Consider the following 144,179-nt stretch of genomic DNA (forward strand, 5'->3'; position numbering starts at 1 on the left):
GTGGACACGGGGGGAGGTAAGTTGTTACTTGAAATCAATTTTCCCTCCTCCTGAAGGCTGCCGGATTTTAGAAAACGCCCGACTTCTTTAAAGTTTTAAGCTTTTTTTTTTCACAGATGTTTTATTAGTGGCATTTTTAAAGTATGGAACATATATAGTGATATTCATGAAAAGAAAAATGGCAAAAAAGTTGCGCGCAGGCGACAAAAGCAGTATGTTTGTGTTTCATTACAATAATAGGAGCCTTTTAACAATATGTAAAGTTATATAATTACATAGAATACAATAAAGAATCATTAGAAAACCTTAGAAAAACCAGTTCTAACAAACAGTATCACCTCAAATATAGTATATGTGGGAAATATATGCTAATACTATCAATAAAGCATAACAAAGTATCTTGTAATAGAAGAAAAAGAAAGATTACGTAGGTTGGAGTGCTCCCAGGGCACCTAAAGTTTTAAGCTTTAATACACAAAAAGTACAGTGCTTAAAATAAATTATGATACAATAGGATAACATATATACATGCAAAAACAGTTATAAAATAAAAGGTAGAAATAAGCAAAAACTAAGGGCCCTATTCCACCGGACGATTATTGTTCAGATTATCGGTAAATCATTTGAATCTAAATGATAATTGTTTGTTTGAATAGCAGTTAACGACTAACGATCGAACGAGAAATCGTTGATCGTTTAATAAGACCTGGACCTATTTTTATCGTTGCTCGTTCGCAAATCGTTCGCATTGAATAAAAAGTCCTTTGGTTGTTCTCAGTAGTGACGAACGCAATATCGACGACAAGACGACCGCAAGAACGATCATAAGTAACGATTATCTTTCCATGTAAATGGGCAAACGATTTCAGGTCTTTCGTAATAGCGGTCGTTTGGATCGTTTATCGTTAACGATTATGCGAACGATAATCGTCCGGTGGAATAGGGCCCTAAGACTCTCGATTGCTTTGTTTGTGAGAGTGAATCATGGATCGCAGCTCAGTCAGCCTGACTCCCTACTATGAGTCAAAACACAATTCAGATTTCAGAGCTGCTCATCAGTTCATTAGAATAATTGCGAAAAGAAGAAAGGATCCTCTCCAGCTCAAATAATATTGAATGCTTTATTGGACATACATATAACACCGACGCGTTTCAGACCCCACTGGGTCCATAGTCATGGTTTTCTGAGATATATTCTGCTGTATGCATAACGTCCATAGAAAGAACAGATGAGGTGAATTACTGTATTAACATCTCATAGGGAGTAAATAAATGACGCCAGGCATGGCGGGCTAAAAAGAATCAAAGCTGCATGCCCTGGTGTTCTCTTCGGTATTTTCAGGGGATGTCTTATCTTCAGGGAAACAGAATATTAGAGTGTGTTGCTACTAACATTATACTTGATCTACATCTTCAGAAGTCAGGATAGGTGTGGTGGCTCCATTGTGGAAAGTTAGTGATATATAGTAAAAAGATATATTGGCAGTAGAGATGAGCGAACCGGGTTCGGGTTCGAGTCGATCCGAACCCGAACGTTTGGCATTTGATTAGCGGGGGCTGCTGAACTTGGATAAAGCTCTAAGGTTGTCTGGAAAACATGGATACAGCCAATGACTATATCCATGATTTCCACATAGCCTTAGGGCTTTATCCAACTTCAGCAGCCACCGCTAATCAAATGCCGAAAGTTCGGGTTCGGATTGACTCGAGCATACTCGAGGTTCGCTCACCACTAATTGGCAGTCATTTAAAGGGTAAAACGTTTTATATAGTCCCTTTTTCTGTCCCTGCCCGATTTAGTGACTATGATTGTTGCTAGAGAAGAATGTGCTCAGTGCCACAATCTGAACGCTGGTAACCACCTTGTTGTGGATTCAATAAACAGAAAAAATCTAAACAAATGTTCATCTTCTCAATGCTTTTCTGGAAAAATATCCTCCCTATAAGTGAGCAATAGCAAAAGTTATCATTTCCCATGGGTTATTCCTAGCCATACAGGGACAAGAGGAGAATCTGGGGCCTTACATAGGTGCACATTTTGGACCTGGGCCCCTCCCCCAGTATTGCCAGGGCATATAAAGATATGATCATGATAATACTACACTGCTCAAAAAAAAGAAATAAAGGGAACACTTAAACAACGCAATATAACTCCAAGTGAATCAAACTTCTGTGAAATCAAACTTTCCACTTAGGAAGCATCACTGACTGAAAATCAATTTCACATGCAATCTGCAAGACACACTGAATAAAGGAGTGATTCTGCAGGTGGGGACCACAGACCACCCCTTAGTACCTATGCTTTCTGGCTGATGTTTTGGTCACTTTTGAATGTTGGTGATGCTTTCACACTCGTGGTAGCATGAGATGGACTCTACAACCCACACAAGTGGCTCAGGTAGTGCAGCTCATCCAGGGTGGCACATCAATGTGAGCTGTGGCAAGTAACAGAACTAATCATCTTTCCCCCACCTCGCTCCATCCGCCGTCTAATCTGTCAATCACTATCAATGGCTGAACTCTGTCCCCTGTCCCCCAAGTCCGCTACCTTGGGGTCACCTTTGATTCTGCCATGTCTTTTAAACCACATATTCAGGCCCTGACCACCTCCACCTCAAAAACATTTCCAGAATCCGCTCTTTTCTTACCCTTGACTCAACCAAACTGCTAGTACATGCTCTCCTTATCTCATGCTCTCATTACTGTAACATCCTCCTCTCTGGCCTTCCATCTAACTCCCTTGCTCCCCTCCAGTCTATCCTTAAATATACTGCCCAACTAATTCACCTTTCCCCTCGCTTTGCCTCAGCCTCTCCCCTCTGCCAATCCCTTCACTGGCTCCCCATTGCCCAACATATTCACTTTAAATTGTTGACCATGACGTACAAGGCCATCCACAACCTGTCTCCTCCATATATCTCAGACCTGATATCCCGCTACTGTCCCTCACGCAATCTTCGATCCTCCAGTGACCTCCTTCTGTGCTCCCCCCTTTTTCGTACCGCCTCCAAGACTTTGCCCGAGTGTACCCCATATTTTGGAACTCTCTACTCCGAAACATCCGGCTCTCATCCACCATCAAAAGTAACCTGAAAATCCATCTCTTCAAAGTAGGCTACAACCTATAACAATTCTGCATCACACTTGACTGGCTGCACTTTACCTCCAGTTTCTCTCCCCGTACCTTATAGATTGTAAGCCCTCGCGGGTAGGGTCCTTTTCCCCCATGTACCAGTCTGCCATTTGCCTTCATGTAATGTGTTTTGATCTTGCATTGTTCCTGTTTGTTACCCCCATTGCTTGTATAGCGCTCTGGAATTAAGGGTGCTTTATAAATAAATAATAATAATGTTTGGGTAGTGTCCAGAGGCTGGAGACGCTACCAGGAGGCAGGCCAGTACACCATGTGATGTGGAGGAAGCCATAAGAGGGCAACAACCCAGCAGCAGGACCGTCCCTCTGCCTTTGTGCAAGGAGGAACAGGAGGAGCACTTCCGGAGCCCTGCAAAATGACCTCCAGCAGGCCACAAATGTGCATGTGTCTGCACAAATGGTTAGAAACTGACTCCATGAGGATGGTATGAGGGATCGACATCCACAGCCCAACACCGTGCAGGACGCTTGGCATTTTCGAGAGAACACTAGGATTGGCAAATTCACTACTGGCGCCCTGTTCTCTTCACAGATTAAAGCAGGTTCACACTGAGCACATGTGACAGACATGTCAGTCTGGTATATACAGTACTGTAGTATATAGTATAATATATTCCTCCTATAGTATATATTGTTAGCTTTGCAACGGAGAGGATGGTCTCCTCACTGGACACATGGACATAGTGACTCTCAGCACCACCAGCTGCGCCGGCCACCACCATTACAATATGTCCTGCAGTTATTGTCAGTGATAGGCGGGCGACCCTGGAGCACAGCCATTATTCACACAAGACACACGACATTTGCTGCAGCTCAATAACTAATGGAAAAAGAAGGCGACCCAGATATTAAATGAAGGATGCAGTGGGGGAGTCCAGCACAGCTGTTAAGGTTCTAGCACGGCTGTCATGATTATAGCACGTTTGTCGTGGTTCTAGCACGCCTGTCATAGTTCTAGCATGGCTGTCATGGTGATAGCACACTTGTCGTGGTTTTAGCACGCCTGTCATGGTTATAGCACGCCTTTCGTGGTTTTAGCACGCCTGTCATCATTCTAGCACGGCTGTCATGGTTCTAGCACGGATGTCATGGCTCTAGCACGGATGTCATGGTTCTAGCACGGATGTCATGGCTCTAGCACGGATGGCGTGGTTCTAGCATGGCTGTCATGGTTCTAGCACGGATGTCATGGCTCTAGCACGGATGTCATGGTTCTAGCATGGCTGTAATGGCTCTAGCACAGCTGTCATGGTTCTAGCATGGATATTGTGGTTCTACCACGCCTGCGATGGTTCTAGCACGGATGTCATGGTTCTAGCACACCTGTCATCGCTCTAGCACACCTGTCATGTTTCTAGCACTGCTGTCATGGTTCTAGCACGCCTGTCATGGCTCGAGCATGCCTGTCATGGCTTTAGCAAGGCTGTCATGGTTCTAGCACGGCTGTCATGGCTCTTGCATGGATGTTGTGGTTCTAGCACGGCTGTCATGGTTCTAGCACGGATGTTGTGGTTCTACCACACCTGTCATGGTTCTAGCACGGATGTCGTGGTTCTAGCACACCTGTCATGGTTCTAGCATGGCTGTCTTTGTTCTAGCATGCCTGTCATGGCTCTAGCAAGGCTGTCATGGTTCTTGCACGGATGTCGTGGTTCTAGCACGGCTGTCATGGTTATAGCACGGATGTTGTGGTTCTACCACGCCTGTCATGGTTCTAGCACGGATGTTGTGGTTCTAGCACACATGTCATGGTTCTAGCACACCTGTCATAGTTCTAGCATGGCTGTCTTCGTTCTAGCACAGCTATTATGGCTCTAGCACGCCTGTCATGGTTCTAGCCCAGCTGTCATGGATCTAGCACGGCTGTCATGGCTCTAGCACGGCTGTCGTGGCTCTAGCACGGCTGTCGTGGCTCTAGCATGGATGTCATGGTTCTAGCATGGATGTCATGGTTCTAGCATGGATGTCTAGGTTCTAGCCCTGCTCTTATAGTTCTAGCACGGATGTCCTGGTTCTAGCATGGCTGTCATGGCTCTAGCACGGCTGTCGTGGCTCTAGCACGGCTGTCGTGGCTCTAGCATGGATGTCATGGTTCTAGCATGGATGTCATGGTTCTAGCATGGATGTCTAGGTTCTAGCCCTGCTCTTATAGTTCTAGCACGGATGTCCTGGTTCTAGCCCGGCTGTCATGGTTCTAGCATGGCTGTCATGGCTCTAGCACGGCTGTCGTGGCTCTAGCACAGTTGTCGTGGTTCTAGCACGCCTGTCATGCCTCTAGCACGCCTGTCATGGTTCCAGCATGCCTGTCATGGTTCTAGCACGGATTTCATGGTTCTAGCACGACTGTCATGGCTCTAGCATGGATGTCATGGTTCTAGCATGGTTGTGATGGTTCTAGCCCTGCTCTTATGGTTCTAGCATGGATGTCCTGGTTCTAGCACGCCTGTCATGGTTCTAGCACAGATGTCTTGTTTCTAGCACGCCTGTCATGGCTCTAGCATGACTGTCATGGCTCTAGCCCTGCTGTCATGGTTCTAGCACAGCTGTCGTGGTTCTAGCACGCCTGTCATGGCTCTAGCACGGATGTCGTGGTTCTAGCACGCCTGTCATGGCTCTAGCATGGCTGTCATGGCTCTAGCACGCCTGTCATGGTTCTAGCACAGCTGTTGTGGTTCTAGCATGCCTGTCATGGCTCTAGCATGGCTGTCATGGCTCTAGCACGCCTGTCATGGTTCTAGCACAGCTGTTGTGGTTCTAGCACGCCTGTCATGGCTCTAGCGCGGATGTCGTGGTTCTAGCACAGCTGTCGTGGTTCTAGCACAGATGTCGTGGTTCTAGCACGCCTGTCATGGCTCTAGCATGGCTGTCATGGCTCTAGCCCTGCTGTCGTGGTTCTAGCACAGCTGTCGTGGTTTTAGCACGCCTGTAATGGTTCTAGCCCGGCTGTCATGGATCTAGCACGGCTGTCATGGCTCTAGCACGGCTGTCGTGGCTCTAGCACGGCCGTCGTGGCTCTAGCATGGATGTCATGGTTCTAGCATGGATGTCATGGTTCTAGCATGGATGTCTAGGCTCTAGCCCTGCTCTTATGGTTCTAGCACGGATGTCCTGGTTCTAGCCCGGCTGTCATGGTTCTAGCATAGCTGTCATGGCTCTAGCACGGCTGTCGTGGCTCTATAGCACAGTTGTCGTGGTTCTAGCACGCCTGTCATACCTCTAGCACGCCTGTCATGGTTCCGGCATGCCTGTCATGGTTCTAGCACGGATTTCATGGTTCTAGCACGCCTGTCATGGCTCTAGCATGGATGTCATGGTTCTAGCATGGTTGTGATGGTTCTAGCCCTACTCTTATGGTTCTGGCACGGATGTCCTGGTTCTAGCACGCCTGTCATGGTTCTAGCACGCCTGTCATGGCTCTAGCGCGGATGTCGTGGTTCTAGCACAGCTGTCGTGGTTCTAGCACAGATGTCGTGGTTCTAGCACGCCTGTTATGGCTCTAGCATGGCTGTCATGGCTCTAGACCTGCTGTCGTGGTTCTAGCACGCCTGTCATGGTTCTAGCACGTCTGTCATGGCTGTAGCACGGATGACGTGGTTCTAGCACGCCTGTCATGGCTCTAGCATGGCTGTCATGGCTCTAGCACGCCTGTCATGGTTCTAGCACAGCTGTCGTGGTTCTAGCACGCCTGTCATGGCTCTAGCACGGATGTCGTGGTTCTAGCACGCCTGTCATGGTTCTAGCACAGCTGTCGTGGTTCTAGCACGCCTGTCATGGTTCTAGCACAGCTGTCGTGGTTCTAGCACGCCTGTCATGGTTCTAGCACAGCTGTCGTGGTTCTAGCACGCCTGTCATGGCTCTAGCACGGCTTTCTTCACAGCTGTGACCATACATTTGGGGGTGAGCGCAGTCCTAGAAACCAGAAGCATGGCCCCTATACGGCGACACCTTCTCACAGCCGCAGCCCCGTCTCTATGGTAGCAAAAGACGTCAAGTCACAGACCTCAGCAACCAATGGATGACTTCCCGCGTTGGTCACGTGTTCCGCGCTCTTCCTGTCTCTCCTCTTTTCGACCTTCGCAGACATCATGGAGGAGTACACACGGGAGCCCTGGTAAGTGAGCGCGGCTGTGTGTGCGGTAGCGGCACGTTACTCTGTGGCAGTGTGAGCGGGAGCTGGGCCGCCATTCATATATATAGAGGCTGTATGAGACGCCGCCCGCTGACTGACCCCTCACTGTCTGTACTGTACACCGGTGTATGTCAGTGTGTGACCAGAACGTACGATCATGTGTCACATGGTGCTATAGGTGATAGTATATATACAGTACAGTATACAGGGTGGTATATACAGGTGTGACCCTCCTGACAGGCCATGGTTCTATAGGTGATAGTATATATACAGTATACAGGGCCCCATACGGGATGGTATATATACAGGTGTGACCCTCCTGACAGGCCATGGTGCTATAAGTGATAGTATATACACAGTATACAGGGCCCCATACAAGATGGTATATATATATATATATATATATATATATATATATATATATATATAGTAAACAGGGTGGTATATACAGGTGTGACCCTCCTGACAGGCCATGGTTCTATAGGTGATAGTATATACACAGTATACAGGGCCCCATACAGGATGGTATATACAGGTGTGACCCTCCTGACAGGCCACGGTGGTATAGGTGATAGTGTATATACAGTATAGTATACAGGGTGGTATATACAGGTGTGACTCTCCTGACAGGCCATGGTCCTATAAAAGATAGTACATATACAGTATACAGGGCCCCATACAGGATGGTATATACAGGTGTGACCCTCCTGACAGACCATGGTGCTATATGTGATAGTATATATACAGTATAGTATACAGGTGTTACTCCATGCAGGCATTGTATAAACAGTATAGTATACGGCGCCCCATACAGGATGATATATACAGGTGTGATTCTCCTGACAGGCCATGGTGCTATATGTGATAGTATATACACAGTATAGTATACAGGATGGTATATACAGGTGTGACCCTCCTGACAGACCATGGTGCTATAGATGGTATGGACACTATAACATAAACCTCATCTGCTGCAGGTCTGCTGTCAGCATTTGTGTTCTGTTAATCCCAAAATGTAAGAAATACCTGCTCACCCAGCCATTGACTAAGGGGCCATTCACACGTCCACAATATATGGTCTCTGCATGGGCCAGACCTCAGAATTCTAAAACTGTTTAAATCTTTGCGCTCCTGGGATTGTATATAATAGATGTTTTTGTCACTCTAGTCCTTGGAGGATTGTAGATGACTGTGGCGGTGCTTTTACCATGGGCATCATTGGAGGAGGCATATTTCAGGCCATCAAAGGCTTCAGGAACTCTCCTCAGGTAAGATTGGTGTTAAGATTGGTATCGAGGTCCAGTCTCCTGAAGGCTGCTATATAACAGCTATACTTACTGTATCCATGTCCAGTCTCCTGAAGACAGCTATATAACAAAGCTATACTTACTGTATCCAGGTCCAGTCTCCTGAAGGCTACTATATAACAGCTATAATTACTTATCTAGGCCCAGTCTCCTGAAGGCTGCTATATAACAGCTATACTTACTTCTCTAGGTCTAGTATTCTAAAAGGCAGCTATATAACAGCTATACTTACTGTATCCAGGTCCATTCTCCTGAAGGCTGCTATATAACAGCTATACTTACTGTATCCATGTCCAGTCTCCTGAAGGCTGCTATATAACAAAGCTATACTTACTGTATCCAGGTCCAGTCTCCTGAAGGCTACTATATAACAGCTATAATTACTTATCTAGGCCCAGTCTCCTGAAGGCTGCTATATAACAGCTATACTTACTTCTCTAGGTCTAGTATTCTGAAGGCAGCTATATAACAGCTATACTTACTGTATCCAGGTCCAGTCTTCTGAAGCTTTTTATTCTTGTGATGGTTGATATAAGAGACACAGGAAGTCTCAGCCAGTACAGAGTATCATGGCTCAATTTGTATATTAAAGGAGAAGTCCGGCAAAAATTTTTTTATTAACCTATTAAGGACATATGACGTACCCCTACGTCATATGTCCTCACTTGCACTTCAAAGCGGGGCCGCGCGGCGGCCCCGCTTTGAAGTGCCGCGATCCCGGGTGCCGCGAGTAGCCCGGGACCGCTGCTATTAGCGGGCACGGTCTGATCGCCGTGCCCGCTAATTAGCTAATCGGAGGCACCTGTCAAAGTTGACAGCTGCCTCCGATTACCGGAGGCAACGTTTCCCTGGGGTCTAGTGGGGGAGATCGCTCCTCCGGGACCTTGTCCCGGAGGAGCGATCTCCGTTACTGATGCCGGCCGGGGACGCATCCAAGATGGCGCCATCCTCGGCTCGGCACTCGTTCGTTTTCGGCTGCAGCAGCCGAAAGCAAACGAGTGCCGATCTCATGGATCTCTGCAGCATATCTATGCTGCAGAGATCTCAATGAGAGATCCAAGTGTATATACTAGAAGTCCCCCAGGGGGGCTTCTAGTATATGTGTAAAAAAAAAAAAAAAAAAGTGTTGTTTATAGTAAAAAGCCCCCTCCCCTAATAAAAGTCTGAATCACCCCCCTTTTCCCAGGTTTTAAATAAAAGTAAACAAATAAATAAATAAATAAACATGTTTGGTATCGCCGCGTGCGTAATCGCCCGAACTATTAATTAATCACATTCCTGATCTCGTACGGTAAACGGCGTCAGCGCAAAAAAATCCCAAAGTGCAAAATTGCGGATTTTTGGTCGCATCAAATCCAGAAAAAATTTAATAAAAAGCGATCAAAAAGACGTATATGGGCAATCAAGGTACCGATAGAAAGATCACATCATGGTGCAAAAAATGACACCTCGCACAGCCCCATAGACCAAAGGATAAAAGCGCTATAGGCCTGGGAATGGAGCGATTTTAAGGAACGTATATTGGTTAACAACGGTTTGAATTTTTTACAGGCCATCAGATACAATATAAGTTATACATGTTATATATCGTTTTAATCGTAACGACTTGAGGAACATGCATAACAAGTCAGTTTTACCCCAGGGCGAATGGCGTAAAAACACATTTCCCCCAAATAAAAGAAATGCTTTTTTTTTTTCAATTTCACCACACTTTGAATTTTTTTTTCTGGTTTCGCAGTGTACTTTATGCAAAAATTCATCCTGTAATTGCAAAGTACAATTAGTGACGCAAAAAATAAGGGGTCATGTGGGTTTCTAGGTGGAAAAATGCAAGTGCTATGACCTTTTAAACACAAGGAGGAAAAACCGAAAACGTAAAAACGAAAATGGGCCCCGTCCTTAAAGGGTTAAAGAGTCACTGTCGTGATTTTTTTTTTTTGCAGAAATCAATAGTCCAGGCGATTTTAAGAAACTTTGTAATTGGGTTTATTAGGCAATTATGCCATTATCTGCATTCAAAAAGCCTTTTCCCAGGTCCCCCCCTCCTCTCCTTTCTGTCACCCACTGCAAAAAAAAAACAGGAAATTATGACTTGTTGCATCAGACACAACCCTGTCTGTTCTATAGAGAGGGGAGGGGGGAGGAGGGAGTTAGCTGGCAGCAGAGAGCTGAGAACAAAGGATTACACAAACATGGAGGTGGGTGACAGCTGTATTCAGAGGTCAGAGAGGTCAGTGCTTACTGTCAGAGAAGATAGAGGGTGATGTTGCTGTAGATTACCTCTTTGTTGTCCTGTTTTGGTGTTTTATTTAGCTCTCTCCATAGGAGAACAATGAAGACAGGGGGGAGAGCTTCAAACTGCTTTTTCATGATAAAAATTCTTTTTTCGGCTAATAACGCCAAATACAAAGTTTCTTAAAATGGCCTGGACTATGGAATTCTGAAAAAAAAAAATGTCACGTCAGTGACACTGTAAAGTATTGTCTTGCCCTCCAAAAGTTATACAAATCACCAATATACACTTATTACGGGAAATGCTTATAAAGTGCTTTTTTCCCTGCACTTACTACTGCATCAAGGCTCCACTTCCTGGATAAAATGGTGATGTCACGACCTGACTCTTAGAGCTGTGCGGAGTGTGGCTCCTGGAGAAATGATGGCAGGGGGATGCTCAGTCTCCCTCCAGTGCCCTGTGTCCCTCAGTGTCCTCCTGCCATCATCCTCTCCAGCAGCCACAGGCCGCATCGCTCTGGGAGTCGGGTTGTGACATCACCATTTTTTCGAGAAAATGAAGCCTTGATGCAGTAGTAAGTGCAGGTAAAAAACACTTTATAGGCATTTCCCATAATAAGTGTATATTGGTAATTTGTATAACTTTTGGGGGGCAATACAATACTTTGATAAAAATTTTCACCAGACCTCTCCTGTAATCACAAGACTACCTTCTCTATAAGCATGGATGACCTGGACTTCCTGTATTTAGTCTCATTTTTTTCAACCAGCCCAAGACTAATAAGCTTCAGGAGACTGGACCTGGATATATTAAAGGGAACCTGTCACCCCCCGTGCCGGGGTGACAGGCTCCCGACCCCCCTTTAGAGCCCCATATACTTACCTAATCCCGCCGGGTCCCGCTTCTGGATCCGGTCGGGTGACGGAGATCTCAGCCGCTGCAGCCCGGCGCGCGCGCTGAGAGATGAGTCCAACGCTCATAGAGAATGACGGAGCGCTGGACTCTCCTGTCATTCTCTATGGGTGTTGGACTCATCTCTCAGCGCGCGCACCGGGCTGCAGCGGCTGAGATCTCCGTTACCCGACCACCTCCAGAAGCGGGACCCGGCGGGATTAGGTAAGTATATGGGGCTCTAACGGGGGGTCGGGAGCCTGTCACCCCGACACGGGGGGTGACAGGTTACCTTTAAGTATAGCTGTTATATAGCATGTCTTTTGGAGACTGGACCTGGATATAGCAAGTATAGCTGTTATATAACAGCTACAGATGAGCGAACGGGGTTTAGGTTCGAGTCCATCCGAACCTGAACGTTCGGTATTTGATTAGCGGGGGCTGCTGAACTTGGATAAAGCTCTAAGGTTGTCTGGAAAACATGGATACAGCCAATGACTATATCCATGATTTCCACATAGCCTTAGGGCTTTATCCAACTTCAGCAGCCACCGCTTATCAAATGCCGAAAGTTCGGGTTCGGATCAACTGCATGCTCGAGGTTCGCTCATCTCTAATAACAGCCTTTAGAAGACTGGACCCTGGTTATAGTAAGTATAGCTTTGTTATATAGCATGAGAACTAAAAAAAATAAAATATATATATCCAATGTAAATTACAAATCTGCTTTATATCACTTCCCCTGCTAAAGTTATAATGACAGGGACAGTTCAACCACTAACATCTTTGTTCCAGATACCACTGTACTACTTCAGAGGTCTGCAGAAATGCATCCTATGTACGGTTTAGTGAGCAGCTGTGCACAATTTCTTAATTCATTTATTCAGGAAACAATTGGTGACCTTTTATCTTTTACCTTGCAGGGTGTTAAGCACCGTGTAAAGGGCAGCTTTGTAGCAATACGAACCCGGGCCCCACAACTAGGAGGTAAGAGTTAATTTCTTTTAGCCCTGTGTTCATCGAAAGTGTCTATATATCTGACAACTTGATTAAAGTAAGATTACACATATTATGTAACATATCATCTAGTCTGGCTGTGACGTCTACTTACAGCCCTTCAAGGTTATATGTCCTTGTGTTGTGTCTGTTTAGGTAGTCATAACCTTTGATTGTTCTACATCAAAGTGATGTAGATAGAAAGTGTATCCACCAGTGACCATAGTCAGACTCAAGTGAATATAGAAACCCAGAGAGCAAACTGGACTGCATTGTCTGTATACTAGTAAGCCTCGCACATGGTGTGGGATAGAGGATACCAAAGCTGATAACATTTTACCTCACATGTGGCATACTACATTTCTTGCTCATTTCTAGGTGGAAGCTGCTGGTTCTCCTTCTTCCTTGTTCAACAGTTAATTGAGTTTTCTATGTATTTGAGACTTTTTGGACTTTTTCAATGTCTTAGATACTTATTTAGGCCGAACCTGAGTGCTCGCCATTTGACTGGAGAAGATAGATGTCGCGGTAGGGCTCCCAGGAACACAGGGATACAGCTTAGGGCGGCATTCAACTTCTCCAACCACCAGGAGTCTAATGCTGAACCCTAACGATTGTCAAGTTCCCTCATCACTACTTCTTACTCTTAAATGGCCCTGTCAGCTATACACTTTTGTAAATCACTTTGGTAAACCACTTTACCAAAAATTACCCTTACCTTAGAAAAACATTTCCAAAGTCTTTACCAGACTGCGGTCTGATGTTTGCTGCCTGTTTTTAGGCTCAGTCTGTCTCTGATGAGGGATGGGACACAAGAAGTGGGGGATAGTGCTATCTATGTGCAGGAGAGAGGAAGAGAGTCAGAGCTATGTACTTGAACTTGTCAGCCTGTCTCCATCCTCTATAGCAATGCTTCTCAACTTCAGTCCTCAAGACCCACCAACAGGTCAGGTTTTGAGGATATCCCATACAAAGAACATTGACTATAGTTATATTCCCTGTGAAATACTAAGGAGATCCTCAAAACCAGGGCTGTGGAGTCGGTAAACCGCAGCTACGACTCCAACTCCGACTCCTGAATTTTATCAGGACCGACTCCAACTCCTGCTCCTTCATAAATGGCCAGTCATATACCGGGGGAGTTATTTATCACACTGGCTGAGCAGCTTCTCCCTAATGTCCTACATGATCCTGGGGCCATAGTGTGCACACACACACAGCTTGCTGCAGCCATAGCACACATACACAGCCTGCTGTAGTCATAGTGCACACACAGCCTCCTGCAGCCATAGCACGCACACACACACAAACACACACAGCTGCAACCATTGAACACTGAAGAAAAACACACACTCTTCTCCCAGAAAGAAAACACCACATTGAGGGCAAATGTTACAACTCCGACAAAGGTCCAACTCCGACTCCAACCAAAGCTAGCTCCAACTCCGACTCTGACTCTGACTCCACAGCCATGCTCAAAACATGACCTGTTGGTGGGTGTTGAGGACTAGAGTTGAGAAACAACTGCTCTATAGGATCTGCATGGTTCCTAAAATGCTTCTTTCTCATCTCGACTGCAGTGGTTTAGTCCATATCCCTGCTGTGCTGCTCACATAGCACTAAGTGTATCAGTAACCTCTTCTCCTTCTAAACACCATCTATAATAGTTTACTGTAAGTATAGTGCAGCCTGCTCAGTCCAGTGCATTTTCACAGCACTGCATCCGGCCTGTGCTGTGATTTGCCAGGCACCTAAGCGAAAGGAAGTAATGTGTACTGCAGGCGAAATGCCCAGATCTGCTCCCACCCACTGAAATGGAGAGTTAATCTAACATGTCTGTGAGGGTTACAGAAGGTGTACACATAGTTAGCTGCCAGCTTTCTTTTTCTTTATATTCAGCTGGTGCACATAGTGTAGACATATAAAGTAATCAGTCATAATATCGGTAATGGAAGCCTAGAATGTCCATGTATAGAATAAAGAGTAAGTACATCAGGTCTTTGTTGAGCTTTAAAGGGATTTTCCAGCAAAAAATTATTTTTTTTTCAAATCAACTGGTACCAAAAAATTATATATAGATTTATTAAATTACTGTAGCTGCTGTATGCCCTGCAAGAACTAGTGTTTTCTTCCCAGCCTGACGCAGTGCCATCTCTGTCCGTGTCAGGAACTGCCCAAAGCAGTAGAGTTTTTCTGTGGGGATTTGCTGCTGATCTAGAAAGTTCCTGACACAGACAGAGGTGGCAGCAGAGAGCACTGTGTCAGACTGAAAATAAAACTGTTTCCTGCAGTACAAACAGCAGCTGATAAGTACTGGAAGACTTGAGATTTTCAACTAAAAATAATTTACAAATCTATAAAACATTCTGGTTCCAATTGATAAAAAAAATATATATTTTCCCCCCGTGTATCCCTTTAAGCTGCCAGCAGTTCCTGATGGTGCTATTTTAGTAATTTATCTTTATGTTCACTTACACACAGTAATACTTGTTTTTTTTTTTGGCTTTTCAGGTAGCTTTGCAGTTTGGGGTGGTCTGTTTTCCATGATAGACTGCAGTATGGTTAAAATTCGGGGGAAGGAAGATCCCTGGAATTCCATCACTAGTGGGGCGATGACTGGGGCCATCTTGGCTGCCAGAAGTAAGTATCTGGGATCACATAGTGTGTGGTTTTTCATTATTACATTTTAGTGATATATATATAATACTCCGTTTGATGTTTTTTTTTTTTTTTTTTTTTTTTACCCCCCCACAGATGGTCCTATTGCCATGGTGGGCTCTGCTGCCATGGGCGGAATTCTTTTGGCCTTAATAGAAGGAGCAGGAATCTTACTGACACGATTTGCCTCGTCACAATTTGTAAATGGTACGTGAAGCAGAACATTTTTCATATCCTTAAAGAGAACCTGTCACCCCCCCCCCCCCCCATGCTGATGCAGACCCATATACTTACCGCTTCCACGAAGTCCCGCTCCTGGACACGGTCCAGTCGCAGAGAGATCCCCGTCCGAAGCCGCGCGCTCACCAGAGATGAGTCCGACATCCATAGAGAATGACTGGAGCCATCTCTGGATAGCGCGCGCGCACGGCTTCGAACGGGGAGTCCTTGGCGTCGGGACCGGGTCCAGGAGCAGGACTTTGTGGAATCGGTAAATATATGTGTCTGCGGGGTCACTGGTTCCCTTTAATATAGGCTAGATTTGTCCTTTTCCAGTTTGTACTTTAGTATAAATCCTAAACTGGGCTACTTGGCTTCAGGTTTTAATCAAGGTTGATGCGATTTTTTTTTTTTTGGTTTTCCCTCTATTTTAAGGTCCACCAATACCAGAGGACTCATCCCAGTTGAGCCCAGCATCTCCCTTCGGTAGTTACCAGCAATACCAGTAAATGACTGATATGAAAAACTGAAAATATCCTCCGGAACAAGAACCGCCATGCCCTGTGCTCATTTGGATCCTTTGGCTTCTGAATTGTGGTTGTGAATGCATGGACTAAGGGTCTCCGAGCACATCTGACAACTATCAATCACGTTGTATTTAAGTTATATAGTTCGGCTCCTACAATGCTACAAAATAACCTGAAGAAAATAGTTAATAGGTTATGCTCAAATATCGGTATAAATAATGTATATCTGATTTTACACCGACCCAAACAAACTTATAATCAAGCCGAATAATATTCAGCATTTACTTCAATGAAAAGTAAAGCTGAAACACAATGTAGCTGGAGCATCAGTTTCTTCAGTAGGTTCAGTAAGTAAAGCTCAGAAATTCCAAAATTTACTGCAACATTATAGGTCGGTATCTTTTATATTTGTATCCAATGGATATTGTGCTGTACACAGTTTACCATGTTTTCAGCTTTACATGTTCAGATACTAAAGTACCATGTTGTTCCAAATTTCCTGTGTATGGTTATTAAAAGTGACTTTAATGTATCTTTTTATATGAAGGCGACAAAGAATTAATGGATACATCCTCTGCAGGACAAACTTCAGCATATACGTTAGGTTCACACTGCGTTTGTGCTGTTTAAGGGGTTAGAAAAACATTTCTTCCAGTTCACTTTTGTCTCCAGTTCAGGCGTGGTTTGTAATTAAGCTCCATTCACTTCAATGGAACTGAGTTGTAAAACCTGCAGGCAAGAAATGTACTGTCTCTGGAAGAAAGTGGTCATGTTTTTCTCGATAAACTCTTTAATGTATCTGTTTTATGGGGGGAAAAAAATGGATGCAGTTGTGTGGCATCTGTCAGGATTCATTTTCCATTAACTTACATATTAAAAAAAAAAACTGATCAAAAATGAATGTACACAAAAACGTGGTTGATCATGTACACGCAATAAAAACATGGGTTGTAGATAACAAAATGAGGATCTTAGCAAACTATATGATGAAACAGAGTGGCGGTAGTTAAGCCACATGCAACCTGCAGTGTGAACAGAGCCATAGAAGTCCTGCCATTTTTCCCCAGAAAAACCGCAGTGTGAACCTAACCTTATAATATGTGTCATTACATTCCTACTGGTTTTGGTGAATATTTTGTAACGTTTGGTGGTCACAAAGATTAGGAAACTTCCAGTCTGCAAATTAAAGACAAAAAAAAAAAAGAGGTATTGAAATTCATTGAATCCTCCCATAATCTATCAGACTGTGGCAGAGGAATATTTATATTAGCTCGCAGCCTTTGTCATATTTAAAGCGACTCTGTACCCACAATCTGGCCCCCCCTCTCCCCCCAAACCAGATGTTCCTTCAGATAGCTGCTTTTAACCCAAGATCTGTCCTGGAGTCCGCTCGGCAGGTGATGTAGTTATTGTCCTAAAGAACAACTTTTAAACCGGCAGCCCCATGCCCAACGGTTGGGGCTTAGATTGCTTATGCATTAGGCTGGCACACACTCTCTGTCCTTCCTCCTCATTAGGAATGCTCCAGGCAGATTGTCTCCTATTCGTCAGCTGTGTGAATACTGAACATGAGCTTGATCGTTAAGCAGCTGTGCAATGTTCAGCATGAAGAAAATGTTCCAGTGGCATTCCTAATGATGAAGAGGGTGGGGAGGAAAACGGAGGGGTTGTGCAAAGTTAGGGCACAGATACTCCCGTTTGGCACGGGCTGCAAGTTTAAAAGTTGTTTTTTAGGACAATAACCGCATCACTTACCGAACGGACCACAGGACAGATCTTTGATTAAAAGCAGCTATCCGAAGGTACAAGTGGTTTGGGGGGGGGGGGGGCAGATTGTGGGTACAGAGTCGCTTTAACGTTTCAAAGAATTTTTATTGAAAGATTATTATTTTTTTCAGAATATTCAACAATAACAAATGGCAGAAATAAGTAACATATATCAGGTACATATATACAACTGTAAAGCATGTGACGTAAGGAATAACATCCAGTTAACTTAATACCAGTCGTAAGGGAAAGGGAGGGGTAAGGGGAAAGGGAGGGGAAGAGGGAACAGTGTAGGGAAAGGAGAGGGATAGATAAAGGAGGTGGGGGGGGGGGGGGGAGGAACAAAGTTGCTTTAATGTTGTACTAAACGCATGCAGACTGTTGAAGGCTGAGCTGGTTGGATTTGCTGCACGTATTCTATGAGACACACCAGCGGAACCTTCCTTTCTCAGATGTTTATGTTGCAAGGGGGGGAGAAAAAGTGGACAAGTCTTTTCTACCATGAAAGCAGTAATCTGTGGTGCTGTCACCTAAGGAGCCGTACCAGCAGAAACTGAGCCCAGGAGACATCCAGCCCAGAGTTTTACAGGAATTAAAGCGACTCTGTACCCACAATCTATCCCCCCCAAACCTTTTGTACCTTCGGATAGCTGCTTTTAATCCAAAATCTGTCCTGGGGTCTGTTCGGCAGGTGATGCAGTTATTGTCCTAAAAAAACAACTTTTAAACTTGCAGCCCCATGCCCAAGGGGAGTATTTGTTCCCTTACTTTGCACCACCCCTGCGTCCCTTCTCCCCCACCCTCTTCATCATTAGGAATGCTCCTAGAACATTTTCTTCTGTCCGAACATTGCACAGGGGCCTTAACGATCCAACAAGAAAGAGAGTTTCCCTTACGTCCCATTGGCATCACAACATATGGGGTAAATTCGCCCCTGCAAGCCCCTGGGACGAAGGAATATTTAATGAAAAAATAATTAAATTTTAATCCCCTCCTCCATGAGGTATAAATAGGCTCCACCTCCCCCTAGACCTCATTTTTTTTTTACTTCGTTGCTGTTAGCCCTAGGGGACTTTGTCCCTCCTCCGTTTTTATGCTTTGTTTACCTGTTGCATTCAGGTTTTCTCTCCAGGTAATGATTGCTGGGATGCCGCTGGAGCCGGTGTCCAGGTAGTATCCTGATATTTGCTTCTGCAGGTCTTAGCTTTTAAGTTTTTCTTACCTAGTGCGTCTTGGAACGGATTAGCTGTGTGTTCAAGGCAGAAGGTAAGCTGTTGCTACCTCTAGGTCTGGCTGTCTTCCTCTGGAAGGATTTTCTGTGGCTCATTTGGATCTAATAGAAAACATCTGAGTGCAAAGTGCTGTGATCTCTCTTCTATATACTTAAAAGTAAGTGTTGCTGCCACCTAGTGTCTCTTTCCGATATCACTCTAGCCAGGCTAGTGGTTTATATATATTGTAATACATTGATTATTTGCAGATGTCTGAAATGGAGACCAGTCCTGCTGCTGGCAAAAGACCTTCTAAGGAAGCACTTCATGTGCCGAGTGCGAGACTCCTCTACCTGACGGCTATGGATACGGTAGGAGGATCATTTTTTCCAGATAAGATTCATCCTTTCTTTCAGAAAAATATTTATAATGCCTAAGTACGCTGTCCTTCATGCAGACCAAAACCTATGAGGAGCCTAATGTTCAGGATGTAGTTGTATGGGTCAAGGACTATGTGCAAAAGACTTTAGCGGCTAATGAGAATCGCCGCCCGTGTCCTAAGTTAAAGACCAAATGGAGTATTTCTCTCTCTATTCCCAGCCTGTGAGTATATTACTTTATGGCTGTAGGATTATGGTCATTTTCAGTTTTACTGTGATTGATGAAGTTAAGTCATCATCTTCTTCTGAAACCTCTTCTACTTCTGAAGATGAGAGAATTATTCAGGGGGTATTTCACAGCTGATAGAATTCACAAGCTCTGCTAAGCTGTGCAAGCTGAAATACACCCTGAGGAAATAGAAGAGGATAGGATTGGTCCTCCTCAAAAAAAAGCCTAGGGCTTTTTCTGTGGGTAAGACTTCAGTGTCTATGTTACAGGCGGAATGGAAGCAACAGGAAAAGGCTCCGGGTTTGAGCAAGAGGTTTAAGACCTTATATGTTCTCAAGGAAGAACAATGTAAGGACTGGATTGAGCCTCCAAAGGTGGACCCGGCCATAGCCAAACTGTCGAAATGTACTGTGCTGCCTGCGGAGGACGGATCCAATCTTAAGGATCCGATGGATAGAAGGGTGGAGGTAGCCCTCAAGAGATCATATGCGGCAGCCCAAGGGGCAGTCTCCATTTCTTCTTTGAGGTTTCTAGAAGCTTAAGAAGATGGCTGGCTAAGGTCCAGGAAAATTTGGAAAGTAGAGCTAGCAGGGACAAGGTCCTTCGCTCCTTAAAAAAGGTCATTATGGCCATTGACTTCCTCTGCTATGATGCATCTCAGGGAACCAGGTTGGCGTAAAAAAAAACTAGTACGCTCTCGACCGCTGCCGAAGGGCGCTATGGTTAAAACCCTGGGTTGGAGATGCTAACTCCAAAATTCAGCTCTGTAATATGGAATTCCAGCCAGGTAGGCTGTTTGGCTCTGAGCTGGATAAATTAATGGAGGAATTGTCTGACAAGGAGGGGAAGTCCCTACCATTGTCCTATAAGAGCGGTGATTCATTTCGCAGAGCAAAATCTCCTCAGCGAGGCAAAGGGAGATACCAGTACAGAGGTTGGGGAAGAAACTATTCCAGAAGAGGTTCCGGGAAGCAGCAGAATAAGGACACCAACAAGAAACCAGACTTCTGACGCAGAAGCTGTCCAGTGGGAACACGTCTGAGTTTGTTTCTCCCTGCCTATGAAGAATTAAGAAAAGATCACAGGGTGTTAAATATTATTCAAAATGGTTATGTCCTTCATTTATCATCTCTTCCTCCTCCAAGATTTCTTCTGTCAAGAAATCGTAAGCCAGAAAGACACTTAGTCCTAGAGACAGAAATTCTTTACCTCCTTTCCATTGAGGCTCTAGAGGATGTTCCTCTATCTGAGATCGGTCAGGGAGTTTACTCCCCAGTGTTACTAGTGCTGAAGCCATCCAGAAAGCGGAGGCTTATTATAGATTTGAGATATCTCAACAGGTGCATCGTAAAGAAGACGTTCCACATGGAGAACATAAGATCGGTAAAATCTATCCTCCAGGAGGGAGATTTTATGGTCACCATAGATCTACCGGATGCATATCTTCATGTACCGATTCTGAAGGCTCACAGGAGAGCCTTCGCCATCCAAATCCAGGGGAAGGTAAGACACTTACAATTCAAAGTCCTTCCATCCGGAATACCTCCGCACCCTTTGTTTTCACATAGGTAGTGTCACCATGATGGTTTGCTTCCGTTTACAGGGGATAAAGTTATCCCTTACCTGGACGATTGGTTGATTATGACTCAGACTCAGGATCTTCTGAGAGTTCAGTTGAACTATGTCCAGGACATACTTCAACAATTAGGTTGGCTTATCAACATAGAGAAATCAGACTTAATTCCTAATTCCTCCTCGTCAGGTATCCATAAGAACATAAATGCGCTTTCTAGGGCTCCTTGCCTCTGCTGCGGACGCGGTGCCATGGGCGTTATGGCACATGAGATTTCTTCAGAGAGAAGCACTAACAGTATGGAACCGAGGACTGAAGGACTTGGATGCGATGCATGTTCTATTGACTCAAACAAGACATTCTTTAATGTGGTGGAGACAAGTCAAACATGGAGTTTTATTTTCAGAACCACACTGAATAACCATCACGACAGATGCTTCAGCAAACAGGTTGGGGAGCTCATCTGACAGTCATCAACGACTGCAGGATCTTGGGAGTCAACAGGAATCCGCTCTGCCCTCCAACGTGAGGGAGCTCAGAGCGATTTACCTAGCTGCTCTTCATTTTTCTCCTCCTATTTTACAGAGAGCAGTCAGAATCCGGATGAACGACATGACCTGTGTGGCGTACCTAAACAGGGAGGTACCAGATCTCCTTCTCTCCTCAGGGAAGTAGAGAAGATTTTTCTGTTGGGCAGAAACCAGAATAACCAGACTCTCTGCGATTCATATCAGGGGTGTCGACAATATATTGGCGGATTGACTGAGTTGAGGCCTGACATTACCGGGGGAATGGTCTTTCTCAAGGAGAGTGTTCATTCAGTTAACCCAGAGGTGGGGGCTTTCTCAGAGAGACCTCATGGCATCAGCAAGCAATGCCAAACTGAGGAATTTCTGTTCCCTTTATAGGGCAGACAATCCCACGGTAGTGGACTCAATGACAATACCATGGACATACCAGCTGGCGTATATCTTTCCTCCCATAGCCATGATTCCCAGAGTTTGACGAAGATCAGTCTAGATCAGTCGTCAGTAATAATAATAACTCCCTTCTGGCTGAAGAGGTCATGGTTCATCCTGCCCATGAATATGAGCAGAGGGGAATTTTGGAGATTACCTCTGCATCCGGATCTAATATTCCAGGGTCAACATCTGTGCAGGAATCTTTCCAGCCTCAGCTTGACAGCTTGGAGACTGAGAGGACCGTATTAGACTCTAGTTTTTCTGAGAAGGTATAGTATACCCTTTCTCACGCTCGTAGTAGCACTACAAATAAATCTTATGCACGTATTTGGAAGATTTTCAAGATTGGTGTGCAAGCAGGAGTATTGATGGACTTAAACCTTCTACTCCACAGTCATTGGAGTTTTTACAGGAAGGCTTCTATAAAGGATTAAAACCTAGTTCCATCAAGGTGCAGATAGCAGCCCTCTCTGCACACCTAAACTCACGTTTCTTTCAGATCTTGGAGGTAAAGAATTTTGTTAAGGCTAGACTAGGCCTAACCTGGTAAAGCAGGTAGACCCATGGGACTTATCATTTGTGTTGAGACGCCTGTGTCTTCCTCCCTTTAAGCCTTGGGAGGAAGTAGACTTCAAGTTAACATTGAAAGTTTCTCTTTTACTAGCCATTACCTCTGCTAAGAGAGTTGGAGAACTTCAAGCCCTTGACTCCGCACCTCCATACGTGATTTTTTTTCCCAAGACAAGGTTATCCTTGGGTTCCTTCCAGGATTCCTGCCTATGGTGGCTTCATTTGCCAACATCAACCAGCCAATAGTATTGCCTGTATTTTCTCCTACTGGATCATCTAAAGAAGACTTGGATCTTTCTTTATTGGACGTATCCAGAGCTATCAAGATCTATCTACATAGAGTAGGTGATTTTCGTAAAGACGAGGATTTCTTTATCCCTTTCGCAGGAAAGAACAAGGGGAGAAAGGCTTCAAAACCTTTAATATTCAGATGGATCTGTGACTCCATTGCCTTACTCCTCTGCTGATCTGGATCCACCAGAATTTACCAGGGCTCACTCTACTAGAGCTGTGGCCTCCACTTGGGCAGAGCATGCTGCCTTGCCACTTGAGGACATATGCCAGGCAGCTACCTTGTCGTCTTTGACTACCTTTGTGAGATATTTCAGGCTGGATACTTCTTTCCTGTCAAGAACAACCTTTGCAAGATCTGTTCTTAATGCGGACGTAATAAATAACCCACCCATTGGGGATAATGCTTGCTAATTCCCCATATGTTGTGATGCCAATGGGACGTAAGGGAAGGTAAAATTATTATGTTAATTTGTTTTCCCTAAGACCCATTGGCATCACAAGACTCCCTCCCTGTGTTTTATGTTTCTTTATAATTAGACTGAGGTCTAGGGGGAGGTGGAGCCTATTTATACCTCATGGAGGAGGGGATTAAAATTTAATTGTTATTTTTTCATTAAATATTCCTTCGTCGCAGGGGCGAATTTACCCCATATGTTGTGATGCCAATGGGTCTTAGGGAAAACAAATTAACATAATAATTTTAGCTTGGTTTCAGATAGATCTGTGCAAACTGTCAAGTGGCTCACACCTGTATATACATTATCACTTATAGCACCGTAGCCTTTTATGAGTCACACCTGTATATACCATCCTACTATACTACACTATTACCTAGCCTGTGACAGGCTGTTCAGACACCGACCAGGACAGGTTCGATCCAGCCAGTGATTGGCTGAGCGGCCTGTCACTTCAAGGACCGACGTAGAATCTTCAGCGCAGCTGCAGGGAGTATGGAGAATTGCTGAGAACATCGGGGAGCGCGAAGAGGTAATGTAAGGTAATTTTAATTTTACACTTTTAAAGCAAGGGCTCCACGGACATCACTAAGAAATTTTAATTTATAGATAGATTATAACACACTGTTCTACACTTCTACCCATGGTCTGGCACTTTATTAAACAAGTAAAACTTGGATCTTTGTCATAAAGGCATCCAATCAATATTTCATACATTGTTAGGGCAGCATGAATGTGCAGACAGTATACATAAGTTGTTTCTCAAGCACCGCAAGGATGCATGTCACCAATTCAGTGGCAAAGGAACAGCTGCTTTAAATGCAATAAGACTAAGGGTTGCAAAATTAAGAAAAAATTTACATTAGAGTAATAATCTACTGGGCTAATGTGGGCAGCGAGAACATCTGTCCAGTGCTAAACTGCTATGGAGAAATTAGTGCCAACCGGTTGCCTAACTTGGTCGGAAGCTTTTTGGGACAGTTGATACCCAAGGTTCACCCGCCTAAATGTAATCAATTTTGACACAGAAAGGTCTCTGACTTGTCACCAAGGGCAACAACCACACCTCATTCTGAGAAACTAAAGCCGAGATGTCATTGATTGGAAAATCTCAGTCATTGCGTACAATAATTTTGCATATAATATAATGAGATTTCCTGACATCACAAGACACATCAAAAGCTTTAAATTGGTAGGAGGTCGAAACACCCAGAACCTGACAATTATTAGATGGTCGCAGGATAAGTGTGCAGCGGAGTGCCTCTCTGGCTCCATTGTAAGTATGGAGTCTGCCTTCTGCAGCAAGACAGAAAAGGCAGCAAGCTGGCCACAGAAATGCTCAGTGGCACCCTTCTCACAGCTCAATCAGATGGGGTTGTGTGAATCCCAGAGTAAGCTGCATATAGGTAAAATAGCTATACGCCATCATTGCTGCGCCCAGAGATTGGCTGCCACTATCATGTGTCAAGTGTAGAATGTCACTGATGTATTCTAAGAAACAAAAGGGCACAGAGACCATAGTAGATTTACATTTTAAAAAGGTGAACATGTGACTCTTTGCCGTTTATTTGTGTGATGCTTATTCCTTTGAACAGCAGCTTGTTTCTATATTGTACATTTCTTTAAAAAAATTGTACAAAGAATATGCATAGTTTTCAAATATGGATTTGGTTTGGCTAAACTTTTATTTCTTTCTCACAACTCAGTAAAAGGTCTTCAAAGAAAGTTACCGCAGTGAACTTCTTCATGCCTACTGTGGTCTCCTGTATACTGCGTACATGATCTACTGCATTTCTGACCATCCGATCCCTGTGTTCATATTCTCCCTGCGTTTCTTCTCCATCCACACCCAGCTTTACATACTGCAACATGTAATTCTTGATGGAGCCTCCTTCCTCCATCAAGGTTTTATGAATGCAGGGCAGATCTTCTATGGTTGCCATGTTTAGCATGTGTAGCAGAGCCTGGCAGATTTGTGCTCGTAAGCTCGAGCAGTATTTAAACTCCAGAAAGTCTTCAGTTTCCTCACTCTTTTGTAATGCGGTAATCAAAGAATTCCAGATATTGCCAAATTGTTCAATGCTTCCATATTGTCCCCTGCTTGTAGGTGTGGATAGCGCCATTGCCGATTTGATCCGGACTTTAAAGTTCTTACAGGATTTGACTACAGCGGTGAGAGCGTTATAAGCGTCAGCGCTCCATGTGGCTTTACCTGTAAATCAGATAATGGATTATTTTTCAGTATCTCAGAGAAATAACTATATGTAGTGTGCAATCACCATAATCAATACATCCATTCATGGCTAGTTTCCAGTAGATTTAAAGGGAAAAAAAATGAAATCTTGCTCTTATTTTGATTACACACTTACAACCTATGGTTTCACAAAGTGTTCTACTCCTGATTCTCAATTTTCCCAAGTTCTGCAAGGACCTCCCTTTCTGCGGCTCATCATACAATGAGGCACCAAAGTTCACCCTTGATACAGTACATTCTGGACCATTTAGCGCCACACAGACTGGACTATACTCAAATGTGGAATTTCACCAAGACGATTTTGCCATGAACTTATGGTCTATTCCCCCAGACCCCTTTTCTACTGTAGTCACCTCTCCCCTCCCTTTCCAATTATGTTTTGGTATGCTAAATGTACTTTGTAAAACCTGAACAAACATTTAAAAAAAAAAAAAAAATCTATTCTGATGAAGTGAGGGACACATAAGTTCATGGCTGTTCCAGGCAGAGTTATCAGCAATGTGTCTGGTAGGAGACCTTGAGAACCACAAAGAATTGATACAGAAAGTAAACTGTACAATGGTATAGGACTTCTGACTTTAAAACTGTAATATCCACATATAGAGAGTTACTCACCAAGTGGAAGTGCTTTGTTTTTGAACACATTTCCCAGTGCATAGCAGGCATTCCATTTTACTTTCATAGTTCCGTCCCCAAGTACTGTTGCAATTAGGGCCTGAATTGAGCTTTCAATGCTCTCACTAAACCTTGGTTTTATAATATGGTATGGCTGCAAAAAATGAAGTAAGTTCCCCAAGGCCCGGACAGCGTTGCTTTTCACCTTTAAAAGAAAAAAAAAATCATCATCTTGTTTTACACATTTTAAGTGTCCTGAGACGTTTGATTTTGTATATGTCATTATATATGGTAGAAGCATTTTTTCTATACAAACTAGGTTTACAACACTGAGATATGCACTGGTTTATGACCGTCCAACGTTTGACTAATTTCCCTTTGGCACTTCTTACTAAATTCGTAAAATCTTCCTTATAGATTCTAATGAAAATGGAAATAAAAGGAAATAAACCACTTCTACAGAATCATCTGTTTTTAGTGACGCATCTTCTAAACATCTGCAAGTTGCTGTTCCCCGCGGTTTTGTTGTTTGCAGGGTTTTCAAACTATATTGTTTACCCCTTGAGGTCCATTCACATGTACAGGATTTGCTGCAGACTTGATGCTCTATTTAAAAAGGAAAAGTCCGGTGAACATGTTAATTAAAGTATTGTATTGAGCCCCAAAAGTTATACAAAGTTGTACCAATATGCACTTATTACAGAAAAAGGAACATAAAGTGCTTTTTTCCCTGCACTTACTACTGCATCAAGGCTTTGTTTCCTGGATAAAATAGTGAGGTCACGACCCGACTTCCAGAGCTGTGCAGGCTGTGGCTGCTGGAGAGGATGATGGCAGGTGGACAGTGAGGGACACAGGACACTGAGCATCTCTCTGAGCAACTCTGCCATCATCCTCTCCAGCAGCCACAGCCCGCACAGCTCTGGGAGTCAGGTCGTGACATCACCATATTATCCAGGAAGTGAAGCCTTGATGCAGTAGTAAGTGCAGGGAAAAAAGCACTTTAGGTGCATTTCCCGTAAGAAGTTTAAAATGGTGATTTGTATAACTTTTTGGGGGCAATACAATAATTTAATAAAAAATTTCACCGGACATCTCCTTTAATCAACTAGTTACATTGATGGCTGCTCTGCTGCTAAAGTCTGCATGTTGTGAAGATGAAGCCCGCCCACCCACTAAAAAAGAAAAAAAAAACACAACACAAAAATTCTTCAAAAATAGGTCAGCAGTAGGTGACCTACCTTATCTTTGTCTTTTGATGCTTCCGTTGCTGACCTCAGCATTTTCAGAAGCAACAGGTCGGAAAATTCTTCCTGAAAAGGTTGTCCCATAGACTCCCTAAAATGACGGTAAATAACAGTTGTGTTTTAGATTTTGTTTAAAAAAAAAAAAAAAAAATAGAACACAATATTGATATATATAATACATACATATTAACGATTAATGTATCTGTTAAGTTGCCCAACGACCAGGCTGCTTTGGCTCGCACATTGGGAGATTTGTCATTGAGAGACATCAAAATTGCATTCGCTGTATCTGCTACAAACATGACGTCCTGCAACACATAAGAACCATTACTTCAGAATGTGATAACACAGCTAAAAAGGCTAAAAAGCCTTTATCGTGGGGGATGTTTTACTAAATTCTCAGGAGAGGCTAAACCAAACTGACAGGATATGCACATAGGGAATACTGTACATAGATATGCATATAGGATATACTGTACATAGAGGATATACACATAGGATATAAAGTGGTGCCTTGGATTACGAGCATAATTAGTTCCAGGATCGTGCTTATAATCCAAATCACTCTTAAACCAAAGCAAATTTTCCCATAAAAAAAATCATTGAAATGCAGATAATTGGTTCCCCACCCCACTGTATTGTACATAGAGTATATACAGTATATATAGGAAATATTGTATATATAGGATGTACTGTAGATATAGCATATAGATGTACAGTACATAGGAAGTACAGTACATCGGATGCATAGCAGATATGTACAGTATAATCTATATGCATATCTGATATGACCAATAAAAACTTATTAAACTTACTGATATGAGAAAGCAGATACCACTGAACCCACTTTCCTACTACAGAGGGGGCACAACAAAGACCAACCTGTCGAAGAGATGGAAATAGGATGTAGACACCGAGAGCTCGTGCAGCTGCAGCCTTTACCAGGGGATTTTCACTGTGGTTCAGACCAAGCAGCAGCGTTATACACAGGATCTGACGGTCATCCTGCAGTTATAAAAATATAAATACTCGTCTATATTTGTCACTTACAGCATAATGGATTCTATAATCAAAGCAAATCTCTTCCAGATTATTCTTCCCACCTGTACGTTACAGTATAATGATCTGTCATCTGCAATCACGTTCTACCAGCTATCTAACAGTGTCAGCAGGTCAAGAAGACACATAATAACTTTCATATATCAGTCTGTGCCTATTGAATGTAGAAAAATATATTTTATGGTTCAAAAGTATCAAGGAGACATTTCCAATCCCGCAAAGCATTGAACGCTCCTTGCTCCTCTTTCCATCCACATCCATATAAAGCTACACAATTTGTATGGTTAGTACAGGAGAAGAGGAGGAGGAGTGAGAATGACAGAGCCTGGGCTGTGTACCTGCACACTTTGGCCCTGTGTGGACATTCTGAAGGAGATAGAGGGGTAAATGGAGCCTCTCATTTTTGACCACCCATGCACTTCTGGACCTCTGTCCCGTGTAAATACCTGTGTTCCCACTGCTGTATTTGCACAGTGTTGTCTTTTGAACCCAATTCTCCCCTCCTTTAGATTACACACTTGTCATCACCAGCAGTATAGTGCTTCATGTAACCCCTTCTGTGTTGTGCAGCTGCTGTTTTTTTCCTTTCTGCTCACCTTGCAAAGACATGTATCCTACCTAGTACTGTGCTGTGTAAATCCTCTCCCAGCACAATGCAATTCAATTCAAACTAGTGTACTTTCTCCATGACATAGCAAAAAGGAGCAGTGCTGTCCTGTAAGTGGCCATAGGCAAGGGAAAGGAAGTCCCTGCTGGTACTCAGTCCAACTCTGCTCCCGAAATAGAATAAGAAATAAGTGTGACTCTCAGGGGCCGTGAAACCAGAAAAAATTATATGTGTGGTGAAATTGGAAAAAAAAAAAAAAAAAGAATTCTTTTATTTTTGGGGGTGGGGGGGGTCTTTACACCGTTTGCCATAGGGTAAAACTGATTTGTTATACATGTTCCTCAAGTACGATTACAACAATATGTAACTTGTATAACTTTTATTTTATTTGATGGCTTTTAAAAATAAAACCTTTTAAAAAAAAAAAAAAAAATTATATATGTTCCTTAAAACCGCTCTATTCCCATACTTATAACGCTTTTATCCTTTGGTCTATGGGGCTGTGTGAGGTGTCATTTTTTGCGCCATGATCTGTATTTTCTATCGGTACCTCGAATACGCATATGCAACTTTTTGATCGCTTTTTATTACAATTTTTCTAGATTTGATGCGACCAAAAATGCGCAATTTTGCACTTTGGAATTTTTTGGCGCTTATGCCGTTTACCGTGCGAGATCAGGAATGAGATAATTATTAGTTCCGGCGATTACGCGCGCAGCGATACCAAATATGTTTATTTCTTTTTATTTATAAAATGGGGAAAGGGGGAGGGGATTTTTTAATAAAAAAACAAACAAAAACATTTATTTACTATTTTACACACACACACACACACACACACACACACACACACACACACACTAGAAGTGATCTCTCATTGAGATCTATGCAGTATAGATATACTGCATAGATCCATGACATAGGCACTCTATTGCTTTTGGCTGCTGGTAACAGATGTGGGGATCGCCCCTCCGCGTCGCACGGGGGGGGCATCCCCCCCCAACTAGACCACCAGGGAAGGGGGACAGTATGTATTTAGATGCATCTGCATTTAAATACTTAATTAGTGGGCACAGCGATCGGACCGTACCTGCTAGAAGCCGCGGTCACGGGCTGCACATAGCACCCGGGATCGCACAGTTCAGAGCGGGGTCACACGACCTCCCTCTGAACTCCTCTAGCAGCACCTGGTGCCGCTATGGGTTAAAGGGAACCAACCGCCACAATTGTGCTCATATGGTTCCTACCATCAGAGTATAGATCTACTGTTCAGCTCCTTGAGGCTATCAGACACAGGTTTACATTTTGGGGGGGGGGGGGGAGCGGGCAAGTAGTCATCCGGGCGCAGAGCTACCCATAACAAATCACAGCTAGGCCGCTAATGGGTCTCTCTGCTGTCAATCATCCCAACTTGTAGGCTGACAGGCAGAGAGGCCCATTAGTGGCCTTTTTGCCTGTCAATCATCCCAGCACTGCACACTGACAGGCAGAGAGCACTGACTAGTCATGAGTGGCTCCCCGCCCAGAAAATTAGTTGCCACCCCTCTTCCGACCTTGTGCGGCATAATAAAAACATAATTTTCCCTCGCTCTAAAGCAACCGCTGCAGCCGTGGCTGGTATGCTAAGGGAGCTGCACAGTACTGTGTTGCTGGGAACCATATCAGCACAATCGTACTAATTGGTTCCCTTTAAAATACATTTAAAGTACATTTTTACAAATTCTAACCTGCCATAGTGAGATGGTAGAAGTTTTGATGAGTGGGAACTCATCAAAAACTCAGAAAGCAGTGCTCAAGAAGGACCCAGCAGAAATTAATAGGAACATCAGGCAGTGCATCCAATGAATGTATATAAAAGGGTTTCTAAAACTTATTCAAGAACTTGGTATTACAGCAATCATGTAGTATAAGTGATTTTCCTTTCTCAATTATTACCCCAAACAAATACCTTCTGAATCGATGTACTATTCAGCAGAACATTAGTAACACAAGACCACCAGATTGCTGTATGGTTTGTACACCAAATAGAACTGTCAATGAACTACTGATATTGTATAACAACCAGTCATGGACAAAAACATTCAGCCTTTTGATGTATATATTCATACTGGTAAACTGGTGAAAGCCTCCGGCAAAACAGAGGAGAGGGCGTCACAAGAGCTGGTCTGTAGGGTCGGATGCTGCTCGTTCTGTAAGGCACCAGGCAAAGGACCACTCAGGATCATGTTCCAAAATGCTGTGGCCTGTTTAGCAGAAAACAAAGATAATAATTTATAGGAATGTTTATAAGGAATGTCATTTTATTGTCTGTAGGCCTGTGTGCGCACACGGAGGTCACAGAGATATAGGTTAGTTATGTACAAACACCAGTCAGCAGTTTGGAAAGTGAATAGCAAACCATTGCTCAGGATCAAGTTTAGAGCAGAGATTCCAGTCATTATGACAGGAACCCCCGCTCCCATAACCTTGGTGTCCAAACACCTCAAGAACTGTCAGGTGAACAATAGTTTAGCTGACAGTTATCTCTCCTGATTTTGTTTAGATACCGAAGTGTTCGAACACCAAGGTGTACGGGAACCGAGGTATTATATAACATTATATATAGTGGCTATATACACTTTAGTAAGCTTCTTTCATGTACTGAAACCTTATGTAACTTATGTGCCTTTATGTAACTTTATGTTTCTGGGGCCAACATTCAGTTCTGGATGAACAAGTATGTTATATTTATTATCACTTTAAAAATTATTTTTCACTCTAAAAAGAAAAAAAATATATTTTTTTAAATACGAACCTGACAAACAGTCACTCTCTGAGAAATAGGTACTAGAGAATCGGCTTTTTGCTGTTGGACGATTCCGGTTCCTAATTCTTCTAACAACTTTGAGTAAAGAAAAACACATATCAATGATATACTGTCCTACAGATCACCATAAAATTACAGAGCCATTACTGTGCAACATGTAGAGAACCCCTGTCTATATGCAAACATATCATCGAGGGACAGAACACACAGACTCTCTGTATGAGCGGCTGCCATTCTGTCAAATGGCCATGCATGTAATACAAGGATAGCTATCTAAAATACTGCCATAGGATACCCTGTTTTTCTAAAAATAAGACCTAGCTTTATGTTGCAGGGTTTTTGAAGTAGGCTTGAAATGTAAGCCCTAGTTAAAGTCCATGCCTTCAGTGCTAGACAGAATAGACATACTGTAGCTCCCAGACATCCTGGACAACTGAACTGCTACCGCAGGGTAACATCTGCAGATGTGGGCTGAATCTACAAATCTGTCACTAGATTTGCATATTTTTAACTTTTATAGTGTACAGGTAGATCTTGGACACTACAAACCAGCTACTTGTACAATAAAAGTAGCTGGTATATATAGTGTACAGATAACTGGTATATAGTGTACAAATAGCTGGTATACAGTGTACAGATAGCTACCTGTACACTATATACCAGCTACCTGTACAATATACTGTAAGTAGCTGGTATATATCGTGTACAGGTAGCTCTTGTACACTGTATACCAACTACTTTTACACTATATACCAACTACCTGTACAATATAAGTAACTGGTATATAGCGCATGGGTAGCTCTTTTACTGAACAGGTTGCTGGTATATAGTGTGCAGGTAGCTCTTCCGCCGGAAGTCACACGCTTAAATGCATTCTCTATGGAAGCGTGTGGCTTCTGGCGTTCAATCACAGGAGACAAAAGAGCAGTCACAGCAGAGGCTGACTTGAACACGCGCCGGATGTGAGTGGCGCAGCAGGACCGGAACAAAGCCGCACCGCGGGACACCCATCAGCTGCACTGAGTATACGTCCCAGCGCCTACCGGGGGGGGGGGGGGGGGGGGGGGTGTCAATAATAATTTTTCGTGAACTGCTTCTTTAACTCCAGACAACACAAGTTCAAAAAGTGGCTTCCCCAGGCAAAAATCAGTGGAACGCACCAATATGTAAGGAAGTTTTCAGGGAAATCAATGCATGATCTGTCCTATCCATTCCCTGAAAGCCCTACTGATCTGCAAAATGAGCGGATAAAGTGTCTGCGCTCCATTTAGAGCAATACAGTAGTTGCTCCACCCTTGTGGTTTATAGCTTTATCTGATACTGCAGCTCGGCCTATACAGGTGAACAGGACTATTCAGGGTTTTCTTGCCCCCAGATGTACAGGCCCTGACACTACAGAGGGGGATCACCACTGAAAGTAATGTCATAATAAAAGACTTGCCATAAAAATAAAAAAAAATAGTAATATATATACAGTGGTACCTTGGTTTAAGAGTAACTTGGTTTATGAGCGTTTTGGTTTAAGAGCTCAGAGTTTTTCAAAATTGTGACTTTGTTTAAGCGCATTGCTTTGGTTTAAGAGCTTCCTGTACTGGGTGGGAGCGTGAGTGGAGGAGGGACATGGCCTGCATAGCGGGGTCTACAGCCCTGTACTCTGACCCAGGAAGTCTCCCTCATCTTCCCAATCATAACAGATCCACTTCAGGCTGGGGCTTACATCAGGGGACAGTACTGTGGAGGTAATCTCTCCATAGCTGTAACCCCTCTCTCCCCGGACAGAGAGTGCTGCATGTATGTGCCCACATCTATCCTGCTCATTCCTTCAGGCTCCCTGCAGTCTCTGTCAGCCCTTGTATTTCCCATCCTCTCCATTACTGTACAGTAACTTATAATATCACAGATTCTGCTGTTTCTGAATGGTTTTTTTTTCATACGTTTTACATGTTATTAAGAATAAATCATTATTTTGGGGTGTGGAACCAATTTTCTGCATTATGTGCGATATTTATAGCAAAAAATATTCTACACAAAATATCTTAGATGCAAGAAGAAAAATACAAAACCCTTTTACCTTGGCGCCATGGAGCTGTATTGAAGCATCGGTTTCTTGCATACACTTGCAGGCCACCTCCCCCAGCTCCATGAGATAACCCTGTGCCATACTGAAGTATCCTTTAACAAGACGGGCCAGCACCTATATAGTGGATAAATGAAGTCTTTAACACGCTGACATTAATTAGTTGAGTCTAGCAGCAGGTTAAATGGATCTAATGGGGCAGAGGACGGTCATACATTTAGAGGGTTCACTGCTCCATTAAAAGATAAATCTTTCTTAATCTTGTCAGGAAAGTGGGAGGAAGTTGCACACAATGACCAATAGCTGCCCGCTTCTAACAGGCCTCTTTTCCTGTCAATCAGCCACAAAGAGCACACCAACAGGCAGAGAGCCGATCCAGATGACTAGTTCCCGCCTCTCTGCCTGCCTCATGCGCCGGAATAAAAGACTAAATTTCAGCAGATAGTGTTACCACAGAAGACACAGTAAGGGTGCAGTTTAGCACATCAGGTGCTGCTAGTAGCTTTAGCAGCAAAATTAGTGATTGGTTCTCTTTAAAGGGGTATTTTGGCACTATAAAATGTTACTTCGAACAGAATAGATAGGCCACCATAATAACCGCAGTCAGTAAACAGTGTCCAAGGTTGAGTGCAAGGCCAGAAATCCAAGAATTACAGAGACGGGACAGAAAATTTCACCTAAGTGCAAGGACAGCACAATTCGGTCTTCACGCTACAGCAGCAGCGCTCTTCAAATCAAGTAATCCATGAAGGCTTTCATCCTTTCATCCAAAATTTCCCTTTCTCAAGCTTTTGAGGAAGTCTTGATTTGATGAACACTGCTTCTGTAGCAGACTAAAGCCCCTATTCCACGAGTCGTTATAGAGGAGCAAACGAGCGCTGTCAGCGCTCGTTTGCTCCTCGTTCCCCGCTCGCTGCTGCCGCTATTCATCGCGGCAGCAGCGAGCTGGTGAGTGCGGGAGGGGCGGCGGGGAGCTCCGGGGGGGCTGCCCGGGTGATCGATGATCGTCTGGGCAGCCCATAGGATATAGCAGCGTCTGCTGCCGAACCTCCTATTCAACGGAGCAACGGCAGCAGACCGCTGCTATATCAGTCGCTTGTTTTTCAACATGTTGAAAAACAAGCGACTGCAACGATCAGTCGACATGAACGATGTCGGCTGATCGTTGCACTCTATTTCACAGAACGATTATCGTCCGTAGCGGCCGATGTCGGCCGATATTCATTCCGTGGAATAGGGCCTTAAGTCTGTGTCTTAGCTATAAAAGTTGTAAACGTGTTCTGCTTTCGCATAACTTGGAGTATAAGATTAAATACATAAAATGCTTGGGCTGTGGGTAAAAAAAAAAAATCTGTTACCTAGTCATTATTTACTACGCAGAAGCAGATAAGGCAGGAGAAGAAAACTAAAACTTGCAGCCATGGGCGATTTTTGGTGGAATGTACATTCTACATGTTGCAACTTCCGCCCATGCAAATGTGTTTGTGTTATGTAGAGATGTGTGAAATTAAGTGCGATTGGAAAGGTACCTTGTGTTATTTCTCATTTTACTTTATTTTCTTTACTCTGGGGGCACAGGTTAGCAGGGAACACATTTTCTGTGTTTTTCCTGTTGTCCCCCAATAACAGCCCATTGGATCATGGCCCCATGACGAGCTCTGCAGCCATTAGTTAATATGGTGCAGTCATTGTGGGGTTAATAACATTTCTTTAGCAAGAATTTAACATGTTTAATTTCAACAGAAACTGATTGCCAATCGCTCCTCGGCCCTTTGGATAAGATCAAGTGTAGTATCTGTTCTTATCCGTTTACTGTCCGATATGTCCCCTATCTGGGGACCATATATTAAATGGATTTTTAGAACAGGGAGATGGAAAAAGAGCTTGCTCTGTCCTCTCCAGGCATTGACCTGGTTTGCAGTGCTTCCAGGTCCAGTGCACCATAAAAAAACAAAAACAAAAACAAAAAACAGTCCTACCTGCAGAGCTTCAAGCCGCACCGGAGAGGGTTCATACTGAAGAGTGGCCGAGGAACTGACATCACTATCAGAATATGAGTCTTCGCAGGGATTAACTACCAATGAAATGCACAGGCGGATTAACCAGCAGGACTCAGCCTGTGACTGGTCAGAGTGTAGACTCGCTCTCCCCTCCGATTCCTGAAGAGGCTCTTTCCTCCACCAGTCGGGATCACTGAGACGAGTGATGACTGCAGGTCCAGCATTCGGCAGCAAAGAAACAACTGGCTGTTGTATAAGAACCTGAACTTCAGGTAAAGGTGTCTGAGCGGACACAATAGCACCCAGTAACGTAAGGCTTGAGACACGAACATTTACATCTATAAACAAAAAAATGTAACAAAATTAACCTCTTCAGGAGCGGGCACATTTTTGTTTTTGCATTTTTACTGTAAACAAAAAGGGACGGGGGAAAACAAAAAAACACTCAATCACAAATTTGGTGGTGGGGTTTATTTTAAGGCCATTCCTATCTATCTCCATCTATCTGTACCCGCACCCAATATATGCATATCTCTGACGTCAGTTTTCTATTGCTATTGGCCACACATCCCCTATGTACTCAGAGAAATGTGCTTCTGATAGAGATAAATTTTAAAGCCGTTCCAAAAGATGCTTTCAGCCAAGGATCGGACGTTTACCCATTCCACAGCTGATCGCTGAAGATACAGAAGAAAAATCATGTAATAAATGACATTAAGTGCTCTTCAGAATAAGGCTGCATTCACACATCCAGTAAAATTGTCCGTGGTCGCGAGTAGTTGTCTTCTGCTCATCTCTGCTGCTGGGTGGCGGAGTTGCACTTTGGGGGATCAGCACCACGATCCTCCTCCGGTCATTGCGCCACAGATAGTGTAAATGAGACTTAACCCTTCACTCAAGGGATCACTGGGAGCCAATCAAACCCCTATATCATCAACCATGTAAAGTGCTACTGTTTAAACACTGCCGTCAGTTTTGACATCGGCATTTAAAAGGTTTAATGGCTGATATCAGTGTGATGACCAATGTCTGTGATTAGCAGTAGATGGCCAACCGCAGTGTAAGAAGAGGGCTCAGCCCCTGAGCCTGCTCCATTCCATAGACCCCGCTGAGCCTGCTCCATTCCATAGTCCCCGCTGAGCCTGCTCCATTCCATAGTCCCAGCTGAGCCTGCTCCATTCCATAGTCCCAGCTGAGCCTGCTCCATTCCATAGTCCCAGCTGAGCCTGCTCCATTCCATAGTCCCAGCTGAGCCTGCTCCATTCCATAGACCCCGCTGAGCCTGCTCCATTCCATAGACCCCGCTGAGCCTGCTCCATTCCATAGACCCCGCTGAGCCTGCTCCATTCCATAGACCCGGCTGAAGGCCCTATTCCACAGGCCGACTGACAGGAGCAAACGAGCGCTATTAGCTCTCATTTGCTCCTTGTTCCCCGCTCGCTGGTGCCGCGTGGAATACGTGGGAGAGTCTAGGGGGGCTGCCCGGGGGAATCACTGATCGTCCGGGCAGCCCATAGGATACAGCAACGTCTGCTGCCGACGCTTCTATACCACGGAGCAACGGCAGCAGATTGTTGCTGTATCAGTCATTTGTCTTTCAACATGTTTGAAAGGCAAACGACGCAACGATCAGCCGAAATGAATGATGTCGGCTGATCGTTGCTGTCAATTCCACGGGACGATTATCGGCCGATAATCGTTCCGTGGAATAGGGCCTTGAGCCAGCTCCATTCCATAGACCCCGCTGAGCCTGCTCCATTCCATAGACCCCCTTCACATCTGCTGACATTAAAAGGCAGTGAAGTGACATGAAGGGATAAAATGCTATTTGAGATGGACTTCCGGTTCCGGCGCGGTCATGTAAAGACGCACGCCGGAGGAGCTCCCGGGGTGAGGCGGCACTGAACCTTACAAACCGGCCGCAGGCGGCGACAGACCAGCCCGAGGACACGGGACAGCGGGCGAGCAGCAGGGGGACCAGCAGATGGAGCGTTACCTGCTCCGCAGCACGCAGAAACAGCCCCAGACGCCGGGCCGCATGGCGGCAGAGGAATCCAAGATGGCGCCGCAGGAGGAGGAGAACACTGCCACAGGAGGTCCCCAGCAGGCAAGTGAAGGCTGGCGTGACTCAGAACCGGGGCAGCGGCACCACAATAAAAGCTCGGCGGGTCCGGCACATCCCCCCAACAGTGCAGGTGGAGTGTGGGGAAGGGAAGCCGGCCGGGACTCGCAACAAACCGGCACAGAGGAGGGGGGCACAGGACCCAGGGACAGTGGCCATGCGCTCCCTATGGGAGAACCCCAGCCTGCAAAGACAAAATCAGGGGGCCCCTGCCAGACTCAAGCTCCCCCAGACAGTCCTGCATCTTTATCCCAGACCCCAATACAGGGAACTATGCCACAGAGCTATACCCAGGCCCAGTTGCTGGGACATACTGGGGAGTTAGACAGTGCTGCCAGCAATGATAATACCTGCTCACAGGGAGGACTATCACCCACCATTGACTATACGCTATTGGCAGCAGCAGTTACACAGCACATACTCCCGAACATGCAGAGGATAATAGAGGATGCTTTTAAAACCTCTCTGTCCCAGATACGCAAGGAAGTTACTGATCACGCTACCAGAATTGAGGCGGTGGAACAGCGTGTTTCTGCCCTGGAAGATGAAAACGACTTCCTTCGCTCTCGTGTACGCCAGCTATACGACGTCACCGAGGTTATGGAGGACAAAATAGATGACCTGGAAAATCGTTCCAGAAGAAACAATCTACGCATCATAGGGATACCAGAGAAAATTGGTACAGCTGACCTGCAATCATTCTGTGAGCGGGACATACCGAAAACCCTCGGCCTGCCCCACGCGTGTAGGATTGAAAGGGTACACAGAATTGGCATGCCCCCCAACATCCGCGAAAATACGCGGGACGTGATGACAGCGAGGCCTCGTCCAGTTATATTCCGGCTGTTGGACTTCAACGATAAAACGGCCATCCTGCGAGCCTACAGGAAGAGGTCTCAACCCCTGGAAGTACAGGGCATGCGCCTCATGATCTTTGAGGACTACTCTGCAGAAGTTACAAAACGGCGCAGAGCTTTCAGCAGCGTTTGTACAGCTTTATTCAAGGCGAAAAAGAAGTTTCAGCTGCAATATCCGGCCACTTTGCGCATTTTTCATAATGATGGCTCAATGTCCACCTACAAGTCACCTAAATTGGCGGAAGAAGCTTTCAGGAGAAATGAACCCTTCAGTGGCTCACAGCCGTCCAGCCAGCGATCACAGGGCCGTCCCGTCCAGAGTACAGTATGCCGGCCGGAACAGTCTTCACCCAAGGAGCAGCGCAGGCGCCTGCGACGTACCAGACGCGCCAGAAGTTACTCCAGATCTCCCTCTCCCGACTGAGATGGTCGACAGCGAGGCTGTAATCCTGCTGCACGAGGGACAGTAGCAAGTATTTCGCACACACCTGCTTAAATGGTTATGGTTATCTGTTATCTTTTCTCTTTTACCACTTTTCTTCCTGACATAAATATGGGCCTGCTGATGTTCTTGGTCCTCGGGGCGTGACTTTTTGTATACTTATGCAGTGGCGCCCCCACGGGAGCCCGCTGCATGACTGAAAAAAGAGAAGTCTCACACTCGAGGATGGAGAGGCAGTCTCATGCTATCAGACCCTCTCACGAGATGAAAAATCACTTTTGTTTGGTTATGTTTTGTTGTTGTTTTTATGTACACAGAGATTCACGCAGAAGGCAGATGGTATATGGTAGAGGGGGCGCATGGTTCTATGTTCTTGTCTCTCTTTCAGTGCAATCGGGGGGAGGGGGGAGGGGGAAACGTAAGCATGAGCCTACACAGGTCGGGGGTCGTGGGGTGCTCGCTACTGACTACACTCTATCTGAGGCGGTCCTCTTACTGCACTTTATCCTTGCATTCTATCTTTGTCTAGACTTATCATGGTTAGGCTCGTAACATGGAATGTAAAGGGGCTAAGATCACCCAATAAACGGGTGCAACTGCTCCGCTTTCTGAAGAAACACCGTCCCGACATAGTAATGATGCAGGAAACCCACCTGGAGGCGGAGGACATGGATAGAATGCAACGATTCTGGGTAGGCAGCGTCTATGGGTCCCCGTCAGTGAATGGTAAGGCGGGAGTGATCACACTGATCCACAGGTCCTTCCAATTTAAACTAGTATCGCATACCCATGATGCCGAGGGAAGGGTCTCGCATCTGATCATAGACCACCAGGGGGACCAATATAGCATCTTTAACATATACGCCCCCAATGGGGACAACATAACCTTTTTTGCAGGACTGGCAGATAGACTAAATTCAGATACCACACAATGGAAAGTAGTGGGAGGGGATTTTAACACTGTCCTCGATCCAAGGGAGGATCGGAAGGGGCCCTCAACAAACCCTAACCCTACGTCATTCCGGGCTAGAGATAAAGTGCTGCCGGGTTTCCTGGAACAGACGGGGTTAGAGGACGCATGGCGCCTCACACATCCAGCTGATAGGGACTTCACCCACTTCTCACACCCCCACCAGTCATGGTCTAGAATAGACTACATGTTGACTAACCCAATTCTCAGCCGTAGGATAGAATCGGTGAAACATGGAGACCTGGTTATCACGGACCATTCACCGGTTGTATTGACCCTCTTCCCATCCTGCCCGGCGGGTAATGAGTTTATCTGGCGGTTTCCCTCCTATATGACGGAGGATGAAACGTTTGTTGAGCTTCTGAGGGGGTGGTGGACTGAGTTTGACTACTATAACGCGGAACACAAATCCACTCCTCAACTATTCTGGGAAACCGGTAAGGTCGTCCTTAGAGGTAAATTGATAGCTCATGTCACATCAATGAAAAAAAAAACCGCCACCCAATATAAAAAGGCGAGTGATCACCTTAGAGGCGCTTACACGGCCTACCTGGGGGACTCGTCTGACTCCAACAGGGAGGCCTGGCAGGCAGCAAAGGCTGATTATGAGTTATGGCTGGACAGGAGGGATAGGATATATCGTACCCAGGGCGAGGTGGAATTTTTCCGCCACGGTAATAAGGCGGGCAAACTATTGGCCAGACTTGCAAAAGGAAGACACCCCCCGGCTCATGTACTAGCGTTGAGAGACCAACAAGGGACCCTGCACTCTGCCCCGACCCAAATAAATAAAATTCTGGGGGATTATTACACGTCACTCTACTCTACTCCCCCTTCAGAGACGGGTACCTTGTCCACTTTCCTAGCGGATTTAACACTTCCCTCCCTCTCTGTGGAGCAACAGGAAGTGCTAAACGCAGAAATCACTGAGGAGGAAGTACGTGGGGCTATAAAGGCCTCCTCAAATGGCAAGGCTCCCGGACCTGACGGGTTTACAGGGGAATTTTTTAAAACATTGGCAGACCAGATAGTGCCTAGTCTCACTGCACACTTTAATTCCATGTTCACCACAGGCAATATCCCGGCAGGAGCAAAAATGGCGTACATAAAAGTTCTCCCTAAACCGGGTAAAGACCCCACAGACCCGGGATCATACCGCCCAATCTCGCTAATAAACTGTGACATTAAATTATTGACCAAAATATTGGCGGATAGACTAGCCAACTACATGCCTGACTTGGTGGGGGAGGCGCAGGTGGGTTTTATTAGAAATAGATCGGCAGTCACTAATATTAGAAAGGTGCTGGTGGTTTTGGACAGGATCCGACACCGCCCTCAGCCAACCGACAACCCTGCTTTATTATCGCTAGACGCGGAGAAAGCGTTTGACAATGTTCGCTGGGATTGGCTGTGGGCGGTGTTAGACAAATTCTCCATTGGAGGGCGCTTTCAGACATTTTTGGGGGGCCTATACACCGCTCCGGTGGCGAGGGTCCATACTCCAGGGCTCTTATCAGCCCCGATTCCATTAGGGAGAGGCACCCGACAGGGATGCCCGCTATCCCCTTTATTGTTCGACTTGACCATAGAGCCTCTAGCCAAATATCTAGAAACATCGAACTTGTTTGAGGGCATACAGGTGGGTGACAGAGCAGTTAAAACGACCCTCTTTGCGGATGACCTCCTAATTTTTCTTAATAACCCCCATGTCAGCCTGCCCGCACTATTTTCCTTCCTGACTGATTACGGTAAACTTTCTGGATATAAAATAAATTTTACTAAGAGCGAGCTCCTCCCTCTAGGCCCATCTCCCCCCCCTTGGGTACGGGTAAATAGGCCATCCTCTGTGCAAATAGCAAAGACACATATCACTTATCTAGGGATTAAGGTGGGGAAAACACCAGATTCTTTGTACTCCTTAAATTACCCCCCATTATTGAATAAAATTTATGCGGAACTGCGTAAGTGGGCACAGCTACCGATCACCTTTATGGGGCGCTGCCACCTGGTGAAGATGGTCAGTTTTGCACGGTTGTTGTACCCACTTCAAACTCTACCCCTGCTTATAAAGCACACTGACATAAATAAACTTCGCCAGTCTTTCACTAAATTCATATGGGCGGGTAAGCGCCCAAGAATAGCCTTCCAGAAACTAGCCCTGGGCAAATTGGATGGGGGACTCAACTTCCCAAATGTTAGGGGATATAATATAGTTTGTCTTCTCCGTCACGTTATTGACTGGTTACATGGGTCCTCATACCATTCTAACTTCCCTCTAGAGTCAGCGCTCCTTCAGCCGTGGAACCCGGTAGCACTTCTCCATACCTCCCACTCCCGAATGCCGACGCAACTTAAGAGCTTTACCATTCTGAGAGATACAGTGATGGCATGGAGGGAGATACGAAAGATATTTAAACTTCCTTTTCTCTTGTCCAAAAGGATGCCTCTCTTCGGACATCCAGAACCTCCTTGGGGAAGCTCTCCAGGATGGGCGGTGCAGTGGATGGCCAGGGGAGTCACCCAGGCGGGCCATTTGATTAACCCTGTGAATAGGCAATGGTTTACCCCATCAGAAATCTTGTCCAAATTTGATCTTCCTCGGTCTCACTTCCTCTATGTTCAGCAGGTGTATGCCTTCTGCTCTACCAGATTGCGGAACTTGGGGGAAGAGGCCCAAAACCATACTCTGGATGGTATCATGGGAGCCGCTCCTGGAACAACTTCCATCTCGGTATTGTATAATGCCCTTAGAGATTCTTTCCTAAAAATTGACAAGGCAGCCCTGTTCCCATCCTGGGTTAGGTGGACGTCTGACCAACTAATCCAGGAACAAATCTTGCAAGGGTGGCAAAAGGTCAGAAAATGTATAATAAATGAAAGATGGAGAGAAACTTATTTCAAATTGGCACATAATGCACTCTACGGTTTTAACATACTCCCCTCTCCGCAATTTCCTGATAGAATCACAGCCTGCCCAAAATGTGACCAACCCCTCACTAACCTGTGGCACGGGGTGTGGAGCTGTACGCACACCCAAACATACTGGAGGGCTATAGCTGCCTATGTCCACTCACACTGGGAGATAGAGATATCACACTCCCCCCAGGCCTTTCTTTTCCATCAGTTACGACCCCCGGAGGAAGACACTGTGGTAAAGATACCTGACATAGTACATATAGTCATACACGTAGCATTGAGGTGTTTGTTCCAGGAGTGGCTTTCAGGTAAGACTCCAGATGTCCCCGTGGTAATATCCCAGCTAAAACGACTCTTCGGCATAGATAGAGTCTATGCTGAAAGGCACAAGCATTCAGGGATTAAGGGGTTTTTTGATCGCTGGCGCTCCTTTCTGGAATCCCATCACACAGCTCAGGAGATACATGACATAATGTACCCCTTCAGACTTACTGAGTGGTATTGTCAGCATGATCTGGCAGGAACTCTGGGGTGCCTGCGTATTTAGCAGTCACTTCAGGGAAGACCTGGTCACAATGGGTCTCCTCAGATGTCCTTGTGCTTCAGGAGCAAGGTGGGTGATGGGACAGGGGAAGCAAGGGGGGAGGGGGAGGCTGTCGAACTAAGGGTGATGTGGTCAAGATTTGGAAGAGTATCGCACATAGACACGAATGTGTATTAAATTAAGTTGCTTTGTGTTATTCTGTGACATGTCGGATACCTCTGTCTCCTCACCATGTATTACTGCCTGTATCTTGAATATGTTACATTTCACTGTTGGTTCTTTCCCTCTCTCCATTTGTTTCGAGAGATGGGGTGTTTGTCAGTTTGTATGTAAATCAAAATTCTGAAAATTGAATAAAATTTATTTTAAAAAAAAAAAATGCTATTTGAATATCATAGGCTAAAAAGATGCACAAACCTTTATTACGAATATAAGGTTTGATATGGTTCCAAACTCTAGTGAGAAGGCCAGCTTTCAACCGATGATATGGTGCATTAGACACCAAAGTTGCAAGGCACTGCCAAGAAATAAAGGGTAATAAACGTCACATATTATGCACACTAACATTTAAAAGGTTTTTTTTTTTACCAAAGCCCCATTTCTCAGGATATATCTTCACAAAAGAATGCTTGTCCTGTCCTTTAAAGGGGTAGTTCACCCAAAAAAATGTTTCTTTCAAAAAAATAAAATGTCCTGTCCTCCAGTACTTATCAGCTTCTGTATGCCCTGCAGGAAGACTGGAGATTTGTTAATAGAAGTAAATTACAAATCTCTGGCACCAGTCGACGTAAAAGAACAAAAACTGTTTGGTGAACTACCTCTATGGAGAGTACAGAATGTGTTCATGTATTTGACATTGTAGTACTTCCAGCATGAACATTACCTTAATTATTTGTGTTAAAGTTTGTGATGAGGACTCGGCAACCACCGCGAGCAGCAGGCACCTGTGCAGCTCCCGAATACTTGAAGCAAGTGTGACAGAAAAAGGAGTGAAGGCTCTTTTATGATCATTTGCATCATCAGCGACTGAAAGGAACTGTTTGGATCCATCGAGTATAGCAGACAGGACTTGAAGAGCACAAGCGCGGGTCTAAAAGAGGGAATAAATAATGACATTATAATTAACCTCACAGACAACCAAGAGGAGCAGTTTCATTTATTGTTCCTTCCTATAATGCTCCAGACACAACACGACTAAATACCTTGGGTGAATAATCTTTAAGCACAATGGTCATCAAAGACACAGACTGCGGACTTCCTATTCCTGGCATATCTGGAACAAACGCTGACCAATAGCCATAAAGAACTTTCTTTTCAATAGATTTTATTGTAGACAAAAAGCAGGACAATGCTCCTTGCCTTACTTTAGCTTGAAATGACCTTAAAAAGGGAAAAATATGGACACATTACATAAAGCTAGAACACAGAAAGGGACCATCATTTATTTTGCATATACTCATTTAAAGGAGAAGTCCGGCAAAAAATTTTTTGTCTTGCCCCCTAAAAGTTATACAAATCACAAATATACGCTTAGTACGGGAAATGCACATAAAGTGCTTTTCTCCCTGCATCAAGGCTCATTTCCTGGATAATATGGTGATGTCACGACCCGACTCCCAGAGCTGTGCGGGCTGTGGCTGCTGTAGAGAATGATGGCAGAGGGATGCTCAGTGTCCCCCTGCCATCATCCTCTCCATCAGAGACTGCCCGCACAGCTCTGGAAGTCGGGTAGTGACATCACCATTTTATCCAGGAAGTGAAGCCTTGATGCAGTAGTAATCAAGGGGGGGCATACAATACTTTAATAAAATTTTCACCGGACTTCTCCTTTAAGAGACTCTACCAGCAGGTTTATGGTGTCCTATTTAGCATAAAATAGTGACAAAGAAGCTGAACAGTATGATGTATCACACTGTTCTGTGCAGCTGATTCAGAGATATTCTCCTAAATAACATGGACACTAAGTAGTGCCCTCCATTGTGTGTGTGCCCTTAGTAGTCCTGGATATTTATGAGAAGTAAAAAAAACTCGAGCTGCTGATTGGCGGTTATCTATCCATGCTGTGTATAGTCAGTCAAATCAGCAGCTGGAGGGTGAGGGTGTGGAAAGAATCCTATTCTCCTGCATATTAGGAGAACCACAAATGACCCAGCACTTGAGAAAGTAGCTTTTCATGGTTAACCTGGCACTTCCTGTTTTCTAACTCTCTCCTGTTTCTTGAGAAAAACAGTCAGAAAACAGGAAGTCCTGTGTATCCAGGGCCATCTGAGCGCTCAGAGAGAAGGCAGTCGTGTAAATGACAGACATATTATGTCGTGACTCTCTGTACTGGCCGGAATTCCTGTGTTTAGTCTGTTTTTTTCAACCAGCACAAGTGAGAAAATCTGCCTTCAGGAGACTGGACCTGGATTTCTGGTAAGTTCAGCTTTGTTTTACAGCATGAGAAGAAAAAAAAAAAAAATGAATAAATGAATGAATGTAAATTGCAAACTTTCTTTATATCACATCTACTGTTGATTTAGATTTTGAAAGTTATAACAACAGTGACAATTTGAAGTTAAACATGTTTGCACCATATCATATCATATGTTCACAACACACTACATGGAAAGACCCATATAGATGTCAATGCACATTGCACATTAGTCTATATCGTATATACATGTCATGTAGTGTGCTGTGAACATATATGCTTCAGATCCAGAATGGGGCGGACAGAACAGTCCTTTTTAGGTACTGAACAGGTTGGAGTAGAATCCCTGAAACTGTTTGGAAGGGGGAGGACTGGGACCACCATTGAGGAGATTTTGAAGCGCCTGAAAAAGTGGAGGAGTGCAGGAGATTTGATGGAAAGCAGCGAGGTGACGGAATGGACACAAACTCGATCTTGTACACTGAGGACACCACCTCTTGAACCCATACACTGGCCACATGGGCATACCACATATCCTTCAAGGAGAACAGACCAACCCCACTTAAAGAGGATGTACCACCAGGTACATCCTCTTTAATCTGAACCCACGGATCGAACAGCGCCGTCACGGGGAAGCCGATGCCGTGGTCCAATTTTCGGTCCGCGGCCCGATTCCTGGGTACGGCGCCGTTCTATGCATGGTTACCGGCTGGTGCTCAAACACTGGAGGTAGGCCGGCCCGCCCCCAGTGGGAGGGAATTCCCTCCCGTGTATGACGGAATTCCCTCCCACTGGGGGCGGGCCGGCCGACCTCCAGTGCTTGAGCACCGTCCGGTTCATAGAACGGCGCCGTGCACGGGAACCGGGCCGTGGTCTAAAAAACAGACCGCGGCACTGGCTTCCCCGTGACGGCGCCGTTCGATCCGTGGGTTCAGATTAAAGAGGATGTACCTGGTGGTACATCCTCTTTAAGGGAGAGACCAGAGAGAGGAAAGGAGCTTCAGGAAGAAGACATAGGGTGAAGAGCATGGCATGGGGCGAAAGGGCAGGAATGGGGCTGCCAGGATGACAGGAAAGCCTGGTCTTAAAGGAGGGTTTCCTGCAAGAGGGAGCATCCTTAGGAGGACATCGCCACACCAGGGCTTCAAAAGGATCGGAACATCCCGGTAACCAGACATGGTGAATAGGGCTGGCACAGAGGAAGTGGAGGAGAGAAATGTCACCCACTGGGCGAGCCTACCTGTCCCAGGGAGGTACAGAAAAGGGAAAGGGGGATAAAAGACACGCCCACACAGGAAGAGGGGGCTGTAGGTGTAGCCCAATAATTGCAGAATGCACCAGCGGGAAGGTGCACAGAATGGGTGGGCGTTTTACTGTATGGGCATTTGTGTCTACCTCCTACTGACTCTAGACTAAAACAGAGTTAGCTTGGTGTCTGTAGGAGGGGTATAGTCTGTCAGGCGGAGTCACTTCTTCTATCTAGTGTCGCCTCCTAGTGCAGGCCGCCTTTACTCACTGGTGCTGTGTCCAGGTGTCCCCCAATGAAAGGCACAAGAAATCCACTATACGCAATCATTCACTATACGCAATCATTTAATCATACCAGTGTCCTTTTATTTACACCAAACAGGTCAATCCATTTCACAGCTAAGAATTGCAGATATAGAACAGATTTCTTTTAAGTGTAGAGGGTGAGTGACAGGATTAAAGGGGCACCTCAGTGATGGAAATCATTTGCTAGATTGCTGCCCTTCCGTACAACATAAACATCTTATTCATAACTCACCACACTCCCTCCCCTTGTCTCAGGTACCCCTGCTAAACGCTTCTGCCACAACTTCAGGGACAGCAAACTCTTGTCAGCAGTGACAGCCTGCTCAGCCAATAAATGAAAGAAGGGACAGTGCCATGGACTAGTGACTGTCTTTTCAGCTAGCTATAATAAAGTTATTACTTACCTGCCAAGGCTCCTCTGTGTCCTGCCTGTTCCCGGTTCGCTGCCACTAAAGCTTCTGAAGCTGTCTATGAAGTGACAGGCCATGGCGCTGTCCTTTCTCGGCCACTGGTTAGCTAAGTGACGACCAATCACTGAGACACAACTTTAGAAGCTTCACTGGCAGCTGGGTTGAGTAGGGAAAGGCCAGGAGGACACCAGGGAGCCTGGACAGGTAAGTAAATATTTATTATTTTCTATATAAAGCAAGGGCTGCATGGACATCACTAACGAATATATCTATCTCCCTTGATGCACAACTGAGCCACATAATAAGCTCTGTAAGTGAGCGCTGATCTGTAATACTTGATAGTCCTTCCTATGTTTCTGTTCATCCCCATGATGTGTCATATACCTTATTTTACTCTGCAGACCTCCTTCTGCATCGGAATATTCAGAGTCACTGCTGTATAACTTCTTAAATCTTGAAGACTGTGACGCTACAGGATCTTTGCCAATAGTTTTCATCGGTGATTTCTGGGGACCAAGGTAGACATTTGCATCACCTGCAGACATTGCTATTCTGTCCAGAGCAGGTACAAGACCATCCACCAATTCGTTCTCAGTCTCATCCTTTTTCTCTTCTCCATGCTGGCCTTTCTTCTGTTTACCTCTAGATTTCTTCTTTCTGTTCTGCATTGAAAAAAATAATAATAATAAAAATTATATATATTAGAATATGTGGTGTTCTACAGCAAAATGTCCCCCCCCCCTTTCATTATTATTTTCTTTCAATAGTAACATGGCTCTTAAATGATTTCTTGTTGTAATTTTACAAAGGGGATGTATAGCCATGGCGATGGGGGATAGGGGCGTGTATAGCCATGGTTATAAAGGATAGGGGGGATGTATAGCCATGGCTCTAGAGGGAAGGGGATGTATAGCCATGGCAATGGGGGATAGGGGCGTGTATAGCCATGGCAATGGGGGATAGGGGCGTGTATAGCCATGGTTATAGGGGATAGGGGGATGTATAGCCATGGTTATGGGGGATAGGGGTGTGTATAGCCATAGTTATAGAGGATAGGGGGATGTATAGCCATGGCTCTAGGGGAAAGGGGATGTATAGCCATGGCAATGGGTGATAGGGGCGTGTATAGCCATGGTTATAGAGGATGGGGGGGATGTATAGCCAAAGCTCTATGTGTATGTGTGTGTGTGTGTGTGGGGGGGGGGGCTGTAGCCATTGTCGTAAAGGGTGTATAGACACTGTTGTAGGGGGAGAATGTATAGCCATGGCTGCAAGGTGGGGGGGGGGGGATGTAAAGCCAGCCATTGTTGTAAAGGGGGGGGGGATGTAAAGCCAGCCATTGTTGTAAAGGGGGGATATGGTTGTAGAGGATGTGTAGCTATGGTTACTCAGTGTATTTAGTGCTAGTTTCAGCTTCCTCTCAAGACATGTTTCAATACTACATAAATTTTTTGCAGTTTCGTGTAAATAGGGTTAATATAATCACAATACAGTGTACATATGCTATAGTTATGATTTATATTTGCCAATAACCAACAGCTTTTCCTTTGTGCCATTATCTTCAATAACACCCCATTCATACAGCTGTAACATGCAATTTTGCAGCATTTCTTGGTGGCACGGCTCTGTTGGGCACTTTTTGAATGCTTAAAAGGTCTGTCAACCCATTCGCATGCCGTGAGCTGACAAATAGGGCAAAAAAGCCAACGTTACCTTGTGTAAAGCTGTCGGCCTTTTTATATTTTTTGTTCGGGGATGAAGCATCAATAAGACATTGCCATGCTGCAGAAGTGGGCAGCTACCACCGCTTCCTGACATGCTGTAAGCTAAACCAAGCTCTATACCTATCATGTGTCAGGACCGTGCACGATAATGGCTGAGGCTTCAGCACATCACTGCGAGTCTGTTTTATTAGTATACAGAGTGCAGGGACAGGACCTATAGACTCCCTGCTGTAAGCTGAGCCCTGTATTCTCAAATAGAGATGAGAGCATTTGAACTCTAGGCATTTGATTACCAGTGGCTGCTTATGGTGGTATTCATGTGTTCCAGGACTCCCTAGGGCTGCATCCACCATCTTCTCTAGCCACTAGGAGTCAAATGCTGAATGTTCAAGTTCTGACAGACCACCTTGCCAGACTAGAAAGACTCCACCACTTCCTGCAGGACATACAGCAGCTGATAAGTATTGGAGATTTTTACATAGAAGTTAAATTACAAATCTATACAACTTTGACACCAGTTAATTTTAAAACTATTTTTTTTTTTACTGTTGTTCCCCTTTAAAGAGCCTAATAAATACATACTTTAGGCAGGTTTACTGTCTATCGTCCTGAGCTCAGGTCCACGTCACACTCCTAAAAGGAAGAAACATGTACGACAAGCAATTTTACAATGTTTATGTGTATGTTACCCAAGTTGGTCGAACTGAAGCGGATTCACTTTGCTCTGATTTTATGGGTGATCTTCCATCATACTGAGGCAAAGGTAACGGATACAGAACTGATGGCATTTCTATATTGAGTCCGGGAAGTCCATGAAACATATATTTCTGCAATAAATTATAAAGGAAAGTTACTTAGCTTGACTAGGGCTATGCAATATAAGTAATGACAAGGATGACCCCCACAGAAACCTAGTCCCTTTGTAGACAGCAGTCATCTGGTGTACATTTTCACACTCACAATGTCTTACTTTTCCTCATACTTTTTTGCACACTCTCTTGTACGTTTTCTGCTACCTCCAGATCTCATAACATTTACTACTTCAGTCTGAGGAGGTAGCACTGGATAACATCAGTAACTTTATTATAAGTCCACTTTCTAAGTATCTCTAGTACCTAAGTGAGGGGTGATGTATCAGGTGGTCTTTGGCTTTATTTTATATATTCGTATATATAGCAGTGATGATAGTCAAAAGAAAGAAGCTGGAATATTTAAGAGAGGACACAAGTCAAGAGATTGGGGCACATGTTCATATTATCAGCAAAGTCAGGCAGGTCTAAGTACACCCATTATCCAAGAACTAAGGCACCTGAGCGTACCATGTGCAGACTGAGGCAACTGATACTCTCATACACAGAAAACAGGCATACTCCCTGGGACTTTTATTATAAATCAGCAATTTTGGGAATGTAATGGTTCACACCAAGTGGGATGAAACGTGTCAATAAAAAAACACAGTACTAAGTGCAAGGAGGCACCCGCAACACCCAATCTATAGTTATAATAGACAACCATTAAATTGAATACCTTTAACACGGCAAGCAGCGAGCCAAGCTGATCAGATTCCATTAAGACCATTTTGCTACCGTTCAGAATTGACTGGATCCCCTTTAAAGCGTTCTGTAACAACTGAAAGAGAGATCAAGAAAGAAGGCAGATAATATAAAAAAAATGAATACACGATACAGTAAAGAGACACACACAAGAGGACAACTATACAGATACATGTAAACGGGACTGACTCATGGTGTATGTGGGCACAGACACACAGTCCTATCTGCACTCATCTGAACTCTATTACTAGTATATAGACTGGTAGAGGACATTACTGAAGCCAGGAAAGAGGTAAGTAACTCACTATTAGGGTATATTCACACGGGCGGGCTCGCAGCGAGATTCTCGCTGCGAGCCCGGCAGGTCCTGGCAGTTCCCATACACTACATACTTGCTGCGGTCTAAACGACCGCAGCGAGTATGTAATTATACCGCCCTTAACCCCTTCTGCTCCTGCCCGACTCCCCCGCTGTAAGCATATATTACCTCTCTCCTTGCTGCACGGGTCCGGCGTCCTGCTTTCCCGCCCGGCCAATCAGTGGCTGCGGCTGGGCAGCACACTGATTGGCCGGACAGGAGAGCAGGACGCCGGACCCGTGCAGCAAGGACAGGTAAAGTATGTTTACAGCGGGGGAGCCGGGCAGGAGCAGAAGGGGTTAAGGGCGGTATAATTACATACTCGCTGCGGTCGTTTAGACCGCAGCAAGTATGTAGTGTATGGGAACTGCCAGGACCGGCCGGGCTCGCAGCGAGAATCTCGTTGCGAGCCCGTCCGTGTGAATATACCCTTAAGGCTCTATTACATTTATCTGCTAAATCCGTCAGATATCTCCCTGTGTAATAGACTGTTGGCAGAAAAAGCCCCTCCACCCCGCTCCATCTAGTCTGCCCTTATGTTATTTCCTTTCTTATTATCTTAGGATATATAGGCATATACCAGGTAGGTTCGCATTCAGTTAGGGCTGCCTGATTATAGAGCCGTGTGATAAGACTCTGTAAGCGAGCACCAATCTAGCAGATCGACTCCTAAGCATAAAGAAGAACTGCAGTTCAGTACATGGGAGGTCAATCTGAACGCTCACTACATAGGAAAAAATTTATCATGTAAAAATCTCAACAAAAAAAAAAGAGCTGGCAAATAGAATGTAGATCCCAGCACTCCTCCTCACTACCCAGTAATGTTTCCTAGAGCAAACCAACATAGAGGTGCACATATAACAGCTCCTGGTAATGCTCCGCTTAACAGCTTTAGGAATGTAATGTCTGGTAAATAGCCATACCAGGACACCTAAATGCTGCAATCACTATTGGTCACGCGATATGTGCAGGAGCTCACTAGTCCTGGATATTCATGAGCTCCAGCAAACTCAAGCCACCAGCTGCTGATTGGCAGTTATCCATCCATGCTGTGTATAGGCAGTTACCTGTCAATCAGCAGTCGGATGGGGGGGGGGGGGGGTCGGGGTGAATCATGAATTCCATTTTCTGCATATTAGGAGAACAGAATAATGTAGGGAATACACCAATCTGTTCAGCATTTCTGTCACTAGTTTATGCTGCCCTCATTTAAGGCCACATAAACATAGTGACAGATTCCACTTAAGTTCTTGGCATTTTGCTGGTATGAACGTTAAGGCTGGGTTCACACTAGGGCTGGGCGATTAATCGAATTAATTCGATTAATTCGATCAGAAAGTTAGAATCGATTAGATTTTTTGTGAAAATCGTTAATTCGATTTTCACAAAAAATTACTGCGGGCGGAGCGGTGAAGGGATGGGCGGCGCGGTAAAGTGTCAGGTCCAGAGAGTGTCAGGGGGGCGCGGTGAGGTGCAGGGCCAGCAGTCAGGAGAGATGTGGTACCGGCGGCTCCAGCCTCTCCACAGAGCCGCGGCCCGCTGTACAGCTCCAGGACCCGTAGCGACGCTATCTCCTTCTGCTGCAGTCCGTGCCGCCTCCTCCTCAGACCGGGGACCTGCACGCGTGACAGGAAGGGAACCGGACGCAGGTCAGTGTGGCTCTGTGGAGAGGCTGGAGCCGCCGGTACCACATCTCTCCTGACTGCCGGCCCTGCACCTCACCGGACCCGACACTTTGCCGCACCTGCCTTAGTCCCCCTCAGCCCGCCCAATACCCCCCCCAGTCACCCCCAGTCCGCCCCATACCCCCTCAGTCCGCCCCATACCCCCTCAGTCCGCCCCATACCCCCTCAGTCCGCCCCATACCCCCTCAGTCCGCCCCATACCCCCTCAGTCCGCCCCATACCCCCTCAGTCCGCCCCATACCCCCTCAGTCCGCCCCATACCCCCTCAGTCCGCCCCATACCCCCTCAGTCCGCCCCACACCCCCTCAGTCCGCCCCATACCCCCTCAGTCCGCCCCATACCCCCTCAGTCCGCCCCATACCCCCTCAGTCCGCCCCATACCCCCTCAGTCCGCCCCATACCCCCTCAGTCCGCCCCATACCCCCTCAGTCCGCCCCATACCCCCTCAGTCCGCCCCATACCCCCTCAGTCCGCCCCATACCCCCTCAGTCCGCCCCATACCCCCTCAGTCCGCCCCATACCCCCTCAGTCCGCCCCATACCCCCTCAGTCCGCCCCATACCCCCTCAGTCCGCCCCATACCCCCTCAGTCCGCCCCATACCCCCTCAGTCCGCCCCATACCTCCTCAGTCCGCCCCATACCCCCTCAGTCCGCCCCATACCCCCTCAGTCCGCCCCATACCCCCTCAGTCCGCCCCATACCCCCTCAGTCCGCCCCATACCCCCTCAGTCCGCCCCATACCCCCTCAGTCCGCCCCATACCCCCTCAGTCCGCCCCATACCCCCTCAGTCCGCCCCATACCCCCTCAGTCCGCCCCATACCCCCTCAGTCCGCCCCATACCCCCTCAGTCCGCCCCATACCCCCTCAGTCCGCCCCATACCCCCTCAGTCCGCCCCATACCTCCTCAGTCCGCCCCATACCTCCTCAGTCCGCCCCATACCTCCTCAGTCCGCCCCATACCTCCTCAGTCCGCCCCATACCTCCTCAGTCCGCCCCATACCTCCTCAGTCCGCCCCATACCCTGCAGTCCGCCCCATACCCTGCAGTCCGCCCCATACCCTGCAGTCCGCCCCATACCCTGCAGTCCGCCCCATACCCTGCAGTCCGCCCCATACCCTGCAGTCTGCCCCATACCCTGCAGTCTGCCCCATACCCTGCAGTCTGCCCCATACCCTGCAATCTGCCCCATACCCTGCAGTCTGCCCCATACCCTGCAGTCTGCCCCATACCCTGCAGTCTGCCCCATACCCTGCAGTCTGCCCCATACCCTCTCAGACACCCCCAGTCTGCCCCATACCCACTCAGTTATTCCCAGTCTGCCCCATACCCACTCAGTTATTCCCAGTCTGCCCCATACCTTTAGTCCCCCCCATACCCCCCTCAGTCACCCCCAGTCTGCCCCATACCCTGCAGTCTGCCCCATACCCTGCAGTCTGCCCCATACCCTGCAGTCTGCCCCATACCCTGCAGTCTGCCCCATACCCTGCAGTCTGCCCCATACCCTGCAGTCTGCCCCATACCCTCTCAGACACCCCCAGTCTGCCCCATACCCACTCAGTTATTCCCAGTCTGCCCCATACCCACTCAGTTCCCCCCATTCCCCCCTCAGTCACCCCCAGTCTGCCCCATACCCCCTCAGTGACCCCTAGTCTGCCTCAGTCCCCCTCAGTCACCCTTAGCTGCCCCAGTCCCCCTAATCTATTCCTGTATTACTACACCCATCATCTATACCTGTACTACTACCACACCCCTCATCTTTACCTGTAATACGACACCCCTTATCCACTATACCCTACACTATTACACCCTACCTAGATGGAGGCACATACAAGATCTCCTATACTATATGGGGGCACAAAGTACATAGGGCACACATTTGGGAAAACTACTTATATGGGACACAGAGGGGGCTTGTCTACTACATGGGGGCACAGGTGGAGCACTGTTACACTGGGAAGCAATACAGTTGTCTCAAATGTTAATAAAATAGTATCTGATGCTGCAGGGAGAAAAATGTCCTGTTTATTTAGCAAAAAAAAAAAAAATTCGAGATTTAAATCGAGAATCGTCCAAAAACAATTTTTAAAAATTAAAAAAAAAAAAAAAAAAAAAAGATATTTTATTTAGATTAATTTATTTTTAACTTACAGTGCATACTGATATTTCATCCACCACATTACATCTTGAAGCTTGGAGGACAGCAAGAAAAATTTTAAAACAGGTCATTCGGTATGGTTCTTCCAAGTAAGGTTCTCCTGGTACACTATGGGGGAAGAAAAACAAAAAAAGCGGATTATAATCACAGATTCAGCCTTGGAATCTTTGATGTGCAGACGCAGCTGTAGACTGAAGTTTGGGTTGCTGTGGAAATGTCCCGGGTGTCAGTGAGTTCCGAGCGCGGACCCCATTAAGTTAGAATACAGCTCATGCGTTTGTAGATGCCTGGGAAGTTTCCATGACAACCCACTTTTGCGCACAGAAGTATCAGAGGCTGAACACAATACACTTTATAACTATTATCACATGTACAAATCTAAAGCAACAAACGTCAGTGTTTCTTTAGCATTATATTGGGATTCCGTGAGTCCAAATCATCTTCTGGGACTTACAGAGGACTTATCCGCCAAATTGATTTTGCTTGTTTGTTCGCGGATCACCTAATAAGCTGCCCTGCATAAAAAGTTAATAATACCCCACCTGCTGACTGACCCCCCTTTCTTGAAATTACGAGAAAAATGAGAAAAATTATGAGAAAAAAGTAACACAATTATCATTGTTCCCGAAAGATCTAAAAGACCCACAAGCGATCCTATTCAGACACATGCTTTCAGCCGCCAGCTTATTAACCCTTTGGCTTTCAGCCAATATCCCCTCCTTGGACTCTTGGGAGTTACCAGATGTTCAGACTTTCCCACTGGGAGTTAAAGGCAAGACACAAGTTTATAAATATACAGTCCCCATGGTCCCTATGCTGTGACTTATCTGGCCCTGACTCGTCCTATCCTACCCCTCCAGAAGACACAATTAATCTAAGATCCATTTCCGTTGCATAGCTAGACACCAATTGTTGTACTATAGAAACTGGCAGCTGGTTATTCAGAATTGGTTTGTAAAATGTTCTTGACATGTTTTATGTTATCATTGCCCCACTGTTATCCCCCCCCCCCTCCAACAGGATACAATATATTTCTACAACTAGTCTTGTAAAGTAACATGACGAGTTTTGTACAATATTAGGCTATGTTCACACAACGTATATTTTTGTAAAACCACAGCTGTTGTACAACGGCCATGATTATTACGAGAATATATGTTACTTTGCCTTCTATGGGATCCCGGCCAGAGTGTATACACATTGTATACGCTCTGGCCGGGATCCCTAGCAGTGCCACAAACAACTGACATGTCAGTTTCCTGCGACCGCTATTCATTGAATAGCGGCCACAGAAAACCATGTCAGTGCACACTGTGGAGCCCCTGACGAAGTCACTGTGTGTGACGACACGCGTTGGGTCTGTACCAGGGCATCTGCTCCCATGTAATTTACTCCATGTGGCATATATGGTTGGGCACTTTTTGTTATGTTAGAGGTTCATATTAGTGTTTACAATGATTATATGATTTATTTGCACGTCTGCACTACAGCACTTTGGACTCTTTATATGGTATATTGCATTGTATTTATAGATCTCTTTTTTTGTATTTTGCCAGCCATTCTATTCTTATGCACTTTATGAGTTTATATTTGATCATAGTGGTGTGCGCTGTATTATAGTGTCCAGCTTTCTCTCGCTTATTTTTCATAACACTGTGGAGCAAGCGGCTCCGGCCGCTTGCTCCATAGTGTGCTGTGGGGAGTTCTGATGCAGGCACGCACGGATGCGCCCGCATCAGAACTCTGCGGCTGCAAAGATAGTCTGGACGGTAATGCAGGGATGATCTTTTCAGAGACCAGCCGGTCCAATACGTAGTCTGCACATAGCATTGAAGAGGTTATGCGGTCAGATAAAATACATGTTTAATAACTGGATTAAACATGTATTTTTTTAGCACTAGATAACCCCTTTAAAAGGTTTCAATCATGTGCCCCCTTTCTCTTCTTTCCTCCGGACTATACAGATTCTATTTTGTCGATTTGGTGTCACTAGAGCTCTATACAGCGGGATAACAATCTCACTCTTCCTATTGGTTATGCCTCTAGCTATACAGCCCAGCATACAGTTTTATATACAGCCCAGAATACCATTTGCTTTCCTTACCACCTGGCTGCACTGGTGACTCTTTTTACGGCTGTCAGAAATCACTACCACTAGGAGGGGGAATGATTCAGCATGTATTTTACCTAACTGGAATAACACTTTAACACTTGTAAGTCATAACTCGATCCCCTGTATCTGTATTATTACATGTCTTGACCGATAGTGAATTAAAAAAAAAGTTTGCACAAACAATCCAGCAACGTTCCTGCAACCCTGGCGACACCATTACTGAGACATGTAATAGGCTCTAAGCAAGCGGCGATCTAGTATATCAGTGCTGGTTTACAGCTCAGGACATGTAATACAGCCCTAATACTTCCCAAATCTTTCTAAACAAATCAAAGAGACTATTAAAGCATAATTAGTTAGTATCTAAAGTCTTAGCTAAAAGAGTACAATATTTGGTGGGGTTTGTGTCAATTTTTGACATGTAAGGCTAAGGACACAACCGTGTTGGGGTTTCACTGCAGATTTCATTCATATGGCTTCCGGTGCTAAAAATCCCACAGAACCCATTATAGTCAGTGGGGTCCATTGACGGGCACTGGTGTTTTGTCATGTGACAGAACAGAACAATGGAAATTAGCAGTCCAGATACGAACATAGCATCATGCTGTAAAATTAACAACTGTTACTTGATTGGTTATCGATTATTTAAAAGTGTTTATTTTCCATAGACAATAAAAACATGGCTTACCAGAGACACAGGTTGGCCATGCTATGAACGGCTGCTCTCAATAACTCAGGATCTGACTTGGCAGGATCACTTAACTGTACCAGTATTCCACTTGGCCCCAACAAATCTGGAAGATACTGGATTAAAAAAAATATAATAATAATAATAATAATGTTTAAATAAAAAAAATAAAACACTTCTAAAAGCACACTGGAGCAAAACAGGAACATAGTAACAGTTAGTAAGGTTGAAAGACAACAAGAGTCCATCAGGTTCAACCTAGGGAAACCCTACTGTGTTGATCCAGGGGAAGACGAAAACCCCTATGAGGCAGATAACAATTGCCCCATCACAGGGAGAAATTCCTTCCCGACTCCAGTGGCAATCAGAATAATCCCTGGATCAACGTATCACCGGAAATCTAATGCCCATAACTTGTAATATTATATTGTTCAAGAAAAGCATCAATGCATCCCTTGAACTTATTGAATAAATTAGCCATGACAGCATCATGTGGTAAAGAGCTCCACAGTCACTGCTCGTACAGTAAAGAATCCGTGTCGATGCGGATGATGAAATCTTCTTCTCTGTAGGTGTAGACAATGCCCCCTTGTCATGGTTACAGACCTAGGAGTAAAAAGATCACTACAAAGATCTCTGTACTGTCCTTTCATATAATTGTACATTGTAATCAGATCGCCCCCAAGACGTCTTTTTTCTAGAGTAAATAACCCCAAGCTTGATAGCCTGTCTTGATAACCCACCCATTCCCTTAATGACCTTTGTCGCCCTACCCTGCACCCGCTCTAGTTTAGCTGTGTCCTACTGGTGCCCAGAACTGTACACAATATTCCATGTGTGGTCTGACCAGTGATTAATAAAGAGGCAAAACTATGTTCTCATCTTTAGCATCTATGCCTTTTTTGATGCATCCCATTATTTTATTAGCCATGGAAGCTGCTGCCTGGCACTGATCACTAAAGCTGAGTCTACTGTCCACCAATACCCCCAGGTCCTTTTCGGAAGTAGTTTTACCCAGTGTTAACATAACACTTAGCACATAATTGTACTTTTTATTTCTATGGCCCAAATGCCCTTACATTTATCTACGTTAAACTTCATTTGCCATTTTGTCTGCCCAAGTCTCTAGCTTCTCCAAATCCCTCTGTAATATGATATTATCCTCCTCTGTGCTGATTACTTTACCCAGTATAGTAACATCTGCAAAAATGGAGATTCTACTCTGTAGCCCCTCTACAAAATCATTAATAAAAAATATTAAAAAGTGGACCGAACACTGACCCCTGCGGTACCCAACTAGTAACATGTTGCATCAATGACCACCCTCTGTTTTCTATCACTCAGCCAGTTACTTACCCATTTGCACATGTTTTCCCCTAGTGAAAGCATCCTAATTTTAGAGACGAACCTTTTATGCAGCACAGTATCGAATGCCTTTGAAAAGTTCAGATACACAACATCCACAGCCTTCCCCAGGCCCAGTCTATAACTGACCTCCTCATAGAAGCCGATCAGATTAGTCTGACAGGACCGATCCCTCATAAATCCATGCTGGCGCTGCGTTATAAGATTATGTTCATTAAGATACTCCAGTAAAGCATCTCTTACAAACCCCTCAAATACTTTGCCCACTATAGATGTTAGACTTACAGACCTATAGTTTCCCAGGATCACTCTTTGACCCCTTCTTCAATATCGGTAGCACATTAGCTATGCGCCAGTCCTGTGGAACAGTCCCTGTCATTATAGAATCTTTAAATATCAGGATAAGGGTCTGTCTAACACAGTACTTAATTTCTGCAAAACTCTAGGATGGATGCCTTCTGGGTCCAGTGACTTATGGATTTTAAAAGTTTTTAAAGAGAATGTACCATTAGGTACACTCTCTTTAAAATCTCACGAGTCGAACGGCGCCAGCACAGGAAAGCCGCATTCCTTTTTTGAACCGCGGCCCGGTTCCCCCGTACGGCACCGTTCAATTCATGGTTACCAGGACGGGGGTGAAGCACTGGAGGCGGGCCGGCCCGCCCCCAGTGGGAGGAAACCCCCGTACCTCCATGACGTGGCTCCATTGATTCTAAAGGAGCTGTTCAATTCATGGTTACCGGGACGGTGATGAAGCACCTTTTGTTGTGTTAGGCAGGTGAAATTTAAAAGAGGATTTACATTATCCCTAGTCATGTCATCTGTTATGGCATTCACCTCTGTGAATACAGTAGAGAAGAATGTACATATTAGATTGGCCTTTTCCTCATCTCTCTCCATTATTACACCCAGATTGTTTTTGAGGGGACCAACATTTTCAGTTTTAAGTAGTAACATAACATTGCAGCATGTGACCCAGGGATCATGTATCCCTCAATACAATTCTGCAGGAAGCAAGGGCAGGGGAGAGAATAACAATCAAGTATTGCACAACTCTCCCCATGCCCACGTTGCTGTGCTTGACAAGCTCAGGGACCCCCGCCAGAAGGATTCCCTCTTCGAGTCATGATGATGTCACGACTTGGGGGAAAATGTCCATCCTGGCTGATGGACAGCCCCTTCAGCCAATCAGTGACTGGAGCAGCAAACCGCCCCAGTCACCGATGGCTGAGCGGGCTGCCCATCAACTGGGTCATGTTGTCGGCTCTGGTGGATATGCCGAAGGCTAGCGGGGGTCCTAGAGTGGCAATCATACCTGAAAAACGAAACGTGGCCGGACTTCTTCTTTAACAGCTAAAGGAATATTGGCTACATACAGTATATGCAAACCATCATACCATGCAAAAATCACACTAGAATATATACAAAAATAAATTATTATAAAATAATGCTATGTTATAAACACATTAGAAAGCCAGATAAGGAAAACACATCGTAGACAACTTACCTTCTGGCATTTGTGCCCATTGGTGTACACTAATGCTGCCAGCGCATGCAGAATCTCCACGTGTGTCCACGAGCTGCATTGTTTCAAGGCAGAAATAGAAAACACAAGAAGAAAATCCAAATTCTTTTCATCGACAATCACCTGTCACCAAAGGCAAAAAGCATCAAAGGTTACGCTGGATCAAACAGCTCCTGATAAAAGACATCATTATGCACCTCATAAAATAGTCAAGAGGTAAATTATTCATGTTAGCGGGAGCAGCCGACGGCCGCCTCGCCATCTTTTATTTATTAGGCATGTTCTGCATAACACAACTTTACAAGATAATAATTACCCTGACCCACAAGGGCTAAATGCGGCTAGCTGTATCTCTACATCTGCTAATCCAGAAACATTGTTTACCTTAGTAACTGTTAAATCATTCCCATATAAACAGCTAAATGGGCGCTGTCATAATAAAAACCTTTTGATGTCAGGAAGACAAGTTAAAAGTCTAGATTGGTCAAGGTTTGAGTGTTCTGATGGCAAACAATCAGAAAAACGAGCCGAAAAAATTCCATGCACAGCGTGATCGCTCCCAGCTCTGTCACTGACCTCTGACCTAGATGGACTTCCAATAAAAGTCTATGGGGCGGGTAGAGGAGCGATCTCGCTTTCCTGATCGGTCAGGTTCTGAACACTTTCTTATGGGGTCCTCGTCCCGCAATCCCTATCCCAGGCTATGTTCTGGGTTCACAAGCACACGGAAACTAGCACAGGACTATTATAACAGCCTTCATGCATCGACTTTCGGGTCATGTTGAACACAGTAATATTTATTTTTTTAAATCACATCTTTACTTCCAAAAGTCCAGTTCCCAGGATGTAGTAAAATCCAGCTTCTTTATTAAGACAATGGTGCAGAGAACAGATGAATGCAAGAGGTTGATGCGTTTCGGCTACGGTGCCTTGTTCACAACCTCTAACCTTAGAGGTTGTGAACAAGGCACCATGTTCGAAACACGTCAACCTGTTGCGTTTATTTGTTCTCTGCACGGTTATCTTGAATAATAAAGAAGCTGCATTTTACTACTGCCTTGTTCTGGGGTTTCGGAGAACCTAGGAGTGGTCAGGATCAGGTGAGCCTACTAACCTTACATGTTGTACTTTTTTAGGCAGTGAGTACAATACATATACGATTCATATGCGGACAATAATAACACAGTAATATTTACATAGGAGAACACCACTATAAATATGAAATCCAATGCAGCATGCCAGTTTCATTTCTTTATAATTTCACATAGAATTAAACAGAAATCCTTGGTAGAAGCCGTGTTACACTGGGGGAATTATCAGCCACATGAACGTTCGTTAACAGGCCAGAGATCAGATGACTAATGAGAAAATACTTATTTGCCGACTGATCACAAATCTTATGCCAGTATATATAAATCATTGTTAGCAGCACATCTCCCTGTAACTGGACGCACAAACAGGTGAGCGATTGCACATGCAGCTATTCACCCTCAACAACTGCTGCTGGTAAATCATCATTTCAGTGTATAAAGGACCCTTAGGGTGGTATTACACGGGCCGATGGGGGCCCGATAATACCTGTAAACGAGCAGCGATCTGCTAGATCGTTGCTCGTTTACTTGGCCTATTACACGGCCCGATAATCGTTAAACAAGGGCTGCAGGGACATAGTTACCGATGTCCTTGCAGCCTTTGTTTAAACTGTATACATACCTAATCCATGGTCCAGGGTTCCTCTTCTTCTTAACTTCTCCCCGGGTCCGCGCACTTCAGCTTCACAGCGGCTTGTCTCTGCTGACAGGCTGCTCGGCCAATCACTGGCTGCGGCGCTGAGAAGCCGGAGCGCACGGGACCCGGTAAGAAGCTCTGAGGAAGAGGAACCCTGGACCATGGATTAGGTATGTATTCTTCTTTGCTAATCGTCAGCGTCGGCCGCGCACCGCTATTACACGTAGTGGTGCACGGTCGGCGCCTGACGATTATAGCTCTGAACTTATATCAACGATCAGCCGATGACAACGATCATCGGCTGATCGTTGTCTTTAGTACACGGAACGATAATCGGCCGATTATCGTTCCGTGTAATAGTACCCTTAGCTGTGGCATCAAAGGCATAGAATAATAATGGTGCGTTTACACAGAAAGATTTATCTGACAGATTTTGGAAGCCAAAGCCAGGAACAGACTAAACAGGGACCAGGTCATAAATGGAAAGATTGAGATTTATCCTCTTTTTAAATCCATTCCTGGCTTTGGCTTCCAAAATCTGTCAGATAAATATTTCTGTGTAAATGCACCATAAGGCAGACCTGCCGTGTCTACTTTGTGTCTATCTTTGTATTATTATCAAAGATGAGTGAATTTACAGTACAAACAAAGCAAATTGACTCGTTAGCTCGGTAATTTGTTTATCAGCCAGCTGCCGCTCTGCCCTGGGTGCCTGGAAAAGCTGGATCCAGTCCTGGGAAAAGTTTGCCGAGCAGAATGCCGAGCTAACGAAGCGATTCACTGCATTTGTACAGTAAATTTGCTCATCTCTAGTTATTATTTTTCCAATAGTCTAAAAAAAAAAAACCTAAAAATACTCAATAGGTTTCCTACCTGAAGTCTGTTGAGCAGATAATGTATGAGCTGACAAACTTTACTGACAAGGTGTTCTTGGTTCAGCTGAACAAGGCGACAAGCTTGAACCAGTAAGGCACAAACCTCCTAGAGAAATAAGAACATACAAGAGAATAACCAAGCATACATATTATAAACCAAAATGATACAGTCCTAGCAGGAATTGTATACTGGATTATGTTTATATTATATTATTATGTTTATATGATATATCATTTAGTTCAGCAATTTATTTGTCTGGGAAGGTTGAGGGACAGTCTATGACGTAGAGCAGGAATGAAGGCCAATTATCCATAGGGAAAAGGGAATGAGCCACTGCCAAAGGAGTCTTAGCTATAACTCCATGAAGGGAATAACTATGTTACACACTCAGTTTGGAGCCCATAAACTGGGAACAAGGACTAAATTTTGTCTATATTTTGATAATTCCTAATCACATAGGGAGTGGAGGTACAGGACAAGGCTGCGGCTACTTTGGTCGCATGACATGAAGATCACAATGTCCTAACACTGCATCTAATGACAATCAATGACTGTTACGGTGCCCCCGCCATTAGAGGGATGTACTGTTACAGGGCTGGGAAAGGCTTCTTACACCATATTTATATGTCAAGGGAGCTTTCATAAATGGGTCTGTGCTTCCGGAATGTAGAAAAATCTTTTATTCTATTGTATACAGTGCAGCATATCTGTAGAATTCTGTCTGTACACAGACATCGTCCTGCGAGCTCCCAGCATCATGATTAATTATGATGTCGGGAGCTCCGATACTGTTTGAAAGTTTGCGCTAGTGTACAGACACAGCCGTGCGTCAGCACACAAGCGAGAATGTTCAAACAGTATCGGAGCTACCAACATTATACCTAATCCTGATGCTGGGAGCTCTCAGGTAAAGTCTGCAGAACACCGTCCGTGTACGGACGGAATTGTACAGATGTGTAAATGATCCCTAAAAGCATTTTTCTACATTATGGAAACGCAGACAGATATATAAAAACACACGGCTGGTTGTCTCCTGAATGTCTGTGAGATGTCTCCCCTGCTCTTCCATATTGCTGCACAACAGACAAACAAGAGACATTTGGCTCCATGAAGTGATTATAATATATGTTACACACTCAGTTGAAAGCAAGGAGTATCATATGGGGAAGAGAAGGTACAGGACAAGAATTCTTTGGTCGCACGACAAGATCGCAATGCCGCATTGCAACACTGCATTGAATGGGTGTCAATGTGGTCATGGTGCATCTTTCTGTGATAAGTGTGCCCCGTGGCCTCCGTCTGATGGCAGGGACATCGTAACACTGTTGCTTCGCTATCAGCAGCAAAATGTGAAATCTAATGCACAGGCTACAATTCGCATGTCTAATTCCACAGATGCCGCAGTTGAGTTCTTGATCCTGGCAGATGAGGAAGGGTCCTGGCTGTGCATCAGATGTCAAATTTTGCTGCTGATAGCAAAGCAAGAGCCCCCCTCACCATCAGAGGGGCGCAGCGTTACGCCCCCCCCCTCACCATCAGAGGGGCGCAGCGTTACGCCCCCCCTCTCACCATCAGAGGGGCGCAGCGTTACGCCCCTCCCCTCACCATCAGAGGGGCGCAGCGTTACAATGCCCCTGCCATCAGACGGCGGCCATGGGGTATACTTATCACAGCGGCCACAGGTTACTGAGGCAATGCTAACATCATGCTCATTCATTCCTATGGTATACACAGCAGGCTGAGGGAGAGCTTCAGCCGGCACCATGCAGAGTATGTGTATATATATATATATATATATATATATATATATATATATATATATATATATATATATACCTCCTCCCGGATGCCCAGGCCGCCCTGGCTGTAATCCTGGGAGATGAGCTGGTCCAGCAGCAGGTTGATCTCAGTGCGGAACCCCTCAGTGTCCGATGGCTGCAGGCTGTACAGCTTGTTCAGGTGTCGGTGGAAGTCCTGCACAGGATCCGGCTGAGGATAGGTACCCAAAGTGCTCATGGATAAGGAGGACAAGTGCTGTGAAGCAGCCGGTGCCCGTCTGCCATGCGGCATCCCGGACGAGTTCCCTACACCTTCATAAGACGCCATGTTTCCCACAGAGGGTTGTTTGCTGTAGCAACCAACAGTCACTTCCGGGAACGCCGGAGTTCACGTCACGTAACGTCATCATTGTGCGCGGGCGGAGGAGGTTACTGACTGACAGGATATGTGTGGTAACAGTGACAGGGCTATATACACGGTGCCCTGCAGGGTCCTAGTGCCCTTACTGTACAGCAGCTGAGGTATCGTCTCTCCCTACCGGCTGTACAGCAGCTGAAGTATCGGCTCTCTATACGGTAGAGCCTAGAATGTATCCTCTCCTTTGAGTTTCTCACTGTAGAGGATACATTCTAGCATCTTCAGTAGTGAAAACACTAGAATGTATCCTCTCCTTTGAAGCTCTCACTGTAGGGGATACATTCTAGCATGTTCAGTACTGAAATGGCTAGAATGTATCCTCTCCTCTGAGCCATCCTCTCCTTTGAGTCTTTCACTGCAGGGGATACATTCTAGCATGTTCAGTACTGAAATGGCTAGAATGTATCCTCTCCTCTGAGTTTATCCTCTCCTCCGAGTCTCTCACTATAGGGTATACATTATAGCATGTTCAGTATTGAAATGTCTAGAATATATACCCTCTTAGTACTCAACATGCTAGAATAAATCCCCTATAGTGACTCAGAGGAGAGGATACATTCTAGCCATTTCAGTACTGAACATGCTAGAATGTATCCCCTGCAGTGAGAAACTCAAAGGAGAGGATATACTCAGAGGAGAGGATATACTCAGAGGAGAGGATACATTCAAGCCATTTCAGTACTGAACATGCTAGAATGTATCCCCTGCAGTGAGAAACTCAAAGGAGAGGATATACTCAGAGGAGAGGATACATTTTAGGCATTTCAGTACTGAACATGCTAAATATATCCTCTGCAGTTAGAAACTCAAAGGAGAGGATATACTCAGAGGAGAGGATACATTCTAGCCATTTCAGTAGTGAACATGCTAGAATGTATCCCCTGCAGTGAGAGACTCATAATAGAGGATACATTTTAGCCATTTCACTACTGAGCATGCTAAATGTATCCCCTACAGTGAGAGACTCAGAAGAGGAGATACATTCTAGCCATTTCACTACTGAACATGCTAGAATGTTTCCCCTGCAGTGAGAAACTCAAAGGAGAGGATATACTCAGGGGAGAGGATACATTCTAGGCATTTCAGTACTGAACATGCTAAATGTATCCCCTGCAGTGAGAAACTCAGAAAAGAGGATACACTCAGAGGAGAGGATACATTCTAGCATGTTCAGTACTGAAGTGTCTAGAATGTATCCTCTCCTCTGAGTTTCTCACTGCAGGGTATACATCCTAGCATGTTTAGGGCTATGTTCACACATAGTATTTCGGTCATTCTTTCTTCAACCAAAACTGAGTGCTGTGTTTTATGTGTGAACATAGCCTAGTAATGTAAAGTCCATCGAGTATCCTCTCCTCTGAGAGGGCATACATTCTAGAATGTTTAGTACTGAAATGTCTGGAGTGTATCCTCTCCTCTGAGAGGGCATCTCCACCAGATGTACCCTCTCCTCTGAGAGGGCATCTCCACTAGGTGTATCCTCTCCTCTGAGAGGGCATACATTCTAGCAAGTGCAGTTTTGAAAGGTCTAGACCACAGGTGTCAGACTTCATCCCTCGGCTGTTACAAACTACATTTTCCTTCATGCCTTACTTGTCCAGACATGGTGGGAATTGTAGTTCTGCAACTGCTGGAGGGCCTGAGTCTGACATCTCTGGTCTAGAATGTTCTCTTTTCTAACTGCAGGGTATACAGTCTAGTATGTATCCTCTCTTCTGAGCGTATATCCTCTCTTCTGAGCGGGTCATATTACACAGCATGATTAAGAGGTGAAAGCGAGCGGCGATGTGTTAGGTCGCTTCCCCTTTGTTCCCTGCACATTTTCTGTGTTATTACACACACAGACAGTGACAGGGGGAACTGCGGGCAGCTGCGGGAGGGGCAGCCCAAAAAATCCTTAGATTGTTCAAGCTGCCCATTGTAGACAGCAGCACTATCGTGATCTGGATTACTCGACCAGTTTGAAGACCACAATCAGCTGATAACATGGATTATTACACCAAATGATTATCAGACGTAACGGCCAGGAAACCTTTGGTGTAATACACCATTGTCTGTACAAGGAACAGGACTGGTGTGTGGGGTCTGTATACAGGGGAGAGGACTGGTGTGTGTGGGGTCTGTATACAGGGGGAAAGGACTGGTGTGTGTGGGGTCTGTATACAGGGGGAGAGGACTGGTGTGTGTGGTCTGTCTACAGGGGGAGAAGACTGGTGTGTGTGGTCTGTATACAGGGGGAGAGGACTGGTGTGTGTGGTCTGTATACAGGGGGGAGAGGACCGGTGTGTGGGGTCTGTATACAGGGGGGAGAGGACTGGTGTGTGTGTGGGGGGGGGGCTGTATACAGGGGGAGAGGACTGGTGTGTGTGGTCTGTATACAGGGGGAGAGGACTGGTGTGTGGGGTCTGTATACAGGGGGGAGAGGACCGGTGTGTGGGGTCTGTATACAGGGGGAGAGGACTGGTGTGTGTGGGGGGGGGGGGCTGTATACAGGGGGAGAGGACTGGTGTGTGTGGTCTGTATACAGGGGGAGAGGACTAGTGTGTGGGGGTCTTTATACAGGGGGAGAGGACTGGTGTGTGTGGTCTGTATACAGGGGGAGAGGACTGGTGTGTGTGGGGTCTGTATGCAGGGAGAGAGGACTGGTGTGTGGGGTCTGCATACAGGGGGAGAGGACTGGTGTGTGGGGTCTGTATACAGGGGAGAGGACTGGTGTGTGGGGTCTGTATACAGGGGAGAGGACTGGTGTGTGTGGTCTGTATACAGGGGAGAGGACTGGTGTGTGGGGTCTGTATACAGGGGAGAAGACGGGCGTGTGTGGGGTCTGTATACAGGGGAGAGGACTGGTGTGTGGGGTCTGTATACAGGGGGAGAGGACTGGTGTGTGGGGTCTGTATACAGGGGGAGAGGACTGATGTTTGGGGTCTGTATGCAGGGGGAGAGGACTGGTGTGTGCGGGGTCTGTATACAGGGGGAGAGGACTGGTGTGTGGGGTCTGCATACAGGGGAGAGGACTGGTGTGTGTAGTCTGTATACAGGGGGAGAGGACTGGTGTGTGGGGGTCTGTATACAGGGGGAGAGGACTGGTGTGTGGGGTCTGTATACAGGGGAGAGGACTGGTGTGTGTAGTCTGTATACAGGGGGAGAGGACTGGTGTGTGGGGGTCTGTATACAGGGGGAGAGGACTGGTGTGTGGGGTCTGTATACAGGGGAGAGGACTGGTGTGTGTAGTCTGTATACAGGGGGAGAGGACTGGTGTGTAGGGTCTGTATACAGGGGGAGAGGACTGGTGTGTGGGGGGTCTGTATACAGGGGAGAGGACTGGTGGTGGGGGGTCTATATACAGGGGAAAGGACTGGTGGTGGGGGGGTCTGTATACAGGAGGAGAGGACTGGTGTGTGGTCTGTATACAGCAGAGAAGACTGGTGTGAGGGGTCTGTATACAGCAGAGAAGACTGGTGTGAGGGGTCTGTATACAGCAGAGAAGACTGGTGTGAGGGGTCTGTATACAGGGGAGAGGACTGGTGTGAGGGGTCTGTATACAGGGGAGAGGACTGGTGTGTGTGGGGTCTGTATACAGGGGCAGAGGACTGGTGTGGGGGGTCTGTATACAGGGGAGAGGACTGGTGTGGGGGGTCTGTATACAGGGGAGAGGACTGGTGTGAGGGGTCTGTATACAGGGGAGAGGACTGGTGTGTGGGGGATCTATATACAGGGGGAGAGGACTGGTGTGGGGGGTCTGTATACAGGGGAGAGGACTGGTGTGAGGGGTCTGTATACAGGGGAGAGGACTGGTGTGTGGGGGATCTATATACAGGGGGAGAGGACTGGTGTGTGTGGGGGGTCTGTATACAGGGGGAGAAGACTAGTGTGGGGGGACTGTATACAGCGGAGAGGACTGGTGTGTGTGGTCTGTATACAGGGGGAGAGGACTGGTGTGTGGGGTCTGTATACAAGGGGAGAGGACTGGTGTGTGTGTGGGGTCTGTATACAGGGGAGAGGACTGGTGTGTGTGGGGTCTGTATACAGGGGGAGAGGACTGGTGTGTAGGGTCTGTATACAGGGGGAGAGGACTGGAGTGGGGGGCGGGCTGTATACAGGGGAGAGGACTGGAGTGAGGGGTCTATACAGGGGGAGAGGACTGGTGTGTGTGGTCTGTATACAGGGGAGAGGACTGGTGTGTGGGGTCTGTATACAGGGGGAGAGGACTGGTGTGTGTGGGGGGTGTATACAGGAGGAGAGGACTGGTGTGTGTGTGGGGGGGGGGTGTATACAGGGGGAGAGGACTGGTGTGTGTGGGGTCTTTATACAGGGGAGAGGACTGGTGTGTGTGTGGTCTGTATACAGGGGAGAGGACTGGTGTGTGTGTGGTCTGTATACAGGGGAGAGGACTGGTGTGTGGGTTCTGTATACAGGGGGAGAGGACTGGTGTGTGGGTTCTGTATACGGGGGAGAGGACTGGAGTGGGGAGCGGGCTGTATACAGGGGAGAGGACTGGGGTGAGGGGTCTATACAGGGGGAGAGGACTGGTGTGTGTGGTCTGTATACAGGGGAGAGGACTGGTGTGTGGGGTCTGTACACGGGGGAGAGGACTGGTGTGTGTGGGGGGGTGTATACAGGGGGAGAGGACTGGTGTGTGTGGGGTCTTTATACAGGGGAGAGGACTGGTGTGTGTGGGGTCTGTATACAGGGGAGAGGACTGGTGTGTGTGGGGTCTGTATACAGGGGAGAGGACTGGTGTGGGGGGGTCTGTATACAGGGGAGAGGACTGGTGTGGGGGGGTGTATACAGGGTGAGAGGACTGGTGTGGGTCTGTATACAGGGGGAGAGGACTGGTGTGGGGGGGGGGTCTGTATACAGGGGGAGAGGACTGGTGTGTGTGGGGTCTGTATACAGGGGAGAGGACTGGTGTGTGGGGGGTCTGTATACAGGAAAGAGGACTGGTGTGTGGGGGGTCTGTATACAGGAAAGAGGACTGGTGTGTGTGTGTGGGGGGGGGGTCTGTATACAGGGGGAGAGGACTAGTGTGTGGGGTCTGTATACAGGGGGAGAGGGGACCAGTGTGGGGTGTCTGTGTACAGGGGTTCTCTCCCCCTGTATACAGACCCCACATACCAGTCCTCTCCCCTGTATACAAACCCCACATACCAGTCCTCTCCCCTGTATACAGACCCCCCCACACCAGTCCTCTCCCCCTGTATACAGACCCCCCCCACACACAAGTCCTCTCCCCCTGTATACAGACCCCACACACACGCCTGTACTCTCCCCTATATACAGACCCCACACACACGCCTGTACTCTCCCCTATATACAGACCCCACACACCAGTCCTCTCCCCCTGTATACAGACCCCACATACCAGTCCTCTCCCCCTGTATACAGACCCCACACACCAGTCCTCTCCCCCTGTATACAGACTCCACACACCAGTCCTCTCCCCCTGTATACAGACTCCACACACCAGTCCTCTCCCCCTGTATACAGACTCCACACACCAGTCCTCTCCCCCTGTATACAGACTCCACACACCAGTCCTCTCCCCCTGTATACAGACTCCACACACCAGTCCTCTCCCCCTGTATACAGCCCCCCCCCCCCAGTCCTCTCCCCCTGTATACAGACCCCACACACCAGTCCTCTCCTCCTGTATACAGACCCCACACACCAGTCCTCTCCCCCTGTATACAGACCCCACACACCAGTCCTCTCCCCCTATATACAGACCCTCCACACCAGTCCTCTCCCCCTGTATACAGACCCCCCCCCACACCAGTCCTCTCCCCCTGTATACAGACCCCCCCCCCACACCAGTCCTCTCCCCCTGTATACAGACACCACACACCAGTCCTCTCCCCCTGTATACAGACCTCACACACCAGTCCTCTCCCCCTGTATACAGACCCCACACACCAGTCCTCTCCCCCTGTATACAGACCCCACACACCAGTCCTCTCCCCCTATATACAGACCCTCCACACCAGTCCTCTCCCCCTGTATACAGACCCCCCACACCAGTCCTCTCCCCCTGTATACAGACCCCCCCCCCACACCAGTCCTCTCCCCCTGTATACAGACCCCCCACACCAGTGCTCCCCCCCTGTATACAGACCCCCCACACACCAGTCCTCTCCTCCTGTATACAGACCCCACACACACACCAGTCCTCTCCCCCTGTATATAGACCCCCCACACACCAGTCCTCTCCCCTGTATATAGACCCCCCACACACCAGTCCTCTCCCCCTGTATACAGACCCCACACCAGTCCTCTCCCCCTGTATACAGACCCCCCACACACCAGTCCTCTCCCCCTGTATACAGACACCACACACACCAGTCCTCTCCCCCTGTATACAGACACCACACACACCAGTCCTCTCCCCCTGTATACAGACCCCACACACACCAGTCCTCCCCCTGTATACAGACTCCACACACCAGTCCTCTCCCCCTGTATACAGACTCCACACACACCCGTCCTCTCCCCCTGTATACCCCTCCATGCTACTATGGATATTGCAGCTTCCTTCACTCTGTTTCTGCACAGTGAATGGTGCAGCAGCTCACTACTTCCTACTTCCGGTCGAGGCCCCGCCCCTCCTGGTGACATCACACCTCAAAGGAGAGGATACATTCTAGCATCTACCCTCTCTATACCGGCTGTACAGCTGCTGAAGTATCTGCACTTTATACCGGCTGTACAGCTGCTGAAGTATCAGATCTCTAAACCACCTGTATAGCAGCTGAAGTATCTTCTCTCTATATCAGCTGCTGAGGTATTAGCTCTCTATACCGACTGTACAGCAGCTGAAGTATCAGCTCTCTATACCTGCTGTAGGCAGCTGAAGTATCGGCTCTCTATACAGGTTTTACTGCAGCTGAAGTATCGGCACTTTATACCGGCTGTACAGCAGCTGAAGTATCGGCTCTCTATACCTGCTGTACAGCTGCTGAAGTATCGGCTCTCTATACCGGCTGTACAGCAGCTGAAGTATCGGCACTTTATACCGGCTGTACAGCTGCTGAAGTATCAGCTCTCTATACCACCTGTACAGCAGCTGCAGTATTGTCTCTCTATATCAGCTCAGGAGTCGCCATTAGTTTTGTCTGGAGTCTCATAAAATGTACAGACTCCAGCTTTAAAAAAAAATCTTTCACAAATTTATAATTGAGTTTTCATTAAAATTTTATAAATGTTCCTCATTAATAAATGTTTCATCAATCTAAGGCCTTAATTTCTTAAAACCAGGAAAACACTTTCTCACTTAGGCCCGTTCACACAGAGCAAGATGGGTGGAATTGTCCACCGCGGAATGCCGTTAGCTTCCATTGTCAAAATGACACTCTGTTGGGAGTTGTTCATTCTTCAGTGCTGAGAAACGCTGAGCGGTGCGGGGGCGCGCCTCCCATAGAGTGTCATTATGACACGGAGGCTAACGGCATTCCGCAGTGGACAATTCCGCCCCTCTTGCTCTGTTTGAACGAGACCTTACATTTAGTTTCCTCCATATATCAGTAATAGAGCACTGGCCCTATTAGATGAGGGTTGTCGGGGGGAAAATTGTTGGTCACTATTTGTCAGTTTGTTTCTGAGCTGGAAGAGTCCGTTGTGAGGGGGATCTGTGCTGTTCTCTTCCTGGATGCTGGATGATTATATATGAGCCAGGGCTGTCTTACCCATTGGGCAGGGTAGGCGGCTGCCCGGGGGCCCTTGCGTCCTAGGGGGCCCCTGCCCTCTGGGACACACCTGTATTTTTTGCTTTATAAGACGCACTTATAAAACTAAGTGCGTCCTATAAAGCGAAGACGGCTTCCAAGCAGTGCTGAGCACCGTAAGGAAGCCGTCCTGCCCGCCCCCTGTATTACCGCTCACTATGCATATGCATAGTGAGCGGCCCTGAGCGACCCACTCCGCCCGCCCCTTCTATCGCTTCTCAGCTGAGCCGATCAGAAGCCCAGGAAAGTGCAATGAGCAGCACTTTCCTGGGCTTCTGATCGGCTCAGCTAAGTGGCGATAGAAGGGGCCGGCAGTCCAGGAACTCACCCGTCCGCCAGCCCCAGCAGCTGATGTCTCCCGTCAGCGCGCACTCCCGTCATCCTCCGGCACAGGCAGCGGGGTACAGAGATGCTGCCTGTGTCCTGGATGTGTCGTGCAGCCAGACACTTCCGGCACAGGCAGTCTCTCTGTACCCCGCTGCCTGTTCCCGGAGGATGTCGGGAGCGCACTGACGGGAGACATCAGCTGCTGAGGTCGGTGGAAGGGTGAGTAACTGGTTTGTTGTTTTGGGGGTCACTGGCTACTATGGGGGGCACTGACTACTATGGGGGCACTGGCTACTATGGGGGGGCACTGGCTACTATGGGGGCACTGGCTACTATGGGGGGCACTGGCTACTATGGGGGCACTGGCTACTATGAGGGCACTGGCTACTATGGGGGGTACTGGCTACTATGGGGGGCACTGGCTACTATGGGGGGCACTGGCTACTATAGGGGTGCTGGCTACTATGGGGGGCACTGGCTACTATGGGGGCACTGGCTACTATAGGGGTACTGGCTACTATGGGGGGTACTGGCTACTATGGGGGGCACTGGCTACTATGGGGGGCACTGGCTACTATAGGGGCACTGGCTACTATAGGGGTACTGGCTACTATGGGGGGCACTGGCTACTATGGGGGGTACTGGCTACTATGGGGGGCACTGGCTACTATGGGGGGCACTATATGGGGGAATTGGCTACTATGGGGGGCACTATATGCAAAGATGTGGGGGATTTGATGGCGGCGGTTGGGGGGGGGGGCCCAATTCGCACCTCTGCCCAGGGGCCCATAATGCTGTTAAGACGGCCCTGATATGAGCAGCAGTATAATATGAAGATATCCTGTGTAATATAGAGGAGAAGACATAAGTAGTGCAGCAGTAACCTCTGTCTTAATGTGGTGTTTCCTCTCTAGAAGATTGTGTGTTTTTCTTTTTCCTTCACTGTGATACAACTGCACCATGCTCTGTGTGTGTGTGCGTGTGTGTGTGTGTGTGTGTGTGTGTGTGTTTGAGAGAGAGAGTTAGAAATTAAAAGGGTATTCTGGGCAATAGTGAAAAATTCAGGGGGATAGGGTGATGGGATCATAATAAAGAAATCCTATTTACGGGTAATCAAGGCCTTTATATTTGGGAACCAAGAAAGGGAGGGCCCTATTGCTTCTAAAAATAATAGTGCCTGTATTGTACCAGGGCATCACTTTCCCAGTCCCTCAAAAGGTCCCTAAAAAGTTATAATTTGTTTCAATCAACTGTAGGATTCTGATACTGTCAGGAAATCCTGATCAGGAGGCTTTAAAAGGCTACATGAAACCTTCAGGATTTATCCTTCAGGATAATCTTTTTTTATCCTAAGGAAACCATCAGAAAATGCCTTTAGGATTTCCTGATACATACCAGCAAATCCATCATAATGACTACAAGATCCTGGGAAAGCTGGGTGACCTCCATTATACTGACTACAAGATGCTGGAAAGCTGGGTGACCTCCATCATACTGAGTATAAGATGCTGGAGAGCTGGGTGACCACATTATGCTGAGAACAAGATACTGGGAAAGCTGGGTGATTACATCATACTGAGAAAAAGACACTGGGAACGCTGGGTGGGATGGCCACATCATACATAGTAAAGGATACTGGGAAAGCTGGGTGACCACATTATACTGAGAAAAGGATACTGGAAAAGCTGTGCACATGCATGTCCAATGTCCCAGTTGGACTTTTTCAGCCTTTGCACGTTCTAGATCCCCCTTGGGCACATACTGCTGTGGACCTTATTACCGACCTTCCTTCTGCAGGCAACACCGTCATCTGGGTGATTACAGACCGGTTTTCCAAGATGTCCGATTTTGTGCCCCTTCCCGGTCTGCCTTCTGCTCCTCGTCTTTCCCACCTGTTCTTCCAGCACATATTTCGGTTGCATGGTCACATTGTTTCGGACAGAGGACCTTAATTTGTCTCCAGGTGCCCTCTGTTCCCAACTCCAAGTTAAGTTAGACTTTTCTTTGGCCTATCACCCTGAAACCAATAGGCAAGTGAAGAGAGTTTATCAAATCTTTGGAAACTTATTTTCGTCACTTTGTCTCCGCCCGCCAGGATGACTCGTCATGGTTGCTTCTATGGGCAGAATTTTCCTATTATCATCTGGACTTCAGTTCCAAAGGCACATCCCCTTTGTTCATAGTGTATGGGCGACATCCTCTTCCTCTGCTATCTCTGTCTACATCCTTTAATGAATTGTGAGAGTCTTTAAGTCCATTTGGGAATAGACACGCTAGTTGCTGTTACGTGCAACTGGCTCATGCAGACAAGAAGAGGAGACCTGCCATAACCTTTGCTCCTGGTGACAAAGTTTGGCTGTCCTCCAAGTATGTGTGACTCAAAATCCCAAATTACAAGTTGGGCCAACAGTTCCTCGGACCGGTCACCTACTACATTGATCAATGAATCTGGTGCTCAATTACTAAGGGCTGCTGAAGCCCATAGTAATTGGGGAGCCAGGCCTCAGAGACGCTGATCCAGACTTGGCGCCCCAATTACTATGGGCTTCAGCAGCCCTTAATAATTGAGCACCACATTCATTGATCAATGTAGTATATATAAACTGTACCGCTGTACCGAAGCCCATAGTAATTGGGGCACCAAGTCTGGATCAGCGTCTCTGAGGCCTGGCAAGTAGGATGGATCACCCCCTCCCGATTGTATTGTGAACGGGGAGTGGGGGGTTGGCAATCCCGCCACTAGACCACCAAGGATGTCATTTTAAAGCCATTTAGCTGTCGATTTGCACAGTGGCATTTAAATAATTAGCAGGTGCGGCGATTGTCCTGTAACTCACACATTGTAACTCACCGACTGTTTTAGCAGTGGTAGATGGGAGCAGATTGTCCCTAGCTTGGCACTGATTTGGTGCCATTAGGTCTATGGCTGCCGTGCCCCAAAGGTCCTGATTCAGAGATCACTCAATTGGAATTGTTATCCCTGTACTGAGGCAAACTACCAGGACATTCTTATTCTTCCTTCTGCCAAATTAAAGATTCTTCCGACTTCTGTCAGGAGAGACCTGGTTCCTTCCTGCTTGTTGAGGTAATAGATGCAAGACAGATTGTCTGAATTTTCTCTGAGGAGATAAATACAATTTAATTTATAGAGAATCCTAGGAATTTCCTGGTCGTTGATGGGGATAAATCCGACTTGTCCTTGTTGACAGGCTTACCTAGATCCTGTAACAGAGTAAGAACAATGTGCAGTTGGCAAGACAGGAGACTGTCAGATATGGCTAGAATTAAGCAGTCAGCTAATGATCTATAGACACTGAAGTCTCAAAACAGCTACTACAGCTGAGTAGTTTAGTGAAGACTAGGGAAGCTGAGGTGATCTCAAATAGAAGCACATGAAACTGCAGGTGGCCCAGCTCTCCTCTAATTGGAAGGACAATTCTCAGGTATCTTCTGTGGGCAGGTGGAATATGATAATAAGCATCCTGGAGATCTGTTGACACCTTAAAATCTCCCTAGAATAAAGTTGACTTTACCAATTTTATTGTTTTAATCCGGAAGCTTTTCTTTTGCATGTACACCATGTTCTAAATTATTAGGCAAATTGGACTTAAGTGTCATAAAGTTTAAATGTTTTGTTTTTCAATTAAATTCATGGATGGTTTTGTATCTCAAGGCTATTTGCATCACTGAAATCAATGTCGGATACCTGTGTTACTTAGTTTGCCAGGTGAGCCCAATTAAAGGAAAAATGCTTAAGAAGGATGTTCCATGTTATTAAGCAGGCCACAGGTCTCAAGTAACATGGGAAAGAAAAAGGATCTCTCTGCTGCCAAAAAGTGTCAAATAGTACAATGCCTTGGAGAAGGTATGAAAACATTAGATATTTCACGAAAACTTAAGCGAGATCATTGTACTGTGAAGAAATTTGTGTTTTTTTTGTACTTTTTGTATCTGCCAGGAAAACTTAAATTATGTACGGTAATTGTTTTTCTTTGAGCCCATGACAGCACCCATGGAGAGCGTCCACCTCCTCCTTGCCATAAAGGAAACAGTCACCAGGAATCTTCAATAAGAAGGCCGGTCTTACCATCATCCCCAGTCGTCAACAAGAATTCGGAAGAGCCTAAAAAAAAACACATTCTACTGCCTCGCAGTACTACTAAGCTAGGGCTTGTAGCTAAATGAAACCAATCAAGGGCTAGACTTCTTACTCAAGCTAATATATTATATTTCATATATATATATATATATATATATATATATATATATATATATATATACAGGTCCTTCTCAAAAAATTAGCATATAGTGCTAAAGTTCATTATTTTCCATAATGTAATGATAAAAATTAAACTTACATATAGTTTAGAATCATTGCACACCAACTGAAATATTTCAGGTCTTTTATTGTTTTAATACTGATGATTTTGGCATACAGCTCATGAAAACTCAAAAATCCTCTCAAAAAATTTGTATATTTCATCCGACCAATAAAAGAAAAGTGTTTTTAATAAAAAAAAAAAGTCTACCTTCAAATAATTATGTTTAGTTATGCACTCAATACTTGGTCGGGAATCCTTTTGCAGAAATGACTGCTTCAATGCAGCGTGGCATGGAGGCAATCAGCCTGTGGCACTGCTCAGGTCTTATGGAGGCCCTGGATGCTTTGATAGCGGCCTTAAGCTCATCCAGAGTGTTGTGTCTTGCGTCTCTCAACTTTCTCTTCACAATATCCCACAGATTCTCTATGGGGTTCAGGTCAGGAGAGTTGGCAGGCCAATTGAGCACACTAACACCATGGTCTGTAAACTATTTACCAGTGGTTTTGGAACTGTGAGCAGGTGCCAGGTCATGCTGAAAAATGAAATCTTAATCTCCATAAAGTTTTTCAGCCGATGGAAGCATGAAGTGCTCCAAAATCTCCTGATAGCTAGCTGCATTGACCCTGCCCTTGATAAAACACAGTGGACCAACACCTGCAGCTGACATGGCACCCCAGACCATCACTGACTGTGGGTACTTGACACTGGACTTCAGGCATTTTGGCATTTCCTTCTCCCCAGTCTTCCTCCAGACTCTGGCACCTTGATTTCCGAATGACACGCAAAATTTGCTTTAATCAGAAAAAAGGACTTTAGACCACTGAGCAACAGTCCAGTGCTGCTTCTCTGTAGCCCAGGTCAGGTGCTTCTGCCGCTGTTTCTGGTTCAAAAGTGGCTTGACCTGGGGAATGCGGCACCTGTAGCCCATTTCCTGCACACGCCTGTGCACAGTGGCTCTGGATGTTTCTACTCCAGACTCAGTCCACTGCTTCCGCAGGTCCATCAAGGTGTGGAATCGGTCCTTCTCCACAATCTTCCTCAGGGTCCGGTCACCTCTTCTCGTTGTGCAGCGTTTTCTGCCACATTTTTTCCTTCCCACAGACTTCCCATTGAGGTGCCTTGATACAGCACTCTGGGAACAGCCTATTTGTTCAGAAATTTCTTTCTGGGTCTTACCCTCTTGCTTGAGGGTGTCAATGATGGCCTTCTGGACAGCAGTCAGGTCGGCAGTCTTACCCTTGATGGCTGTTTGGAGTAATGAAACAGGCTGGTAGTTTTTAAAAGCCTCAGGTATCTTTTGCAGGTGTTTAGAGTTAATTAGTTGATTCAGATGATTAGGTTAATAGCTCGTTTAGGGAACCTTTTCATGATATGCAAATTTTTTGAGATAGGATTCTTGGGTTTTCATGAGCTGTATGCAGGGGCGTAGCTAATGTCTCTTGGGCCCTGGTGCAAGAAGTCAACTTGGGCCCCCCCCCCTTACCACATACTGACTAACACAACCGCTGCTACTGAATAAAATCCTCTGTACATAGACCAATATCACCTCATCCAGTCATATAGAGGTGGCCCCAGCTCTACACAGGCTCTATACACCATATACATTACAGTGCAAATATATCAGGTGACTCACAGGGGACGTCTTCTCTGATCGGAGTTCTTCCCTTTTCATCTTCTCCATCTGCCCAGGGCCAATATGAGAACTTTTTGGAGCCACGAATCCACAGAATCTGCCAGACAAACAGATTAGGCTCCTCACACTGACACCATCCTCATCTCTCTACAAACTGCACATCTGTATTGGCCCCTTTACACCCTCATTTAGTGGGTAGCCTGACTCTATGTGACTCCCTTATAGTACATATCTTCCTATTGTATACACCCCCTGTGTAGTCCACCTTATAGATGGCCCTCCAATGTTTTCCCCTTATAGATGGCCCCCTGTGTTGTCCCTATTATAGATGCCCCCCATGTTATCCCCCATATAGATTGCCCCCATGTTATCAACCATATAGATGCCCCCCATTTTATCCCCCTTACAGATGCCCCCCATGTTGTCCCCTCCTCCTGCCCCTCCATCATCATACTACAACCACCTCCACCATAATACTACTACCCCTTCATCCTCCTGCCCTTTCATCATCATACCACTTCACCCCTCATCATCCTCTTGTTCCATCATCATCATACCACTACATCCTCATCATCCTCTTGTTCCATCATCATCATACCACTACATCCTCATCATCCTCTTGTTCCTTCATTATCATACCACTACACCCCTCATCATCCTCTTGTTTCATCATCATACCACTACATCCTCATCATCCTCTTGTTCCTTCATCATCATACCACTACACCCCTCATCATCCTCTTGTTTCATCATCATACCACTACACCCCCCATCATCCTCTTGTTCCATCATCATCATCATCATACCACTACATCCTCATCATCTTCTTGTTCCATCATCATACCACTACACCCCTCATCATCCTCTTGTTCCTTCATAATCCTCTTGTTCCTTCATCATCATACTACCACACCCCCCATCATCCTCTTGTTCCATCATCATCATACCACTACATCCTCACTACACGTGCTGGCGGGCTTCCCCCGGCGGGAGGCGGGGCTTAGCACTGAGGGGGCGGAGCTTCGCGGGACCTGTTTTTTTCTTAACGCGATGCTCCCTGTGCTGGAAGTACTTCCCCCCCCGCCGCACACAGAGCTCCCTGGGGGCCGCAAGATAGCCGGGGGCCCCTGCCTCTTGTGATCGCAAGCAAAACATTGCTTGCGGTCACAAGAGGGAGTGGGAGGCGGGCAGTGCAGTGGTAAGGGGGGGCCTCGCGGGCCCCCCCTTGGTAGCGGCCCGGTCGCGGCGGCGACCCCTGCGACCGCGGTCGCTACGCCACTGGCTGTATGTCAAAATCATCAGGATTAAAACAATAAAAGACCTGAAATATTTCAGTTGGTGTGCAATGATTCTAAAATATATGAACGTTTAATTTTTATCATTACATTATGGAAAATAATGAACTTTAGCACTATATGCAAATTTTTTGAGAAGGACCTTATATATATATATATTATATATATATATATATATTTATTTTTTTTTAATTTTGTAAGTTTTTATAATGTATAATTTTATATATATATATATATATATATATATATATATATATATATATATATACATGTCTACAGATACGTCTATATGTATATATACACGTCTATTAGGTGAGTGCTGTCATGGGCTCAAAGAAAAACAATTACCGTACATAATTGTTTCCCTTTTCCCTTCTCGCCCTATGACAGCACCCATAATAGAATAGCCAAATTAGGGAGGGACCACTGCCTGCAGAACCTTTCTGCCAAAAGCTAAGTCTTCAGTAGTGGGTAGGAGCAATCCATAGTGCTTAAAAAATTTATGTGGAGAACTCCATGTGGCTGCCCTACAGATATGATCTATAGAGGTGGAGGCCCTCTCAGCCCATGAGGTTGCTACCTTCCTGGTGGTGGGAGCCCCAAAACCGCCTGGGACAGGAAGATTAGAAGAAGAAGAAGAAGCTAAGGCTATACAATCCTTAATCCATCTGGCTATGGTCTTGGATGAGGCTGCCTTACCCTTCAACGCCCCCTGGAATAACACTAAAAACTGTTGGGATCTTCTCCATTCTGCACATCTCTCCAAGTAAGGCCAGGTTCAGACTATGTAAGTGTGCGGCTGTATTTGCGGCTGTAATTGTGCGGCGGTATTTTTGGTGGTTCATGCGTACGCTGGAAAGTATACGATATACGGCTGCACAGTGCACACTATGTATGAATCTACGGCCCTATCGTAAACGGACCCGTAAAAAATGAACAAGACCATTGTTTGCGGCTGGAAACGCGGCCGTGGATTGACAGGCGGTCCGTACGGAGTACTTCAAAAATAGCCGGCAATGATGCCGAATGCCGATGCCTCTAATAGTTAATATATTAAATTAATAAAACACATTTTCTTTGTAATAAAGTCCCTTTCGTTGTTCAATAATTTAATTCTAACGAATCCATCATTTTGCAATTAAATATACTGTTAAAATAAATATATATATAAATGTATATTTATATATATATTTATTTTTTGACAGTATATTTAATTGCACAATGATGGATTCGTTAGAATTAAATTATTGAACAACGAAACTGAATTTATTTCAACGAAAATGTGTTTTCATTAAATATTAATTAGTACAGGAAGCTCCATAAGCCATTAATTCATATTGCCGGCAAAGGAGCTTTCTGTACTAATCATCACTTTACTTTAATGAAAACATCAAATGTTTCTTCTAATTATGTTATCACAATAGCATTATTAGAAGAAACATTTAGAATTATATGTGCGCTCAGCTGATTGGCTGATCGGCTGAGCGCACATATAATTAGCGGGTCCGCAGCACAGTGACTTCATTGTGCTGCGGACCAGCGAAGAGGACACACCGGGGTGAGTATAGAGCTCTCCCCACCCCCTCCCCAGCACTGCACCCCTCCCAGCAAGGAAGGGGGGTCACTTAACCCCTTCCTTGCTGGGATGGGTGCAGTCTGACATCAGTCTGGCCCCCAAGGGGTTAAGGGGGATGCGATACATCCTCCCTTAACCCCTTGGGGGCCAGACTGTAAGCAGCAATCTGTAAAGATGCTGCATACTGTAAGGAGCACAACACCGCTCACAATGATGGGTGTTGTGCTCCTGTTTGTGTGTTTTTTGTGTGTTTCTCCCTTTTTGTTTTTCAGATATCGCTATCCTGGGGATTACGTCGGATTCCGTGGACTACGTCGATGACCAGCGTTTTTTTGGTGTTTTTTTTTAATAAAATGGTCAATGAGGGGTGTGGGGGTGTTTTTATTTGAATAAAATTTTTTTTAACTTGTGTCTTCTCTTTATTTCTTTACTTTATAGACTTAGTAGTGGAAGCCGTCTAATAGACGGAATCCATTACTAAGTTGGGGCCTAGTGTTAGCCGGTATAAAATGGCTAACACTAACCCCCCATTATTACCCCAGTACCCAATGCCACCAGGGGTACTGGGAAGAGCCGGGTGCCAGTAGGCCCGGAGCGTCAAAATTGGCGCTCCTGGACCGGGCGGCAGCAGGCTGGTAAGATTTAGGCTGGGGAGGGCCTAAACCAATGGCTCTTCCCACCCTGGTGTTACCAGGCTCCTGTTGTTTGGTTTTTAACCGGGCTGGTTATAAAAATAGGGGGGACCTTATGCGTTTTTTTTTTAAATAAATAAATAATTAAAAAAAAACGCATAGGGTCCCCCCTATTTTTATAACCAGCCGGGTTAAAAACCAAACGACAGCAGCCTGGTAACACCAGGGTGGGAAGAGCCATTGGTTTAGGCCCTCCCCAGCCTAAATCTTACCAGCCTGCTGCTGCCCGGTCCAGGAGCTCTATACTCACCCTGATGTTGTCTCTTCGCTGGTCCGCAGCACAATGAAGTCACTGTGCTGCGGACCCGCTAATTATATGTGCGCTCAGCCGATCAGCCAATCAGCTGAGCGCACATATAATTCTAAATGTTTCTTCTAATAATGCTATTGTGATAACATAATTAGAAGAAACATTTGATGTTTTCATTAAAGTAAAGTGATGATTAGTACAGAATGCTCTATTGCCGGCAATATGAATTAACGGCTTATGGAGCTTCCCGTACTAATTAATATTTAATTAATAAAACACATTTTCGTTGAAATAAATTCAGTTTCGTTATTCAATAATTTAATTCTAACGAATCCATCATTGTGCAATTAAATATACTGTCAAAAAATAATTATATATATAAATATACATTTATTTATATATATATTTATTTTAACAGTATATTTAATTGCAAAATGATGGAATCGTTTACATTTAATTATTGAACAACGAAAGGGACTTTATTACAACGAAAATGTGTTTTATTATTTTAATATATTAACCATGAAAGACATCGGCATTACTGCAGAGGATCGCAAACCCCGGTAATAGCAATTCATGTAAACTGTTTCCCTGCTTTCCCAGATGCATTACAGAGGTGTTTGCATCACTTTCTTAAGTTTTTATTTGTTATTTTTAGTTGAACCAGATTTCCAAGTAAATGACTGTATGTTTTGAGCCGCATGTCTATTTTTTCCCACGGCCGTAGTTTCATCCGCACATTTACAGCCGCGTAAAAAATACAGCCGCACAGTTACATAGTGTGAACCTAGCCTAAAGCAGTAAACACCTTCTCACATCTAGTCGATGAAATCTCTCCTCCCCCTCATTTCTAGGATCTGGACAGAAAGAAGGGAGGACAACCTCTTGAGAAATCTGTAACCACTTTTGGGAGGAAAGTGGGATCGGTAGATAAAAAAACTGACATGAACGGGGCATTGATGGAAAAGGCAGAAATTTCTCCCACCCTTCTGGCATAAGTAACAGCCAGGAGGAAGGATAATTTCAGATAAAGGATTTTGTCAGAAATCTCATCTAAAGATTAAAATGGGGGGTCAAATGAGTCAGGACATTTAAGACTATATTTAAATCCCATGGGAGAAGTCTTGATCTTAAAGTGGGACGCATTCTGGAGGCTGCTCTAACAAACCTTTTTACCCAAGGGTGATCTGCAATTTTATGATCAAATAAAGGACTAAGAGCAGAAATTTGTACTTTAAACGTACTGGGCCTAAGATTCTTATTAAGCCCTTCCTGTAAGAATTCCAGAACCTAAGGAATGTCTGGGGGCGCTATGACATTAAATGGAGACCCTAGGAATCTACAGAAAGCCTTCCAGGTGCGCAAATAAATCTGAGAGGTCACTTTCTTTCTACTGGCTAGGAGGGTGGAAATGACAGATTCAGACAAACCTCGTTCTAACATTAATGCCCTCTCAATAGCCAGGCCGTCAGGTTGATGCCACACTGGGCCTTGGGAAAGAAGATCCGGAAGGACCCAAGGTGTGGCTATCAAGAGTCTCTGGAGCCAAGTAAACCATACCCTTCTGAGCTAGAAGGGTGCCAGCAGAATAACACATGCCCTGTCTTCTTTGATCTTCCTGAGAACTCTGGGTAGAAGTCTCACTGGAGGAAATGCATAAAGGAGACCTTTGCTCTAGTCCTGGACTAGACCATCTACCCCCAATAGAAATTCTTTCAGGTTCAGGGAAAAAAAAATCTCTCTACTTGACGGTTCTACCTCGAGGCAAACAGATCTACCATAGGCAAGCCCCAGAGATCGACTATCTGAAGAAACACAGACCTCTTCAGGACCCATTCGCCTTGATTCAGACAAACCCTGCTGGGGAAATCCGCAGCTGAGTTCTCTGTTCGCCCTTCAGATGGAGGGCTGATAGGGAGCTAACCTTTCCCTCCACTAGGCAAAAGATGAAATGGCTGATCTCCATTAAAGTTAAAGATCTTGTCCCCCCTTGGTGGTTTAGGTAGGCTACCACAGAGGAATTGTCTGACATGATTCTCACATCCCTTCCTAAAATATTGGGGAAACATTGACACAAAGCATAGAGAACCGCTCTCAACTCTCTTGAGTTCTGGGGATCTCTGGTTTCTTTCTGATTCCATACCCCCTGAAGGAGAAGGGATTCTGCGTATACCCCCCCCCCCCCCCCACGGAGGACTGGCATCTCTGCGGTCAGGAGAAAAAGATCTTTCTTCATCCAGGGAACCCCTCCTAAAGGTTCTCTAGAGAGAGCCACCACCTCAAAGATCTCCTCGTGCGCTGGGACAGAGAGAAGAGAAGGTCTAGCGACTGCCTGTTTCTGTCCCAAACCTGAAGAACCTGATGTTGTAGAACTCGGGAGTGATACTGGGCCCACTTGACTGCAGGAATGGTGGAAGTCATGTGCCCTAGTACTGACATGGCTGTTCTGATGGAAACTAAATCCCCTTCTAACATTTGCACCCTGGAAATCAAGTAATCTATCTTGTGCTGGGGGAGATAACACGATTGAGCTCTTGAGGGAAGAAAAAGAAGGACAGGGGCGCCTCCTGGTGTAATCTTATCAGACAAGCGGGACTTCAATCAAGAAAGAAAAGGAAGAGGCTCACTTGATTGAGTTGTGCTATTTGTTAGGCACAACTCTATTTAGCGCATTAAGGGAAGAGATGTCGCTGCTTCGGCCGGGGGACCCCAAACCAGGGGACTGGAGAAGATGCACAATGTGACCCAAAAAGGGACACTGGACCAACAGACGGCACACTGGGGGCGCAAATACCTCAGATTCCCACGCAGTCACAAAAGGATTGGTGTCATCCACAAGTGCGTAAAGGGATATTTATTGGCTTTAAACAACGCGTTTCGGCCCTCCACATCCTAGGGGGCCTTTTCAAGTATTACCAATAATAATAATAATACTTGAAAAAGGCCCCCTAGGATGTGGAGGGCCGAAACGCGTTGTTTATAAGCCAATAAATATCCCTTTACGCACTTGTGGATGACACCAATCCTTTTGTAACTGCGTGGGAATCTGAGGTATCTGCGCCCCCAGTGTGCTGTTTGTTGGTCCAGTGTCCCTTTTTGGGTCACATTGTGCACGATTGAGCTCTTGAGTCCAGGAGGATTCCCAGAAATGGGCAAATCTGACTTGGAACTAGGGAGGATTTTTCTAGATTTACCTCCAACCCCAAATGAGAAAATACCTCCTGGACCTTCTGGGTCTGTCAGATCAATACCTCTCTTGACTGGCTTACAATGAGGAAATCGTCCAGGTAAGGTACAATAACGATATTGTGCTCCCTGACATGTACCATGACTTCTGCTATTATTTTCGTGAACACCCTCGGGGCTTGGGACAGGCCAAACGATAATGCTTGGTAATGGTAATCCCAAATCTCCCCCTTCATTCAGACCGCTACCCTTAGAAACTTTTGATGTTCTACACAGATATGAACATGAAAGTAGGCGTCCTTGAGATCTAAGGTCACCATGAAGCAATCTTGGGAGAGGTTCAGGATAGCTGACTGAACAGTCTTCATTCTGAACTTCTCGTAAAAAAGGTGCTGGTTCTAAGATTTCAGATTTATAATCGTGCGAAAGGTGTTGTTGGGTTTTCTTACCAAGAATAGCGTTGAATAAAATCTCTGCTCCTTTCCAAAGCAGGAACTGGAACCAGCACCTTCTTGATGAGGAGGGAATCGATCTTGCAGTGGAGAGCGGCAGACTTCTCTGGATCCTGATGGAAATCTGTGACCACAAACTGATGACCTGGATGAGAACAAAGTTTTAGTTTCAAGCCATATTTTATTGTGTTCCTTAACCATTGACTTGCAGTGATCTCTTCCCACTCGTGGTAATATAGAGAGACACGACCCCTCACTGAACCCCTGACGTCATTGTTTGGTCTCTCTCTAATCAGCCACCTTGGAGGAGAACAAGAAACCTTTCCCCTGAGGCTTCCAGTTTTTTTTCCTGGACCCGCTAGTGTCCTAAACCCTCCCCCTACCCTTGCCACGAAAAGGGCCGTCTGGGAGGAGGGGTGACAGAAGGGAATTTCTTTTTGTCAGATGCCTTTTCAAGTATGTTATCTAGTGCGGGTGCAAAACGTAGTTAACCTTGACATGGGAGCGCACATAATTTAGTTTTGGATGTTGCATCTCCTTTCCAGTCTCTTAACCAGATAGCTCTGGGGGCAGAGTTAGTTAAGGCAGAGGTTCTGGGCGCAAGTCTGATAGCATCAGCAGAGGCATCAGAAAGGAAATCAACAGCACTATAAAAATTTGAAAAAGCGCCTAAAAGTTCTTCTCTAGGGGTACCGTCCTTGATATGGTCTTCAAGGAATCCTAGCCAGACTCTTAGAAATTTGGCTACTGAAATAGCAGCAACTGTGGGTTTAAGTATGGCCCCTGCTGACTCCCAACCCTTCTCTAGAAAACCTTTTGCTGTCCTATCCATAGGATCTTTTAGCAAACCTGTGTCTTCAAAAGGAAGAACAGTCTTTTTAGATATCTTTGAAACTGAATGTTCAATAGTAGGCGCTTTATCCCAACAGGCTGTCTCAGATTCATCAAATGGATACTTCCGTTTGAGCATTTTGGGCACAAAAAATTTATAGTCTGTTTTTTCCATTCATTTTCAATAAGGGCTGAAACATTCTTATGAATGGGAAAAACCTTCTTTTTAGGAGCTAACCCCTCAAACATCTTATCCTTGGTTGACAGTTCCACTTTAGTTTCTTCTATGTCCATAGTGGTTCTGACTGCTTTAACCAAGGATTCAATTGATTCAAAAGTACATAAGGGCTTCCCTGCTAAATCCTCGGGGGAAGACTCAGCCGAAGCCTCAAATTCTCCTTTCTCCTCCTCTTGTTGTGATTCAGAAATAGGATCAGGATCTGTAGATCTCGAGGGGATACTAGGTCTGACAGACGTAGAGGTTTTTTTTTTAGACATGGACTTGAAATTAGCCTTAATTTCATCCCGTATTATGCCTTTAATATTTTTCATAAAAGACAGGGACTACTTTTCCATCACTTTAGTTAAACACAGGTTACAAAGTGATTTAGAATAATGGGAATGGAGGACTTTCCTAAACATAGCACAATCCTTCCTCTTTGATTTGCGAGAGGATTCCCCTTAAAAAAATACATAAACGAAAATGAATAAATAATCCTAAAGTAAATGCTGGGGATTAACCCCCTCTCACCCGACCAAAACATCTTACGTGGTCTCCTGGGCCTGAGCTTGAGCGCCCGAAGATTGGGCTGATTCCTCCTCATCCATGTGGGAATACAGCAGGTGCAGCAAGCTGGACAGTGGAATACAGCAGGATAGGCCACAAGCGATCCGGAGCACTGCTGCACAATGAGCTGGCTATGGCCCGGACTCCATTGGCACCCTTTTTTAAATGTGACGCCCAGTTTTCAGGATGGACCCTGCTCCCAACCTCGTGGTGGCCACTTAGAGGACTAGCAAAGGCCTAGTCACCCCTCGTTGCCCCAGAGCAGCGCCAGATCCCCCGCACACTACGCCCGGCATCCCAGAAGTCACGGCACCGATCCTGCGGCGCGGCGGAAGTACATTATCACGTATGTGCATAGCAACGCACACGCGCCGACGCCACCAGGAAGTACGGCCAAGACCTCCACAAGCCGGGGAGCACGCGACAGGAAACGGCCACGACTCCAGCACCTACCAGGAGGAGACAGAGGGGAAAATGACCGTAACAGGACAGCAGACTACCATGCAGCCTCCATGTGGAAGGGCTTACATTGGCAGGATTCACCTGAACCACAGGTACAAAAAAACGCCGGGGATCCCCAACTCCTTAGTATAGGAAAAAAACCTGGAAATGGACAGCGGTGGATACACCGCCATCTCCTGCTCGCCAGACAGGAAACTGAACTGGGGATGACTGGAAGTCCGGCCTACTTATTGAAAATTCCTGGTGACTGTTTCCTGTCTGGCAAGGAGGAGGTGGACGCTCTCCATGGGTGCTGTCATAGGGCGATAAGGGAAAACTTTTAATGAATTTGGAATAAAGATAAAGTTTTTATTGGACGTGCTGACATTCCTGCCTTGTTTTTAAGATTGCAGGACGTTGGTCTGTGCAAGGCTGCTTTTTCTCCTCTCCGTGCTCACTCATCCCCCTTGGCCCCTACATAGACCTTATTGGACGCTGAATACATGCTTCTTCTAAAGTGAGGGTATGTAACCTGGCCCCTTTAACCCCACGCCAAGCAGGTAATGTATGCGGGGGGGGGGGGGGGGGGGGGGGTTAAAGGGGCCAGGTTACTCGCAGCGGAATGTAACCCTATTGAACTTCACACTACATGGATTCTCAGCGGATTTCGCTGCAAACTCGCAGCTTAAAATCCGCCGCAAATCCGGTACGTGTGAAGCTACCCTATGGGTGCAGATTTGATGCTGTGTTTAGTTATTAACATCAAATCCGTTGCGGATGTGCAGCATAAAATCCACTGCGATACGGTGTGTGTGAAGCTACCCTTCCACTTTAATGTTTGATTATCCAGTACACAAAGTAGGCCTAAAAACAAATTCTAATAATGTGAACAGTGAATAGGAAATAATCATTTCTACTTTTATGCGTTTCTATTTCTACTATATAAAAGAGCTATTACTCTTATGAAGTGCAATACAAACTGCACACACAGTGCACACACTGAATACTCCTCTAATAAGGATCTCATTCATTACTGTGAACGGCTAATAACTACAATTATTATTATAATAGAAGATGAGACAATAATTAATCATTTCCCTTCCGCTGCCCTTTATGTCAAAGGTTTATCCATAAAGCCAAACTAGCTGTAGCACATACAGTAAGCACATGAAAGTGAATAGGCTTAAATACTGTACACTACAGCTAGAAGGGTTTTATCAATAAGCTGCTTAGTGAGTTTTGTTCATCTGCTGTGAAAAAAGCACAAAACTAGTAGTACATCACATTCACTTTTTATGGCTCATTGCTGACAAAATTTGAGTTTACATATAAAAATGAACAGAATTAGGTGTCTCAGAATGAGAGTATAGTTTATGGGGTTATGCATTTTAGGTATAATTTAAAGAGGTATTCCGGTACTAAAAAGGTTATAAAAAAAAGCGACTGGTGGGGTGGGTGAGTTCTGCCCTAACTTTTTTGTATTTTTACCCCAGGCCTATCAATAGATAAACATTTTTTAAATATTAGAATAACCTTTGAAAACATAGCTGTCCTGTATTTTCCAAGTGTCTTTTGCCTTTTAATAACCCAGACTATTTTTATTCAGGACACAGTATTTTAAAAAGTTATGAGCACCATAAGTTTTTTGTTGTTGTTAAAGGGGTATTCTGACATCAGGTTATATGCAGAAGCATATAGCATTGCTTACCTCTCTGTGCCAATTCTGAAACCACCACAAATCTACCTGTCTGTCCCGATTCTAAAACCACCACATATTTGTTTTGTTTATACCATGTACTTTATTGCTTCCTGGTTGAACAGTTGCTAAGTACTACAATTCTCAGTATGCATTGCTTTTCCTCCACTCTTCATCACGGCCCTCCCACCCTGCGTACTCCCTTCCCACACCTGTTCTGCTGCATAACATTGTATAACACATACCAGTCTGCAGCATTTGCTGCACTCATTCTGTCTGCTCCTTCACCTATGGCATTGTTCAGCACAGGGCAGCACATGGTATACACACATCTCCCCAATGTCCAGTTAAAAAAAATATATGCCTATGTGTAAATATGACAGGGAAATGTAGGCTGTATGGGCTAGTCAGAGGTAGTGACATCACTCCAGGGGTGGGGCCTGAGACAGCATAGGATGATGTGTCAAATCCATACAGAGGGAAGAGCCAGGAAGCTGAAAGTGAAAATGAAAGAACTACAAAACTTCCTGTCAAGGATGATTTGAGAAGCCAGAACAATTTGGGATAACGCTGGCCCTGATTTATGAACCTCTCTTTATGAACAAATAGCAGCCAATCACAGCTCAGCTTTCATTTTGTAAAATGGAATTTGATAAATCTGGGTCACTATGTTAGTCAGTTATATATGATAGGGTGATTGCATTATTAAAGGGATACTGTACAGAAAATAACAGATACTCAACGAACACACTGTGACATGTTTGGATCCCCTGCTGAACCCTCCAGCCACTACTTCTAAGGTGGTTTGGTCTTAGCAGTGTCAGTCAGTTCAAGCAGATTCCGCCACGTGGAAGGCCTGTGCATAGAATGGAGTTAATAGCACAGGCGGATAACACAGTTAATAGCACAGGCGAATACGTGTGGGTGCGAGCTGCAGAATCCGCAGCGGATGATCCACCAAGATTCCGTAGCGTGCACATACCCTAAAGGGCCTATTCCACGGAGCGATAATTGGCCCGATTCGGCCGATTATCGCTCTGTGGAATAAATACAACAATCAGCCGATGACAACGATCATGTGTAATAGCGGTGCGTGGCTGGCAACTGACGATTTACATTACCTAGGCTGCAGGGCTCCTCTTGTGGTCTTCTTCTCCCCGGGTCCCACGCGCTCCAGCTCCAGAGTGGCCTGCATGAGCTGAAAGGCCGCTCAGCCAATCACAGGCCGGGACCACCGCGGCCAGTGATTGGCTGAGCGGCCTGTCAGCTCAGACAGGCCGCTCTAAAGCTGATGCGCGGGACCCGGGGAGAAGAAGACCGCAAGAGGAGCCCTGCAGCCTGGATAGGTAATGTATAAAGTTTAAGCAAGGGCTGCAAAGACATCGTTAACGAAGTCCATGCAGCCCTTGTTAAAAGATAATCAGGCCGTGGAATAGGCCCAGTAATGCTGCGTTTACACGTAACGATTATCGTGCGAATTTGCGCGATAACGGTCGAATTGGAACGATAATCGTACGTGTATACGCAGCGAACGATCGAACGACGCACGATAAATCTTACATCGTGATCTTTCATCAGGTCAGCAAATCGTCGTTCATCGTACGCGAAAAATTCGCAAATCGTTCCGTGTGAACAGTCGTTCGCCGATTTAACCAATGTGTGAGATAGGCTTAAACGATCGCAGTGCGAATTTTCGTACGATATATTGTACCGTCTAAACGCTGATCGTTATAAAAAAAAAATTGTAAATCCGACATCGCTAATCGTACGATCGGGCCAATAATCGTTACGTGTAAACGCAGCATAATAGGCCCTCGTTTCGTTATTATCGGGCCCCCATTGAACTGTGGAATAACACCCTAAGGGTGCCTTTACACAGAGAGATCTGACCGAAATTTACATCCCCATTGAAGTCAAAGGGGAACATCCTGTGTATAATGCATACTAGAAGTTGCATGTGATTAGAATAATAGCTTCTTTTTTTCCCACAAGAAAGAATACAACTCTAGCCTCATTCATGGGCTATTCCTGGTGTTTGGTATTATAGATTTTTCTAATAAGAAACCTATCCCATTAATAAGGATTGGGCTGTAGTGGACTTTTTTTAACTTCATTGCTTCAACCTTTTTAACTGCAAGTCAGTCTTTAAGGCTATGTTCACGCATGGCGTTTAATAATGCATTTTTTGCTGCATATTGCCGTAAGATTGCGTTATTTTAATGCAATTGCATAATTTGCAGCTTAGTATCAAAATTGCAACAAAAATGCATAAAGTAGTAGTTCATAATTTTTTCTGGTGCCAGAAATTAGTAATTTAAATCTGTAAAAACCCTCCAATCTTCCAGTACTTCAGTTGCTGTATGTCTTGTGGGAAGTGGTGTATAATCTCCAGTCTGACACAGTGCTCTCTGCTGCCACCTCTGCCCATGTCAGGAACTGTCCAGAGCAGTAGCAAATCCCTCCCAAAAAACCTCCCCTGCTCTCCAGACTGGAAATAATAACACTTCCTGCTGGACTTGTAAGTACTTAAAGACTTGAGATTTTTTAATAGAAGTAAATGACAAATTTTTAGCACCAGTTTTTTTTTGTGCACAACCCATTTAACGCTAATTAAATGCCATATGTGAACGTAGCCTTACCAATGCATGTGCTGCCAAATACACAATAATAATCTAGCACAAAAGAGTCAAACCATCACTTTGGTATTGAGCGTAAGCTCATAATGTATACTTTATTTAGCCTAATCACAGAAATAAAAATAAGTCACAACAATAAAATAGTTTTCACAATGAGATACAAATTAACCCTGAAAATATAAAGCACAAGTCTGTGGCAAATGTGGACAAGGTAACATTTTGCCAAACAAAATACAAACGGTATACCAACACCTGTCGGATAACATACACTGCAGGTACTAATGGTGTAATGTAAGGTGCACAATTCAAGCCTTTTTAAAAAGAAACAACAGTGAATGATTTTTTATAAAATTCAACTTGAAAAGAAAAAAAGAAAAAGTTTAAAGCATGCACCTTACAGTTCTTCATTAAATGAAGGAATGACTCCCACAGCTTAGCATAATGAAGCTCTCAATAAGTATATACAGAAAAAAGCTAATCCAGCTTCTAAACATTCAGCTGCACAAAGATTTCTCAGATGTGATTGGTGGAGCCCGGTTTATAGGTATGGGGTTTGCCTCACAATTTACTCATATTCTATAGAGCAAAAATAAAGCTAGTAAGCCTCATGTATCACAACTCTCTAAGGCTAGGTTCACACACAGTATTTGTAGCCAAAACCAGGACGGGGTCAAAAACACAAAAAAAGGGGCAACTCTTTCAATTCTAGATTCTCACTGTCAGTTCCTGGTAGTGGCTGATACATGTAAACCAAGCCAGAAAGGCAATGGACATATATAATTTTCTTGTTTTGCCATAAGCATTAAGATGTTTTATTAGTTCCACAGTCACTGCGACGTCCACCAGAGAGGCTTCTCGTCAGCCTTCCCTTCCTATGCTAAAGAGGCTTCTAAGCTGATTTATGACTAACACCAAATTTAAGTAAGAAGCCTGAAATATCCAGTGACGGACCGCACAAACGTCAGGGCATTGGAAGGCTGGAACGTTTTATAATGTTTTGGCTCTATAGTGAGTAACGGTCTCACAAGGTTCCCATTGCCTTTCACGAAAGGCTGACCTTGTTATCGAGCTCTAAACGGCTGCTACAGGTATCAAGACCAGAGTTTGTCTTTCATCATTTAGATAAAGGCCTAATGTGCTTTACCCAATTCCAAAAGCACATACTTCACCTCTAAATATTTCAACCTACATGGACATTTTGGTTATCCCTTCTCTAAATTAAACTCTGTAGAGTGCGTTCACACATACAGGATCTGCAGCAGATTTAATGGCGCAGATTTGATGGCCCAGAATTGATTTGCTTTGAATCTGTGCCATTAAATCTGCTGCAGATCCTGAACATGTGAACGCACCCTTAGGCTTTCAAGGTGCTGTTAGTTGCCTTGGAAACAGACAACAGGATCTGAGTCAGACATGTGACCCAAATTAACAAAAAAACAACATAGCTCTTCCGTTCATACAATGCACTAAAATGTGTTAAGGGAAATGCAGGTGGCATATATAGATGGAGGAGAAATAGAACTAGAACCAGACAATTGTTTTTAAGTAGAGTTTCTTTTTTTGGTTTTTGCCAATTTTTTTTTTTTTTTTTTAAACACTCTCCTTAGGCTGGATTCAAACATTGTGTTCTCTCTGTGAAGCGCTAGCGATGAGTCCCTGTACTGGAGTGTTTCCCTGCACGGCATGATGTATTAATATCATGCCGGCAGCGGGGAAACTGAATTATCACGCTGCTGTAATGACACAGCGCCACAAACATTCAAACAGTTTTCCAGCAATAATATTAATAAATCATGCCATGCAGGGAAACACTCCAGTACAGGGATTTTCACCGCCCGTGCATCATGGAGCAAACACTGAACGTGTGACTCTACCCTTAGCGTTGTATGAGAATGTATCAAGAGCTCCTGATTAGAGATAAACAAATCACTTCCATCTGCTTATCAGCCGGCTGCCTTTTAACTCAGTGGGTGCCTGGAAAAGCTGGATCCAGTCCTGCAAAACTGGCAGAGAACTTTCCCCAGGACTGGATCCAAGCTTCCTCTTCGTACAGTAGTCTTCTAGTCTGTTAGAAACTATTTGCAATGGCTTTAAAACCTGCTGCGTACACCATAGCTGTTAGAGATCCTTTATCATGGTAATTTGAAATAAGTGCAGCCATTTTGGATCTCACATGTCATGTACAAACCTATTTACCACATGCCATTATAGTAACCTGTAGAATGTGCAACACAGACAAAACTTTAGAGGCTAAGTTGCAGCGAATATTTGTCAAACTGTTACATGCACAAAACTGGAAACAATGGACTTCTACAGGAAACTTGTCTGAATGCACAGAATAGGCATAAGACGACTAGGTGGTCACTCTCGGCAGCACTATCACATGCTTCTTTATAGGTTTCCGAAAACTTTAACTGCTCCTTTTATGTATTTGTATTATCCTCATTCCATCAAATTACTGTCACATGGCAGCGCTGTGCAGGCCACCAGGAATTCATTTGCACCTATGGAAAGTCTGACTGGATTATCCACTTAGTCAGATTTATAGAATAACCTTATATTTCTAGTCTCTTATAGGAGGCTTATACAAGAGAGAATAAGCTGTAATCTAGATGACACCTAAAGTTTAATATCATCCCACCCATGACATCACAGCCTTGAATTCAGACCTTTGCACATCATTTCCCTTTCCAACAGTTTCTGGTGTAAAGCTAGATTCACACGCTGCTTTACTTTAGCATTTTATCACAAATTAATGGTTTGCATCAGATATTGGCAGCATGTTTTACCTGTAAGATCAGCTACAATATCTATACTGGTCATACTTAAAGGGGTTATCCAGCATTAGAAAAACATGGCCACTTTCTTCCAGAGACAACACTACTCATCTCCAGTTTAGGTGTGGTTTGCAATTAAGCTCCACTCAGGTTAATGGAACAGAGCTGCCAAACCTGTACCCAACATGGAGACAAGAGTGATTCTCTGGAAGAAAGTGGCCATTTTTTTAACATTGGATAACCCCTTTAAGAACCATGTGTCTCCCTGATCCTTCATATATCCATCAGCATTTCCATAACACTAAGGTTTCCCAAGCTCCTGAAATGATGAGGGGATGTAACACATCCTTGCTCTTGCTCCCATGGCAGACATTTCCAGTCGACGATCAGGCATAAGTATGGAGGGGGTGCAGAGAAGGCATTTCATCTCTGCACTTGAGCTTAGGTGGGGAATAAAAGCATATATAAAAGTTATGGAGGGATAGGCAAATACATGAAAGGTACCACATCCTTTCTTAACTGCATTAGCAGTTTATCACCCAAATTTCAGCTGTCAATGAGAAGGCAACACATGGTTCCTGTCATATAGCCATCTGTGCGGCCAAAACTTCTGTTACATAGTACAAGCATTTTCCTCACCATTATAACACTTAAATGCATAAAAAAAAAAAAAAAAAACACAGCATGTAGACCTAACATTACTGGTGTCAGGCTACAAGCAGACACTCAAGGCCAATAAGGATCTCCTGAAGCCCAAACATTGTTCTTTCCTCCCCAACCATGGAGCACATTAATGCAGTCTGAATTTCAGATTAATAAAAAAAACAAAAAAAACCACTAGACAAGACCAACCTCACATCCATCAGCAGCACACGGCTAAAACATTATACATCAGCACTTCAGTGTTTTGCTGGAAACAAAGCCAAGATCTTAGTACACTCCTTAGGATCTCCAAGGTTTCAGGTTGCAGATCGGTATACACTTTGTGAGCCAGGGTACTCTGGTGCAGGCTGCTAAACTAAATTAAAGGAGAGTTGCTGTTGGTGCATATAAAACAAACATCCTATGCTTTCCTCTGCACTCCCTGTGTCCTCTTCCACAGCCTCCACTTCGCAGAAAAATGAGTCTTGAAGTCAATCACTGCCTGTTAGGCCGTTCCATCAGAGTCAGTGATTGGCTGAGTGGGCTGTCACTCCTGAGACAAGTTTGTCTCAGAAATGGAGGCTCTACAGTCAGCGAGGAACCACAAAGGGAGCACAGACAGGCAAGGATAACTATTATATGCACCGGCAGCAATATATTTAAGGCCAAGCACTGGACATTTTTTTTTTTTAAACTAATTCACAGTAAGGGTCCATTTACAGAGAAATATTATCTGCCAAAGATTTGAAGCCAAAGCCAGAAAGACAATAAAGAGATCAGGAAAGCCTTAGATTTTTCCTCTTTTCAAATCCATTCCTGCTTTGGCTTCAAATATTTGGCAGATAATCTGTCACTTTTTGTGTAAATGAACCCTAACTTAGGTTGATCTAGCTGTTAGTGAGCCCTTTTTTAGTTGTGGGCAGTGGGCCCTTTTTTAGTTGTGGGCAGTGGGCTTTGGTAGGAAGGGTTGAGGTAACAATATGAACAAAACCAACCAATCACAGCTTAGCTTCCATTTCTCAGATACCTGGTAAAGCCAGGCTGTGATTGGTTACTATAAGCACAAGATTTTCTCTCATCTTAAGAACAACAAGTCTGGGCCAGTCGCTGAGAATAGTGCGCTCTGACTCTGGGGAGGGGGGAACGACACTTACCAAGCCTTGCGCAAATGGAGCAGTTGCCTATAGCAACCAGATTAAATGCTTTCATTTTAAGGTGATATCTGGAAAATAAGAGCTGGAACCTAATCAGTTGCCATGGACGACAACTCCTTTGTTTGCATAAGACTTTATATAACCCCTCCCCCCAGAGAACGTGCACAATTGACAGATTTAGCGCAGCTTATGCCAGTCTTGTCTAGTTTTATCAACCACATTAAAGTGTTAAATCTCCCGCTTCCTAACATGTGAAACCACCCATGTATCCCGATACTTCAGTCCATCTTACCAATCTTACCAGCCATCTTACCAGCCAATCGAAACAAAAAAAAAAAAAAAAAAAAAATCTTAGAGGGAAAGATATATGCATCACCGGCATAAGGTTTAATGTAGAATAGTTTATTTTCTTCCTGTTTAAAGGCCATTGAAAAGCATTTACAGTTTCCCCCAAGTGCAATACAACAAAAAAAGGGGAAAAAAAAGAAAAGAAAAAGAAAGCAGTAACAAAATAAAGCCGCCTTGTCTCCAGGCAACTAAACAAAAGTCATTTTACTGCAACATATACACATTAAATATAGTATACAGTCCATGCAGCTGCACAGCCATGTTAGAGGGGATCCTGGCTCCAGCCATCAGTGCATTACAGTCCATGATTCTCATTCTTTCTAGCCAGATTTGAAGAGGAGAATCGCAACCTGGCCCAAATAAAAATAGATGAAATGCTTTGTCTCATGTGTTACATAGCTGCCAAAGTTTCTGCCGACAATGCAATGCCAGGTCGGGTTGTATTTCTTGTCAAATTCCTGCAATTTAAAAAGGAAAGGCTTTAGTTTTAGCTTGTGGGTGACCAGACCTTCGGTTGTCCGATTCCTCAGCTGATCTACCAATACTACGGACAGGCGTAACGGCAACCATTACTAGTGACCTGTGCAACCTACCTTCTTGATATAAGCTGCAATATCCTTCTCGATGTTATATTTCTCCATAGCTTGTGTGGCACAGTCCACCGCATCCTGCTGCATGTCCTCGGACATATCAGCATTCTTTATCACAGCCTTTCTGTCAGACATGATGCACCTGGAAGAGAAAGTGCCATTACATTCACACAGCGTTCTCCAACGGGAAATCCTAACTCAGCTTTATGTATACATGGTGCCTCATTCATTGACGGCAGCCCACAGCAACCAGTCAGCTTTCACTTTACAGCAATTTAAGAAGTGAAAGCTGAGCACTGATTGGTTGCTAAAGAGTTTAGCTACAGCTGCCCCTTAGCTTTTAGGGAGGCAGAGTAGCCATAGGAATCACAGGTTTACGACACTGTTACAACACATCAGGACAATATATACACCTTCCAAGTACATGGTCTGAACACTGCCCAGGTTTAGACTATACACAATTCCATACATATGAACACCAGATGAGGGGCACAAAGTGCAGAAAGTCACTTTATATGTCCGAGAGGTTTCACGCATTTAACAGCACAAACCAATCTATAGATACTCGTAATGTACAGCATCGACTATCTCCACTCAGTCACAGAGGCATCAGGTAATGATGACGTTAGTTATTCTATGGCCTTCCTGCCAGTGATCCCGCTGAACTCTCCAGGGGAAGCAGCTGCTCACAGGGAACAATGGAAGTTTCTCCATTTGCAGCACACAGAGCATGGCGCCTTTAGGCCTCACTTCCCTATAACAGATTCACGGAAGCTTTTGTAGAGATCAGCCGGCAGCTATATGTAGACAAAGGCCGATGTAGGTCACATGAAGCGCCTGCAGAGCAGTCAGTCACATGGACCATCTCTCTATACAGTCCATGCTGAGGAGAGTGGCCTGGGAGTCCTGATAGAATCACTAATAGCTCATAGCTCAGAGTTTAGCATTATCCTATGGAGAGAGGGGGCCCCAGCCTGCACTATGCACAGGCCCCTCCATATAATAGAGATGATGCAGCTATTACTACATGGAGAGACCCACCCTAACAGCAGAGAACACCAACCACCAGGGCTTCTCCTGTGCATAGAGGACCCCCCAACCTAAGGACTCAGCAAGCACACCAACTATTACTATGTCAGGGCTCCTCCTGCACATGGAGAACCCCACCTCCCTCAGCCTGAGAACTCAGCTAGCACAACAACCACCACATCAGGGCTCCTCCTGCACCCAGAGGACCCCCCCCCCCCCCAACCTAAAGACTCAGCAAGAACACCAACTACCATGTCAGGGCTCCTCCTGCACCTAGAGGACCCCCCCTCCCCCCAGCCAGCACACCAACTACCATGTCAGGGCTCCTCCTGCACCTAGAGGACCCCCCCTCCCCCCAGCCAGCACACCAACTACCATGTCAGGGCTTCTCCTGCACCTAGAGGACCCCCCCTCCCCCCAGCCAGCACACCAACTACCATGTCAGGGCTCCTCCTGCACCTAGATGACCCCCTGCTCCATGGACCCCTAAGCCTGAGGGCTCAGCCAGCACAGCAGCCACCATGTGAGGTCTCTCACCAAGAGGACCCCCGAGCCTGAGGACTCAGCCAGCACAGCAGCCACCATGTCAGGACTCCTCCACAGCCACCATGTCAGGCCTCCTCCTGCACACAGAGGAGGGATCAGCAGTCACTATGGGCGCCACAGCCCGGACAGGGTACACGGGTCAGCCCTGCAGGGGGCGCAGTGTGCAGGCCCCACCGTGCATCCCCACCATCCCTCACCCACGCTTCTATATCTGCAATCTAATAGCGAGCAGCAGGGCTCCGCACCTCATAGAGGACACCCGCCCACCCAGCTCTCTGCGTAGCCCCCCGGCACCTCCACCCACGCCATACAAGTTGCCGCCCAACCTTTGCATAGAGTTGTATGTGGTAAAGCAGCGGCCAGCGCAGGTAGCTCACCTGTCACAGTGTAGCGCAGCCTCTCCGCAAGCTGTAGGTCTCTCTAGACTCGATTAGCGCTCTGACTCTCGCCTTCCCTCTGAAATAGCGGCTCCTCCCCCTGTAGTGGCTCAGCCAACCGCGGCGGCTATTGGTGCAGACTCCGCCTCCCCCAGCACTGCGGGCACTTTCCCCTCGCGCTTCTCTGCCTACATCTTATTGCATCCCACAATGCCGTGAGGAGATTGCAGCTCCCGCCGCCCATTGCACGTTCTCTGTGTGTGTGTACTAGAAATACAGGTACACACACGCATCTGGGTAACTCCTTTCGCACGGTAAAGATATATGCGTTTTTACACGTAAAAGGCCCTGTTCACATTTCGGTTTTGCATCCAGTTAAAACATACTGTTTTATTTGGGTGGGCAAATTCACCATAAAAGCTAGGGTCACACTCAGGGCCCTATCTGCCCTGTGGCAAAATGAAGAGCTCGCCTCAGGCAGCACATTACACAACATTATGGCGGAGATTTATCAAACATGGTGTAAAATGAAACTGGCTCAGTTGCCCCTAGCAACCAATCAGATTCCACCTTTCATTCCTCAGACTGTATGGAAAATAAATCTGAATCTGATTGGTTGCTAGGGGCAACTGAGCTAGTTTCGCTTTACACCATGTTTGATAAATCTCCCCCTGTATGTATGACTGATCACTACAGGACGGGAGCAGGGACTGTGTCTGCTCATTCTGAGGTGTACCACACAAGGGAATATGCGTACAGAAGCCTCCCTGCCCCAGTACTACTGGGCACTGTCAACTGTGGCCTTAACCCCTTAATGAGCCAATTTTCATTTTTGCGTTCTCGTTTTTTCCTCCTCGTGTTTAAAAGGCCATAGCACTTGTATTTTTTCCCTACAGACCTACATGAGCTCTTATTTTTTGCGCCACTTTGCAATGGCAGACTTAAAGGACAAGTCCGGCGAAAATTATTTTTTTATATGTTATTACTTATGGAAAGTTATACAATTTTCTAATGTACATTAATTATGGGAAATGCTCCTATACTGCTATTTCCCTTAATTTAGTGTACCAGGAAGTGTTAGAATTCTCTCAGAAGCAGTGACGTCACGACGAAAGGTGTAATTCCTATGGAGTGTCCAGCAGGGGGCGCACTATATATAGAAGTCAATGAGTACCATTGACTTCTATATATAGTGCGCCCCTGCTGGACACTCCATTGGAATTACAATGGATGTGTATGTAATGTAATATACAGTGTTTTTGATTGAATACATTTATGAAATACTTTGGGGAGCAAGTGTCCTTGCTCCCCAGAGTATTCCATAAATGTAAGCAATCAGTACATCACAGTAAGCACGCCGCTACCGAAACGCCCACCGCTGCCGCCACTGCCGCCGCTGTGGACTACTCTCCCCACCTGCTCATAGCATGTGCAGGTGATAGGAGAGTAGTAGCTGGGTTATATGGCTGAGATCGCCGCCGCGATGCCGCGCAGGGGGAGCCGCTCATCACTGCAGCCCCCTCCGCTCCCCCCTCCTGCTGCTTCCTTACTCTATGTGATAGCTGACTTCCTGCCGGGCCGCCGCTCTCCGTTCACACGTGCCAGCGGCCGGGCAGGAAGTCAGCTATCACATAGAGTAAGGAAGCAGCAGGAGGGGGGAGCGGAGGGGGATGATAGCTGCAGTGATGAGCGGCTCCCCCTGCGCGGCATCGCGGCGGCGATCTCAGCCATATAACCCGGCTACTACTCTCCCATCACCTGCACATGCTATGAGCAGGTGGGGAGAGTAGTCCACAGCGGCGGCAGTGGCGGCAGCGGCGGGCGTTTCGGTAGCGGCGTGCTTACTGTGATGTACTGATTGCTTACATTTATGGAATACTCTGGGGAGCAAGGACACTTGCTCCCCAAAGTATTTCATAAATGTATTCAATCAAAAACACTGTATATTACATTACATACACATCCATTGTAATTCCAATGGAGTGTCCAGCAGGGGCGCACTATATATAGAAGTCAATGGTACTCATTGACTTCTATATATAGTGCGCCCCCTGCTGGACACTCCATAGGAATTACACCTTTCGTCGTGACGTCACTGCTTCTGGGAGAATTCTAATACTTCCTGGTACACTAAATTAAGGGAAATAGCAGTATAGGAGCATTTCCCATAATTAATGTACATTAGAAAATTGTATAACTTTCCATCAGTAATAACATATAAAAAAATTATTTTCGCCGGACTTCTCCTTTAATCTTTGCATAAAATACGCTGGGAAAACAGAAAAACATTATATACGCGGTGAAATTGAAAAAAAAAAAAAAGCAATTCTTTTTATTTGGGGGGGGGGGGGGCGTTATTTTTACGCCATTCGTCTTATGGTAAAACTGACATATATGTTCCTCAAGTTGATAAGATTAAAACAATATGCAACTGGCATAACTTTTACATTATTTGATGGCTTTTAAAAAAATCAAACCTTTTACAGAAAATAAACGTCCCTTAAAATTGCTCTATTCCCAGCTTTATAACGCTTTTATCCTTTGGTCTATGGGGCTGTGTGCAGTGTCATTTCCATAATCTGTTCTTTCTATCGATACCTTGATTGCTTATATGCGTTTTTTTATCGCTTTTTATTACAATTTTTCTTGATTTGATGCAACCAAAAGTGCGAAATTTTGCACTTTGGCTTTTTTTTATGCTCACGTCGTTTACCGTGCGAGATCAGGACTGGAAAAATGTAATAGTTCGGGCAATTACACATGCGACAATACCAAACATTTATTTATTTTTATTTATAAAATGGGAAAAGGGGGGGGATCAGACTTTTTATTAGTGGAGGTTTTTTTTTTTTTTATTCATAGAAACACTTTTTTTTTTAAACTTGTACAGTAATTAGAAGTCCCCCTGGGTGACTTCTAATATACTATAGCTACACTGATCCCTCATAGGGATCGGTGTAGTATGCTTTATACAGCACCAATCAATGAAATTGGTGTTCTGTTGGTCTGGTGTGCTGCAGACCAGATCAATAGAATAGCGAGCCGGGATCAGCGCTCCCTAGGGACGAGATAGCGTAAATGTACATCATCCATCGTTAAGGGATTAAAGGGGAACTTCATATAGGGAAAATGACTTTCTATTACAAAATACACTGAAAGTTCTATAGCTGTCTCTATAAAATGTGTTACTGTGTCTGCGCACACACTGTCATGTGTTTTGTGATTACGGAGGAATCATGATGCTGGGAGCTCCGAAACAGTTGAAATCTTCATGCTACTTTACTGACATACCTATGGATAGGGTATTGTATAGAGGTGGGAAGGGTGCTAGAAGGTGTGTGGAGCCTAAAATGTTTATTCAGTAGATTCTGCTGGGGACAAGTCATGATTAAAAGTCTTCATAATGGCCGGGACTAGAGCTGAGTAAATCTACAGTAGGAACAAAGTGAATCGCTTAGTTCCTATCTGCATTCTGCTTATCAGGCTGTGGGGCTTTGAAGTCTGCTCTTCTCCGTGCATCTTTTTTCCAGGTGCTTGGAAAAGATGAATCCGGTCCTGGAAAACTGGACTGGACTTAAAAGCCCACAACCTAATGAGAATGCAGATATAGGTACAAAGGGATTTGCTTAGTTCCTACAGTAGATTTGCTCATCTCTAGCCGGGACAAAATGCAGATGAAAAGGGAAAGTGAACAGCTCTGATAAGCGAAGATGCCCCCTGTGAGTCACTGGAAGTAACTGTACCCTAATAACTACACTGCCACTATTAAAGGAGTAATGCTGGTGATTTTTGTTCAGTAGTAGTCCTTGTGGTACTTTTCAATGGTAACATAGTCAAGATGTAAGAAGGAGGAGAAGATCCACAGCGTCCAAAAAAAGTTTTGTTGTCTTTATTATGAGGCATATAAAAAGTTACAAAAGATAAAAACATAGGCCTACATGTTTCGGGGAAACACACCCCCTTGATCACGGCAGTACAGACTTTCACAGAATAGTCAAGATGTAGCAGTATTATTTATCCTTTCTGTAAGTGGTATACGCGGGCCACTGTAAGCGGTATAAGTCGGGCTTTGTAAGCAGTATAAGCAGGCCTCTCCAATGCCAGGGCTGCATTTTAGTCCCAGTCCAGTCCTGGTTTCCTGGTTGACATCATGCTTAGGTCTTCTTTAAGCTGGCTTGGTCTTTCTAATGCTGCGTTTACACGGAACAATTATCGTGCCAATGTCATACGCGTAAACGCAGCAAACGATCAAGCGACGAGCGAGAGATTGTTCATTTTGATCTTTGAACATGTTCTCAAATCGCCGTTGGTCGTTTGCAAAAAATTCGCAGATCATTCCGTGTAAACAGTCGTTCACCAATTTAACCTATGTGCGACATAGGCTTAAGCGATTGCAAAACGATTTTTCCATACGATATATCGTTCCGTCTAAACGCTGATCGTTATGGAAAAAAAATTGTTACTTCAAAATCGTTAATTGTACAATCGGGCGAATTACACTGGCCAACATTCTTTCAAAAGTTGTTTGGTTCCGAAATAAAATTAGCCATTTCTTAATGATTTTTATGTGCTGAATTCAAATATCACAAGGAAAAATGTTAATTGGCTCTAGTTTCTATGATATGGAAGAGTTCTCATGTTACTGTTTTGTGAATTGTATAGAATACAGTATAATAGCCGACATATTTATTACTTCTGCAATCATAAGGAAGCAAGGTTACTGTTCATAAACTTTTGAAATATATTCATAGGAAACTTAGTTCTATCTGAAATCAACTACAATTTACAGGCAGATCTAAGAATTTTTACAAATTATTTATGTTTATTGAACTCTGGAATGTCGCTCCTTATTCAATGGCTACTCTGTGCATTTACACGTGTTTTTTGTATTCATACATGGGATTGTCTCTGATATCTGTCCAACAGTTATCTGCAAGCATAGATGGGTTCCATTGAGGCTAGGTTCACACTGCGTTTTTGCAATCCGTTTTTGCAAAAAACGGATGAAAAAAATGGATGCATTTGTGTGCATCTGTTTTGATCCATTTTTCCATTGACTGACAGTACTTTTGTGTTCGTCAGAAAAACGGATCCATTTTGATCCGTTTATTTTTTTATAATGGAAGTCAATGGAAGAACGGATGCACACAAATGCATACGTTTTATTCATCCGTTTTTTGAAAAAAAAATAGGATTTCAAAAACGCAGTGTGAACCTAGCCTTACCCTGATACCTTTTTTCCATATTGGTCATTCTAATGGTGCGTTTACACGTAACGATAATTGGCCCGATCGTACAATTAACGATGTCGGAGTAACGATTTTTTTTTCATAACGAGCAGCGTTTAGACGGTACGATATGTCATACGGAAAACTCGTTTTGCGATCGTTTTGCGAACGCTTAAGCCTATCTCACACATTGGTTAAATCGGCGAATCTTGAAAATTACAGCCAATTTCTAAATTTGAACATCATTTTTTATTTCAGCACCCCAAAATTAGTTAAGATCAACTGTTGTCATGTCAGAACCTTTTTGTCCGTTGAACAGTGTTATCGCTCTGTGTAAACGCAGCATTAGCCTTTCTGTCTTCCACACTAGGGGGGAGATTTATCAAAGGGTGTAAAATTTAGACTGGTGCAAACTGGCCACAGCAACCAATCACAGCTCCTCTTTCCTTTCACCAGAGCTGGAAGCTGAGCTGTGATTGGTTGCTGTGAGCAGTTTGCACCAGTCTAAATTTTAAACCCTTTGATAAATCTCCCCCTAGTAATTGATTTGTTGGAGTCCAGGTATACAGGACATTGTTGCAGAGAAACAAGCTATTGGTCTTATGGTGCGTTTACACGTAATGACTATCGTGCGAATTTGCGCGATAACGATCGAATTCGAACGATAATCGTACGTGTAAACGCAGCGTACGATCAAACGACGAACGATACATCGCTCATTTTGATCTTTCAACATGTTATCAAATCGTCGTTCGCAAAAAATTCGCAAATCATTCCGTGTGAACAGTCGTTCGCCGATTTAACCAATGTGTGAGATAGGCTTAAGTGTTCGCAAAACGATCGCAAAACGAATTTTCCGTACGATATATCGTACCGTATAAACGCTTCATGTAAACGCACCATTATAGAGATCATTGAGGCGCTGTCCAGTCTTGATTCTATCACCCAGGACAAACTTTCTGTTTCAATATATTTATTGGATTTTTAACATATTTTTAGAGACAGTTGTAAACCATGAAGCAGTACAACATCGATATCCAACAAAGAACAGGAAAATGTAACAATAAACAATAGACACAGTAAAGCAGAGAATATCGCAGGTACACACTACAGAGACATGCTATATGTTTATAATTGCAAGGTATAAATAGCAGGTTTCAGTAGGTATTATGCTATATAGGTAGCTAATAATAAGCAGGTAGATAGCTGACCACCACGGTCAGTCTTTTTAAATGACATAACTAAATTTCGTTGTGTGTGTAACAAGAACACAGATTATAAGTAAGATTATAAGTAGAAATGTAGGGTGTGATAATGCAAGCAGACTATCATTAAGGTGTGGTAAAGCGTAAAACAAGTGAGAGCTATTACTCCAGTATGATGCTGTTATGGTTGCTTAAGAAATATGGCCTCAAAAAGCTGGGTGTAATTAAACATAGAGCAGACCAAAGAAAAAGCATATACATGGCTGCTTATATACAACTATAGATATTGTGAAATGATAGCGTTCTGTCTCTTGACAAACTTTCTAATGGTGTATCCTCTACAACTTCTTTACTGCAAAGCATCATCCACATGATGTATGCCTGAATTAATTCAGTCAGCTGGAAGGATTTCACTAACACATTGCTTGTCTTCTGACCACAGTGGATGATTTTCATCTATATTTTGTGGCAGGGTACAGAAAAAGGATACCAGCCCTTTCTTCAGAGAGCCTTGCTTAGTCTGGCCTCTCCCCACTGACGTATCTGGCACAGTTAACCCTGCCAGGAGTACTGACCCCACTAGCTTAGCTCAATGGATCACCAAGACACGCAGGCTCCCTCACCGCGTCAAGGTGAAGGGACCAAGAGGGAGACCTTCCACCCTAAACCCAATTACCCATGCCAAATTTACTTTTCCTTTGCTAAAACCCACCTAGGCCTAGGCCCACCCAGCCACCTAACACAGACCCGCACGGAGTGTGGTGTCTCACTGTGGGTGTTGCTATTCTTTACACCCTTCGTAAAAGTCTGTACTTGTCTGTGATCTCACTATAGCTGTTGTATTACTAAAGATGACCACTAGATGTCGCTATAGTGTGTAACTAAGGTCTAGAACAGTGGTGTCAAACTCAAATACACAGTGGGCCAAAATTAAAAAATTCGACAAAGTCGTGGGCCAACCTTGATAATTATTGAAGCTCGAATGCGGCGGTCCTGGCACTGTCAGTGGTGTGCATCTCCCTCCGCTGTGCACTGTGATAAATGACATGATAAATTGCTATGATGTGATTAAACCCCAACCCATGTAATAGCCAACCCCTCAATATTACCTCATGTAGTAGCCAACCCAACCAAAATTTCCCGACATAGTCTCATAGTCTCTTATATAGTAGCCAGCCCTCCCCAATAGTCTCCTATAGTAGCCAGCCCTCCCCAATAGTCTTCTATAGTAGCAAGCCCTCCCCAATAGTCTCCTACAGTAGCCAGCCCTCCCTAATAGTCTCATAAAATAGCCAGCTCTCCCCTGTAGTCTCATATAGTAGCCAGCCCTACCCCATAGTCTCATATAGTAGCCAACCCTCCCCCATAGTCTCATATAGTAGCCAGCCCTCCCCAGTAGTCTCATATAGTAGCCAGCTCTCCCCATAGTCTGTTATATAGTAGCCAGCCCTCCCTCATAGTCTCTTATATAGTAGCCAGCCCTCCCCAGTAGACTCATATACTAGACAGCCTTCCACAGTAGTCTCATATAGTAGCTAGCCCTCTCCAATAGTCTTGTTTATAGTAGCCAGCCCTCCCCAGTAGTCTTATATAGTAGCCAGCTCTCCCCATAGTCTCTTATATAGTAGCCAGCCCTCCCCCATAGTCTCTTATATAGTAGACAGCCCTCCCCCATAGTCTCTTATATAGTGGCCAGCCCTCCCCTGTAGTCTCATATAGTAGCCAGCCCTCCCCAGTAGTCTCATATAGTAGCTAGCCCTCCCCAGTAGTCTCATATAGTAGCCATGGCGGGCCAGATGTAATTCAAACTCTGAATTGCCTGGTGGGCCAAAAATAATGGCACCGCGGGCCAGATTTGGCCCGCAGACCAGAGTTTGACATGACTGGTCTAGAAGCTGCACAGCTGAAGTATACTAAAGGGTTATTGTTTGTCTCTGTACCAGATTCTGTTATCCAGTGGGATTTATCCTTTCTTCTGTCCTATTCTTTCTTTTCTATCCTGTTTCTCTATTGCACTCTTTTCACCTAACCACAGGGCGCTACACACACATGCTGGACAGGAAGGAGAGGACCCTCCAAGTCAGTGTTAGTCCTTAGTCAGTGCCCCGCATGGGTAGGACGCAGAACAGCCAGCTCTCACAACACTCTGTATGATGCCCTTCAGAAGAGGACTAGCCTACAGATAACCTCAACCCACGCCGAGGAATAGGAATCAGTACAGGGCAGGACAGTCTCCGCAGAAAAGCCAAAGAGCTAGGAACTGATCCGGGTAGAGCAAAGTTACTAAAAAGGTCGATGAACTCCATCTCGCAGCGCAGGTGTACTTAGGAAACCCTGACCATTCCGCTCAACTCAGGTAACAGGGTTTGGGACCTGTGTCACCCATCAGTAAAGTTCAGCCAAAGCTAGTGGGCATAAGGTGGTGTAAAGACTATAAGAAAGGTTAAAACGCAGGCACAGGTTGTTTCCTCTTCTTCTACAAGTATTCTTCTAAGCACTCCAACTTCCCAGCAGAGCACATTACTAATTGGGTTGAGACTTTCACGGCCCCCTCCTCTCTACTACCTCAGTACAACCTTATCAACTCCACTACATCCTGCTCAGCACTTATCCCACAGATCTGGTGGTTCTATGTATGTGTATTTATTTGAACTATACCAAGTGTTCCTGAAGATTCGTTGTATTCCCTGCTGCACATTAACGAGTAGTAAACCAAGTCAAATTTATTACAGAGTCTGTGATTACTGGCTACCACCTGCACAGCACTACACTGCAACCTTGGGACATTTCCCCTATCTGTGGGTGGTGGGTCCTACCACTATTCGGGAGGGTTACTATACCACTCTGACCACCCGTGACTACACTATCTCAAGGGACCCTGCAGCAACCCGACAGGACACCGACCACAGGGGAAAAGGGTACAACCGGCCTTATCTTCTTAAAGCAGGTGTGCCATCACACCTGTGTGCCCACTAGGTACTGGCGTCATGTGACAAAACCCTAAAGGTCCGGCTGTATCTCGGCAATCCTCAAGAAGTGGTGTCACTTCCACCTGGCAAATGACCGGCCGTCCCGCCGCTACAACATCATCCGGGGGCTCACCACACCGAGGTCTTCCTAGACCTGGGCCCACCCAAGCCCCCAGGTTTGCATAAAATCTTTGAGATAGATGCTATCCCCCCATAATAGAATTTAACCCCTTAGGGACCGAGCCTATTTGGGCCTTAATGACCAGGCTCATTTTTCAAAATCTGACCTGTCTCACGCTTATAGCTCAGTGATGTTTAAACGTATGCTAGCGATTCTGAGACTGTTTTTTCGTAACATATGGTACTTTATGTTAGTGGCAAAATGTGGTCACTGTCTTGTGTGTTTTTTTGTGAAAAACATCAAAATATCATGAAAAATTTGCACTTTACGACTTTTGAAATTCATTGCTTCTAAAAAAAGAAAGTCACATGACAAAAATTAGTTAGTAAGTCACATTATCAATATGTCCTCTTTATTCTGATTTTATTTCGTAAACATATTTCATTTTTTTGGGGTGTTACGGGGCTATGTATCAGCAAATTATCAAATTTTCATGAAATTTCCAAAACTGATTTTTCTTTAGGGACCAGTTTTTTTTTAATTAGATTTAGGAGGCTTGTATACTGGAAACCCTCATAAGTGGACCCATTTTGGAAACTAGACACCTTAAAGGATTAATTTAGGGGTATAATGAGCATTTTGACCCTACAGGGGCTGGAGGAAAATATTCACCATTAGGCCGGAAAAAAATGGAAAATAGTGAAAATAGAAATTTTCCAATAATATATGTGTTAACCCCTTCAAGACCAAGCCTATTTGCACCTAAAAGACCAGGCTCATTTTTCAAAATCTGACCTGTCTTACTTTATGCGCTTATAGCTCAGTGATGCTTTAACGTATGCTAGCGATTCTGAGATTGTTTTTTCGTCACATATGGCACTTTATATTAGTGGCAAAATTTGGTCACTACTTTGTGTGTTTTTTGTGAAAAACATCAAAATATCATGAAAAATTAAAAAAATTAGCATTTTATGAACTTTGAAATTCTCTGCTTCTAAAAAAAGAAAGTCGTATCACATAAATTAGTTACTAAGTAACATTACCGATATGTCCTCTTTATTCTGGCTTCATTTCATAAACATATTTTACTTTTTTAGGGTGTTACAAGGCTTAGAAATTTATCAGCAAATTACTACATTTTCGTAAAAGTTTCCAAAACTGATTTTTTTAGGGACCAGTTCTTTTTTTAAGTTGATTTAGGAGGTTTGTATACTGGAAACCCCCATAAGTGACCCTTTGGAAACTACACACCTTAAAGAAATAATCTAGGGGTATAATGAGCATTTTAACCCTACAGGGGCTGGAGGAAAGTATTCACCATTAGGCTAGGTTCACACTATGTAACTGTGCGGCTGTATTTGCGGCTGTAATTGTGCGGCGGTATTTTTGGTGGTTCATGCGTACGCTGGAAAGTATAGGATATACGGCTGCACAGTGCACACTATGTATGAATCTACGGCCCTATCGTAAACGGACCCGTAAAAAATGAACAAGACCATTGTTTGCGGCTGGACATGCGGCCGTGGATTGACAGGCGGTCCGTACGGAGTACTTCAAAAATAGCCGGCAATGATGCCGCATGCCGATGCCTCTAATAGTTAATATATTAAATTAATTAAACACATTTTCTTTGTAATAAAGTCCCTTTCGTTGTTCAATAATTTAATTCTAACGAATCCATCATTGTGCAATTAAATATACTGTCAAAAAATAAATATATATATAAATATACATTTATTTATATATATATTTATTTTAACAGTATATTTAATTGCAAAATGATGGATTCTTTAGAATTAAATTATTGAACAACGAAAGGGACTTTATTACAAAGAAAATGTGTTTTATTAATTCAATATATTAACCATGAGAGGCATCGGCATACTGCAGAGGATCGCAAACCCCGGTAATAGCAATTCATGTAAACTGTTTTCCTGCTTTCCCAGATGCATCCAGAGGTGTTTGCATCACTTTCTTAAGATTTTATTTGTTATTTTTAGTTGAACCAGATTTCCAAGTAAATGACCGTATGTTTTCAGCCGCATGTCTATTTTTTCCCACGGCCGTAGTTTCATCCGCACATTTACAACCGCATAAAAAATACAGCCGCACAGTTACATAGTGTGAACCTAGCCTTAGGCCGTAAAAAAAATGAAAAATAAAAATTTTCCAATAATATATACGTTTAGATTAAAATTTCTAATTTTCAAAAGGAACATGAGAGAAAAAGCACCCCAAAATTTGTAACGCAGGTTCTCTTGAGTACTACGGTACCCCATATGTGGGCGTAAACCACTGTATGGGCACACAGCAGGGCTCAGAAGGAAGGGAGCGCCAATTAGCTTTTCCATTGCAGATTTTGCTGAAGAAGTTTCCGAGCGCCAGGTGCATTTGCAGTGCCCCTGTAGTGTCAGCAGAGAGAAAACCCCCCATAAGTCACCCCATTTTGGAAAGTGCACCCCTCAAAGAATTCATCTTGGGGTAGGATGAGCATTTTGACCCCACAGGTGTTAGAGGAAAGTATTCAAAATTAGACAGTAAAAATGAAAAACTCAAATTTTTCAAACATTATGTTTCTTTAGTTTGAAATTTCTCAATTTCACGAGGAACAAGAGAAAAAAGTACCCCAAAATTTGTAACGGAGGTTCTCCTGAGTAAAAAGGTACCTCATATGTGGGCATAAAACACTGTATGGGCACACAGCGGGGCTCAGAAGGAAAGGAGCGCCAATTAGCTTTTTTAATGCAGATTTTCTGAAGAAGTTTCTGAGCGCCAGGTGCGTTTGCAGTGCCCCTGTAGTGTCAGCAGAATAGAATCCCCCAAAAGTCACCCCATTTTGGAAAGTACACCTCTCAAAGAATTCATCTTGGGGTAGGATGAGCATTTTGGCCCCACAGGTATTAGAGGAAAGTATTCAAAATTGGCCAGTAAAAATGAAAAACTTGAATTTTTCCAATAATATGTTGGTTTAGTTTGAAATTTTTAAATTTCACAAGGAACAGGAGAAAAAATGTACCCCAAAATCTGTAACGCAGGTTCTCCTGAGTAAAACGTTACCTCATATGTGGGCATAAACCACTGTATGGGCTTACAGCAGGGCCCAGAAGGGAAGGAGCGCCAATTTACTGGAGCAAAACCGCAGCTAGTGATAGTTATTAGAATAGTGCAGTTACTAAAATAAAAAAAAAATGAGATTACAGGTAAGGTGGGGTGGTTACGGACAGTCTGGGGTGGTTACGGGTAATCTGGAGGTGGTTACGGGCAGTCTGAGGTGGTTCCGGGTAATCTGGAGGTGGTTACGGGCAACCTGGGGTGGTTACGGGTAATTTGGGGTGGATACGGTCAACATGGGGTGGTCACGGGCAAGCTGCTGTGGTTACGGCAACTTGGGGTGGTTACGGGCAACGTGGGGTGGATCCGGACAACCTGCTGTGGTTACAGACAATCTAGGGTGGTTACAGGCAACCTGCTGTGGTTACGGGCAACATGGGGTAGTTCCGGACAATCTGGGGTGGTTACGGACAATCTGGGGTGGTTACGGATAAACTGAAGTGCTTATAGGTAATCTGAGGTGGGTACCTGTAATCTGGCGTGGTTACGGGCAATCTGAAGGGGGTCACTGGCAATTTGGGGTGGTTAGAGGCAAAGTGCGGTGGTCAGAGGCAAGGTGCGGTGGTCAGAGGCGACGTGCGGTGGTCAGAGGCAAGGTGCGGTGGTCAGAGGCAAGGTGCGGTGGTCAGAGGCGACGTGCGGTGGTCAGAGGCAAGGTGCGGTGGTCAGAGGCAACCTGCGGTGGTCAAAGGCAAGGTGCGGTGGTCAGAGTCAACCTGCGGTGGTCGCGTGCAATTTGGGGGGTTACATGTAATCTGGCATGCTTACGGGCAACCTGGGGTGGTTATGCGCAACCTGCGGTGGTTACGGGCAACCTGGGGGGGTTACAGACAATCTAGAATTGTTACGGATAGACTGAAGTGCTCATAGGTAATCTGTGGTGGGTACATGTAATTTGGGGTGGTTACAGGCAATCTGGGGTGATTACGGACAATCTGGAGGGGGTCACTGGCAACGTGCGGTGGTTACGGGCAACGTGCGGTGGTTACGGGCAACGTGCGGTGGTTACGGACAACCTGGGGTGGTTACGGGCAACCTGCGGTGGTTACGGGTAATCTGGGGGGGTTAGGGGTAATTTGGGAGTAAACTGCAATTATTACTATAATAAAAAGTGTGTGTTTTATTTTTTTGTATGTTTGTCACTTTTTGTACTTTATACATTCATTTTCACTATATTACTGTGATTACTGTGATATTTTCTATCACAGTAATCATAGTTCAGTGACAGAGACCAAATTGGTCTCTGTCACTTTAAATTTTCAGAGTTGGCTGGTTCTGGAGCGCATGCGCACTTCATAACCAGCCAGGACGGGGGCGTGGCCTGGTAATGGTGCCGAGCGGACGCACTTAGTCTGAGCTCTGTTCTGCCGTCAGCCCGGAGCCTGCACAGAAGCCTTCACCAGCCGGGAAAACAGTGCCCATATGCCGGGCAAGCCCCGCAAACGGCCCCCGCACTCACCTGCAGCTATACCAGTCCGGACACGCAGTTGAATCCGGCACTTCTTCTCCTCACAGCCGCCGCGTGGTCAAAGCAAGATGGCCGCCCGCTCCGGCAACTCCCCGGCAGGCTCCACAGGGGACCGCAGCCTCCCCCTCCCCTACTCTATCCCAGGATTACCCCCCACTGCTGAGGGTCGCAGGGTCCCAGGATCCCTCGGACACTGTTCAGGGACAGGCAGTTTCCCCTGCTCGAGTAGGCAATACCCAGCAGCTCCTACCCCCTCCCTCCCCCTCTACACTGGGTGTGGATCTCCTCACACTGCAGGCTCACATGGCAGCCATGCCCACTAAGGCTGATATGGAGGGATATTTCACAAGGATGGAAGCAGTTTGCCAAGCTGAAATAAGATCCTTAAAAGAGGACATTGGGTCTCTATCTTTTACTGTACAAACGCTGGAGCAGACTACAGCAGACCTGCAAACAGCTCAGCTTTCACAACAGCAGCAGCTAGACATACACTCCCACCAAATTCAAGCTTTATTTGACATGGTTAATGATGTGGAAAATAGGAATCGCCGCAATAACATCAGGGTGATGGGGATCCCTGAGCCACCGGACATCATGCCGACCCTTCAAGGTATATTTAACGGTCTCTTGGGGAGACAGCCAACGGCTCCGCTGGACATTGATCGTGCTCTCAAGACTCTGGGCCCTCCTAGCTCTGACCCTGATAGACCTCGAGACATAGTGTGCAGAATCCATTACTTCCAGGTGAAGGAAGATATTATGCGCAAAGCCAGGGAGGTAGGCTCAGTGGATTTTGATGGAGCGACGGTGATACTTCTCACTGACTTGTCACGTACTACACTGGCCAAGCGCAGAGCCCTGCGTCCACTGCTTGCTGCACTCAGAGACAAGGGACTGCAATACACTTGGGGCTACCCTTTCCAGCTACAGATACGGATAGACAATCGCATGTTCCACTTGCGAACTCCAGCTGACCTACCCCAGCTTCTAGAGGACCTGCATCTACCTGCGGTCAATATCACCGACTGGCTGCCCCTTCCTCCTTTGCAGCAGCGGATCCCCCGCAGAAGTGCCGGAGCTGCTTTCAGCCCTCCGCCGAGCTGGAGACGGAGACGCCGCTCCTCTGATCGAGGCCCGACCAGACCCGAGGACTGATAATCTTTCTCCTTACTATTTTCAGGGACTGCTGCCCTCGTGATCAGGCGGTGTGGTTGGGAGTATATTATCACACTTTGGGTTTGGTTGATGATTATATTGCTGGTCGCTATTTTGTTATATGCCTTACATTTTCTGCCATATGACTCTGCGTTATAAGCTGCCCACCTCACTTGTTATGTCTATGGAGTGAACCAGCATAAAGTCCTTGTTGGTCATAGGAGATTTTTTGCTCACTGTGATTCTGCAATGTGCCTTAGGGAGGGGGCGTAACCCGCTCTTCTCTTGGGTGCTAGTTTACACTGTATGCTCTCTCCTTCTCCTCATCCCACTTTCCTTTTCCTGTCCCCCCCTCCCTCACCCCCCCTGGACCATGAACCCGATCTTCTCCCCCTCCCGGCCCCACCCTCCCTTCCCCCTCCCCATCCATAGTGCGCGGCCCACTGCGGGTTGCGTTTGTCCACACACTGATTGCACTGTTTTCTCCCCGCCATCTGTTTTTTGGCCGGTTATAGTAGCTGCAGGTTCTGGGAGACGGGATCTCGATTTCCGTGTCGACACATTCCCAGTCACTTCTCCAGCTAGGTTTTGCAATGGGGTATATAGACCTACCGTTGCCATCACCTTTTCTTCCCTTGGCCCTTAGTGGACTGAGGCGGACAGTCTGTCTATAGTTCTGTCCTTCTACTCTTTTCTGAAGGCTCTTGCGTTCAGCTCTCTGTCTTTGTTTTCTACAAATTCTTTCTTTTTCTCTCTTATTCTTTTGCTGTTCAGCCCTCTCCTTGGGTCTTTCTTCCTGTCCTTCCCCCACCCTCCCTTTACTCCACCCCCACCTCCCAATCCCTAGGACCATATTCAACAGGTTAGCTGAGATGACCTCTCTAAAGGTCACCTCGTTGAACATTAGGGGTTTTAACAAGCCGAAGAGGCGATCTCAACTCCTATACCACATGCACAAACAGCGGGCCCATATCCTGTTATTACAGGAAACTCATTTCAAAACTGGCTATGTCCCGGGCATGCCAACCAGGTATTTCTCTCAGTGGTACCACAGCACAAATCCCGAAGCCAAGACTAAAGGCATCAGCATCGGCATCCACAAATCCTTGCCGGCAACGGTACTCGACACGCTAGCAGATCCGGGGGGTCGATATATTTTCTTGAAATTGCAGGTTGCGGGACGTCTGTTTACCATTGCTAACTTCTACTTTCCTAATCATCAGCAGGTACAAATGGGACATCGGTTCATGGAGGAGCTGGCCAGGTTCTCGGAGGGACTTCTGATCACGGCTGGAGACTTCAACTTGGTCTTGGACCGAGCACTTGATTCCTCTTTGGGCAGGTCTGCACTATCGCCTTCCCAGGCGCGTTCTTTTAAGAATCTCCTCTTCAAACACAGGTTGGTTAATATTTGGCTGATCCTGCACCCGGGGGTGAGGGATTATACCTTCTACTCCGGAGTGCATGATTCCTACAGCAGGATAGACTATTTTCTGATTGACCACCACCTGCTCTCCTGGCACCCCCACTCTTCCATAGATCCCATGACATGGGCTGATCACTCTCCAATCACACTGACACTGACCCTTCCTGACGCTGCTCCTCGGGAGTGGTCTTGGAGGTTGAATCCCAACTTACTTAAAGATGTCGCTTTCCAGGCTGAAATCAGACAGGCAATAAAGGACTTTCTCTCCACCCATGCCAATGGGAGGCACTTAAGTGCGTGCTAAGAGGGGTATTTATTAGCCATGGATCTAGACTAAAAAAGGCGAATGCCGCTAAAATTCAGCAACTTGTTTCCAAAATCCATAAGGGGGAAGTGAGACATAAGCGCAGCCAGGACTCCTCGGTGTTGGCCGCCCTTATAGCTGATAGGAGTCAACTTCTTCAACTACTAGACAAGAAACATGCTCGCTTTAAGGAGCGGATGAGACACTGCGAATGGCAGAATCAGCCATAAGCCTGCTGAAATAGCAGGGGCATTCAGGGAGTACTACCGATCCCTATACAATCTAAAAGGCCCCTTGGCAGACATGGACCCTCGGTCTTTCCAGGATAGGGTGGACTCCTATGTTGCAGCTACGGGCTTGCCGACGCTTCCCCCGGAAGCAGCGGCAGACCTAAAGAGCGTGTTCTCAGACACAGAGTTGGCGGCAGTCATTAAGGACACGCCTAACGGAAAGAGTCCTGGAACCGACGGGTACACTGCACAATTTTATAAACTCTTCGCCCCGTTGTTGACCCTTTTTCTGGCCAAAGTCTTTAATGCCATCTCTCCCTCCTGCCCTTTTCCTCGCCAGGCCTAAATGGCCACTATAGTTGTACTCCCTAAGCCGGGGAAAGATGGGTCCTTCTGCTGCAATTACCGGCCTATCTCACTTATCAACGCGGACATCAAATTTTTCTCCAAACTAATCGCTAATAGACTAGCCCCATATTTACCCACGTTAATCCACACCGACCAAGTGGGGTTTGTCCCCGGGAGGGAGGCTAGGGATAATCTAAACAAAACTATTCTCTTACTTTCCCACGCCCAAAAGGCTAAGATCCCAGCTTGCCTTGCCTCGGTCGATGCCGAAAAGGCATTCGATCGAGTACACTGGTCATTTCTGCGTTCCGTCCTGTCCCAGGTTGGCCTGGGGGATGGCCTCATAGGCAGAATCATGGCCCTCTACGACAGCCCGACGGCTAGAGTTCAAGTTAACAGTCTCTTGTCTGCCCCCCTCACTATAGCCAACGGCACCAGGCAGGGGTGTCCTCTGCCACCCATACTGTACGTATTGGTGATGGAGCATTTGGCGGTGGCCCTTAGGGACTGCCCTGACATTGAGGGAATAACGGTAGCAGGCTCCCAATACAAATTGGCCTTATATGCTGACGATTTGCTGCTTTATACCACCAACCCCCTAGTTTCCTTCCCTGCACTTCTGAGGGAATTTGAGAGATTTGGGCAGGTCAGCAATTTTAGAGTAAACTATTCAAAAACAGAGGCGCTCAACGCCTCCCTCCCACAGACCCTGAAATCTCGCCTCCGCAATGATTTCTCCTTTAAATGGAAAGATGAGGCAATCAAATACTTGGGGGTCTGGTTACCCACCGATCTCTCCACTATTTTCTCCTCAAACTTCCCCCCCCTCTTGGCACGCACCAAGGCGAATTGACCGCCTACGACCGTCCTCAGTTGTCATGGTTCGGGAGGATAAACGCGATTAAAATGGAAATCCTTCCCAGATTTCTTTACTCCTTTCAAACGCTACCAATTATTGTCCCTTGCTCCTTTCTGAAACAACTGCGAGCGATTTTCACAAAATTATCTGGGGCTCCCTCCGACCATGACTAAAGTTCAAAACACTTACTCGACATAAACTGTCTGGGGGGGCTGGACTGCCCGATCTATCGCTCTATTACAAAGCTGCGATCTTGATGAGACTGGTGGATTGGTTCCACAATGCTGGGGCGAAGCAGTGGGTTGGACTGGAGGCGAAGCTTTCTCTGCTTAAGCTGAGATCGCTTCCTTGGGTTTTACCCATTCACAAACCTGCCATGGAGTCCTTTCCGTTCCTAACACGCTGCTTCCTCCAGGTCTGGGACAGACTACTACCTCGCTGCTCACTTTTCTCTCGCCTGGGCGTCATGAGCCTTTTGTTTGATAACCCGGCCTTTTCCCCTGCGGTTGGGAGGGACACTTTCTTACTGTGGTCAGCCTCTGAGGGTGCCAGGTTGAGTCAGGTGCTGGGAGGGAATTCATCCATACGCCCCCTTTCTGAGTTGCAACAGACCTGCCCGGAGAGGAAGCTATCCTGGGTCGAGTACGAACAGCTAAAAGCATTTCTTTCACTCCACTTTCCCAATGGGATCCTGGCGGCCTCCTCCTCTGACCTGGAATCCATGCTCCTGCAATCTTCCCCCTGCTAAAGTCAGTTCCCAGTTATATCAGCTATTGATGGAGAGTGATGCAGATAGAGATCTCACGTTTATGTCAGCATGGCAGCGCGACCTTAATGTCTCCTTTTCGGAAGCTGACAAGCTAAAAATTTTCACTTTCACTCACAAACTTCCTACTGCCTGTGCTGCACAAGAAAAGAACTTTAAAATTTTGACCAGATGGTACAGATGCCCGCAACTTCTTCATCGTTGCTACCCGACCGGTCCCGAAACCTGTTGGTGGTTCGAGGCGGAGGTTGGCTCGATGCTGCACATTTGGTGGGATTGCACGGGGATACGACCATTTTGGAATGAGGTATTCGATATTTATACTCAAGTCACTGGCAAGCAAATCGCTCCGACACCTGCTGTTGCTTTGCTTTCCTTGATCCCTGGTTGGGCCTCCGCTGTCAGGAAAGGACTGCTACGCCACTTTCTGACAGCCGCTAGGGCAGTCATACCTAGATATTGGAAGTCCACAGCTCCCCCATCCATAGCGGAGTGGGTGTCAGAGATGGACTTTTTATTCCGCATGGAGACCCTGATGGCGGAGGAACACGATCTGGGATCGAAGGTTGATAAACTATGGCTTCCATGGTCAACATTTAAAGATAGCCCCGCCTTTGCCTCACACCTGGTTCAGGCCATGTTGGGCTGCCCCTGATGGTTCCGGCAACACGACATAGTATTCCGATTATGGTCCTTACCTCCGAAGTCCCCCCACCCTCCCCTCCCGCCTCTCCTCCTTCTCTTTCTCCGTCCACTTTCCTTTGTTACTTTTGCCTAAGTGGCTTATAGCTACTTACTTCTCTCAGTTTCTTTTTGCTCTTTCCTCTTTATCTACTTGCTCTTAATTGAACAGTTGTTTCAAGTTACGTTACAGATATACTGTGCAGTTGCCTATGTGTTATTTTGTTCCCTATGCTTGCATTCCTTGGACGCGGGCGTACCACTTCCAGAGGGTTGGAAGGGGTTAGCGTAAATGTTTTATTGGCCCTAAGTTCAGGACCACCTCCCTCCCACTGTGCCTCCATGATTATACTGGTACTCACATTCTGTATCTTTTTGCCCAGTACTGTAATGACTTCTTTTGCAAGAGCTGCGTCCCTTAACACGCTTCCTTTACTTGTTCTGCTTATTGAAAATGTCTTAGGCCCCATTCACACGTCCGTGTCAGTTTTTACTGTCAGGAAATCCTGATCAGGAGGCCTTAAATGTCATCAGGATAGTATCAGGATTTCCTGACAGTAATCCGTTTTTACCATCAGGAAACCATCAGGAAAAACCTTCAGGATTTCCTGATGAGAAAAAAAAAATAGGACATGTATTTCTGCAAACTGGATGGTCATAGCTTGCAGAATTACAACTCCCATCATGCTTGGCTGACAGGTCATGATGGAAGTTATACTTCTGCAGTCTGTGGTCACCCAGGTTGCAGTACATGATGGGAGTTGTACCTCTGCAGCCTGTGGCCATCCAGGTTGCAGAAGTACAACTCCCACCATGACCTGTCAGCAAGGCATGGTGGGAGTTGTACTTCTGCCACCTGGATGGCCACAGGCTGCAGAAGTACAACTCCCATCATGACCTGTCAGCAGGGGCATGGTGGGAGTTGTACTTCTGCAACCTGGATGGCCACAGGCTGCAGAACTACAACTCCCATCATGGCCTGTCAGCAAGGCATGGTGGGAGTTGTACTTCTGCAACCTGGATGGCCACAGGCTGCAGAACTACAACTCCCATCATGACTTGTCAGCAGGGGCATGGTGAGAGTTGTACTTCTGCCACCTGGATGGCCACAGGCTGCAGAAGTACAACTCCCATCATGGCCTGTCAGCAGGGCATGATGGGAGTTTTAATCTCACCTGTCCTGGTCTCCTGGCCGCCGGGGGGGGGCGGGTGCGGGGGTGCCGCGAGTGGCCGCGGGGGGGTGCGGGGGTGCCGCTGGGGGGGGTGCGAGGGTGCCGCGAGTGGCCGCGGGGGGGTGCGGGGGTGCCGCGGGGGGGGTGCGGGGGTGCCGCGAGTGGCCGCGGGGGGGTGCGGGGGTGCCGCGCGGGGGTGCCGCGAGTGGCCGCGGGGGGGTGCGGGGGTGCCGCGAGTGGCTGCGGGGGGGTGCCGCGGGGGGTGCGGGGGTGCCGCGAGTGGCCGCGGGGGGGGTGCGGGGGTGCCGCGAGTGGCGCGAGTGGCTGCCGGGGGTACCTGCGGATGAAGAGGCAGCGAAGAGGCAGCAGGAGCAGAGGCGGAAGGTGAGTGGAACTCCGGACGCTTTCCTGATGTGCATCAGGAAAGCGTCCGGGGCCCGGGCGCTCCCATAGACTCCTATGGGGGCGTCCGGGCCGGATTTCCGGACGAAAATAGGACCGGTTCTAAAAAATCCGGTCCTATTTTCCGGAACGGACAGCCCTCCGGAAATTTCCGGAAGGGTGTCCGTGTCCAATGAAAGTCTATGCGTCCGGAAATCCGTCCGGATTTCCTGATAGGAAATCCGGGCGGTTTTTCCGGATGTGTGAAGGGGGCCTTAATAAACACTGATTTACAAAAAAAAAAAACAGCCAGGACGTCGAGTATATGAGTGAGGTGAGCATATGGGGTGTGTGTGTGTGGGGGGGGGGGGGGTGACTGGGGGACGGGGGGTGACTGGGGGGGTGGGGGGCGACTTGGGGGGAGGTGGGAAATCACTTTTTATCCTCTGTCACCAATCATTCATGGTGACAGGGGATAAAAAGTGCCGGGGAGCACATGGCACAAGCGATCAGCGGTATATTGTATATACCGCTGATCGCTTGTACCGCGACCCCACAGGGGGGGTCCTGATCACTGCCCCATGCTCTCCGCTACCTCCGGTGGCGGAGAGCATTGGGGCTTTCATTCATTTTTCACTTTTGATCACTGTGAACAGACATTAGTCTGTTCACAGTGATGGCGGCGGCCATCTTGGATCTGATGGCCGCCGCGGGGAGGGGGGGTTAGTGACTGGGGCACTAGGGGGGCTGATCTGGGGTCTGATTTTACTTATTTCATCTCCCCCCCACGGTGGATTCACTGTGGGGGGAGATGAAATTCAGCGGCGGCACCGGCCCATTTGTGACCGCCGTTTCGGCGGTCACTAAGGGGTTAATGGGGGTCAGCTGCGGGATTGCAGCTGATTCTCAATATCTCCGGTGCTGTACTCCGGTGATGAGAGTGGGATTGCTATCTCTGCAGCGATCCCGCTCTCATCATAAAGCCCCCCTTATATATACATTCCTACTGCACGGGGCATGTGCAATAGGAACATATATATACAGATTGCTGACGTAAAGGGGTTAAAGAGTCACTGTCGTATTTTTATTTATTTTTTTGCAGAAATCAATAGTCCAGCCGATTTTAAGAAACTTTGTAATTGGGTTTATTAGCCAAATATGCCATTATCTGCATTTAAAAAGCCTTTTCCCAGGTCCCCCCCTCCCTCCTCTTTTCCATCCACTGCAAAAAATCAGGAAATTGTGACTTGTTGCATCAGACGTACCCAGTCTGTTCTAGGGATAGGGGAGGGGGGAGGAGGGAGTTAGCCGACAGCAGAAAGCAGATAACAGAGGATTACAGGCACGGAGCTGGGTGAACACTGTAATCAGAGCTCAGAGAGGTCAGTAGTGACTGTCAGAGGAGATAAAGGGTGAAGTATTTGTAGATTAACTCTTTGTTGTCCTGTTTTGGTCTTTTATTTAGCTCTCTCCATAGGAGAACAATGAAGACAGGGGGAAGAGCTTCAAACTGCTTTTTTCATTATAAAAATGCATTTTTCAGCTAATAAACCCAATTACAAAGTTTCTTAAAAATCGGCTGGACTATTGATTTCTGCAAAAAAAATTTTTCACGACAGTGACACTTTAAGATTAAAGTATCTCATTTTCATAATAAACATGAGAGAAAAGGCACCCCAAAATCTGTAACGCAGGTTCTCCCGAGTAGAAAGGTACCCCATATGTGGGCATAAACCACTGTATGGGCACACAGCAGGGCTCAGAAGGAAAGGAGCGCCTATTAGCATTTCCAGTTCAGATTTTGCTGAAGAAGTTTCTGAGCACCAGGTGCGTTTGCAGTGCCCCTGTAGTGTCAGCAGAATAGAACCTCCCCCAAAAGTCACCCCATTTTGAAAAGTACACCCCTCAAAGAATTCATCTTGGGGTGTGGTGACCATTTTGACCCCACAGGTATTGGAGGAAAGTATTCAAAAGAAGACAGTAAAAATGAAAAAAATAGAATTTTTCCAATAATATGTTTGTTTAGTTAGAAATTTCTCAATTTCACGAGGAACTGGGGAGAAAACTCACCCCAATATATGTAACGCATGTTCTCCTGAGTAGAACGGTACCCCATATGTGGGCATAAACCACTGTATGGGCATACAACAGGCCTCAGAATGGAAGGAGCGCCAATTAGCATTTTCAGTGCATGATTTTTCTGAAGAAGTTTCTGAGCGCCAGGTGCGTTTGCAGTGCTCCTGTAATGTCTGCAGAATAGAACCCCCCCAAAAGTCACCCCATTTAGGAGAGTGCACCCCACAAAGAATTCATCTTGGGGTGTGGTGAGCATTTTGACCCCACAGATATTGGAGGAAAGTATTCAAAACTAGACTGTAAAAATGAAAAAAATTAAATTTTTCCAATAACATGTTTGTTTAGTTAGAAATTTCTCAATTTCACTAGGAACAGGCGGGAAAAAGCACCCCAACATTTGTAACAGGGGTTCTCCTGAGTACAACAGTACCCCAAATGTGGGCATAAACCACACAGCCCGGCTCAGAAAAGAAGGAGTGTCATTTTAGTTACAGGCAATATGTGGGTGTTTACTGGCTGTCTGGGGTGGTAATGGACAATCTCGGGGTGTTTACTGGCTATCTGAGGTGGCGACAGGCAATCTGATGTAGTTATGGGCAATCTTGGGTGGTTACAAGCAGTCTGTGCCAATCTGGGGTGGTTACGGTCAATCTGGGGTGGTTACGGTCAATCTGGTGTGGTTACGGGCAATCCGGGGGTGTTTACTGGCTATATGGGGTGGGTATGGGCAATCAGGGGTGCTTACTGGCTATCTGGGGTGGTGATGGGCAATCTGGAGGTGTTCACTGGCTATCTGGGGTGGTGACGGGCAATCTGGTGGTGTTCACTGGCTATCTGGGGTTGCAACAGGCAATCTGGGGTGGTGATAGGAAATCTGGGGTGGTGAAGGGCAATCTGGGAAGGTGACGGGCAATCTGGGGAGGTGACGGGCAATCTGTGGTGGTTGCGAGCAATCTGGGGTGGTTACAGGCAATTTGTGGTAGTTACAGGCAGTCTGTGGCAATCTGGTGTGGTTATGGGCAATCTGTGGTGGTTATAGGCTGTCTGGGATGGTTACGGGCTATCTGGGGTGGTTACAGGCAATCTGGGGTGGTTACGGGCAATCTGGGGTGGATACGGGCAATCTGAGGAGATTAGGGGCAATTTGGGGAGATTACGGGCAATCTGGGGTGGTGACAGGCAATCTGGGGTGGTGACAGGTAAACTGGGGTGGTTATGAGTAATCTGGGGTGGTTACGGGTAATCCGGGGTACTTGACTTTGGTGACGGGTAAAAAAGTGCCAGCACCATTTGGAACAAGCGATATAGTATATACCGCTGATCGCTTGTACTGGGACCACACTGTGTGGTCCCCGATCATTGCCCCATGCTCTCCGCCACCTCTGGTGGTGGAAAGAATGGGGCTTTCATCATTTTTAGGAATCCATCATTGTGAACAGAGTCTGTTCACAGTGATGGTGGCGGCCATCTTAGATCAGATGGCCGCCCAGGGAGGGGAGGGTCAGTGACCAGGTCACTAGGGTTAATTCTGGGGACAGGGGGGGGACATGTTTTCATTTCCTCTCACCGTGGATTCACGATGAGAAGAGATGAAAGCGTTCAGCTGCGCTGGCAATGTCCGTTACCGGTGGCCGCCGTTATACTGTTAATAACGGCGATCGCCGGTGAGGGGACTGGCCGGGACTGAGCCCACACTGTGCCCCAACCCCTCAGCTACCTCAAATAGCTGAGAGGAGGGGGCTTAGGGCCTTACTGGCGCCGCTGCACTATTCTGCGCCCTCGCCATAAAGAGCTGATGGCAGCAGAATAGAGCCCATTAGTGATCCCTGTAAAAATCCGTATCAGCGGTCACTAATAACATAATACATGTATTCTCTGGGTCACTACGGTTACCGCGATACCACATTTGTGTAGGTTGTTTATTTTTAACTATTACCACTTTGCCGCAACAGAAACTACTGTATCTTCCTAGCAAAAACCCACAAAAACTGTCGCCACATTGCAAGATCCATAGCGTTCTTATCTTTTGCATGACAGAGCTAGTTTGGGCTTATTTTTTGCGGGAAGATCTGTAGTTTCTAGCGCGTCTCGTGTGGTATAATTATTGATATAGTTTTATAGATTGGGTCGTTACGGACGTGGCGATACCAAATATGTATAGGATTTGTGTTTTTAATCAGTTTTATTTCACGTTTTATAGTGTATGAAGAATGTAATGCATTTTAATTATTGGGGGGGGGGCTGGGGGGGTGTTTTGTGTCTTTGGTAAACTTTTTTTTCCCACTTTTCCACTAGTGTTCATTACTGTACACTAGTGTACTACTAATCAGTGATTATTGATCACTGATACAATACACTGCATACCTGAAGCTCAGCCGCCGCCGCCGGGCGGCAATTTATTCCGATGCGTCCGCCGTTAAAAGTCGTACGCATCGGAATAAAGCCCATTAGTGACCGCCGTGAAAAGGCAGCATGGCGGTCACTAAGGGGTTAAGGTCAGGTACTGTAATATATATGCTAGCACATGGTAACTTATTTAATCATTTATTGGCGGGATAGTATTGGGTGGAAAACTTTGGGGCTTGGAGTGTTTTCTTATAAGTATGCTGTATGTAAAATCAATAAAAACATTTGATTTAAAGCTTAACTATAAAATATTTTGACCATTCAGTTTTAGTTAGCTTAGGTCATGATAAAACTTTTTGCAATATACATTAACCCCTTCAAGACTAAGCCTATTTGGGCCTTAATGACCAGGCTCATTTTTCAAATTCTGACCTGTCTCACTTTATGCTCTTATAGCTCAGTGATGCTTTAACGTATGCTAGCGATTCTAAGATTGTTTTTTCGTAACATATGGTACTTTGGTCACTGTCTTGTGACTTTTTTGTGAAAAACATCAAAATATCATGAAAAATTAGAAAAATTTGCACTTTACAAACTTTGAAACTCTTTGCTTCTAAAAACAGAAAGTCACATGACATAAATTAATTACTAAGGCACATTTTCAATATGTCTTATTTATTCTGACTTCATTTCATAAACATATTTAACTTTTTTAGGGTGTTACGGGGCTTAGAAATGTATCAGCAAATTATCAAATTTTCATGAAATTTCCAAAACTGATTTATTTAGGGAACAGTTCTTTTTTTAAGTGGATTTAAAAGGCTAGTATACTGGAAACCCCCATAAGTGACCCCATTTTAGAAACTACACACCCTAAAGAATTAATCTAGGGGTATCATGAGCATTTTAACCGTACAGGGGCTGGAGGAAAGTATTCACAATTAGGCCGTAAAAAATGGAAAATAGAAATATATTTGTTTACATTAAATTATCTCATTTTTACAAGCAACATGAGAGAAACCGCCCCCAATATCTGTAACGCAGGTTCTCCTGAGTAGAACGGTACCCCATATGTGGGAATATACCACTGTATGGGCACACAGCGGGGCTCAGAAGGAAGGGAGCGCCAATTAGCATTTCCAGTTCAGATTTTACTGAAGATGTTTTTGAGCGCCAGGTGCGTTTGCAGAGCCCCTGTAGTGTCAACAGAATAGAACCCCCCCAAAAGTCATCCCATTTTGGAAAGTGCACCCCTCAAAGAATTCATCTTAAGGTGTGGTGAGCATTTTGACCCCACAGGTATTGGAGGAAAGTATTCAAAAGAATTCAGTAAAAATGAAAAAATAGACTTTTTCCAATATTATGTTTGTTTAGTTTAAAATTTCTCAATTTCACTAGGAACAGAGGAGAAGATGCACCCCAAAATCTGTAACGCAGGTTCTCCTGAGTAGAACGGTACCCCATATGTGGGCGTAAACCACTGTATGGGCACACAGCGAGGCTCAGAACGGAAGGAGCACCAATTAGCATTTTCAGTGCAGATTTTTCTGAAGAAGTTTCTGAGCACCAGGTGCGTTTGCAGTGCCCCTGTAGTGTCAGCAGAATAGAAACCCCCCAAAAGTGATCCCATTTTGGAAAGTACACCCCTCAAAGAATTCATCTTGGGGTGTGGTGACCATTTTGACCCCACAGGTATTAGAGGAAAGTATTCAAAATTAGACAGTAAGAATGAAACAATTGAATTTTTTCAACAATATGTTTGTTTAGTTAGAAATTTCTCAATTTCACTAGGAACAGAGGAGAAGATGCACCCCAAAATTTGTAACGCAGGTTCTCCTGAAGACAATAGTACCCCATATGTGGGCCTAAACCACTGTATGGGCACACAGCGGGGCTCAGAAGGGAAGAAGTGTTATTTTGCTGGAGCAAAACCGCAGCTAGTATCGGTTATTAGAATAGCAAAGTTGCTAAAAAAAAATAAAAAAAATTGAGATTACAGGTAATCTCGAGGTGTTTGCGGGCAGTCAGGGAGTGCTTACTGCCCATATGGGGTGGTTACGGGCAATCTGGGTTGGTTATGGGCAATCTGGGCTGGTTACTGGCTATCTGGGCTGGGTACTGGCTATCTGGGGTAGTGATGGGCAATCTCGGGTGGTGACGGGAAGTGTGTGGCAATCTGGGGTGATTACTGGCTATCTGGGGGTAGTTATGGGCAATCTGGGGGTGTTTACTGGCTATCTGGGGGTGGTTATGGGCAATCAGGGGGTGTTTACTGGCTATCTGGGGTGGTGATGGACAATCGAGAGGGTTATGGGCAGTCTGTGGCAATCTGGGGTGGTTACGGGTAATCAGGAGTGGTTACAGGTATTGTGGGGTGGTTCCAGGTAGCCCGGGTGGTTCCAGGTAGCCTGGGATGGTTACAGGTAATCTGGAGTGGTTACAGGTAATCTGGGGTGGTTACAGGTAATACGGGGGGGGGGGGGGGGGGGTTACAGGTAATGCGGGGGGGGAGGGTGTACAGGTAATCTGGGGTGGTTACAGGTAGCCCAGGGTGGTTACAGGCAGCCCGGGGTGGCTACAGGTAGCCCAGGGTGGATACAGGTAATGGGGGGTGGTTACAGGTAATCTGAAGTGGTTACAGGTAATGCAGGGTGGTTACAGGTAATGCGGGGTGGTTACAGGTAATGCGGGGTGGTTACAGGTAATCTGTGGTGGTTACAGGTAATGCGGGGTGGTTACAGGTAGCCCGGGGGTGGTTCCAAGTAATGCCGAGTGGTTACAGGTTACAGGTTACAATGTGGGGTGGTTACAGGTAATCGGAGATGGTTACAGGTAATGCGAGTTGGTTACAGTTAATCCGAGACGGTTACAGGTAATCCGGGGTGGTTACAGGTAATGCGGGGTGGTTACAGGTAATATGGGGGGTGGTTACAGGTAATCTGGGGTGGTTACAGGTAATCCGGGGTGGTTACAGGTAATGCGGGGTGGTTACAGGTAATGTGGGGTGGTTACAGGTAATCTGGGGTGGTTACAGGTAATGCGGGGTGGTTACAGGTAATCCGGGGTGGTTACAGGTAATGCGGGGTGGTTACAGGTAATGTGGGGTGGTTACAGGTAATCTGGGGTGGTTACAGGTAATGCGGGGTGGTTACAGGTAATGCGGTAATCCGGGGTGGTTACAGGTAATGCATATTGCACTATGCCTGTAAAAGGCAAAGCTGATCAGCCTCAGGCTTAGGCTGAGCCTGACCAGTTTCCGTAGCTGTGACACCCGGAGGCTTCTGGGAAGCCCGGAGTGGATACAGGTAATGCGGGGTGGTTACAGGTAATGCGGGGTGGTTACAGGTAATCTGGGGTGGTTACAGGTAATGCAGGGTGGTTACAGGTAATCTGTGGTGGTTACAGGTAATGCGGGGTGGTTACAGGTAATCTGTGGTGGTTACAGGTAATGCGGGGTGGTTACAGGGAGCCCGGGGTGGTTCCAAGTAATGCCGAGTGGTTACAGGTAGCCCGGAGTGGATACAGGTAATGCGGGGTGGTTACAGGTAATGCGGGGTGGTTACAGGTAATCTGGGGTGGTTACAGGTAATGCAGGGTGGTTACAGGTAATCTGGGGTGGTTACAGTTAATGTGGGGTGGTTACAGGTAATCGGAGATGGTTACAGGTAATGCGAGTTGGTTACAGGTAATCCGAGATGGTTACAGGTAATGCGGGGTGGTTACAGGTAATGCGGGGTGGTTACAGGTAATGTGGGGTGGTTACAGGTAATCTGGGGTGGTTACAGGTAATCCGGGGTGGTTACAGGTAATGCGAGGTGGTTACAGGTAATGTGGGGTGGTTACAGGTAATCTGGGGTGGTTACAGGTAATGCGGGGTGGTTACAGGTAATCCGGGGTGGTTACAGGTAATGCGGGGTGGTTACAGGTAATGTGGGGTGGTTACAGGTAATCTGGGGTGGTTACAGGTAATGCGGGGTGGTTACAGGTAATCCGGGGTGGTTACAGGTAATGCGGGGTGGTTACAGGTAATCTGGGGTGGTTACAGGTAATGCGGGGTGGTTACAGGTAATCCGGGGTGGTTACAGGTAATGCGGGGTGGTTACAGGTAATGTGGGGTGGTTACAGGTATCTCTGGGGTGGTTACAGGTAATTCGGGGTGGTTACAGGTATTCCGGGGTGCCGATAGCGGCATTCCATGGGTAAACTACCCGGAGCGGAGGAACCTCCCCTCCGGGTAGTTTCAGGGGGAGATCAGATGTCACACTGACAGCTAATCCCCCGCTCTGCCGCCGCAAGGGGGCGGCAGAGCATTCCGATACGTCCGCCACTAAAAGGCGTATATATCGGAATAAAGCCCATTAGTGACCGCTGTGAAAATACATATTGGCGGTCACTAAGGGGTTCATGTAATATTTGTATTGCCTGCGTCATTACGCACACGGTGATACTAAATATGTGTACTTTTTTTTTTACATTTATTATTGTATTGGGGGCTATGGGGATTATGTGTAAATTAAATTTTATTATAAATGTATTTTGTGTGTGTGTGTGTGTTTTTTTTTTATGCGGTAATGCGGTAATCCGGGGTGGTTACAGGTAATGCATATTGCACTATGCCTGTAAAAGGCAAAGCTGATCAGCCTCAGCCTTAGGCTGAGCCTGACCAGTTTCCGTAGCTGTGACACCCGGAGGCTTCGGGGAAGCCCGGAGTGGATACAGGTAATGCGGGGTGGTTACAGGTAATGCGGGGTGGTTACAGGTAATCTGGGGTGGTTACAGGTAATGCAGGGTGGTTACAGGTAATCTGTGGTGGTTACAGGTAATGCGGGGTGGTTACAGGTAATCTGTGGTGGTTACAGGTAATGCGGGGTGGTTACAGGGAGCCCGGGGTGGTTCCAAGTAATGCCGAGTGGTTACAGGTAGCCTGGAGTGGATACAGGTAATGCGGGGTGGTTACAGGTAATGCGGGGTGGTTAAAGGTAATGCGGGGTGGTTAAAGGTAATCTGGGGTGGTTACAGGTAATGCGGGGTGGTTACAGGTAATCTGGGGTGGTTACAGGTAATGCGGGGTGGTTACAGGTAATGTGGGGTGGTTACAGGTAATCTGCGGTGGTTACAGGTAATGCGGGGTGGTTACAGGTAATGCGGGGTGGTTACAGGTAATGTGGGGTGGTTACAGGTAATGTGGGGTGGTTACAGGTAATGCGGGGTGGTTACAGGTATTCCGGGGTGCCGATAGCGGCATTCCATGGGTAAACTACCCGGAGCGGAGGAACCTCCGCTCCGGGTAGTTTCAAGGGGGCGGCAGAGCATTCCGATACGTCCGCCACTAAAAGGCGTATGTATCGGAATAAAGCCCATTAGTGACCGCTGTGAAAATACATGTTGGCGGTCACTAAGGGGTTCATGTAATATTTGTATTGCCTGCGTCATTACGCACACGGTGATACTAAATATGTGTACTTTTTTTTTTACATTTATTATTGTATTGGGGGCTATGGGGATTATGTGTAAATTTAATTTTATTATAAATGTATTTTGTGTGTGTGTTTTTTTTTAACACTGTGTTTTAGTCCCACCATGGGGACTTTACTATAAAATTGCCTGATTACAGGCACAGTGCATTGCAGTGCTCATCAGCACTGCAGTGCACTATGCCTGTAAAAGGCAAAGCTGATGAGCCTCAGCCTTAGGCTGAGCCTGACCAGCTTCCATAGCTGTGACACCCGGAGGCTTCGGGGAAGCCTCCTGATGTCACAGCTCCATCGGGACTGTGCGATCTTACCGCACAGCCCCGATGGAGGAGGAAGGGAGGATTCTCCCTTCCTGTAGCACTATAGGTGCTGCGATCACACAGATCGCAGCACCTATAGGGTTAACTGCCGAGATCCGGGCTCAGCCCAGACCTCGGCAGTTGCGGCGGGTGCCCGGCTATCACTGACAGCCGGGCCCTGCCGGGAATGACAGGAGCGCGGCTCCTGCGCCCCTGTCATCCAGAGGACATACCGGCACGCCCATCTGTGGGAATGGGCTGCAGATTTGGACGTGTCGGTACGTCCTAATGCGGGAAGGGGTTAATAACCTAAAATGAACAGTTTTTTAAATACATAAAGCCAAAAGTCCCCTCAGAGCTCTCTTTGCCTCTGACTTATTTCTCTATTCCTGCTGGACACGCCCCCTCCCTGCAGATCTGTACCTAGAGTACAGACTCTGACAGCAGCATCAGATAACAGCCCTGACACACACATAAACAAAACCTCCTCCCCCCTCCTAGCACATTCTCCCCCTCCCCTCACAAAGGTTACTAAGCAGAGCTGAGGGTGTTGTGTGTGAGGAGTAGCGCAGGGGAAAAGCTGGATGGAGGGAGAAGTGTATCCAGTGCCACCATGACTCCAATGTACTGCATGAGGGAGAGTCACTGAGGGTAGGACTACAAGTCCAAGCACAACACAGCTGTAGTCCTTCCATAGTACATATAACACTCACTATCAGATGTCTGCAGCAGGTGCCCCCACCTCCATGGCTGACATTAGCCTACAGTGTTATGAGAGCAGATGACTGTATCTAATCCCACTGTGCAGTTTAGGGCTCTTTTTAAAGGGTAACACATGGGCTTTTTATTTGAGGAATTTCATTTTTTGGCTACTGAAATTATAGTTACGCTTTAAATATTTCCCTTCCAAGTGGTACGCTACATAAAAATAGAAACATTCTGCAACTTCAAGCTAACAACATTGTTGAAGTATCTAACACCTAAACTTATCGGAATATATACAGTTTTCCCATGGGGTGCTAAGGCACCATCCATCTAGGCCTTCTAGTAGTGGAGTCCAAACTGCCTCAGCATCACAGGAGGACCTATTCAAATGCAGACAATGTCCTCCACCCATTTTCAGAACTTTGAGAAGCCACTCGTAGGAAAGGGACAGTCATGCCGAAGCTGCAGACAGTTGTCTCCGTCCTGTATTTTCTTTTCTTTTTCAAATTTATATTTTATTATTTTTCGTATTTATATACATACAATATTTATATACATTCATAAAATATACAAACAATTCCTTTGGCAAACAACACAATACAAAGACAATACTACACATCTCCTGCAAGCTATACATACTTAAAGCGATTCTGTACCCACAATCTGTCCCCCCAAACTGCTTATAAGATCTGCCCTGGGGTCCGTTCGGCAGGTGATGCAGTTATTGTCCTATAAATACAACTTTTAAACTTGCAGCACTTTGCCAAACGGCCGTGGCATGGAGTATCTGTGTCCTAACTTTGCACCACCCCTCTGTCCCTCCTCCCCACCCTCTGTATCACTAGGAATGCCACTGGCATATTCCTCTGCAGTGAAAACTACACAGGTGCCTTAACGATCCAGCCATTGTGCCGTGCTGACATAGGTGATGAAAAGGAGACAATCTGCCTGGGGCATTCCCAGTGGCGGATTAAATGTACCCTGGGCCCCGGGCTGTCCACCCAACCTGGCCCCCCCCCACAAGTCAATTCGCCTACATTATAATCCGCTACTGCGCCCCCCCCCCCACACTGTCCCCAATAAACACTGCCTGCCTCCCCTCCCTGCTGGCCCCAATAAACATAATGTTTGGTCCCTTGCTGCTACCCGCAGTAAGCATTGCCCACCCCACCTCCACTGCCCCCAATAAACATATTGCCACCTCACCTGGTCCCCTGATGTTGCCCCCCCCCCAAGGTCACAGCAGCACAGAGAATGTCAGGAGAGGAGGGTGCTGATCTTATAGGAGAGGTCACAGCAGCACAGAGGATGTCAGGAGAGGAGGGTGCTGATCTTATAGGAGAGGTCCGAGCAGCACAGAGGATGTCAGGAGAAGAGGGTGCTGATCTATAGGGGAGGTCACAGCAGCACAGAGGATGTCAGGAGAGGAGGGTGCTGATCTATAGGAGAGGTCCGAGCAGCACATAGGATGTCAGGAGAGGAGGGTGCTGGTCTTATAGGGGAGGTCGCAGCGACCAGCAGCACAGAGGATGTCAGGAGAGGAAGGTGCTGATCTATAGGCGAGGTGCCAGCAGCACAGAGGATGTCAGGAGAGGAGGGTGCTAATCCTATAGGAGATGGTCCCCCTTTATAGATGGTCTCCCTCTTTCCCCCTCTATAGATTGTCCCCCACTTTCCCCCTCTATAGATGGCCCCCCCTTTTCCCCTCTTATAGATGGTCCCCCTCTTTCCCCCTTTATACATGGTCCCCCTCTTTCCCCCTCTATAGATGGTCTCCCTCTTTCCCCCTCTATAGATGGTCCCCCTCTTTCCCCCCTTATAGATGGTCCACCTCTTCCACCCTTATAGATGGTCCCCCTCCTTTCCCCCCTTATAGATGGTCCCCCTCTTCCCCCTTTATAGATGGTCCCCCTCTTTCCCCCCTTATAGATGGTCCCCCTTTTTCCCCCCTTATAGATGGCCCCCCTCTTTCCCCCTTATAGATGGTCCCCCTCTTCCCCCCTTATAGATGGTCCCCCTCTTTCCCCCTTTATAGATGGCCCCCCTCTTCCCCCCTTATAGATGGTCCCCCTCTCCCCCCTCCCTTATAGATGGTCCCCCACTTTCCCCCTTTATAGATGGTCCCCCTCTCCCCCCTCCCTTTATAGATGGTCCCCCTCTGTCCCCCTTTATAGATGGTCCCCCTCTTCCCCCCTTATAGATGGTCCCCCTCTTCTCTCCTTATAGATGGTCCCCCTCTTCCCCCTCCCTTATAGATGGTCCCCCTCTTCCCCCTCCCTTATAGATGGTCCCCCTCTTTCTCCCCTTATAGATGGTCCCCCTCTCCCCCCTCCCTTTATAGATGGTCCCCCTCTTTCCCCCCTTATAGATGGTCCCCCTCTTCCCCCCTTATAGATGGTCCCCCTCTCCCCCTCCCTTATAAATGGTCCCCCTCTCCCCCCTCCCTTATAGATGGTCCCCCTCTTCCCCCCCTTTATAGATGGTCCCCCTCTCCCCCCTCCCTTTATAGATGGTCCCCCTCTTTCCCCCCTTTATAGATGGTCCCCCTCTCCCCCCTCCCTTTATAGATGGTCCCCCTCTCCCCCTCTCTTTATAGATGGTCCCCCTCTTTCCCCCCTTTATAGATGGTCCCCCTCTCCCCCCTCCCTTTATAGATGGTCCCCCTCTTTCCCCCCTTTATAGATGGTCCCCCCTCTCCCCCCCTCCCTTTATAGATGGTCCCCCTCTTCCCCCCCTTTATAGATGGTCCCCCTCTCCCCCCCTCCCTTTATAGATGGTCCCCCTCTTTCCCCCCTTTATAGATGGTCCCCCTCTCCCCCTCCCTTTATAGATGGTCCCCCTCTTCCCCCCTTATAGATGGTCCCCCTCTCCCCCCTCCCTTTATAGATGGTCCCCCTCTTTCCCCCTTTATAGATGGTCCCCCTCTCCCCCCTTTATAGATGGTCCCCCTCTCCCCCCTCCCTTTATAGATGGTCCCCCTCTCCCCCCTCCCTTTATAGATGGTCCCCCTCTTTCCCCCTTTATAGATGGTCCCCCTCTCCCCCCTTATAGATGGTTCCCCTCTCTCCCCCTCTATAGATGGTCCCCCCTCTTTCACCCCTTTATAGATGGTCCCCCTCTACCCCCTTTATAGATGGTCCCCCCTCTTTCCCCCCTTTATAGATGGTCCCCCTTTCCCCCCACCCTTATAGATGGTCCCCCTCTTTCCCCCCTTTATAGATGGTCCCCCTCTCCCCCCTCCCTTTATAGATGGTCCCCCTCTTTCCCCCCTTTATAGATGGTCCCCCTCTCCCCCCTCCCTTTATAGATGGTCCCCCTCTTTCCCCCCTTTATAGATGGTCCCCTTCTCCCCCCTCCCTTTATAGATGGTCCCCCTCTTTCCCCCCTTTATAGATGGTCCCCCTCTTCCCCCTTTATAGATGGTCCCCCTCTTTCCCCCCTTATAGATGGTCCCCCTTTTCCCCCCCTTATAGATGGCCCCCCTCTTTCCCCCTTATAGATGGTCCCCCTCTTCCCCCCTTATAGATGGTCCCCCTCTTATATATGGTCCCCCTCTCCCCCCTCCCTTATAGATGGTCCCCCACTTTCCCCCTTTATAGATGGTCCCCCTCTCCCCCCTCCCTTTATAGATGGTCCCCCTCTTTCCCCCTTTATAGATGGTCCCCCTCTTTCCCCCTTATAGATGGTCCCCCTCTTCCCTCCTTATAGATGGTCCCCCTCTTCCCCCCTTATAGATGGTCCCCCTCTTATAGATGGTCCCCCTCTCCCCCCTCCCTTATAGATGGTCCCCCTCTTCCCCCTCCCTTATAGATGGTCCCCCTCTTTCTCCCCTTATAGATGGTCCCCCTCTCCCCCCTCCCTTTATAGATGGTCCCCCTCTTTCCCCCCTTATAGATGGTCCCCCTCTTCCCCCCTTATAGATGGTCCCCCTCTTATAGATGGTCCCCCTCTCCCCCCTCCCTTATAAATGGTCCCCCTCTCCCCCCCTCCCTTATAGATGGTCCCCCTCTTCCCCCCCTTTATAGATGGTCCCCCTCTCCCCCCTCCCTTTATAGATGGTCCCCCTCTTTCCCCCCTTTATAGATGGTCCCCCTCTCCCCCATCCCTTTATAGATGGTCCCCCTCTCCCCCCTCTCTTTATAGATGGTCCCCCTCTTTCCCCCCCTTTATAGATGGTCCCCCTCTCCCCCTCCCTTTATAGATGGTCCCCCTCTTTCCCCCCTTTATAGATGGTTCCCCTCTCCCCCCTCCCTTTATAGATGGTCCCCCTCTTTCCCCCCTTTATAGATGGTCCCCCTCTCCCCCCTCCCTTTATAGATGGTCCCCCTCTTTCCCCCCTTTATAGATGGTCCCTCTCTCCCCCTCCCTTTATAGATGGTCCCCCTCTTCCCCCCTTATAGATGGTCCCCCTCTCCCCCCTCCCTTTATAGATGGTCCCCCTCTTTCCCCCTTTATAGATGGTCCCCCTCTCCCCCCTTTATAGATGGTCCCCCTCTCCCCCCTCCCTTTATAGATGGTCCCCCTCTCCCCCCCTCCCTTTATAGATGGTCCCCCTCTTTCCCCCTTTATAGATGGTCCCCCTCTCCCCCCTTATAGATGGTTCCCCTCTCTCCCCCTCTATAGATTGTCCCCCCTCTTTCACCCCTTTATAGATGGTCCCCCTCTCCCCCCTTTATAGATGGTCCCCCCTCTTTCCCCCCTTTATAGATGGTCCCCCTTTCCCCCCACCCTTATAGATGGTTCCCCTCTTTCCCCCCTTTATAGATGGTCCCCCTCTCCCCCCTCCCTTTATAGATGGTCCCCCTCTTTCCCCCCTTTATAGATGGTCCCCCTCTCCCCCCCTCCCTTTATAGATGGTCCCCCTCTTTCCCCCCTTTATAGATGGTCCCCTTCTCCCCCCTCCCTTTATAGATGGTCCCCCTCTTTCCCCCCTTTATAGATGGTCCCCCTCTCCCCCCTCCCTTTATAGATGGTCCCCCTCTTCCCCCCTTATAGATGGTCCCCCTCTCCACCCTCCCTTTATCGATGGTCCCCCTCTTTCCACCTTATAGATGGTCCCCCTCTTTCCCCCCTTTATAGATGGTCCCCCTCTCCCCCCTTTATAGATGGTCCCCCTCTCCCCCCTTTATAGATGGTCCCCCTCTCCCCCCCTCCCTTTATAGATGGTCCCCCTCTCCCCCCTCCCTTTATAGATGGTCCCCCTCTTTCCCCCCTTTATAGATGGTCCCCCTCTCCCCCCTCCCTTTATAGATGGTCCCCCTCTCCCCCCTTTATAGATGGTCCCTCGCTCCCCCCTCCCTTTATAGATGGTCCCCCTCTTTCCCCCCTTATAGATGGTCCCCCTCTTTCCCCCTTTATAGATGGTCCCCCTCTTTCCTCACTTTATAGATGTTCCCCCTTTTCCCCTCTTATAGATGGTCCCCCTCTCCCCCCCTCCCTTTATAGATGGTCCCCCTCTCCCCCCCTCCCTTTATAGATGGTCCCCCTCTTTCCCCCCTTTATAGATGGTCCCCCTCTTTCACCCCTTTATAGATGGTCCCCCTCTTTCACCCCTTTAAAGATGGTCCCCCTCTTCTCCCCTTTATAGATGCCCCCCCCCAGTCAGTAAATAACCCAAAAATAACAAAATACAACTCACCTACCCTGCGTTCCCCCGTCGAGCCTCTCTCCTTCTGCAGTCTCCGGCTGATGCGCGGCTGCCGGGGGTGTCCCGTCCTCTCCTCGGCAGCGCGCGCATCACACAGCTCACTGTGCCGCCTGGGCCCTGACTTCCGGTACGTGCGCTCCCAGTACCGGAAGTCAGATCCCCAGGCGGCACAGTGAGCTGTGTGATGCGCGCGCTGCCGGGGAGAGGACGGGACACCCCCGGCAGCCGCGCATCAGCCGGAGACTCTTGTGACCGCAAGCGAAACAATGCTTGCGGTCACAAGAGCCTGCAGTGGTGGGGGGAAGGGGGCCTCCCGGGCGGCATATAACCGCCCACATTATAATCCGCCACTGGGCATTCCTAATGATGGGGAGGGCGGGGAGTAGGGACAGGGCTGCAATTTTAAAAGTTGTTTTTTAGGACAATAACTGCATCACCTGCCGAACGGACCCCAGGACAGATCTTGGATTAAAAGCAGCTATCCGAAGGTACAAGTGGTTTTGGGGGGATAGATTAGAGGTACAGAGTCGCTTTAAATATCAACATTGCTTAGACAGTAGCAATATACCATTCTTCCCCTTAAATTTTTACACTTTTTTTTTTTTGCATCCATCCATAGAAGGTTAAATTACTGAGCCTCCATGCAACGGAACTGTAACTTTCCAACTAAAAATCCCAGAATATGTTAGCAGTAGTAGACATTAAGTACATGCTGGGATTTGTAGTTTCCTGTAGGTTTTCAGATCTCAGGATATGTTGGGCAATGCAGTTTACCAAAAGTCAAAATACAATTCCTTTGATAACCTAATGATGTAGTATACCTTGAGAAACAATAACACCAAGAGTATCCTAATTGCAAACTTTCACAACATGCTGGGAGTTAGTTATGAACACTACAACACCCAGCATGGCCCAAAGTTCTACAGTATGTGATGCAGGGCCAGATTAACAGCTGCTGCTACCCTAGACACTAAACCAGAAGAAGCCCCAACCTCACTCACCAATTAGCATCTTGGTTTTCTAGTTACTGAACATCATATTGATATCTGATCAGTCTTAGGCCGCTCCCACATTTACTGTACGTCACCACATGCAGCCAAACCAGACCCTCATGCAGTAACCAGTAGGCATATGGCCACTTATCCTGGTAACAGCACATGACTGCTGGGGAAGAAATGAGAGCGTGGTTTCGTCCACATGCATTTCTGTACATGGAGAAACATTGTCTAAATCGCGTTTTTCATGGTTTTAACCCCTTAGCGACGCATGACGTATCTGATACGTCATGGTGCCGTGGGGGGTGTTCAGAGCGGGGTCCCGCCGGGACCCCGCTCTGAACGGCGCTGATCCTGGCTGACACGTGCAGCCGGGCAGTGCCTCTGTAAGCCGGCGCGGGTCCCGTTGCCGCGCCGGCTAATTAAGCACTTCAATGCAGCTGGCAAACCTGACAGCTGCATTGAAGTGCTTTATGCACACTATCCCTGGTGTCTAGTGGGTCGGATCTCCCCCCCGCGATGCGATCGTGGGGGGGAGATCCGTTATTCTGCCCATGCCGGGCCTCAGCGTCGGAATGACGCTGATCCCGGCTCGGCAATAGATTGCTATGGCCTGCAGCAGGCCATAGCAATCTATGACCGATCTCATGGATCTTTGCTGTGTATATACACAGCATTGATCTCTATGAGAGATCAGTGCTATGTATATACAAGCCCCCCAGGGGGGCTTCTAGTGTATGTAAAAAAAAAAGTAAAAAAGTGTTTTTATTAATAAAAAATCCACTCCCCTAATAAAAGTCCAAATCACCCCCCTTTTCCCATTTTATAAATATAAATTAATAAATAAACAAATAAATAAACATATTTAGTATCGCCGCACACGTAATTATCGCCCGAACTATTAATTAATCACATTCCTGATCTCGCACGGTAAACTGCGTCAGCGCGAAAAAATTCCAAAGTGCAAAATTGCGCATTTTTGGTCGCATCAAATCCAGAAAAAATGTAATAAAAAGTGATCAAAAAGTCGTATATGCGCAATCAAGGTACCGATAGAAAGAACACATCATGGCGCAAAAAATGACACTTCACACTGCCCCATAGACCAAAGGATAAAAGTGCTATAAGCCTGAGAATGGAGCGGTTTTAAGGAACGTGTATTTGTTAACAATGGTTTGATTTTTTTAAAAGCCATCAGATACAATAAAAGTTATACATGTTATATATCGTTGTAATCGTAACGACTTGAGGAACATGCATAGCAAGTCAGTTTTACCATAGGGCGAACGGCGTAAATGCAAAACTCCCCGAAATCAAAACAAATTCGTTTTTGTTTTCAATTTGACAGCGCAAATGATTTTTTTCCGGTTTCGCAGCATATTTTATGGAAAAATAATGCCGGTCATTGCAAAGTACAATTGGTTTCGCAAAAAATAAGCGCTCATATAAGTCTCTCGGTGAAAAAATGCAAGCGCTATAGACTTTTAAACATAAAATGGAAAAAGCAAAAGTGCAAAAACGAAAATTGGCTTTGACCTTAAGGGGTTAACTGCTTAAAACATAAACAAATTTGCACATTGAATCAATGACTAGAGCAGTCTGCATATTGTCTGAAGGAATTCTCACCACAGGATTGGTAGATTGGTCACATTTAAAGGGGTTGTCCAGCAAAAATCTTTTCTTTCAAATCAACTGGTCTCAGAAAGTTATATTGATTTGTAATTTACTTCTATTAAAAAAATCTCAATCTTTCCATACTTATTAGCTACTATATGTCATGCAGGAAACATTGTTTTATTTTCAGTCTGACACAGTGCTCTCTGCTGACATCTCTGGCCGAGACAGGAACTGTCCAGGAGAGGTTTTCTATGGGGATTCATAGAAAATCGAGACAGAGTCTCGGCCAGAGATGTCAGCAGAGAGCAGTGTGTCAGCCTGAAAATAAAACAACATTTCCTGCAGGACATACAGCAGCTAATAGGTATGGGAAGACTTGAGATTTTTCAATAGAAATAATTTACAAATCTATATAACTTTCTGATATCAGTTAATTTAAAAGATAAAGATTTTAACTGGATAACCCCTTTAACACCAGACCTGAACAATACCACCATACTGTCACTGGATAACACCGCCATACCAGACCTAACCATTACCACCAAGTCTGAACGGTAGGTGGGAGACTAAAAAAGTAAAAACAAAAAAAGTTGTTTCCTTTCTCCTGCTCCCTGGTGCTTCCCTCCTGCAAGGTGCTGCCCTAGGCACCAGACCACGTGTGCCTAGTGGTAAATACGACCCTGACATGATGTATGTATGATGTGGTTTTTAGTTATTATAGGTGATCTCCTTTCTTTGTTTTTGGAAACAACAACTTTCATCATATACAAATGTACAGTATGTAGTCACAAGATCAGTATATAAATGATACAACTCAGGGCCACCATTGCTGATGGTGACATCCCGGATTCATTATGGCTCTTTTCTTCCTGTGGATCTTGCTTCATCTGCAATGTCCAATGCAGAACAAATTGCATATAATGGGTGAGATTTATAAAACTGTCTTTGTTGCCCATAATAACCGTTCACCCCGCACCTTTCATTATTGTAGAGCTCAGTACAAGTGCTGGGATTGGTTGCTATTGATAACAAGGAGGGCTTCTATTTTTATGTATTCAGAAGAGACGATACACTCAGAGGAGAGGATACATTTTAGCATGTTCAGTACTGAAGTGTCTAGAATGTATCCTCTCCTCGGAGTCTCTCAGTGTAGGGGATACAGTCTAGCATGTTCAATAATGAAGTGTCTAAAATGTATTCTCTCCTCTGAGGCTCTCACTATAGGGGATACATTCTAGTAACGTTAAAATTGAAATGTCTAGAATGTATCCTCTCCTCTGAGTGTATCCTCTCTTCAGAGCTTCTCACTGCAGTGTATACATCCTAGCATTTTCAGTGCTGAAATATCTAGACTGTATCCTCTCCTCTGAGTGTATCCTCTCCTCTGAGTTTCTCACTGCAGGGTATACATGTTTACTAAGCATGTTTAGGGCTATGTTCACACATAGTATTTCGGTCAGTCTTTTTTCAACCAAAACCAGGAGTGGGTTGAAAACACAGCAGCTGTGCAAATCTTTCCATTATAATTTTGCCCTATTAGTTCCACTCCTGTCTTTGTTTGGAAAAAAAAAGACTAACAGAAATACTATGTATGAACATAGCCTAGTAATGAAAAGTCTAGCGTGTATCCTCTCCTCTGATAGGGCTTAAATTCTGGATAGCACCCGACTGTTTAGGGACGGTGCTCACTGACTGCAGGAGAGCATCCTCCATAAATAATGGTTTAAGCCCTAGAGGAGTGTGAAGCCAGGATAGGGTTAATAGTTAGGAGGTTAGTATTTCCTCCCCCTAGTTCGGGTCATGGCAGTTGAGGCCAATGGGGCTCGTTCCCGGGCTTAATAGCCTATCAGGGGAACAGGGGTATGCAGAGCACGTAC

The 144,179-nt window shown here is 46.0% G+C and overlaps 3 protein-coding genes and 1 non-coding gene across 4 annotated transcripts; 2 read left to right on the forward strand and 2 right to left on the reverse strand.

Annotated features, from left to right (window-relative positions):
• The first annotated feature begins 7,168 nt into the window (after positions 1 to 7,168).
• On the forward strand, positions 7,169 to 16,645 carry TIMM17A (translocase of inner mitochondrial membrane 17A). Its single transcript, XM_069972595.1, has 6 exons — positions 7,169 to 7,264; positions 8,451 to 8,550; positions 12,637 to 12,700; positions 15,221 to 15,349; positions 15,464 to 15,574; positions 16,022 to 16,645. Exons 1-6 carry the CDS (start codon positions 7,239 to 7,241, stop codon positions 16,093 to 16,095), a joined length of 504 nt encoding a protein of 167 aa, XP_069828696.1. The 5' UTR covers positions 7,169 to 7,238; the 3' UTR covers positions 16,096 to 16,645.
• Positions 16,646 to 25,075: 8,430 nt separating this feature from the next.
• On the reverse strand, positions 25,076 to 66,420 carry HEATR6 (HEAT repeat containing 6). Its single transcript, XM_069971493.1, has 20 exons — positions 66,055 to 66,420; positions 64,216 to 64,323; positions 61,597 to 61,737; positions 58,725 to 58,840; positions 55,917 to 56,031; positions 51,699 to 51,800; positions 50,861 to 50,998; positions 48,832 to 49,109; positions 45,273 to 45,450; positions 44,954 to 45,160; positions 44,488 to 44,587; positions 36,199 to 36,557; positions 34,214 to 34,336; positions 32,131 to 32,217; positions 31,445 to 31,579; positions 28,553 to 28,675; positions 27,854 to 27,978; positions 27,665 to 27,761; positions 26,424 to 26,628; positions 25,076 to 25,766 (listed from the first exon to the last, which is right to left on the reverse strand). Exons 1-20 carry the CDS (start codon positions 66,322 to 66,324, stop codon positions 25,231 to 25,233), a joined length of 3,543 nt encoding a protein of 1,180 aa, XP_069827594.1. The 5' UTR covers positions 66,325 to 66,420; the 3' UTR covers positions 25,076 to 25,230.
• On the forward strand, positions 35,976 to 36,165 carry LOC138794275 (U2 spliceosomal RNA). The gene has a single exon (XR_011363429.1). It is a non-coding gene; the product is annotated as a U2 spliceosomal RNA (small nuclear RNA).
• A 32,790-nt stretch (positions 66,421 to 99,210) lies between the features above and the next one.
• Positions 99,211 to 101,823, reverse strand: LOC138793146 (dynein light chain 2, cytoplasmic). Its single transcript, XM_069971494.1, has 3 exons — positions 101,720 to 101,823; positions 99,771 to 99,909; positions 99,211 to 99,635 (listed from the first exon to the last, which is right to left on the reverse strand). Exons 2-3 carry the CDS (start codon positions 99,900 to 99,902, stop codon positions 99,498 to 99,500), a joined length of 270 nt encoding a protein of 89 aa, XP_069827595.1. The 5' UTR covers positions 99,903 to 99,909; positions 101,720 to 101,823; the 3' UTR covers positions 99,211 to 99,497.
• Between the last annotated feature and the right edge of the window lie 42,356 nt (positions 101,824 to 144,179).

This window comes from Dendropsophus ebraccatus, chromosome 5 (genome assembly GCF_027789765.1).
Source record: "Dendropsophus ebraccatus isolate aDenEbr1 chromosome 5, aDenEbr1.pat, whole genome shotgun sequence".
Taxonomy (NCBI): Eukaryota; Metazoa; Chordata; class Amphibia; order Anura; family Hylidae; genus Dendropsophus; species Dendropsophus ebraccatus.

What these genes read in the sequence shown, in the direction of transcription:
- TIMM17A (XM_069972595.1), top strand. Translation starts at nt 7,239, where the DNA reads ATGGAGGAGTACACACGGGAGCCCTG. An exon ending in GCTTCAGGAACTCTCCTCAG is followed by an intron (nt 8,551 to 12,636) that starts GTAAGATTGGTG and finishes TTTACCTTGCAG; the next exon opens with GGTGTTAAGCACCGTGTAAA. An exon ending in GGCCATCTTGGCTGCCAGAA is followed by an intron (nt 15,350 to 15,463) that starts GTAAGTATCTGG and finishes ACCCCCCCACAG; the next exon opens with ATGGTCCTATTGCCATGGTG.
- HEATR6 (XM_069971493.1), bottom strand. Translation starts at nt 66,324, where the DNA reads ATGGCGTCTTATGAAGGTGTAGGGAACTCGTCCGGGATGCCGCATGGC. An exon ending in ATGGGCACAAATGCCAGAAG is followed by an intron (nt 58,841 to 61,596) that starts GTAAGTTGTCTA and finishes TTTTTAATCCAG; the next exon opens with TATCTTCCAGATTTGTTGGG. An exon ending in AAACAAAGCACTTCCACTTG is followed by an intron (nt 25,767 to 26,423) that starts GTGAGTAACTCT and finishes TCTGATTTACAG; the next exon opens with GTAAAGCCACATGGAGCGCT.
- LOC138793146 (XM_069971494.1), bottom strand. Translation starts at nt 99,902, where the DNA reads ATGTCTGACAGAAAGGCTGTGATAAAGAATGCTGATATGTCCGAGGAC. An exon ending in TTGCAGCTTATATCAAGAAG is followed by an intron (nt 99,636 to 99,770) that starts GTAGGTTGCACA and finishes TTTAAATTGCAG; the next exon opens with GAATTTGACAAGAAATACAA.